We start from the raw sequence: 144,179 nt of genomic DNA, 5'->3' as shown, positions 1-144,179 counted from the left end.
ATCAGTCTTCTTTATGGTCCAGCTCTCACTTCCATACATCACTACTGGGAAAACCATAGCTTTAAAAACACGGACCTTTGTAGGCAAGGTGATGTCGCTGGCTGGTCCTTTAGGGGAGGAACACAGGAAGTAAACATTAAAAACTTCCCTAAACAGGGCTGCCTTCAGATGTCTTCTAAAAGTCAGATGATTGTTTATTTCCTTGACACCTGATGGGAGGGCATTCTGATTTACTGGGAGTAGGCCCCACTGAACTCAATGAGACTTGCATAGTTTATGCTCTAAGTAAAGGGACCTATTTTCTTGAATGAAATATAAATCCTTTACAGTACTGAACCACAGCAACATGTTAAACCCATAGAGGTAAGCCAATGCATTCTGCTGTATATTCTTTTAACGATAAATAATAAGATCTGTGGTTTGACTCCATACAAGTTGCAGAAAATCTATAAGCCACCTACTGCTCCATGTTGGAGATTTGGTTGGAGACATGATTGTTTGAAAGTCAGGCATATTGTAAAAATGTAAGAATCTGTTGGAATGAAATTACTGGGACAATCGATGAATTAGAAATGGTCTCCATTTAATGAGGAACACTAATAGGGGCAGCATCAAAATAAATGTGGTGGGACATATGCTGGTTGCAGAACTATTATGGTTGGCAAAATGCTGGAAGGAACAGAAACTGTGGCACTGTATCCCTGAGAAACAAATACCATGTGGTTAACTTTGGGATCACCAATCTGGAATCCATAGGCACCCTGGCACCCCCAGAGCAATGCTAGGATGACCACCAGACTATCAGCTCTCCTCTGGGCCCAGTTGCTGATCTAATGACTGCTTGTCAGCTTGATAACACAGTAAGCACAGGTAATTAAAAAGGAGGATTTATTGAAAAAACAAACAGATAGCTCCAGACAGCTCTGACAAAGCCTCTGGCATCATTACTCAATATAACCCTTCTGAAGACTCCTTCTGGTTTCTGCAGAAGATATTGAACTTTCGCTTACGTCTCTTGTTTTGCTTCCTGTCTAGCAGCCCTCCCCTTCTCTGACTGTGGGGACTTATTGGATCAACTCCAACATCTTTTTCGGTGAGGCTGTCTCTGAGTTTGTTTGCTCTGTTTTGTGCTTCCTGCGAGCTTTGGCTGTGTTGTAGCCTGCTCCCATCTGCTGCCTTATCAGACTGCACGCCAAGGTCAGGGAGAGCTGCAGTCTGCAGCTTCCGGCTCTCAACTGTCTGACTAACAGCTAAGTCTTTCTGTTCCTGGCTGCTTTCTGGATTTGGCTGTAATTCTTCACTGGGAGCTGGCTCATTCCTGACACCTCTGTGGTTCCTCCAATGCCAGCTAAGACTTAGTTCCTTTCTGCTGGGTCTTCTGTTTCTACAAGAGGCATTGATGACCATCAGATTGAATGGCTTTAAAAGAGAATGAGACAAATCCATGGAAGAGGATGAGGCTTCCCCAAAGAATCCTGGGAAATATAGTTTGTTAAGGGTGCTGGCAATTGTTAGGAGACCCCTATTTTCCCCATACAGCTACAATTCTGCCAGGGAGTCTCTAGCTGTCATTCCTGCATTGCAGGAGGTTGGAATAGATGAAGCTGTGGGTCCCTTCCAACTCTACCATTTTATTATTCCCAGAGTTCCCTAGGGCTGGCAATTGTGTCTCTGAAGGACTTACCAGTGTGGTGTAGTGGTTAAGAGTGGTAGTCTCGTAAACTGGTGAACCGGGTTCACATCTCCACTCCTCCACATGCAGCTGCTGGGTGACCTTGGGCCAGTCACACTTCTCTGAAGTCTCTCAGCCCCACTCACCCCACAGAGTGTTTGTTGTGGGGGAGGAAGGGAAAGGAGAATGTTAGCTGCTTTGAGACTCCTTAAAGGGAGTGAAAGGCGGGATATCAAATCCAAACTCCTCCTCCTCCTCCTCCTTCTCCTCCTCCTCCTCCTCCTCTTCTTCCTCTTCTTCTTCTTCTTCTTCTTCTTCTTCTTCTTCTTCTTCTTCTCACACAGGTCATAGCTGGAACTATGGCGTTCACTCCCACAAGAGGCAGTAGTGGTCACCAGCATGGATAGCTTTATCCATGAGACAAACTGTTGGAGGATGAGGCTTCCAGTGACTACCAACCCTGATGATTCTGTTCTACCTCTGTTGCCAGAGGTAATATACTTCTCAGCTGCAGTTGCTGGGAAGCACAGGGGGGTGAGTGTTGCTGCTCCCAGGTCCCGTTTGTAGGCACTGGGGGTTGGTGTTATGTACTAAGCTTGGATCCTAGAACAATAGGCAACTAAGATCCTAGAATGCAACAACAGATTGGCTTGCAGGAGAAGACCAATCAGGCTCCAGGAGGAAGTTAATCAGCCTATTAGGCTGGTAGGATCGTAGAATGCAACAACTGATTGGCCTGCAGGAGACCAATCAGGCTCCAGGAGGGAAGCAGAATCAGCCAATCAGATGGGACTCATTGTGTAAATAATGTATATAAAGGCCTGAGGTTTGGAGGGAAATTCAATCACTGTTTTACAAGCTGCAATAAAAAGCATAAAATCACTGCAGGACTCCGAGCATATTTCAGCTGGCCACTGTGAGAATGTGATGCTGGACTAGATGGGCCAGTGGCCTGATCCAGCAGAGAACTCCTTATGAATCTTAAAAGGTAATAGCATAGGAGCATAGGAAGTTGCCTTATACCAAATCAGATCATTGGTCCATCAGCACTGTCCGCACTGACTGCCATCAGTATTCCAGGATTTCAGGCAGGAAGTCTCTCTCCCAGCCCTACCAGGAGATGCCGGGGATTGAACTTAGGACCTTCTGCTTACAAGGCAGACACTCTTCCACTGAGCTATGGCCCTCCCACTACAACTGCAACACTTTCCCACTCCACTTGGCAAAGACCTCCATTGCATTTATCTCCAACAAGATACTACATTTCCCAGCACATTTTTTTGGATCCAAGCAGGTGTCCTCTTTTCGCATTCTTCTCTCCATCCTTAGGTACCACTGTTCCCTTCTTTCTCTAGTGCTGTGCCTTTTAACTCAATGAGCAGCAGGCACCTGTATTTATGAATAAGGATGGATTTTCCCCACCTCTCCCCTCCCAAATAGTTCTGAGCTGCTCTTTTTGCCACATTATATCATTGCCGAGTTAATGCACTAATGGACATTTACAATTACCGGGACTCTGGTGTAATTAATGGCAAATAAGGGAAACCTCATAAAATCAAATTTACTGTACACATTTCCCTGCATTCCCCATTAAGGGAAACTATTGATAAGGTTAAACAAATTGGGAAGATATAGACACACATGCCTCTTGCACTAATTAGGCTAACTAGATATTTTTAGAATCACCTCTTTCTAAGTTCTTGTTTAAGTCTGAAATGGAAGTTTGAAATCCCATCAAGAATAGCTCTGACAAAGTTTATCAATGTGCAATTTGTTTTATGGCTTCCTTTCGCTCATCCTTGTGGTTTAACTACCTCTTATTCCCATCACGTGGGTGGCGCTGTGGGTTAAACCACAGAGTCCAGGACTTGCCAATCAGAAGGTCGGCGGTTCAAATCCCCATGACGGAGTGAGCTCCCGTTACTCAGTCCCAGCTCCTGCCAACCTAGCAGTTCAAAAGTACATCAAACTGCAAGTAGATAAATAGGTACCGCTCCGGCAGGAAGGTAAACGACATTTTCGTGCGCTGCTCTAGCTCGCCAGAAGCGGCTTAGTCATGCTGGCCACATGACCCGGAAGCTGTACGCCAGCTCCCTCGGCCTATAAAGCGAGATGAGCGCCGCAACCCCAGAGTCGGTCATGACTGGACCTAATGGTCAGGGGTCCCTTTATCCTTTGCCTTTTATTTCCATCACAACCCATAAGCAGCAGGTGCTGCTTCTCAGTTTGTCACCACTAAAAGCTTCTGAAGCCATCTGAAGAATCTGTACTGACAAAGATGTTACTGGAAAACCCCCAGTGATTGAGCAGAGCTTACTATGTTTTAGTTACTCTGAGCTGCCCATGGACTAAGCAAGTTATGAGGTCAAGGTTATAGATGCAGCACAGTCCAAGGAAATGAAGAACAAGCAGAGAGAATCAGTCGAGATCCAAACATAATCCAGAGATGGAGTCAGGCAGCAATCCAAGGTCAACAACATAGGGAGTTCAGACAAGGTACATCACATTAAGGCAGGGAAATGAGAAGCTAGAGACTTGCCTTGTCTTCAACAACTAGAAGACCCAAGAGAGAGGCTTTATATACTCTGGTCTCCTAAAGCACACCCTAGCCACAGTGAAGGAGTATCAGGGGTTGCTTACCCCTGAGTACATCACATATTCACGAGTAGACTGACAACTTGAGTCCATAGATGTGTCAGGGCTGGAGTCAGACGCAGGTCAGCAATAAAGGAAGCAAATCTCTGTTGTCAGTGAACTTAAGTGTTCAAGGAAACAAACATACTACTCAGCCAAGTGGCCTCAGCAAAACTTCCCAGTGTCTTGCCCCTATGGAGCAGTTACCAGGACTGAAGCTCCCTCCCTAAAGCTCCTCCTCTACCAGATGTTCCCCAAGCAGTCTCAAACTGTGTCTGTGCACCTCTGGCCTCTGTTCTGCCTTCCTCATTACTCTGTGAGTTCTTGGAGGCCAGCAGGGAGGGGAGCTTGTCTCAGCAGGAGAAGGAGATTCCTTGGCTTCTTCAGAAGTCCATTGACCACCTCCTCTGCTTCAGCCTCAGAGTCTGAACTGCTCCCTGCCACAGACTCTTCCTACTCACTAAACTCTGTTGCCCCTTCAGCATCTGACATCTCCTCCCATTCTTCTCCCGCTGACCTCTCCTTGTCATCTCAAATGTGTCTCAGGATAGTCACCATCTGTTTAACCCCCACACATCTGCCAAGTTACCAAAGCCAATTAAACCAACCTGCCTCTAACTGCACCTACCTAACACTACAATGTGGAGTAAATGGGGGGGGGGGGAATCCCCTCTGCAGGCTAATCACCCAAAAGGAGGAGAAAAAAATTCCTGCTAAACAATCAGGTAAACTCACACTGCATACTGGGAGAGCGGACTGGGTGCCACATTTGGAGAAAAAGAAGAGAAAGGGGCAGGTGGCCCAACTTTAAATACACCGCTTGCCCCTCCCGCTGGCTATGATTGACAGTTTCTGGAGCCAGAAGTGAGTTCATGCCACTTTCAGTGCCTTGCCAATGGGACTCCTGCCCAGACACCTTTTCAGGTCAGATGAGAGAGCAATCTGGTCTTATAAGCACCCTGCAAAATCAGAAGGATTTTGACATAGTCCAAGATTAGACATAGTCCAAGATCTACAAGCAAGCAAATCAAGATGGTTGCTCAAGAAGTCAGCCATTTGGAGGAGCCCAGATAACAACCAAACGTAATAAATAATAGAGCAATCTATTGTGACTATAGAATACCTATGAAAATGTGGGCTGCATCTGATGAACTGCTTAAATGCACCTGATCTCATCTAAGCTGAGACCTGGTATCACTGCATTGGAAAGGAAAAATAAAAACCTTACACAAGGGAAACCAAAGACTCCACAGGGCACTGAATTTCATTTTAGATCCATGTCAGAAAGCGGAGTCTCTCCTATATCTCATTAGAGAGCACAGCCTTTTATCACAGTTCATTTGGTCGGCTGAAATGTATTCCATCAGCATGACTGGGCGGAACATTTTTAGCAAGCGAACACAGGGAGTTGTTTGTTCATCGGGCCCCAGCAAATCACTCACCCTAGAATCATTCCCATCACACCCACCTCCATCCATGCATGTTAAAAGCCATTGATTCGAACTCGAGCAAAGAAAATATTTACTACCTTCCAAGAAAGGGTTCAAAGCACAACCATAAGAAATGCTTCGAGTAATATCAAAGATAAGTAAGAAAGAGGGTGGGATAAATAAAGTTGATCAGTCACGGCAAAGAGTAAGCGATGCTCATTATGCACCATCCATTTCGTGGAAAATAAGCAGCGCTGAGATATTTAACATATAGATTGCTTGCATCCAAAGACAGACAAAATGTATTAACCGTCGATAAAACAGACCTTTCTTTCTCCTTAAGGCAAGAAATTACCAGCATCAGCCGATTGTCTAGAATAAAAACTTGCTCATGACTAGGGATGGCTATGCTCTGCCTTTGCAGCCAAAGGCATGATCGCTTCCAAATACAAGTGCTGGAAAGTGAAGGAGTTGGGAGAGTGTTGCTGAACTTTGGATCACCTTGTGGGATTTGCATAAGCATCTAGTTGTAGTTGGCCACTGTGAGAAGGGGATGCTGGACCAGGTGGGTCATTGGCGTGAACCAGCAAGGCTCTTCTTACGATGGCAGAGAAAACTGATCCACACCAAAAGGCAAACTTAGTGAATTCACACTTTCCAAGATGAAATGCAAACCAAAACAGAGCTTTCCCTCAAAATTTGCAGTTATCTGAACTTTGCAATTAAGGTATCCTGCCAAGTAATGCATACAAAAACTATATAGACCAGGGGTAAGTATTCATAGAAATGTAAAGTCGTACCTTGGAAGTTGAACGGAATCCGTTCTGGAAGTCCCTTTGACTTCCAAAATGTTCGGAAACCAAAGCGTGGCTTCTGATTGGCTGCAGGAAGCTCCTGCAGCCAATTGGAAGCTGTGGAAGCCCCATCAGACATTTGGGTTCCAAAGGACATTCGCAAACAAGAACAGTCACTTCCGGGTTTGCAGCATTCAGGAGCCAAAACGTCCGAATACCAAGGCATTCGGGATCCAACCTGTATATAATGCTGAACAAAAACAGTTCACATTGGAGAAAATGGCTTTGCGAAAAAAAGGAGTGTGTATTAGGAAGCAAGGCATGCAACAATGTATATTTTAGGAAAGATTGTCACACTAAAATGCATAAATCAGATCAACACGTAAGTAAGGAACAGGTTACAAGGTGTAATAGGCACCTAATAAATATTGTTATTCTCCTTTTGCTACTTTTCCGTACCAAGACAAGCAGGGGATGCGACCTCACAGAATGCCCCATCTAGGAATTAACAGGGGAATTCCATGTGTTGCAACCCTTTGCTTTTCTAGCAACACGTAAAATTTTACTTTGGCTGCATCATTGCTTCCCACACATCCAACAAGCAACACCCACACCCACATACCACATCTTCATTTTGAAGACCAAGGCAGGCACATTAGCAGGCCAAGCAACCAGAGTATTGGGAATGGGCAAGCAAACAGGAACATTTTTTTAGTTGGTTAAGTTTGTGAGGTCTGTTCATGCCTGTGCTGGTATCTCCATGTTGTGGGAGACAGAGGCAGTGTCAGCATTGACTCAGCATCCAATTTATTGCCAATCTCCCCCTGGAGAAAGGGGAGGTGTCTCATTGACAGGAGGCGGCACTGGAGATGACTCCACAGCAGGAGACATGGGGTGGGGTGTCCAATGTCACAGGAGCGGAACACTCCTTTACCAGCCCAGCTGGATTCTTTCCTTGGATCCACCCTCCTGAGTGCTGGCCTCCTCCCTGGGTTCAAACACTTCTTGGGGGTCTCAGTTTTAACTCTCCCCAGGGGCATCCATCTCCAGCTCCCTGAAGTTGTCCTGCTCCTCCTCCAGATCCAGCCACCCCCTCCATGAGAGATATTCCCACCCCTACTCAAAACTCTGGAGCACATCACATGACATGCTTTGCTTAGTATTGGACATTTAAAACTGTGGTCTGAACCATGAAGCACCAACGTGATGGCTGAACCAGGACTGGGGAGATGTAGCTTCAAGTCCTCTTACAGCTCACCTAAGGCTAGTCCATCTCTCTCCTTTTCTTCCTCTCTACCCTGGACCTTCCAACATTCAGCTCAGAGAGAGCAATCACCATCAGCATCAGTCACCCAGTTTTATCAGTGCTGCGTGACCTTTCATCTCCCCTCCCTCTCCATCTGGCAAGTGGCCTCCTATGCTTTGCTTCTCCAGTTCCAAACTAGGTACCCATCCTGGTGCCCACCTGTCCACCTTATTCGTTCTCCCTGCCTGCGATGTATCAGGGGCTCATAGGGACAACATGCCTTCAGGGCCGGCAGGGGAAAAGAGACAGATGAATCTGAAGGAAATGTTCTATGACATGCTCTACTCTTTAAAAAAAAGAAGAGAAGAGAAGAAAGATCTATGTCTTTTGTGCCTGCAGACTCATCCCTCATTATCCCTCCAGCTTCCTGCTGTGATCACGCTGAGGATGTGAGCATCAGCTAACGGGCCCAGATGCTAAAGCTCTGCAATCCATTTCCCAGTGGTGGCATTTTGGCCCTTGGCTAACTTCCTCCATTCTCATTTTTTAAATTTTTTATTATTTTGGAATGACCTCTTTCTCTCTCAGCTCATCTGTTGCGGATGCCAGAGGCAAGAGGCTTGATTTTCAGTTTGGTGTGCAAGGAGTAGGCAGGTGGCTTCTGTTTCTCGTTTTCCCTCTCCTGATATAAGAACTCCTTTGTCTCTCTTTATTGAGAATACAAACCAGGAATCATGTCGACTGTGCCTTTCCCTTCTAAAGCAGATCAATACTGAGTTGCGAGTAAAACAACAATGCTTGAAATAAGTTGGCTGAACCAGCAGGGGAGGGGGTGATAGACGGAAAGGCAGCCAATTCTTCCCTCACTGATTCCTTTTTGAGTAGCTCCTTGTTGCCGTGTTCCCATGATTTATTTCCTCTCTTTTTCTTCTTCCCCAATCAGCCTTTCTTTGTATGTCCAATGTTAGGAGCATTTTGCTAACCTCGTGACCCTGTGATTGTCACATATAAGCTTGTACTCAGAATGGCTTTGTTTGCCAGGAGGAAGGTACCTTAACATTTCTTTATTCTTTCAACCAGAAGTCTTACCAGACTATTTATTTCTGAAACTTGCTGCTATATAAATATATATTCCCGACATACAGAGAGGCCACATTCATGAGATGTGCAAGAGTTATATTCTGGATTTTGCTGTCAGTGTCTGTAAAATGTAGTGACTGGAGTGCTGGCCGCAGAATAGTTTTGGGGGCTGGGCTGTGGACAGCAGTCCGAGGTGAGCCATGGACAAGAAACAAGTCAGGAGGCAGGATTGAGAACTTCAAAACCCATGGTGCGTTTCAACTAGGAACAAGATACACCTATGCAATTTTATTTTTTTTAAAATGCCCAGTTCCTGCAGTGAAATGTAAGCATCTCTAATGCTAGTAGGGCAACAAGAATGAGCGAAATCTGAAAAGACAGTCACATTCCACCATAAATTCATTGCTCTGGTTTGGGGAAATGGATTGCTGGGCAGAGCAAGATGTCAGTTTCATAGAATCATAGAATCATAGAATCATAGAGTTGGAAGAGACCACAAGGGCCATCGAGTCCAACCCCCTGCCAAGCAGGAAACACCATCAGAGCACTCCTGATATATGGTTGTCAAGCCTCTGCTTAAAGACCTCCAAAGAAGGAGACTCCACCACACTCCTTGGCAGCAAATTCCACTGTCGAACAGCTCTTACTGTCAGGAAGTTCTCACTCTCCTCCCAACCCCCATAATTAACCACATCATTTGTGTACGGCAAAACTGGGTGACCATTTTGAGTAATTGGAGGGAATCAAAATTTGGAGTTTGAAGCCTACCACAGCATCCGTGTTGGTTTCTTGGGCTCTTCCTGGAAGCCACTGCCTACTGGCTGCTACCATTTTGTCCTCAAAGCTCACAGTCACGATGCTATGCTGTGGCTCGGTGGTACATTATCTGCTGTGCATGCAGAAGGTCCCAGGTTCAATCCCTGTCATCTCCAGGTAGGGCTGGGAGTGGCTCCTGGCTGACAACCTGGGCAGCCGCTGCCAGTCAGACAAAAATGAGTTAGATGAACCTATGGTCTGAATTGGTATTAGACAGCTTTCTATGTTCCTATAACTCAACAGTGGGGAGGCATGGGTGTCAACTACAGTTGTCAGGTGCTGACCGCCAAAAAAGGTCCAGATACCACCATGGAGGGCTTGGTGTGTTTGGGGCCACCACCAACATTTGTTGGGTTGTGTGTGTGTTGTGTGCCTACCAGCCCTTTCTTTGCCCTTTTGCCCATGAAACTCAGTCATTCATTTCAGGACCAGATTCCTCCTGGGTGGTTCAAGCACTGGTTCACAGGCATCACAGCAAGTCAGGATCTATTCCCAATCGAGTTATGGAGCAACATCCCCTATGCAGCCAGTTAGACAAGTTCTATTCAGGAACTGCCCCATCTACCCCCAAGCAAATAAATAAGCAGGAATAGTTCATGAAATCATATGCAGCAATGGGAAGTCCTCACAGGAAGGACATTTTCACTTATGATAAACAAAGAAAGGAAAGATGTTTTGCAGAACAGATTGCTCGCCATTATGTCAGAATGCCAAATATTCTCTTCTTTTTTTGTGTTACAAAAACACAGTTACGCTCGCTTCCTGAGAAATAAATGAGCCGAAATTCTATACCCTATGGACACAGACATATTGAGCTGACAATATGTTTTGCTGCCTCAATTTCTGAAATCTTTTCAGACGGTGATGTTACTGCAGCATCTACAGCTATCAGATAGTAGCATATCGGAACAAACAGTATATTTGTTGCTGAAATTGCATTTGAGGAAGGAGTTGAAGCTAGACTGAATTGGACCTCAGTAAACAAGGAGAAATTGAAGGAAACTCATGTGAACAGCTACTTCCACACACAATAAACCCTTATTATGCATTCCCTCTTGTTTTGATGCCACCAAAGTTTGGGTTAATATGACATATGAAGCCTGATCCTATTATTGCTATTCAACAGTAAATCCTGAGTGCAATGTGATTTGTGATATTTTCTAGGAATCTTTTGGAGAGAGAATTCAGAATCTTTTTGAGTAGGGATGTGGCAATTGTTTTCAGTTTGAGGGATGCATTCCTTTTGAGGGTAACCTTCTGTGGGCCACAGAGAAGTTATGGGTGGTGTCAGAAGTTAGCTGGCATGAAGCCATGGATGCACATTTTAGTTGTGCAGTATGGTAGTTTCTACACATATCCACTCATTTACATCTCTCCATTTAGGCAAGCAATATCTGCCAAACACTTGACCACAAAATGTGACAATGGCCTGTGGCTTAGATGCTTTGGGGATGGAGTGAGATACATTAAATTGCTCTGTCGATATGTATTTGCCACAGTGGCAACATATGATGGGGTGGGAGATCTTTTTCAGTCTGAGGGCTACATTTCCTCCTGGGCAAACTTCCAGGGGCCACATGTCAGTGGTGGAAGGCAAAAGTGGGGAGAGCAATGAATGTAAACTCTGCTGTTGGACAGCAGGCTAGTTTCTACACACACACACACACACACACACACACACACACGAGCCTCTCTATCCCACATCCAGGCAAGGAAGAGATTGGAAGCTAGAGCGCCCAATGAACAAACTCCAGCTACCCCCTCACGGCATTCTCCTTATATGGTTTTATCATTCCTAATTGCAACACTGTGGAGACAGTCGGTCTAGCTTTTTTAGAGACCATTTTGAGCCCCAAATCAGTGCAAATTACTACAAATCAATTCAGGTCCACCAAGACCACTCTGCAGTGATTTATAGCTGCCTCAAACATATCCAGATTCAGCACCTAACATGATTTGAGATTTGGCTAGTTTGGTTACACAGTTCTAATAACAATAAAGAAAGCGTTGCCTTATTTTTGATTACCCTGATTATCTTCTTTTTGAAATTAGAAGGAATGCTAAGCAGCATCTACGAGAATATGTTGCACTGTATCCTAACCTTCCAAGAGGATCCCACATTCTCCCCTCTAGGAAACACTCTTCCACCCGCTCCCAGTTTTATGCTTTTTATTGCCCCAGCTGGGGAAAAAAAGGCTACTGAGCATGCTCAGTCTTCATTAATCACCCCCCCCCTTTTCAATTTTAAGAAAGGTCTTCTCTTTCACAAGCCTCAGGAGGAAGATAGCCTCTCCTCTTTTCTTATCCTCCAATGGCTCTGCTTTGGTAACACTTGCCACCTGAGATCTTTATCTGAGGGAATGTTGAAGATTTATAAATGGTCATCTCTTTTCATCCCCTACTATTGCCTAGCAACAACAAAGGCCTTCATCTCCCATTAGAACTGAGGAAATGGCCAGTTCTGGGATGAAAAGGGGCAGTGGGATGCTTAGCCATCCTTTATGAGCATAGGGCATGGGGCAATCTGCCCTAATAGCAGGTGATTATGTGGAGCTATGTACCAAACAGTACATCTTTTGTGTTTTTATGTACTACAAAAAGCCATGGTTTTGTTCTGCTGATGGCTCTGCATTTGCTCAGGGTCACGTCAGGACACGATTATGCCTTCTGCTTCCCATCAAAAGTCACAATTTTGCTCTTTATCTAACAACATTCACTTCTTTAGTACAAGGCAAAGGAGTGGGTGGGGCAAGGGGAAAGAGAACAGAGGCATCTCAAAATGTAATCGACTCCCTGAATTGCAAAGAACAATATGTTGTTTTTAATGGGTAATATCATCTCCCATCAAGGCAGCCTTCAGCATTTAGCTTTTGTAAGATTTCACCATCTTCAATAAAGAACCTATTTTACTAGGCTATGAAAGAAGGGAAGGAGGGACTGTTAAGACAGGATTGCTTTTATGAAATCCGGTGTTTATACAAAATCCCATGATGGTAGTAGGAAGGGGGAATCTAGAGGTATAGGCAACTATTGAGAAAGAATGGGTATTTCTGTCATTTTGGCTTCTCTCAGTTTCTCATTTTTTTCCAGCCCAGAAATTTGTGATTTTTTAGGGGCAACTTTTCTAATCATCAGCATTTCCATACAAATTCCCCCTAATGCAATGCACATATGTTTGTTACCATCACTAATACACTCATTTCGCCCTAGTAAAATATAGAAATTTATCCTAGTATATGCCTTTTGTATACATTACTTGGCTGGAGAATAGCACTGCAAAATCTGGAGAATAGCAAATTTTTGGCAGATACAGTGGTGCCCCGCAAGACGAATGCCTCGCAAGACGGAAAACCCGCTAGACAAAAGGGATTTCCGTTTTGGAGGTGCTTCGCAAAACGAATTTCCTATGGGCTTGCTTCGCAAGATGAAAATGTCTTGCGAGTTCCTGCGGGTTTTTCCCCCTTTCCCTCCCCTTTTTCCCAAGCCGCTAAGCCGCTTATCAGCTGATCCGCTAAGCTGCTTATCAGCTGATCCGCTAAGCTGCTTATCAGTTGATCCGCTAAGCCGCTTATCAGCTGATCCGCTAAACCCGCTAAGCCGCTAATAGCGCTAATCCGCTAATCCGCTAATGGGCTTGCTTCGCAAGATGAAAAAACCGCAAGACGAAGAGACTCGCGGAACAGATTCTTTTCGTCTTGTGAGGCACAATTGTACCTGCATTTCAGTTTGCACATTGGTTTGGGAAAAGCGATTTTGGTAGTGTTCATTTAAAGATTATCGTATTGTATTGTATCATATCATAAAATCAAAGAAAATCGACCCCACACCCAATTCCTATTATTGAGAAACAAAAGCTCAACCCACTGGTCTCTTCATATTTGTTGAATGTGTAAAATCTACACCGTAGACACCATCCTTCCCTTTAGTCCTAGCCAATTATCACTTGGGTTAGCTCCAGAAGCTGTTTCTGCACAAGCAGTCAGTCCTAAAGAGGTCCTCAGTTCCAGATTTTACGCAGTCCTCTGCTTGCTGCCATGCTGTGGCCTCCAGGTCATCCTCTGATGAGTTATACCCTAGCTGACACCAGGCAGGATACTGGGCTAGATCAACAAACAGTTTGATCTGGTGCAAAGCTTCGTCTTCTTTTAAAAAAATGGTTTTTATTAAGCATTTCCTTGTGTAACAAACAAATAAACAACAACAACAGCAATGTTTCTAGCTGCTGAGAGCAAGTGACTTAAGAGTTCCTTGTCACATGAATGTGCATTGTTGTCCTGGAAGACATTTAATAGGGTTAACTCTGGAGTTGCCTCTATTGTTTTGTTATTTTGCAGAATTCCCCCAGCACTGATATATAAAAGGATTGAACTTTGGGACATTCCCACCACATGTGGAGGTATGTGCCTGTGGAGGTTTAGCCTCTCCAGCATTTAGGTGAGGTTCCTGGGTGTATCAGTGACAGCTTCCATGGTTAACGGAAACCTCAACAAACTGTATCATCAAAACTACCCCCCCCCCGTTGGAAAATCAACAAAGACCTGAAGAGATGGAGTAAAACCCGCTCCACTCTCTCAGACAAAATAGCTATGATTAAAATCATAATACTCCTTAAGCTAACCTACTTATTCCAAACCCTTTCAGTCTGGATTCCCCCAACCCAACTCCGTAAGTGGCAGAAAAAACTGCACTCATTTATCTTCTCAAACAAAAAGCCATGAATAAACTCCTGCAGCTCTCCTCCTCAGAAGAAGGATGGGGAATTCCTAACATAGAACTATACTATATTGCCAACCAAATGAGCCACATAATCCCATATACCCAAGAAGAGGAAACGAAAAAATGGGTGCACATGGCAATAGATGCATCCAGAAACATCCCCATTACAGTGTGCAAAGCTGCTACTGAAGTTCTTCTGAAAGTAAGGGTGTCACTGTTGTGGGTGTGTTTTCCTCTGTGAGATGTTGACAGGTGTGTGCTCTTCCACCATCTTTCCGCAATGCTCCCTTGCTATTGAAAATGTGGTTTGTGGGTAGCCCCACATTGAGCCTATTGCAACAATTGATTCTCAAGGCCACACACACACACACACACACACACACACACACACACGGTTCCCCTAGCTTCCCTTAGAATTCTTTTTAGAGTGAGCATATTCCTTTATGCTGATATTAAGACTTGCACCAGGGGTATGACTCATTTGGTATTTACTGCATATGAATGGCATTTATGGCTGCAAGGCTACTAATAGCATTTTGCAAGAGCCAAAGGGAATATGTAACCTAATTAAAAACAGAGGGCTTAGCAGGTGACAATAAGAATCTATTATTATTCAAAAAGTGTTTTCCTGTATTGAATGGGGATGTCAGTGGCTGTTCTGGACAACAGCTACGTGGAGTCTGCATGCTTAGAGATAGCCTACCTCTGAATGGGGAGAAACAGCTCTTGCCTTTATACCCTGCTTTGTGGGTTTCCCAGGGACATATGGCTGGCCAGTTTTCCTCTTCTAACAAGTCTCTTAAGTAAATATTGTTCCTGGTCTTTGTATTTGAACTGGTTTTTAGGTGCTTTCTTGTTTGTGCTTTTCCCTCCCTGGACTCCTTTACTTCATGAAAAAATAATAAAACTTAATAAGTCATAGAATCTCAGCAATATTGTTGTTGTTTAGTCATTTAGTCGTCCCCTTCTCCTTGTGCCCTCCATCTGTCCCAACATCAGGGTCTTTTCCAGGGAGTCTTCTCTTCTCATGAGGTGGCCAAAGTAGTGGAGCCTCAGCTTCAGGACCTGCCCTTCCAGTGAGCACTCAGGGCTGATTTCCGTAAGAATGGATAGGTTTGATCTTCTTGCAGTCCATGGGACTCTCAAGAGTCTCCTCCAGCACCATAATTCAAAAGTATCAATTCTTCGGCGATCAGCCTTCTTTATGGTTCAGCTCTCACTTCCATACATCACTACTGGGAAAACCATAGCTTTAACTATACGGACCTTTGTTGGCAAGGTGATGTCTCTACTTTTAAAGCAATATAAGTAATAACAATAAATCATAGAATCATAAAATTGTAGAGTTGGGAGGGACTACAACTTGAACCCACAACCCTGAGATTAAGAGTCTTATGCTTTACTACATAAATAACACTTTAAAAGGATGAGAGTGATGCATGGCACAAATGTCAATGAACAAAGGTTTATCATGAAGGGCTGTAGCTGCTTAGCTTGCAGAGGATCCAAGTTTCAACCCCTACCATCTCCAGGTAGGGCTGGGAAAGTCTTCTGCCCTGGAGAACCACCACTGACAAAACTAAGCTAGATGGACCAATTGCCTGACTCAGTATAAGGAAGCTTCCTATGGTAGCACAGACTACAATTTCTTTGTGCAGAGGCCTTTTGGTGTACAGCAGCAATGGGTTTAGGGAGGTGTGGGTGGTTCTCCTGCACAGGGTGCTGAGCCGAGGGAGTGCAAAACTGAGAAGATCCATAATTGAGAAGATCCATTTGGTGGTGCCAGATTTTGAGCTTGTACAGGGCACCACACTATAAAAGATGACCAAAGTCTGCCTTTGTGTACAGACAAGTGAGGGCTGCTGTTTTCATGCCCTGCTTGTGGGCTTCCCTGTTTGAATTTCTTCGCCCCCCCCCCGCCATTTATTTATCGATACCTATTCAAGGATACAGAAAAATACATACCCATGACAAAGTATCTTTTTAGAATATGCTGAGATAAAACAGCTACTTCATCTAAAAGAGAACAAAGTCAGAAGGATGAAAAGTCAAGAAAAGGAGAAACCTAAAGAAAGAGAAAGCTAAAGAAAAGGGGAAAAATGAAAGAAGCATAAAGAAAAAAATAAGTAAAGTGACTGCAAGATTTCTGTCCTGCAGCTACATACGATATTCATTCATTGGCAAATTGCTGTGGAAGTGTGGAGAACTGAATGTAGAGTTTGAAAAATGAGAGAAACCAAGAGGAAGAGATTTGTCCATGCCTTGCTGATAAGGGCACTTTGCCCAGGGCCCATTTGATTCTGTTTGATGAGGGATGGGGGTAAAAAATTTAACTCAAAAATACCTTGGGAACCTTGATAAATCTCTTTTAAATCTGTCATTTGCACAGGTCCAAGAGCACAAAGAAAAGCTAATTTGCCCACACTATCGTGAGTGCACGATTAAGAGTTGCCTTGTGTGTATTCCCCTCTCTCCAATAAAATAAAATAAATAAAAACTCAATTTTTTTCCTTAGTGAACTGTGAACAGCTTTGGCTTAATATGCGCAGCCCTTGTTTATGGAAGCCTCCAAAGGGATGCATTGCAAGGCAGAACTATTCTCATTGCAGTGTTAAATTAAAATTTTGAGTAGGAGAGGCACAAAGCAGAATCAATTTTGAATTTTAAATCTAAACTTGGTTACGGCAAAGCAGAAAACCTGAGGGAGTTCCTAAGCGTCTTGTGCATGAGAGGCATTTAATGTTTCATTTTATTCCACCCCCCGCCCTTGGAATTACTTTGCTAATTGATCAGATTAGGGCTGTCTGTTATTTAAACTTAAAGCAAATTGCAGGGCTACTCCAGTGAGCTGTCAGTCATAGCTCAGTACTCTCTTTCTTCCTGGTAAAAGAGGAACCTGCCATTTGTACAAGCAGGAATCTGGGAGGCCCTACCCACCACCATCCTGGCATTGGAGAAGGGGCGGGGGGGGGGAGAGAAGCAGTCAGAAACAGAACAATGTTGTTGTTGTTGTTTAGTCGTTTAGTCGTGTCCGACTCTTTGTGACCCCATGGACCAGAGCACGCCAGGCACTCCTGTCTTCCACCACCTCCCTCAGTTTGGTCAGACTCATGTTTGTAGCTTCGAGAACACTGTCCAACCATCTCGTCCTCTGTCGTCCCCTTCTCCTTGCACCCTCCATCTTTCCCAACATCAGGGTCTTTTCCAGGGAGTCTTCTCTTCTCATGAGGTAGCCAAAGTATTGGAGCCTCAGCTTCACGATCTGTCCTTCCAGTGAGCACTCAGGGCTGATTTCCTTAAGAATGGAGAGGTTTGATCTTCTTGCAGTCCGTGGGACTCTCAAGAGTCTCCTCCAGCACCATAATTCTAAAGCATCAATTCTTCGGCGATCAGCCTTCTTGATGGTCCAGCTCTCACTTCCATACATCACTACTGGGAAAACCATAGCTTTAACAAACAGAACAATACCAGATGGCTTTGCTGATTTCCAAGCCAGGGACATTTAGAATAAATATGCCAGGCAGGTGTTTACCTAAGGATTGCGGTGAAGGTCCCTTATGAAAAACTCCTTTTGGGGAAAGAAGGGGTAACTGGGGGGGGGGACATAGAATCTCTTAATACTGTTGAAAATGTACCAACTGTGTACTGCTGAAGTTTCACGACAGTTTTTTTTTTTTTTTAATGCCGGTTGATGTGACAACATGGGGAACTGGAAACACGAGAAACAGAAAAAGTGAAATGAACCAATTTGCCTGGATTTGCCCTAAGCATTGCCACTTGAATCAGATGAATTTCTGCCAACCATGGTACTTTTGAAGACAGGGAGGAGAAAACCAAGACACAATCATTTGTGAAGGAAGAGGGAATGCATTTGCCTAGCTCTCGCTTAGACACAGTGCGGCTTCCTCCGCAAACCAAGTCTGACATGGCAAAAGGAGCTGCAGAACGCGGAATGCCTGTAATAAGGGGGTGGCGATGGAGGGAAGCAAAAACATGTCACTTGCATTCCTTCAGCGTTACCGTTTGCGAACGCAGTGCTAAATTAAGCCCCATTAATTCACTGTGAAAACAAGTCTCAGAGAAGAGGATGGAATTTACCATTCTTCTCTGGAATTAACAGCACGCGGTGGCAATTTATTTTAAGTATAACTGATGCTAACTCGAAATGGGGGAGGGGGGGAATCTCCCAAGGCCATATTGTCAAATGTTAATGGATGTTCTTGTATGTATGTATGTATGTATGTATGTATGTTGTTGTTGTTGTTTTAAAAGAAAAGCACCAATAACTCTGGACATGAACGTCTGAAGAGTCCCAGTTTTGAAGGGTTCTAAATTATGCAGGGAGCTTCCATAAACAGAGAAGGCTCCACACTTCTGGAGATATGAGAAGGCATTGCTTTCCATTCTGCCCTATATCGGTTATATGCAGCACCATGGGCATAACCAGGGGGGCAGGGGGGCTGCTGCCCCCCCCTAGATCAATTAATATATATAAAAAATCAATACAAACCTGAGGTTCTGTCCCCCTAACAAAAGCCTGCCCCCCCAACAAAAATCCCGGCTGCCATTTGTCTTCTGCCAAAAACGATGTTGTTTATCTTCCATGGCTAATTATATAACTTGCATATTTAGCCAGGTTATAGTTTAAGAAGGATTTTCTAAACCCTAATTAAACAAGCAGCAGGGAGGTGATGAGGAATAAGGAGACACTACATCTCCTCCCAGAGGGATGTGGGTGGCGCTGTGGGTTAAACCACAGAGCCTAGGGCTTGCCAATCAGAAGGTCGGTGGTTCGAATCCCCACGACGGGGTGAGCTCCTGTTGCTCGGTCCCTGCTCCTGCCAACCTAGCAGTTCAAAGGCACATCAAAGTGCAAGTAGATAAATAGGTACCACTCCAGCGGAAAAGTAAATGGCATTTCCATGCACTCCTCTGGTTCGCCAGAAGCGGCTTAGTCATGCTGGCCACATGACCCGGAAGCTGTACGCCAGCTCCCTCGGCCAGTAAAGGGAGATGAGCGCCACAACCCCAGAGTCATCTGCGACTGGACCTAATGGTCGGAGGTCCCTTTACCTTTACCTTTACATCTCCTCCCACCAACAATGAGCAGAAGGGTTCAGCTCCTGCTGCAAGTGTCTTCCCATCTGATGTTCCACCCCATGACAGCCGCAGAATGTTCTATTTGACCCAACCCAGAGTGATCTTGGGACTGTCCCAACCAAGCACAGATTTCCCTCCCTCCCCATTTGGCCCAATTCGGCTCAGGATTTGGACGAATCCAGTACACTACCCTCTTGGAAACACTTTGCTCTCTGTCTGGTCGGCATCTGGATCCCGGTTGGTGGAGGGCGTGGGATGGAGCATGTTTCAAGAAAACCACATAAGAAGGTCTTCACCCAGGTTAGAATCACACAACTGCCCTCATTAAAATACCAGCAGGTCTAGAAGGAAAAGATTTGCACTCACCGCAGGAGACCGTCCGTGATCAATATGTTCCAACATATGTTTTAATTCTTCCTGGCTTTCTCGGACACATCTCTTGGGACCTTTTTAATGTTTTATGTTTCTCTCCCTTCAAGGTTATGTGACGCCAAGTGCTTTACTCTGCATGCGAAGAGAGAGAGAGAGAGAAGCTTTGAATAAGCCTCCTGATTTATGATGAAAATCATCCCAAAATTTCACAGATGAAAATGGGGACATGTTTGTAATACCTAAATTCTCGAGCCAAACATGCAGCTACCATTCCCACTCCCATTGTTTGTTGGTTTGTTTGTTTTTATCTCTTTATTTAATAAGACTTTTTTGCCCCCAACAGGCCTCAAAGACATCTTACAGCCATATCAAAAGCACAATACCCCACCATTTAAAGAACAAAGAGCCACAGGATGGTGCCTATTGGGGCTGGTGGGCCAGAGGACAAGGAAGCCAACAGTAGGCAGAGTCAGAAATAATGATATGTGCCGCAGGAGCCAATGACAGGCAGGCTTCCTTAGGGTGGACTAAGGTTGGTGGGGCAGAGTCCCCTTTGCCCCTTTGGACCAGCCTCCACTGACAAACAGTCTTGTGGCACATCAAAGACTATCAAGTTTACCATAGAATAAGTTTTCATTGACTAGAGTCCACTTCACCAGTTCCACGCTCATTTAATTCAATTCAGTTAGCATTTAAAGGTCAACAGGCCTAGTTCGCACTATCTGAAAAATACACAACCTGGAACATAGCCATGCTTCGAAATTCTCACTGCTCCAAACTATGCAATCCAGTTCTCTACCCAAATCATGTGAACAGAAATGCAAGTGCTTTTTTTTGGTCCACATGAAATGTGCATTAGAATGCACACATATTAGTGAAACAATATGCAAAATACATTGCATTGGGGAAACTGCTTTAGGAAAATACGCATACAATTCTGGCATGTCAGGATAAGTTTGCACTGAGGTGCTGGCGATTTTTCACTGTGGCTTGTTTTTTTTAAACGGGATGAGGAAATGCAGAGAACTGGGTTTAAGATTGGAACAATGAGAACCTGAGAGACCTGGAAAGGAACAGAGGCACCCATCCCTAGCATTGCCACTTGAACCTGATACATTTCTGCAAGTCCTGGTGCTTTGGAAGACCTGCCAAGCAGCAACCCTTTGTGAATCTGCCCACCTCCAACCCATTGAGGAAAAAGATTTCCCTTCACACCAATGACTCCCCTTAATGTTGTCCACATTCAGAAAACTCACATTCTGCTTCCATGTTACCTACTAGCAAACAGCTATATAATTTTCCAAAGAAGTCGTGTTTTTTTGGACATTTTTTTTTTACAGCAAACATAAACTCAAGAGGGGATAACACAATTATTATCTCAGCTGATGGGCACCGTGGTTGATAGGTGTGCATAGCTGTGTGCCAGCAGTCTGCTCTTTTAGGGCAGACCATATGAACATAATTAAAAGATGGATGGAGCCTTTAGGTGGTGTAATAAAAAATTTAAGTATATATATATATATATATATATATATATATATATATATATATTTGCTTTCGTAGATTTCGTAGATGCTGCACCCCCCTGCAATCCCTACACAGATCTGGCTGGCACAAGGCACAAAACCACAGCTCGCCCCTATACACGAAGCCAAGCCAGAGCACAACTAAGTGCAGTACAGCCATCTTCTCAGAAAAACTCTTCACAAGCTCAAGAGGTCAAGACACGAAAGCTTTAGCAACTAATTCACACCTAATGACCCTCCTAAATGGTACTCAGAATATCACTCAAGAAATCTCTCAAGATATCCCTCAAGTAATTAATGAACAAAAGAAGAAAAGGCACACTAACCTGGGAACTTCCTCTCTGCCCAGAACGTTGGAGGCTATACACCACACCCCCTCAACAGTATTTATAGGAACTCAAACACTGAGATCCTGCTCTGTTCCAGTAACAAGAAGCCGAAAGCACCAGCCTGAAGATGACGAGTGAGACCTCGTCGAAACGTCGCCTAGACACCCCAACTCTTACACGGGAAGACACCCGAAGACACCAAAACCTGCATTCCTGTACCCGTGAAAATCTACGAAAGCAAATATATATATATATATATATATATATTGTTCATAAATTTACCAACCAAGCAGCACAGGAAGACTGTCCTGAAACCATTTTGACTCCCAAACTGACCAAATGCTTTCTTTGCAAGGAGGGAGGGGGTGAGGGAACCTTCCCATTGTCTCAGGAATTGGGTAATCACCATCTCAAAGGAATGGGCAGACTACCAGGAAGGGCAATCAGATAAGGCACTATCAAATAACCTGGCAGACAGAAAAAACAACAACATTCAAATTTCTGTTGTAGACCACCTTTTCTGTGATGTAGGTATGATGTTTGTGGGGGGTGGTCTTGGGTTGCACCCCATCTGTGGTGCATGTATGGTGTATAGAGGGGTGGTCTTGAGCTCCAGGGCAGGGAATTTAAAATGTCTATATAAGGGCAGGCACACCTTGGTTCTGGGTCCTCCTCCGTCCTCCTGCGTGTGAGGGGAGCACCCTGTTGCAACAGCTTTAATAAAAATCAGGTTTACTAGCTGCTTTGCTTCTCAATATTCTCTGTTATTTTCTCCTACAGACGGAGAACCTACAAAGGACTCTATAAAGGGCTCTTGTATACCCCATAAGGGAATAAGGGCAGATTTTGTTTACAACAGAGGTCTGCTGTTCTTTGGTCAGGGTTTTTTAATTAACCTGTTTCTTTACCCTCTGCTGCAAAGTTAATTCTCCTCTGGTCAACAATATGATAATAGAACTATGATTATGAGATGGCAGAGGGGGAAACTATTTGTTAAAAGTACTGATGTGGTGCAACTTCAAACACTAAATCCTTCCCCAAACAGAGCTGCCTTCAGATGTGTTCTAAAAGTCATACAATTGTTCAACTCTTTTACATCTGATGGGAGGGCGTTCCACAGGGTGAGCACCACTACCAAGAATGCCTTCTGTCTGGTTCCCTATAACTTCACTTCATGCAGGGAGGGAACCACCAGAAGACCTTTGGAGGAAGACCTCAGTGTCCAGGCTGGACGATGGGGATGGAGATGCTCCTTCAGGTATACAGGGCTAAGGCCCTTTAGGGTTTTAAGATCAGCACCAACACTTTGAATTGTGCCCAGAAAAAGTACTGGGACCCAAAGTACAGTGGTATCTCGGGTTACATACGCTTCAGGTTACATATGCTTCAGGTTACAGACTCCGCTAACCCAGCAATAGTGCTTCAGATTAAGAACTTTGCTTCAGGGTGAGAACAGAAATCGTGCTCCAGCGGTGCAGCGGCAGCAGGAGGCCCCATTAGCTAAAGTGGTGCTTCAGGTTAAGAACAGTTTCAGGTTAAGTATGGACCTCCGGAACGAATTAAGTACTTAACCTGAGGTACCACTGTAGTTCTTTTAGTTTGTAATGCAATAGGAGAAGAACTATTTCCTCAAGCATCCCTATCCATGCTGTTTTAACTTGAGTTTCCATAACAACTGTAACATGCAACCTCATCAAGTCAATTACAACTGCAACACAGAACCTCACAGAGTCCCTTTTAGGTACCACTGAGCAAACATTGTGTGTGTGACATTAAAGTGGCTATAAAAACTTTTTAATTTTCCTTTCCTTTTTTCATTCTTTCTAGGATCTGAAGGGTTTCAAGGAGAAAGCAGCCCTAACGTTGACGCTCGATGACAGTTAGTCAATGAAGAGAGCAGGGGAGAAAGGAAGGAGAAGGAAATCTGAGCAGCGTTTCTGTCTATCTCACGGCTTTCTCGGGCACTAAATTACAGAATTAATAGGCTTTTAGGAGAGACTGACGCAAAGTTACTGTGAAAAAGACAATTAAATGTGGAAAGCTACTGTTTGCACCACATTTAATTTTAACGGGAGGCTTTGAGACTCTATAAATCTTTCTTATTTCATCTCCGCTCCTTCCTCCCACCCTTCCCCAGGTATTAAAAGTGTCAGGAAGGAAGGAAAAAGATTTTAAGGTCTGACACTGCCCTCTGAAAGATGCATTTCACTGTGACGCCTCCTGTCTATATGGCATGAGCAAATAGGTGAGACTCTGGGTTTATGATTTTCAGGGTATTAAAATAGACTACTTTGGGAGGGGGCAAGGTAAAGGTTTGTGAAACAATGTAAGTGGTGGATGAAGTTGATAGTTGATGCAAGAAACTTTTTCTCTTTCTCCCATAATATATAGCGATGTTTCTCAACCTGGTGCCAGAGGCGTAGGAAGGGGTGTGTGGTGGGGGCGCAGCGCCCTGTGTGTCATCACTGGGGGGGGGGTTGACATTCGGCACGCCACAAGCCCATGACTCCTAAGGCTACCCCGAGCCATTGGGGGAAGAAGGGAGCTGCTCCGCTTTGCCGACAGCCTTCCCCCTACGTTTTGACAGCTCGGGGGAGGCTCGGGAGTCACGGGCAGGTGGCGCGGCATTGCAAACAAGTCTGTCTGTCTCAAGAGACAATGAAGTTCACCTCTGAGGGTGAAGTCAAATTTGTGTGTTAGCGGCAGCAAAGTGACGTCCTCAGGGCACAAGCCTGGGCAATGTGTATGGAGGTCCTGGGTTGCCCAGAAGACAAGATCCCCCTCTCAGCCTCACTGATGTGGTCCAAAGGAAAGCAGAGCAATATGTTTGAGACCAGCTTGGTTGCAGGAGTTGCCAGGAGGAGGAGGAGAAGAAGAAGAAGAGAAGAGAAGAGGAGTTTGGATTTGATATCCCACTTTATCACTACCCTAAGGAGTCTCAAAGTGGCTAACAATCTCCTTTCCCTTCCTCCCCCACAACAAACACTCTGTGAGGTGAGTGGGGCTGAGAGACTTCAGAAAAGTGTGACTAGCCCAAGGTCGCCCAGCAGCTACATGTGGAAGAGCGGGGACGTGAACTCGGTTCACCAGATTACGAGTCCACCACTCTTAACCACTACACCATGCTGGCATAAAAGGTGCCATCCATCTGTCTTGGGGGCTCCACTCCAGATTTGTGTAGGGTTTACTCCTTAGCCCTTTCTTGTCCCACAGATATCCCATGAGACAGCAGAAGTTTAGGACCAGAGTTTTCCCCCTCCTAGATGGGCTACCTTCCCAGGTGGACAAGCCCCATCTGCCCCTCGCTTCCCTCTACATCATGTACAGAAAATGCCTTCTTGACCATTTGACCCACTATTAGTCTCATCCGCTCAATCCGCTGGAACCTGTCTTTCGCCTGCAGGGGCCTATCCAAATTAAGGTGGGCTGCAATATCCTTCAAACCAAATTCAATAGCCAACCTGATGTGCCGATATTGTAGCCTTGCCAGCAAGTTAGGTATTTATAGAATCATTTTCTTCATTGGCCCAGCTTACAGTTAAGCACTACATCTAATTTCCTCTGGAGAAATGGGCTGGAAACAGCAAGGAGATAAATCTGCCAGCATAAATAGTAATAAACAGAGATGTGCACTTGAAAATCTTTAAACTTTCCTCCAAATCCCCATAGGTGTCTCGTCTCAGCAGGAGCCTCTAAATCCACCTTTCAGAGACGTGAGTAACTCTGCTGACAAATGCCATTAAGCTTGCTGAAGCGTTTAACTTCCCTCAGCATTCCCAAACATGTGTCTCTGGAGAAGGACCTTCCCTCTGTGCCCTCAGTATTTTGCCCTCAGTAAAGTTTGGAAGCACCAGGTCAACCTTCTGACACATTTCCTAATAGAGTGTTAGACGAATGTTGATTCCCGCCCCTCTTATAAATTTTCTCTGCTAAAAGCTTTGATACATGTTTTTGGAATGTCCAGACAACAAGTGTTGGCCAAGGGTCTGCCAGCCTCATCCACGATGGATCCTCACCATGAGACATGATAGGGTTATGGCAGAGAGGAACGAATGAAATTGCTGAGAGGCACTTTAGTTCTCTTATTGCCCCCTATTTTCCCCCTACAGGGGATGGGACTAGATGACCCCAGGGTCCCTTCCAACCAGGGCTGGATTTAGGTTTAATGAGGCCCTAAGTTACTGAAGGTAATGGGACCCTTTATATGTCCAGCTGTCCTATGTCAACAACAAATTGTCGCAGTTTTTTGTGTTGAATATATGCTATATGGTAATGTATGGACCTAATAGGTATCTAAAGCCATTTGCACAAGTCACCATGCAACCAGTCCATGCAGAATGTAGGGACCCTATATATAGAAATGAGCAAACCAGTGATATTTTAGGGAGCAGGCTAGCAGGCAGGGCCGATTACTTATATCATAGGAGCGTAAAGGTAAAGGGACCCCTGACCGTTAGGTCCAGTTGCAGACAACTCTGGAGTTGCGGCGCTCATCTCGCTTTACTGGCCGAGGTAGCTGGCATACAGCTGGCCAGCATGACTAAGCCGCTTTCTGGTGAACCAGAGCAGTGCACGGAAACGCCGTTTACCTTCCCGCTGGAGTGGTACCTATTTATCTACTTGCACTTCGTGCTTTCGAACTGCTAGGTGGACAGGAGCTGGGACTGAGCAATGGGAGCTCACCCCGTCATGGGGATTCGAACCTCCGACCTTCTGATTGGCAAGCCCTAGGCTCTGTGGTTTAGACCACAGTGCCACCCGTGTCATAGGAGCCTACACAACACAAAATACTGTTGCTGTACGTAGGTTTTTAAAATTTGTTTTTATCTTATATTTTGGAAATGTACATCCAGTTTTCCCCCTTAAAAATTTTTGGGGGCCCCAAGAGAGTGGGGCCCTAAGCTATAGCTTGTTTAGCTTACACATTAGTCCGGCACTGCTTCAAACTGTGCAATTCTATTATTCTCTCCTCACCATGAAACAGGATAGATTTATGGCAGCCTGAGAAGTACCTTAGTTTCTTTCCCCTACACAGAATCAAACATGAGAGTGGCACACTTGAACCTTGTCTTGTGCCATTTCTTATTCCTTCTCTCTCAGTGGTTGACTATCCATACCCTTCAATGGGTTTGTGCCCAATTGCTCACTTCTTCTGTATGTAACAACAAGGAAGGGAAGCTGTCCAACCGGGTGAGACAGGGGTGCAAAAGCTTTCTTTGGGTTGAAGGACTCCATATACTAGTGGAAAGCTGTCTGTGGTCACATTCCAATATTGAGTTGGGCCAGACCAGACCTCAAAGCAGTCAGGTCCACAAAGACAGACACACAACTGTTCCACGTGATAACAGAGGTATTTATTTAATTCTTAGTAATGTCACTCAAGTTTACTTTCTATCTTCTCCACATATATTTTTTTAAAATAAAGTTTGTTTGCTTAAAAAAAAACCTCTCTCCAGCACCTTTTATCATTGCAAAAGGGAAATCAGAACTCAGTGGTGCCAGAAGAATGTGAATGTGAATGATGTCAATGGGGTTGAAAGGCCTTCAAAGAGAGAGAGCCAGTGTGGTGTAGTGGTTAAGAGCGGTGGACTCGTAATCTGGTGAACCGGGTTTGTGTCTCCGCTCCTCCACATGCAGCTGCTGGGTGACCTTGGGCTAGTCACACTTCTCTGAAGTCTCTCAGCCCCACTCACAGAGTGTTTGTTGTGGGGAGGAAGCGAAAGGAGATTGTGAGCCGCTTTGAGACTCCTTCGGGTAGTGATAAAGCGGGATATCAAATCCAAACTACTACTCCTCCTCCTCCTCCTCCTCCTCCTCCTCCTCCTCCTCCTCCTCTTCTTCTTCTTCTTCTTCTTCTTCTTCTTCTTCTTCTTCTTCTTCTCAAATTTCAAAACGCAGTTGCACCCTGAAAATTGCATGCTTGCAATTGCAAAATGTACTGTCACTTTTTGCATATTTGTAAGGAACGTATGTCTACCTCTCTGTTGAGACCCCCCCATGTAGCTGTGATTCCTGCATTGCAGAGAGTCCCTTCCGATTCTATGGTTCTGTTCTTGCAGCATATTCCCACCCCTGTTTTGTGACAAGGTTATTGAAACAGCAGGAGAAATAGCAGCCACAAATAGTACTTTAGCACGAGAGACGAGGAGGTAGATACAAGAGAGGTCACAACAGCTACGCTCAGGTAGCTTCTGAAGGATTTAATACCTGGATCTGCAGCCCCATATTTCCATAGGTACAGCAGTGGACCGACTCCCTCATAGCTGGAGCTGGGTGATATGCAGCACTGTCAGATGTTGGAGTACACCATTCTGGGTTGGTCTAACCCTGGGTTCCCAATGGAACAGTGCTTTCGATCGCTGCATCAGTAAAGCTTGTGATCCTCATTCATAGGACTCATTGCCTTCAAATCCACCCACAAAAGAAAAATTTAGCGAAGGCACTAGAGCATTCGGGGAATTGTTTTCTATGCATTGGGGGACCGAGCCAGTACTTTCCCCATACATTGTAATGTACAGCCTATCCAGACCCTCCAAATGTCCCTATTTTCCAGGGACAGTTCCAGATTTACAGAAGCAGACCAGGGTTCTGATTTGATCCCGGAATGTCCCGCTTTTCCTTAGGATGTCCCTGTTTTCCTTGGAGAAATGTTGGAGGGTATGTGATTCCCCGAGACAAGGAAATAAGTAACTATACAATATTTAGAAGACATCTGAAGGCAGCCCAGTAGAGGGAAGTTTTTTAATGTTAAATGTTTTGTTATGCTTTTATATATGTTGGAAGCTGCCCAGAGTGGCTGGGGCAACCCAGTCAGATGAGCAAGGTGTTGTTGTTGTTGTTGTTGTTGTTGTTGTTGTTGTTGTTGTTGTTGTTGTTGTTGTTGCTGCTGCTGCTGTTGTTGCTGTTGCTGCTGCTGCTGCTGCTGCTGCTTTTTTCTAGAAAAATAGATGCTGGTACTCACTGTGAAGTTGCTGCAGTAAGTGTCACACTTTTAAACAACAACAACAAAAGGAGGTTCTGGTACTGCGTACCTTTGAGTACCCCCTAAAATAACCACACCACTGATTATTATTATTGAATAAGACATCTCTATTTTCATTGTAGAAATGTTGGAGGGTATGCCTATTGAGCGCAACCTCTATTGATATGAGCCTACTTACTTGCTATTCTCACAGGAGGCTTTGTCACAGGCATAGGCAAACTCGGCCCTCCAGTTGTTTGGGGACTACAACTCCCATCACCCCTAGCTAACACGACCAGTGGTCAGGGTACAAGAAAACTGTGTGAACAGCCTAACAGGAGTATATCGACTAAATACCGCCAGGCCTATGCAGGCAGTTAAGAGTACACCCCCAACAGTGGTCTTTTGATACTTGGTTTTAATTTCTTCTGGCTTTCAACTCAGTTTTAAGCTTTTAAGACATTACTGTTTGGTATTTTTTTTTTATATTGTTGTAAACTGCTGTGATATTTTTTTTTAATGATGCAGCAGTATATAAGTAATTTTTAATAAATAAAACCAATCAATAAAATAAATCCTCTGCCCTTGGCAAAACCACTGCTTTCTTGGTAGGAAAGCAGGACCAAAACAAGTGGGTGTAAATGGCAGTGTGAAGGAGATTTTGGTGGAGATTTAGGAAAAATTTCCTAATGGTACAAGCTGGAACAACCTCAGCAAGTGCTGAGGGCTCCACCCCCCCCCATGGCACTGCTGAGCCTACATGCCTACATTTAAAGTCAGGACTTGATGTCCTCCAATGCTGCCCTCTAACTCTATAATTTTTATCTAAATATAGCTTTTTAAAAATAAATAAATAAATAAATAAATAAATAAATAAATAAATAAATAAATAAACAAACAAACTGAACGGTGCAGCAAACCGTAGACGCAGAGTCCTGCTCAAAATCTGGAAATAACAAACAAAAATATGAGCATAATGGATCAGCTCTGCTGAGAAAAGGGGAAAAAAGCAAATATTTCAAAGCTGCAAAATACAAGACAGAACTTGGGTGAGGAGCATCCCCAGTTACATAGCAACTATATCCTTCACAGGTGCAATGGTAGCTAGCGGAGTTGTCTTCTAAATGCCTCACCTGCCTACATTTGAGAGCTGGCTCCATTATTCTTCTCAGCCCCTGAACACTGCAGGCGACATTAGGATGGGCCTCGGTGTAACTCGGTATTCTAAGCTGCTGCCTGCTGTCTCAGTATAAGGAAGGTGTTTTGGCAGCTTTGCTGCGAAGAAATGTAAGGTTTCACAACAGTGCCGAGATGCATATTATCCCCTTGGGCCCTCTTTTTCTTTTACTCATCATGTTGTGTAATAAAATGCAAAAGCTCTTTCCCTCCTTCCCTTTCTTATTCCAAGTGAAGCATCAAAATAATGAACACAAATGAGCAGAGAAGTGCAGTGACTTGTTGGGAAAAAAGGACTGGGCTGCAGCAGGCGGTGGTGGGGGCGTGAGGAACCAAGATATATAATGCACAACGTGCTAGATTTGGCTGTTTAATGGAAAGCAATACATGGAATGAGCCACCCTCTTTGCTTTTCAACCTACTCCCCCAGCAGCGTTCACAGGCTGTCTAATCCCAAAATTGTGTTTTAGTTTTCCCCTTCGACTCCATATTCCCCCCTGTTGACCCCTCAATTCCATTCTCCCATCCTTCTCATCTCTGTATCTCTTTGAAGGGTTGTATGTGGTCTAAACCTTTAAAGAACCTTTTAATGAGGGTGAAAGAGGAGAGCGCAAAATATGGTCTGAAGCTCAACATCAAAAAAATGAAGATCATGGCCACTGGGCCCATCACCTCCTGGCAAATAGAAGGGGAAGAAATGGAGGCAGTGAGAGATTTTACTTTCTTGGGCTCCATGATCACTGCAGATGGTGACAGCAGTCACGAAATTAAAAGACGCCTGCTTCTTGGGAGAAAAGCTATGACAAACCTAGACAGCATCTCAAAAAGCAGAGACATCACCTTGCCAACAAAGGTCCGTATAGTTAAAGCCATGGTTTTCCCAGTAGTGATGTATGGAAGTGAGAGCTGGACCATAAAGAAGGCTAATCGCCGAAGAATTGATGCTTTTGAATTATGATGCTGGAGGAGACTCTTGAGAGTCCCATGGACTACAAGAAGATCAAATCTATCCATTCTGAAGGAAATCAGCCCTGAGTGCTCACTGGAAGGACAGATCGTGATGCTGAGGCTCCAATACTTTGGCCACCTCATGAGAAGAGAAGACTCCCTGGAAAAGACCCTGATGCAGGGAAAGATGGAGGGCACAAGGAGAAGGGGACGACAGAGGATGAAATGGTTGGACAGTGTTCTCGAAGCTACCAGCATGAGTTTGACCAAACTGCGGGAGGCAGTGGAAGACAGAAGTGCCTGGCGTGCTCTGTTCCATGGGGTCATGAAGAGTCGGACACGACTAAACAACATGTGGTCTAAGTGTGGCTTAGTTTTTGACAGCAGTAAATCACACCAAACAAGTTGGACTTAACTCTTTATCAGCAAAACAGGATCATGCCCAATGAGTACAGCAACTCAAGTCTTGCCCATATGAGGCAGTTGTCAAGACTAAAGGTCCCCACCTCCCCCCAGCCTCCTCTTCAGGGTCCTTTCCAAGCAATCTGAGACTGCGCCTTCAGGCCTGTCTTTGCTTCTCCCACTTTATGCCTCTCCTGGGTCTGAGAGGCCAGCGGGGAGGAGAGCTCATCGCAGCAGGAAGGGGAGACATCCGTGCCTCTTCACAAGCCTGACCCATCTCTGCCTCTTGGCTTCCGTTCTCTACTGCTTCCGTCTCTGGTCATAGAAGGGACTCCAATAGTCATCTAGTTCAATTCCCTGTAATGCAGGAATATGCAACTGTCCCATATGGCAATCAAACCTGCAACCTCGGCATTATCAGCACTGTGCTCTAACCAAATGAGCTATCCAGGATTCTGGACTTCATTCTGTCCCAGACTCTCCCCTCTCACTAAGCCCTTCTGTGCCTCCCACTGAATTCCCTATTGATCCCAAACCTGAACACAGACTGCTCTGACTTTGCCTCTCACCTGTCTTGGACTGGTTGGATGCAGAGGAATGGATGCAGAGGAACCAGTTGTAGAGTGGTGGGGCGACGATGAGTATTCAGAGGGAGAAGAGGGAGAAGACTGGGAAGAGGTGTCAGGAGTTGAAGTGAAGAGTCATGGGTGTCTTCCCCTCCTTGTCTCCCAGAATCAGAAGAGGCATGAAAAGAGCAGAGGAGAGGCCGGCTGCATGCAGGCACAGTCTCTGATAATAATAATAATAATAATAATAATAATAATAATAATAATAATAATAATAATGTATTTATACCCTGCCCATCTGGCTGGGCCTCCCCAGCCACTCTGGGTGGCTTCCAACAGAATATTAAAATACAATAACCTATGAAACATTAAAAGCTTCCCTAAACAGGGCTGCCTTCAGATGTCTTCTAAAAGTCTGGTAGTTGTTTTTCTCCTTGACATCTGGTGGGAGGGCGTTCTACAGGGTGGGTGTCACTACCGAGAAGGCCCTCTGCCTGGTTCCCTGTAACTTGGCTTCTTGCAGCGAGGGAACCGCCAGAAAGCCCTCGGCACTGGACCTCAATGTCCGGGCAGAACTATGGGGTGGAGATGCTCCTTCAGGTATACAGGACCGAGGCCATTTAGGGCTTTAAAGGTCAGCACCAACACTTTGAATTGTGCTCAGAAACGTACTGGGAGCCCGTGCAGGTCTTTCAAGACCGGTGTTATATGGTCTTGGCGGCTCCTCCCAGTCACCAGTCTAGCTGCCACATTCTGGATTAGTTGTAGTTTCTGGGTCACCTTCAAAGGTAGCCCCACATAGAGTGCATTGCAACAGTCCAAGCTCCGAAAATGCCCTGGTGAGGAGGGGATGACTGTGGGGAGTTGAGGACTTCTGGTTTCGGCAAGTGATTTTCATGGAGGAAGACCATCAGGAATGAGCTGCTCGTCTCCTTAGGCATGACACCCAACCAAGTCTGTGGAGATTGTGTTTTTGCTAATAAAGAGTTAACACTCACTTTGAACTTAGTGATTACTGGCCGGCACAGTCCTGCAACATCACCTGACTCTGGTTATGATCTCTGCTCACTTGGGCTCTGACCTTGGACCTGTCCTGGATACTGCTTTGGTGGCTACCCACACTGATGTTGCTGTCGGGAAGTCCCCTGTTCACTCAGGAGCCCATCGAGAGCAGGACACCATGAGGCAGGTCACAGAACTGGCCAGGACCATAGAACAATTGGGATCAGAAGGCAAACTAGGGAGCAGAGCCAAAGAACAAGGCAGGACTGAGAAACTAGAGCAGACACACTAGAACTCAGGTAGGTGTTGTTGCTGAAGGAAGGCTCAGCTGCAGCAGATAGTCCTTTATAGTCTTTGATGCTTAGGAGGAGCCAATGGTCAGCCTCAGCAGGCAGAGTCAGGCCAGGTCCATAAAGTTCTTCCCTGAGAGGCTGCAGTTATACATCACACCACATGGGGCAGTGGTCAGCAATCCCTGACACACATTTCAGAATCTCCTGCCCTAAAACCCTGTCCTGAAATGACACACAGGCTCTGAACAATTTTATACATACTTCTTGTGTTGCTAAAAATACCATAATCCTATTTCTCCTCATGTTGCTAAATGGATTTAAAAGAAAAAGAGTTTCCTCCCTCACTCCCAACCTGAGTTAGGTAGATAACTTGCTATTGGCATATTTCTGTGGAAAGGGCAGGGCTGCTATTTAAAGCAACTGAGAATGAGTCACCCCGCCAGAGCGATTAAGCCTTGTGAGTCTGTGCAGGATCAGTTCAGAAGTCATATGTATTGAAGAAGCAAGGAGAGGACCTCCAGACTACCCCTGTTTGCTTGAGGGATTCAATTGCACACTTCAGGTTTGCACAATTAAAGTTGATCAAAGTTGCCATACTGCAACAGATTAACTAAAAGAAGAAGCAGCCAAATCATTTTGTTTGTTTTTTTTAAATTTTTTATTAAGTTTTTCTATTTTTAAATATTCATTTAAATAACCTTAAAATATCAACAACTCCCCCCCTTCTCTTTCCATGGTTCATTTTGCATACCATAAATTCCTGCAGCGAAACCATTCAGTTCCATTATTACATCCATCAAAATGTATTTTCACTGTGGAATTTATCTTAATGCTGCCAACATTTTCAAATGTACACAATCCCCCCCCATATATTCAATAAACATTTTCCAGCCTTCTCTAAACATATGTTCTTCTTGTTCTCTTATTCTGTATGTTAAGTCTGCAAGTTTCCAAATCATTTTGGGAAGTGGCAGATAAGTCCATTGAAAAGTGTGGGATGGATGGATGGATGAATGAATGGCAAGAAGTAAAAATACCCCAAAAGCAAATCAGGATGAATGTTCACTGACATATAGTCACCCCACAAACAAATCAGAATGAAAGCTCAATATAAACTAGACATAGTCAACCTCTGTATAAGCTTGTGCAAGCAAATCAGGAAGAATGCTGGATAAACAGGGAAGCTGGGGTAGCTCAGTTGGGCTCTTAATCTCAGGGCCATGGGTTCAAGCCCCATGTTGGGCAAAAGGGGGTGGACTAGATGACCATAATGGTCCCTTCCAACTCTACGATTCTATGATTTTATGATCTGCAGGAGCCTTAAGAAGCCAAACTACAATTCCCATCATCCCTGACCACTGGTCCTGCTAGCTAGGGGTGATGGGAGTTGTAGTTCAGAAACAGCTGGAGACCCAAGTTTGGGAAACCCTGCTCTAACCACTATACCACACTGCCTCACTATTCCCCTTACAGTCTCTGTTTGAAGGGGATGCAAAAACACTGCTGTATAAAGAACTCTTAATCTTCCTTCTGTCGCCAGTTAGACTTGCCATTGCTTGGCATGGGAAGAAATTGAATCTACATATGCTTGCAGATTGGCACCAGCCAATTTGGCAGGCGACATTAATGGGAAAATTGCCTAAGCCCATACACATACACAGAGGTCAAAGAGATGAAGGCAACCTTCATGAAGTCTGGACCTGCTTTATTTTAGCATGCTAATAACTGAATGCACGACACCCACTTTCCTGTATCACACAGTTCCTGGTGGAAATATCTCTTTGGCTGATGAGTGGGTCAATTTCCAAAGTCAATGGACAATAAATAATCAGTATTTCTGTCGAAGCACTTGCATTTTGATACTGTAGATTGCATACCACCTCCTGGTAGTTATAAACAGGGAGAAACTTTGTATTAGGAGACGAAAATAATGAGGCAAGACACAAAGTATGGGGTAATCTAGGGTAAGTGTCAGGGAACTGACATCGGAGCCAGAGGCGGAGGGAAGGCTCTCAAGTGATGCTGGAGAGGGACCCAGCAGGGAGAGAGGTAGCTCATCAGTGGGGGAAGGAAATCAGCGCAACACCAGGGATAACGGGGGGCAGATGGGGGAATCGGCGAGAGGGCTCCAGGACTCTTCGCTGGATACCAGCGGGGAGAGCACGGGTCCTCCGCTACCCACACCCTCCCTGCGCAGAAGACTTCCACGCAGGGAGAGTAGGAGGAGACTTGGTGTCAAACAGCCTTTATGCTGGAAAAGGTTTAAGAAACGCCCACTGACAGATTCTGCTAGCGACTGAGGCAGCCACGAAGTGAAGGGCTGTCCAGACAGAAAAGGTTTAACAAGCCAACTTAGCCAGGAGTGGCGGCAACTTACGCACGAGCAACCCCTATATCCATCACAGTAAGGTTACCAGATTTTTTTTCAATGAATCCAGGGACACTTTTCAACTTCAATGGATTTTGTATGGGGACTGATTTGTAATTCCGAGGACTGTCCCTGGAAACAGGGACGTCTGGTAACCTTAATCTAGGGCTAATTTATTAAACAATAACTTATGCAACCACATTTGGGGGGGGGGGGATGAAAACCATGTAAGGAAATATTTCCAAAGTCTAGCAAGCTACTTGTTGATTGGGTGATTCTACCCTTGAAGGTGTGAGAGTTGACTTTAAGCCCAATTCTTTCCCCCTGCCATGCTCATTAAGGTGAGGATGGAACACTCACCTGTCTGGTTCCATTATTTTACTCTTGTTCATGCATCTTATTCTTAACAATCCACTTTTTAAACCTTATTCATCTTATTACAAGTGACCTTTGAAAGTTCAACTAATGTAAATACCTATACACAAAGCTTGCAAGGTTATGCTTTAAACATTTCTCTTGTTTAAAAGAAAAGAAAAAAACCAATGTCCTTTTGGGTTTCAAGTTGTCTAATATGTCTTGCATAGTTCACTAATTTATTTTACCAGTCTTCTTTATCTTCTTTGGTGGTGGCTTCTTCCTTCTATGGGATAGAGGACATATCAGATATTAAACTGATAAAAACAGATACTACACTTGCTCTTAGCCAAAAGGCTGAGAAGCAAATTCCATAGTTCAGCTCTATGAAGAAGGACTATCCCAAACTTTCTAACGTCCCGTTTCACTGCGTGTCCACAAGTTCTAGTAATATGACAGAGGGAGAGGGGAAAAAAAATCTCCCTATCCACTTTTTTTCATACAAGACATCATTTTATATACCTTTGCCATGCTCCCCATACCCAACTTCTCTCTAAACTTAAAAGCCCCAAATGTTGTAAGGTGGTATACCAGTAGCAATTCTTGAGAAATTAAATATGTGCATATTTGAATAGGATCTGCACACCCCAGAATAACAAGAGCATACAGATGTTGTGACAAAGTTCTTAGCTTCAAAAACTGGTGGGTTTTTTTTTTTAAAAAAATGCATTTCTAAAAGAATTTATCAATGCACATCTTAGGAGAAAATTCATTAAAATATGCATTTCATTCATTATTTTCTGATTGGATTTATCTGGAAATAGGGCAGGGTAGAATTATAAGTGAACCCATACAGTACACAAGCAGGTGCACACTAGTAACATAAGGTTATAGGCAATGCTAGTCCTACTCAGAGTATACCTATTGAAGGTAATGGAAAGGATTGACTCAGGTTCGTTAATGTCAATGGGTCTCCTCTGAGTAGCAATTTGGATAGAACCCAACTTGATTTAACCAGCCTTACAAAGTTGTAGCGAGGTCAATTCAGAAGAGAGCTGCCTGTACTTTAATCCAGGGATGGTTTTCCCCTCTAATCTCATGACCATACACATTTCATGAAAAAGAAAAAGTTTCACCTTGCAGAAATCTCATCACAAAATAAAGATTTCCCCCCCTCTTTCAAATTTCCCCAGAGATCTTATTGATCTAATTAAAGTTTGTATTGCAAGAGCATCGCCCAGGAGACAAATAAAATACAGTGTTCCCTTACTGAGTGTGCTATTCCTGATTCAGTGTTCCATTAGAATAATCACTCAGCAAAATCTTTATGCTTCTCCCTCCTCTCTGTTTGTCATCTTATAGCTCTTGTTCCGTGTGCAGATTTTGACAAACCCAAGGGACTTGTCAGCTGCCAGGTGGACTGCAGAAAGGATGAGATAGACAGACAATATACAGCTAGCTAGCTAGCTAGCTAGCTAGATAGATAGATAGATACAGACAGACAGACAGACATGTAAGATTCTGATTTAGACATGCACCACATTTTCTGGTGTTCCTATCAACTCCACTGATGTCCCACAGAAAATGCTGCATGCTCAAAGAACAGAGGAATAGGAGTAAAATCGACACAATAATTAATTATAGTGGTACCTCGGGTTACAGAGGCTTCAAATTACAGACTTTTCAGGTTACAGACTCCGCTAACCCAGAAATAGTACCTCGGGTTAAGAACTTTGCTTCAGGATGAGAACAGAAATTGTGTGGTGGCATCACGGCAGCAGCGGGAGGCCCCATTAGCTAAAGTGGTACCTCAGGTTAAGAACAGTTTCAGGTTAAGAACGGATCTCCAGAATGAATTAAGTTCTTAGCCTAAGGTACCACTGTATTTCCTCTTTGGGCTAACCAAACACAGCAACCAAGATGAATGTACTCACCAGGACTATGCATCAAGGGACACGGGTGGTGCTGCGGTCTAAACCGATGAGCCTACTGGGCTTGCTGATTGGAAGGTTGGCGGTTTGAATCTGCACAACGGGGTGAGCTCCCGTTGCTCTGTCCCAGCTCCTGCCAACCTAGCAGTTTGAAAGCATACCAGTGCAAGTAGATAAATAGGTATCGCTGTGACGGGAAGATAAACGGCATTTCCATGCGCTCTGGTTTCTGTCATGCTGTTCCGTTGCGCCAGAAGTGGTTTAGTCATGCTGGCCACATGACCTGGAAAGCTGTCTGTGGACAAACGCTGGCTCCCTCGGCCTGAAAGCAAGATGAGCGCCACAACCTCATAGTTGCCTTTGACTGGACTTAACTGTCCAGGGGTCCTTTACCTTTACCTTTATGCATCTGTCTCCCCACCCTGATCCGATTTGTGCCCCAGTTTGGTGCTTTGGAGCAGTGTCAGTCCAGCCTGTCTCAAACTGATTTAGTGGGCCTTGCCCTGTGTTTAATTAGAACTTCAATTTTCAATTAAAAATGCAGTTGGAGAGGAGTGCATTTCCTTGCTGCCAGACCACCAACATTTTGACAGCCCCAGCTTACTGTGGGTATTCTCAATATGACAGGGGGATGCCTCACTCCATCCCAGTTAAATCTTGCAATGATCCAGATCAGTCCTTAAGGAAGTGAGGTCCTGAGCCATGTAAGGCTTTATAGGTCAAAACCAGCACTTTGAATTGGGCCCGGCCACTAATTGGCAGCCAGAACAGGATCTGTGTTAAATGCTCCAACCGCCTTGTTCTGGTGAGCAATCTGGCCGTTGAATTTTGCACCAGCTGAGGTTTCTGAACAGTCTTCAGAGGCAGCCCCACATATAATGTATTGCAGTAATCCAGCAGTAGGTGGAGCCAATGACAGGCAGAGCAAATCAATTCTACAAGAGCAACACTGAGACTCAGGAGGAGGAAGCCAAGAGCCAGTACCAATCCCGGGGCAGGATGTAAGAAAGAAGTTAGATAGGTGGCTGATGGGAGAAGGAGCTTGGTGGGGCAGTCACTCGCTTTCCCTAATGGAGCCACCTCCACTACACTACTGGCTGTTATAGGATCATAAAATTGTAGAGTTTGAAGGGATCCCAATGGTCATCTAGTCCATGTCACGGTCCGGTCTACGGGCGATCAAAGCCCCAGCTGAGGAAGTCGTGACCAGGGGCAAGATGGCAGGGTGGGAGCAGGAATGAGAGTCCAGAAGCCAGGGGTCTGAGGGTCAGGAAGCAGGGAGTCATGAAGTCAAGGGTCCGAGGTTCGAGAAGGAGTCCAGAAGCCAAGGTCCGAGGGTCAGGAAGCAAGAAGCCAAATGCAGCAAGGCAGGAAACGTGTTGCTGTGGCAAAGAGCCGAAGGGAAATGCTGACCTTATATCCCTTCCCAGCTTTTGCCACCAGAGGCAGCGAGTTACCAAGCGGCCTCACCTGTGCGGTCGCACCTTGCCTCTCCAGAACAAACTGAAGGCCCCAGTCCTGTGAAGCCCTACTGGTCACAGGGCCTGGCTCCTGCATGCACTCCTGACAGTCCAACCATCTGCAATGCAGGAATCACAGCTAAAGAATCCAACCTTTGTTTAAAAACCTCCAACGAAGTAGAGTCCACCACCTTCCCAGGTTGTTCTTTCCACTGTCAAACAGCTCTGTCAGAAAGTTCTCCATAATGTTTAGTTGGAATATTACTTCATGTAATTTGAATCCGTTGGTTCCTGTCCTACCCTCTGGAGCAAAGAGAAAATGAGCTTGCTCCATCTTCCATGCGACAGCTCTTCAGATATTCAAAGATAGCCATCGTATCAGCCTTCTCTTTTCCAGGCTAAACATGCCCAACTCCCTAAACCTTTCCTCACAGAGCTTGGTTTCCAGACCCTTGATCATATTGGTCGCCCCTTTTTTGCACACATTCCATCTTGTCAACACCCTTCTTAATCTATGGTGCCCAGAACTGGACCCAGGACTCCAGGTGGGAGCCCAACCAAGGCAGAATAGAGTGGTACTATTACATCCCTTGGTAGTTGCTGGGTGACCTTGAGTCCTGTGATAGGAATTTTATGGTTTTAGATATATAGTAATGTTCATAACTGCACATACATAGATCAGCACAGGAACCATTTTGATTCCTAAACTGACCAAATCCTTTCTCTGCAAGGTTAAAATTGGAAAAGCCTCCCCATTGTCTCTTCCTTTAATCTGTGTTTGAATAAGGTGTGAGCCTGTGACCTGGCCCAGGAAATAAGTATTTTAGCACTACAAAAGAATGGCCAGGCTCCCCAGAAAATCCAATCAAGTAACCTGCTAGACAGGAGATAAACAAGGACAAGAGAAAAACAACATTTAAATTTCTGTGATGTAGGTGGGATGTATCGGAGGGGTGGTCTTAGGTTACACCCCTTCTGTGATGTATGCATAATGTTTCTGGGGGTGGTCCTGATCTAGAGAAGGGGAATTTCAAAAGTCTTTATAAGGCCTTGCAGGCCATTGTTCTGGGTCCTCTTCCTCTCCTGCGTGTGAGGGGGGTACCCTGTTGCAACAGATCAATAAAGATCAAGCTTACTAGCTGCTTTGCTTCTCAATATTCTCTGGTTGGCCTCTGTTATTTTCTCCTACCAATAGGGAACCTATGTAAGGACTCTATATGGGCTCTTGGATACCCCATAAGGGAAAAGGGCATATTTTTATTTACAACAGTCCCAGCATTATGAGAGAAGGATAAACAGGAACTCTCTATCCATTTCCTCTATAAACCTGTGATTACATAGGCTGTGTTTATGGCAAATCGTCAGCTGTGTCCCTCACCATTCTCGCAAGCTTCTTCTCCTTTGCCTCACACTGCAGGTCAGCCTTTGTATTCCCTCCGCTTCCTGTGTTAATATTTTGCACAGCGAAGGCTGATTGATATCAATAAGCAGGTAACTGTAAAAATGGCAACTCAGCAGGCCGGATTTCAGGTACGCATGTGGTGATTGCAGTATCTGCTAAGCAAATCTCCAAGAGTAATTGGCAGCTTTGCTACACAAAGTGGGTTATTGTTTTTAAAAGCCATGCTGGAGAACATCAGGAGCTGCTCTCCAAACACAGCAGAGGATGAGTGAATGGGGAAGCTGTTCCTTCTTTCCTCCTTTCTCTTTCTTTCCTTCCATCAAATATAGAGAGGTTAACAATGAAAACCACACACAATGAGTCACAATGGAAGCTCAGTGTGTGAGCTTAGGCGTAAATAACCACAGGCAAAGAATTTCATTCAAGTGGAATGAGGTTTCTGAGAGCGCTGATAACTTTAAGTACCTGTGAAAAGAATTGTGTCAGGACTGACTGTGAACTGCTTTCATTGTGTCTTCAGAAACAACAGCAGTACAGCCCTGCTTTTAAACAGATTTGACCAAATCAAACCACATTTATGGTAGCTCTCAAATCATAGGCACCCCATGGCCTGAGTTCATGGGAGGTGGGGATACCAATGAGAGGAAGACTGAAGAGACAGTCAAAGCAGATGAGGCAATGAGAGGAAGAGGAACTGAGGGCCTTTTACAAGAGAACAGTGCAGATGTCCAGCAACAGCCATTTGCCCTTCCTCTGGTACACTGGGGGATGGAGAGATGTGAAAAGAGCCAAATTTCTCCCCTGCGTCCAGCATGGAAAATCACTTCTAAGAGAACAAGTGTGCTTTTGTAGCAGGCTGCAAACAGGGCTCCGATTCTTGCAAGGTAGATGAGTAACAAACAAGCTAGTTTCACATGTTTTTAATATATTGTAACAATGTGCAATATAATATATTGAAAAGGCTAAAATCATGTACTCCGTGTTAGTTGTTGGCTATAACCCATACCATTGCTGTTCGTTTTTAAGAAGTCAGTGTTGGTGTTAATCTCTATAACCTGCTTTCAATTTGGTGGTGTTACTAGGCAAGAACAAAACGTTGCTTTCTCTTATCTCACAACTCTCACCATCACTCAGGGGAAAATATAAGAACCAGCCTCGTCTAACGGCTGACCACCATTCCACATTGAAATGGGTGCTCTAATCTTTATATGATTGCCTTTTCTGTGATAGAAATATGGCTCCGCATAGGGCATTTATTGTCTGGTTCTCTCCAAAGTATTGACTTTATGTAACAGCTTGATATACATCAAACCCTTTGTAGATTTAATAAACTCTTCTTGGTCAATCCTCTGTTGTAAACACAATGAGATTTATTTTGGCCATCTAAGCACAATTCTCTCCCCCGCCCTTGAAAATATTCTACTTCCAGAGATCAAAATATACAAAAGGGAACATAGATCACTGAATGGCAGCAGAGCGAGCGGGCGGGCTGGTGGGACTATGTAGGAGGTTGTGTTTCTTCCTGTGTCTTTAGAATTTCAGGATATGCTGATGGCTAAATGGATTTGGCAACAGAGATTGGTCAGTTAGCATGAGTGGCACAGTACCCGACCAACTTCAGCCAGGCCCCACCTGCCCGCCTTCTTACTTAAAAACAGCAGGGTGCCGAAACGGGAAGTGCCGTCTTGCTCTGCCACCTGTGTCACCTGTGCCACTATACCTGCTGCCACTGGCACCACTTCTCCACCTGCCCTACCAACTCTGTTGCTATCAGAGAAGTGATGCTGGCATTGGCACAAACTTCAGGTGAGATCTTGCACTGTTTCTGAGGTGATTTCTGTTGACAAGGATGCTGACACCAGGACTGCTTCTGTGCCTGCGGCAGAGGTGGTGTGGCAGGCGTGGCACCCGTGGGGCTGCCATCATGGGGGCTTCTGCAGCCTGAGGCAACTGCCTCAGTCTGCCTAATGGAGGAGCTGGCATTGACAATCAGTCAGGGAGTGGATCTCTCTTTCCATTGTTGTTGTTTAGTCGTCTTAGTCAATTTCAACTCTCCGTGACCCCATGAACCATAGCATGCCTTGGAAACTCTCACTTTCTTCTCAAAGCTTCTCCTTTTTTATGTCCATGGAGTTCTCTTGGCAAAATACTGGAGTGGTTTGCCAGTTCCTTCTCCAGGTGGATCACGTTGTAAGGAGCTCAGCCTACACTTGAGTAGGACCCTGGCAGAGACACATGCCCGACTGGCATGTTCTCTCCCTCCTGGCCGATCATTCGGGAGCTTCATAAGCTTTCTTCAGCCCGAACATCACAGCGACCGATGCCAACAGACACTGGCACACTTAGGGATCCGCAGAGTTTGCGCATCATGCATGACAGACCTCAGCAACTCAGCATTTTGGCTAATCTACTTTATTTACATATAAACACACACAGAGCACGGCAACATGGCTCCCTCTCTCTCTAGCATCAGACAGCAAAGAGAAAAAGAACAAAGGACAATAGTCCCACTTCACGGAACACAGTAACACAAACATCCTGTCTCCATCACTTCCCACTCTGTGGAGTCAAAACATATACTGTCATGTGAAACACAACAAGTCCCTGACTGCAATCATGGAGCAGGAATTCTAATACACGTTTAGTCTAAACTCTCAGCTATGACCTGTCCATCTTGGGTGGCCCTGCGTGGCATAGATCACAGCTTCTCTGAGTTTTTCAAGTTTTCCATATTCACCCTCAATTCCACCCCTGGAACAAGCCAACGGATTCCTCTTCCATGGAGGAGTTGGGGTGTGTCAAACTCCCCCCTCCTGCACATAAGTGTGGGAGAAGCATTACCCTAGTTTGAAAACAGGATGCATTTGTGAAACAGCTACGGTTTAGAATGTAGCCCTGCGTCATCCTGCGTCATTACATCTTCTTGACCTTTCTCAGTTATTTTTGTTGCTGTCTCTAAATTACCACAAACACAGGTGCCAGCTTGGAGCAACCTTCGTTTCCAGGAAGTTCTCATTTTTCTCTCTTAATAAACAAAAGGGTCATAATGACAGACTGGAGTGGGTTCATTTTAATAGTCCTTCCCCTGTGAAGCCGATGTGGTACCAGAATAAAGCTCACCATCACTACAACTTCTAGGGCATTGGGGAGAGGGGCGTGAATTTGCAGAAACGTGAACGATGTCTTGCAAAGGAACCAATCTTTACAGTTCAAAATCAAATGTTATCAGTGTGGTATAAATCAGCCTCATAAAACTAACTCGGCATTTATATTCTTTAGGACAGTGGGCCACCAGTTGTCTAGGGATACAGTAAAATTCATTGAATAATATGTGTGAACAGTGGTACCATCAAGTCATGTATTGGGGGCAAAATTATCAGGGCCCCACTCAGTAGAATAACATACCCTTCAACTGTCCCAGTTTTCCCAGGACATCCTGGAATTACAGAAGCCATCCCAGCTTCTGATTTGATCCCCAATGTCCTGTTTACTCTCTCCAATGCCAACGCTGCTGAGCTCATGAAGGATGAGCTGTTGCTTGCAGCCAGTGCTGTTGTTTGTAATAGTACCACACACTTGTGCAATTCAGCCGGCTCACATGAGAGCACAGCGCCAAAAAACATGTGTCCCAATTTTCATCAGCATCAGCAGAATATTGGAGGGTATGGAATAAACAGGAAAACCCCCAAATGCAGTAGGCTTAGCTTGCCCGACCCAGGGCTATCTCCATTTGACTTAGACAAATCCTTGATCTCCAGGAATAGTGCCAGTTCAGCTGAATCTGGTGCACAGCCCTAGTTGTTACAAAGATGTTGGAAATTAACACAGAATCTCAATAAATTTCTACCCAGAAGTCTCATCCCATTGAGTTCAATAGGACTTACTTCCAGGTAAATGGGTCTAGTATTGCAGCCTAGGTCCTTTGCTTTGTCTCTTGTGCAGACATCCACAGTCTTCTATCCCCCAACCTTAAGATATCATACCTATGCAATAACCTCATTTCTACCTTAACTAAAATATGGTTCCTCCTTCCCTTCCTTCACCTCCTTTGAGTCCCCCACTACCCAACCCGGATTCAACCAACAATATCACTACTGACAAAGAACATCATTTAATTCCTTGCCTCTGTAAAACACTTTCTAAATTAGGATCTGACATTCAGATTGATTGCAAAGACATGAGGGCACCATAAACTGATGCATGGCAATCCCATCGTGTTGACAGACCATGTCAGCTGTGTGCCCTGGATGAGAAATGATCTATCTCCTCCAAGCTGTGAATTAATTCTCCTGATGATTTACTCAATTAGAAAGGAAGAATGAAGGTGAGGGGCGAGTAATTTTAGGATGGTGGTCTATTTCCCAGGAAATGGATTTTTTTTTTAATGAATTAATGTAGCAATGATGATTACCATTGCAAGGTGACTTATACAAGCACTTATACAAACTCCTCATGGAACTCAAGGCTCACCCAGAGGTGCAGTTTGCAAAAGGTTTCTATTGGAATTGCTGAGCACTCATTCTTTCGTTATGTTTTGTTTGACTACAACAATCCATGATGCATGCGTAGTGGTGAGCTAATGACTCTTGACTAGTTTCAGAATCAGCTTGCTAGGTACAAGCTTTCCCAGTAAGCATTCAATAACAAAAAGCAGCCTCTCGCTTTCCCCCTACACTATATAGATAGAGTCTGTTTGATAAGAGTTCTGTGCTATTTTGAAACATTGGGACAAGTGCAGTGATTATGGGTTATGAATGTGCATTCATATATTTCCTTCTGTCAACTTCACATGGGACAAAGGGATGTAAGAAGCTATTGACTGTTTTTCCTCTACGTTTGTCACATGCAGCATTGTGTCTGTTCAATTGCAGTTCACCTTCCACCAAAAACAATGTTATTCTCATTGTCCTCCGCAGCAAAATTATGTAGCTTGCATAATTTATGCAACGAGTTATGTGAATGCTGTCGTTTCACCCCATTTGTTCAATGGAAAGGAGCACAGATGCCATTGATTATGTCTCTTTTGCAGACGGAAAGCAACAACAGTGAATACCAATTGAATTCACGGGATTGATTTCCATCCAAGACGTGGGACTAGAAAGTGAACACTGGCAATTTCGACTTCCATTTTCATTGGAATTCCCCTACAGGTTTTTGCAAAGGTAGAGAGGTGTGTGCGTGTGCTTTAGTGTTAATATTTACTAGTGTGATTGACAAGCAGTAGGTGGCAGTGCTTGCCACAACACCTTAAAATCTGTCTTTATGGTGACTGGCTTTTGATAGCTTCGAAAGGAAAACAATATATAGAAGCTTGCAGTCAGAATGTTGGCTGGTTCCAATCAACAGGTGAAATTCACAACACACACACACCTGCCCCACCTCCCTTGGTCTCCTTATGGTTTCCAGCTCATACAGCTTGAGGAGCAGCTGAAGGAAGAGGAGAGAACAGAGGGTGAAGTAAGAGCTGCGTGTGGAGGAAGGCAGAGATGAGGCAGGCTGCTGAAGAAGCCAGGGGGCCTCTCCCTTCTGTTGTCACCAGCTCTACTCCACGCTGATCTCCTAGGACCCATAGAGGTATGAAGAGGGCAGAGCAGAGACAGACAAGGCGTCGGAGTCTGAAATTGCTTGGGAAGAACCCAGGGGTTTAAGAGAGCGATGGGAAGGCTGGGACCTTCAGTCCTCACAACTGCCTCATTGGGGCAAGATCTACTGGGAATTGTTGCTGGGCTCTCTAGGCCTGGGCTTTTTGGTTGACTTGAATAAACTTCACTGACACCTCTTTAAAAAATATTATTTGATTTTTCGGCTTAAAATTCTACAGTGATATATCAAACAAAAATAATTAAAACAAGATTCCAAGGAATCTCCTGGATTTCCATCCTCCCTTATGTGGGTCCTATTATTAATCAGTTCCTTCCACATCTTTTATGATAACCCTTTACCTTTTCCATTGTGTCCAGAATTCAACCTTAAACTACAAGTGATATTCCAATCTTACTAACGATTTTAACTGTTTACAATGGTCTTGAAGATAAGTTCTAAATTTTCCCCATTCCTTGTTAAAAGTTTTGTCTTCCTGATTTCTGACTCTTCCTGTCATTTTAGCCATTTCAGCATAGTCCATTAACTTCATCTGCCATTCTTCTCTGGTAGGAACTTTATCCTCTCTCCATCTCTGGGCCAGTAACATCCATGCAGCCATGGTCACATACATAAATAGTCTTTTCTGCTGCTTTGGGATTTTGGCACCTAGAATTCCAAAAAGGAGACTTCCGGGTTGACGCGATCTGGAAATGGTGGATTCCCTCCGAGCTGCGGAGGGAATCGGCTCTACCGAGGACGGGTATTTGCCGCGCCGGCGACGCGGGGACCCTTAAAAACCGCAGGCGTGGAAGCCTGCGGACTGAAGACTCGGCGGGTGCCTTAAGCGCCCCCCTGATCCACGAAGAGCCTTTTTAAAGGCTGCGGAGAGGATACGGGGGTGGCGTGGCACTGAGAGTCGATCGCTACCTCGGTGGAGCGAAGCCGTGAGCCATGACCAGAGAGCGCTGACTTCCTTCCTTGAAAATTTGGACTGAAAGAATCACCCGTGAGTAAGACGGATTGGGACTTTTAAAAAAAATTTACCCTGAATTGGAGACGACCGGGGGTGTGCTAAAAGGAAGTCCGCACCCCCCCCTTGCAGACGATCTAAGCAACGACATAAGAGCTAAGCTGGAGAGCCTACCCTTGGTGGGGTGAGTTAAAAAGGACACTAACTTTCAAGATTTAGCTAAAGGAAATTTTGGGCTGGAGAGTGGAGTTTTGGAAACCTTCTTTTTGTTTTAAACAACCCCCCTCCCGGGCTCGGGAACGTCCTGCCTTTGTGCCTGTGTAAGAGCTGCGGAGTTTGACAGCTGTCAAAGCTGTCAAATGGGCGGTTTAAAGTGGAAAAATCGCTATCTAAGATCCCTCTGGACTAAGACGAGTTATAATTGAGCCAAAATTGTTGGAAACAAAGTAATAATAATCAGTTAAAGGACTGTTGGAGAAAAGACTAATAAGTAACCAGATTCCCCCTAGGGGGAATTCTGTGAAACTACAATGGATACAATGGCTGTGGAAGGAAAGTTACTAGTGGAAATCGAAAGGATGTTTCAATTGGTGGGAATCTTACAAGAGCAGAGCTTGGCCATGAATAAACAACTTGTGACTATGACCTTGGGAACAGGCAACTCTGCTCTCTGTATTGAGGACCTGAATGAGAAAGAATCCACAGCTGAATGGGAAACAATATCTACAGAGGTGGAAGAGACTAAACAACAAGAAAAAGAGGAAGTAACCTTGGGAAGCAACAACCAAAAGCTGACATCTGTGGAACACAAGCAAGGAGACTCTGGGAACATATCTACCACAAGTCTGCGAAAGACACAGAAGAAGAAGGAGGAGGTCACGGGACAATATGGAATACAGGAACTTAAAATAAAGAAATATGATTGGGGCCTCCGTTTGGACTTTGATTCTGAAGACACAGGCTTTGTGGAAATTTTTCAGCAGTTACTTTCAAATCTCCTTGTGGGAAGAGAATATACTTTGATGGTGAAAGAACTTTTTCCAGACTCGACGACTGACATAAAGGACTACCAACAAGACAGGCGGAGAGGGACTGAAAGAGACTTGAAAGCCTCGGACGTGAGGAACCCAGGCTGAGAATCTCGACTTTGGATTTCTATTGGGAAGGGACAAAAACCGGGGATGGGAGGGAGGGAAGAGGAGATTCTTAAAAACTCTTAAGACTTTTAGGTTTGGTTAATATGACTTTTAATTAAGATAAAATGAAAAATCGATGGAAGAGAACTTAAGTCCAACTTAGGAAAATCAATTTTTTATTATAAAAGAGGTAATAAGATGAATAAGATGGTTAAGAGGAGAAATACCAACTTGCTGATATAATCTTGGGAACTGGGATGCACGAGGGGGGGTGGGGGGAAGTCAGGGAACAAGGTTATGAAAAGGGGATTTGCTGATTTTATACATGTTTTTGTCTTGTGTTTTTTCTTTGTGTGTGTCTTGTTTCTATAAAAGCAGAAAAACTAATAAAAATTAAAAAAAAAAAGAATTCCAAAAAGGAAGACTTTAGGCATTTTAACAAGGGTTATTTTAAACATTTTTTTTTTTCAACCCATGATACAGTGGTACCTCGGGTTACAGATGCTTCAGGTTACAGACTCTAACCCAGAAATAGTACCTTGGGTTAAGAACTTTGCTTTAGGATGAGAACAGAAATTGTGCTTCGGCAGCGCGGCGGCAGTGGGAGGTCCCATTAGCTAAAGTGGTACCTCAGGTTAAGAACAGTTTCAGGTTAAGAACGGACCTGCAGAACGAATTAAGTGGTACCTGAGGTACCACTGTATATCATAACTTCACTGACACCTTTTGAGTAACTGCTCCCAGCACCCACCTTGACACCACTTGAGGCAGTTAAATCCTTGGACTGGGAGGTACCTGCCTCATCCAGCTTCTGTCCTCATGTCTCAACTGCTCCATTTCAGCATCCTGTTTCCCCTCCTCATCTGCCCCAGACAGGCATTCTGCTCTTGAGACTGGCGACAGACACCTCAGGACTCCTGACAGAATGCCCCTTCTGTCTGAAGTAGGTGCACCAAAAATAACAACCCTCTTAAAAACACCATCTTATGCAGTGACCTAAGATGACCTACTCTAAAAGCCAGCCGTCTCTCACACACATCCCATCAACCAGTCTTGCGCATTCTAGAAGGAAGCTGTTTACGGCCGGGACAAATAAACAAATAAATATGATCTGAGTTCCACCCAGCTTGTCTTCTCCCTAGCCCAGTGAATTGCATACATCTAAATGCAGAACAATGATTTATATGTAAAACAGCCACTAAATCCTTATACTCCTAAGCACAACTGATTCTTCTAATGCCTCGACCCTTTTTGGATGCTAGCCACGCTCTCCTGTTCTAATAACGAAAGAAACAAAAAAACACCCCCAAAGCCAAGAAGGAACTGCCTGCCAGAGTTAATATAAGCTTGATGGTTGCAGGATCAGTCTTAGTGAGAGAAATGCGTTCAGCAACGCTTTACTTGCAATTTTCTTTTTCTTGTAGCAAATGAGAGGTGGCCCCTCTTTATTCAAATGCTGGGGGTGGAGAGAGAGTTGGGAGTGAATAATGGAACAAAACATGAAAGGGCATTGCTAGTTTTCTGCCTTTTGACAAAAATGTAAGCTTGCCAGAATGAAATGAAAGTTTAATGGGAAGTTGTCTTGAGTCCTTCTCAGGGAAACAGGCAGTATATGATGATGATGATGATGATGATGATGATGATGGAAACTGAGAATGACCAGGAACATACCAGAGAGCAAACCCTATTAAACTCAGTGGGACTTAATTGCAGTGTAAGGCTGCCCAGTCTTGACCCAGTTACACGGAAGTAAACTCCATTGAATACAGTGGGGCTTCCTTCTAAGCAGACAGTGCAAAGCCCCATTTACAATAAAGAAATAAACAATCCATGCATTTCCTTCAAAATGGCTTGCTGAAGAGGCATTGCAATTAGAGAATTTAAAATGGATTGGTGATATTTTCCTTCAAAATTATAGGAAGGGCTTCATATGCCAGCTTCAAAATTTCCTTCATTTGCTGAAGGTATTTCGTTTTCAGGGTAAGCAGGCCTCCATTTCCGCACCTACACACACCATTTTTAATTGTTCTCCAAGACATGGAGCAAAAGGGGAAAGCGGGACATCCCAGGATCAAATCAGATACTGGGACAGCTTCTGCAGGGTTGCCCAGATGCCGTTTTTGACAGACGAATCCAGGCTATGTCAGGGAAATTCAGGATGTGAGGCAGCCCTAGCTTCTGTAATTCTGGGACTGTCCCTGGAAAATAAGGAAACTTGGAGAGTACAGTGGTACCTCGGGTTATGAACTTAATTTGTTCTGAAAGTCCATTCTTAACCTGAAACTGTTCTTAACCTGAGGTACCACTTTAGCTAATGGGGCCTCCCGCTGCCGCCACACCGCTGCCCCACGATTTCTGTTCTCATCCTGAAGCAAAGTTCTTAACCTGAGGTACTATTTCTGGGTTAGTGGAGTCTGTAACCTGAAGTGTCTGTAACCTGAGGTACCACTGTATGCTGGTGCTCAACCACCCACCCTACTCATGGGATCACTAGGAAGTGTACAGTATGTCCTGAAAGACCATGTTCACTTCCCCCCCCCCAAAAAAAAAGCTTGGCACGAGAACACATTCAGCCCCACCAAGGCAAGTACATATATTTCTCCTTTTATCCCTTAGCTTGTTAACGGTAGGCAGCAAGACAGCATCCTTACTATGCTACAAAGAGTCCCGGAAGATGCAGGTGGACCTGAGCATGCCCTGGCTCCTGAACTGTGCTCTGGTTGCTAAGGAAACTGGATTTGTAGAACAGGGCTGGAGCATGTATGTGTTGCTTTTCACCCTGAACCATCCGAAGCAAACTTGTAAAGGATAACGTTACCACAAAATAAAGACAGAAGATAGAGGTTTTCTCAGAAGCTTCCACCAGCTGATTTCTTTGGGTCTCCTCCGTTGTTTGGTGTCCTTTCATTTGTGGACTTTGTTCAGAGTGTGCCACAAGCCCACTTTCCCCTCAGTTTTCCTTCGTGACTTCTTCCTTTGCATTCCTGGATTAATTTAGCTTTATTCAATTTTCAGTGCAAACAAAGATGCATGTTTATATTGAGATAATTGAGGGAGAGAGAGAGAAAGATTCATAAATACAGATATACCTAAAAGAAGCAAATAAAAAAAGTTCACCAGTGTGAGAAAAAGGAAGCAGACCAAAAAAAAGTTTTAAAAAAGATTTTATTTTAAAAAGTGGGGGGAGGCTATTATCTGAAATTCACCAAACAGGAAATGAGCAGTGAAATGTTATAAATCAACACATTTATTTTTTTCTTATTCCTATGCAGATATATACAAGAAAAACAGCATCTAGTGCTCCATCAAAAATAATCAGTATCACCCAAAATGTATTTTGCATTCCAAATAGATGGATGCCTAGCTGGAGCAGTCTGAAATTTAATTGCATCATTTATATATGTTGCCAAACATTTGAGAAATTGTCCATTTTATTTGCACCCCACCTAACTGTATTTTGCATGTCAACTTTTCAAATGTTAATATAAAACACACCCGGCCTCTTTGCCAGTTACCTTCAGATGTTTCCAGCCTTTAGCTCTTAGCCTTCATTCTGCAGCTAGTAGATAGAGGGCCAGAGTTTTATCATGTTGCTCTATGTTCAATCCATCTCAGGCACCCAGAAGAGCCAATGAAGGCACTGGAAGTACCATTGCATGGCCAATACTAATGTGTTCATGTATTGCCAAGAAACGCAACCGTGTGCTGCTGCTATCAAGATTATTGTTTTGTTGATACTTACAGGAGCTCCTGTAGGTATTGGTAATTCACTGTGCAAGAAGAAGGTTGCTGTAATCATTACTGCGATCACATCATGATTTGAACATCATCAGCCACCTGAAAGTTGCTACATAGAAGGTGGATCAGATTAATCTACTTGTTGTTCCAGAGGGCAGGACTAGAACCAATTGATGGAAAAGGTTCAGACATATCCTGACTCAAACAGGGACAATTAGGAAGGATCTGGGCTTCAGCCAGTTTGAGTGGAGACAACCCTGGGTTGGGTCAGGCTTCCCAGAGTGATCCAGGGCTGTCATGGGACAGGGCACTAAGTGGGAAAAAGGAGAGGCAGATTGTCCCAGCAGGAATGAATCTGTCAGGGACTGTGCTGAGGAGGAGTGGTGGGAGCCACCCCCCCCCCCGCTCCTGAATCTTCTCAGGAGCAGGAGGACAATATAGATTTGCAGCAGTGGTTTGCAGAGGGGCATAGTTTAGCAGGCAGAAGCTGGGAAATACTGTTGTACCTTGGATCCTAAACACCTTGCGAGTCGAATGTTTTGGTTCCCAAACGCCGCAAACCCAGAAGTGAGTGTTCCGCTTTGCAAACATTCTTTGGAACCCAAACATCCGACACAGCTTCCAATTGGCTGCAGGACCTACCTGCAGCCAATCGGAAGCTGTGCCTTGGTTTCTGAACATTTTGGAAGTCAAACAGACCTCTGGAATGGATTCCGTTTGACTTCTGAGGTACAACTGTACTGGATGGGGAACAGTTAGGTAAAGGAACACAGGAAGAGAGAGGTTAACAGAGTCACAGTTGCTGGACAGCATTCCTCCAATCTCCCCAAGGTCACAGAGAGCTCAGAAAGTTTCAGAACAGAAAGCACACAGGCACTGGCGGAGGAAGAGTGGACGGGGGGAGCGCACTGCCCTTGGCAGTGTGATCCTTGTGGTGTGCCATTGTGGCTGCCCCCCGCCTGTGCTGGGTGCCATGCCCCCAGGACGCCCGCCACTGCACAGAGGGTACAAGCTCAGATTCTTCTTCTCCTTCTTTGGCGACCACTCAGAGCTGAGTAAGATTGTCTTCCATAAACATAGTTTTAGCAATGAGTCTGTAAGTGACTGTGGAGGTCAATTCTGGATCCACACGTCCTTCCACAGTGGGGACATTGGTTTCCGGGTGGGAGTTGATCACAGTGTGGATTTGCCAAGTGTGCCTTCCTCTTAGCACGTTTCTCCCTTGTGTCCTGAGTTCGAGTGTCTTCAAAGCCCATGACGCCTTTGGTAAAGGCTGTTCTCCAATTGGAGCGCTCGCAGGTAAGTGTTCCCCAATTGTTGGTCTTTATACTGCATTTCATAGACTAATAGGGCTGAAGCCTGACAGAATCCTCCACTCACAAGCTATTAATTGCAGAGTGCACTCCTTCTGGCTTCAGGATGCTGTTTTGCCTGCAGGGAATGTTGAGGTAACAGACCTCAGCAGGATTGTAACAAAGGCATGTGTCACCACGGCCAATTGCGGCATCTTAAGGACAGGGGTGAATGAAGGCGCCGTGACACCCGGGGCGGCAAACCGCTACGTATGGCGCATGTGCAGCGTCGCTATGTACTGTGCATACACCATACGTAGCAATGCCGCACATGCACCATACATAGCGGTTTGCTGGTGCTGCCGCTCCAGCACCGTACGGACAGTGCTGGGATCCTCTGCTTGCGACTGTAGTGGTGACGGTGGGATGGAGGGACGCTACCTGTAGCACATGCGTGTGACGCCGCACATGTGCTGTACATAGCGGTTTGCCACCGGCGCTGGAATCCTCGGCTTGTGGCTGCAGCCCTGAATGGAGGATCCTCCACATGCGGCTGTGGCGGCGCAATGGCTGCTTGCGCCGCTGTGAGTTCCCACAGGGTGCTTTCTTGTCACCCCCCCAGACATGGCACTCAGGTCGCACTGCCCCCCCCGCCCCCGTTGCGATGCCACTGCTTAAGGAACAGGCACAGGTCATAATTGTGCAAACACTTGAAAAATTTAGGTCCATTAACCTAAAGGGATCTACTCCAAGTAGGACTCTCGTTGGCTTTCTATTCCTAGTGTTTTATCTTTTTTTAATACTTTTTTTTACTGAAAGTTGTCAACACAGAATACCTTAAAGCTGAACGAATCTTTTTAAAAAAGAAAAGAAAAGGGGGGGGGAGAAAAAGAAGGAAAACACTTCACACAAAGGAGTGTTTTCTCAATGTGCATCTGTATACAGGTGATGCAGAGTGGTGGACGATGGAAATGAATTGGAAGAACTGGTAAAGAGCCCAAGCAGTCCATTACCTTGATGAAGTTTTCACATCAAACACAACATTACATGAGATAAACTTGTGCAGTACAATTGTATGCAATATTTGTTCACATTACTGAGTGCTAAGGGACATTTGCTTCTACAGTCTTTTCTTCCCATAATTGTCTTTTTATGTCATAGTCCATTTCTCTGTATTCCAGGATATGTCTGGGCACAAATGGCTAAATAGCTCACACATTGTAGCAAGCAAGTATAACGGGAAGGCAATCAGCAGGGAGCCTGAGCAAAAACACAACACCGTATTTGTGGGAGGCAAAATTGTAGGAGAATTCTACCAGATATTCTCTCCTGGGGGGGTCAAGATGTGTAGAGTCAAATGGGGCAAAGGTCCAGGAAGACCTGTAAACACCATCTTTGTAGTCAAGATAACCTCAAAAATATGAGCTGTAAAATGAGGTCATATATGCCTATCTGCTTGCTTTGAAGCTTTGAAGCCTTAATTTTGGTTCTGTTATTTGGAAGAAGGGAGGCTTCTCATGTTTGTCTGTCAGCTACTCTCTTACCTGAAAGATGGGTGGGAGTGGGGATAGGGCCTGTAAGCCAGGGGTGGCTAATTGGGCTATTGTTGCCAGTTTACGTAGCTTGCTTTTTGCATAAGTAGCCCATATACAAATAGCCCCTCGCAGACAAAGCCACGGTGCTTGCAGCTTCAGCATCCATCCTGAGGTGTGGCAGTAAGGAATCCTGCATTGCGTTGCTGTATGCAAATCTTTCGATATATCTCTATAATAAAGCACTAGAACTGATCACTAGAACTGAGTTTTGTAGATCTTTCTTTGGAATCCCTGCAAGTGGGTCCTCGGAGAAATCCTTTGCCCCATACCACTGTTAAAACAGCTTCACTGACTCTACCCATCTATTACCAAGCCAGGTTTGAGGTCATTGTATTGATTTATAAAGCTCTGAAGAACCTACCGTACTTTTCCGTGTACAAGACTATGTTTTTTCCTTTAAAAATCATGCTAAAAAGTGGGGGTTGTCTTATACATGGGTAGTGCATAAGGTGCATGTTTGATTGGCTGCTGCCGTGGCTGTCAGCGGCTATTGTGCATGTTATTGGTTGCTGCATCAATGGGTGGTGTTGATTGGCTGACGCTCTGGCAGTTGGGCGGGCAATTGGCAGTTTCTGCCAGCGATGGGACAGACGGGAGGCGGGAGACAGGAGGCAATCCTCCCCCCCCCCAGAAAAAGCTCAACAACTCTGTACCATCTCCCCCCATTTTCTTAAATTTGAGACCCCCCAAAATAGGGGGCATCTTATACATGGAGGCGTGTTATAGATGGAAAGGTACGGTACGTCCAGGCTGTCTTAGGGACTTCTTGAACCCTTAAATCCCAGTTTGATCGCTGAGCTCATTTGCAGGTGAGTCATTTGCAGCCATCAATGTCATTGACCCAGCCCTAAGAAACAGCACTGCCAATATAGATTCAGTACTTGTGTTCTGCTCTAACTTTTAAACACCTGCTGAAAACTTTTCTATTCCGTCAGGGTTATGCAGGCACTTAAGGGCACGTCTTTCCACAATAGTTGGCTGATTTCTGACTTTAACAACCACAGGATTCACGACCACTGCTTCTGGAGCAAGGTAAGCTCACCCTCTCTGATAATATGAGCAAGTAATGAACGAGACCGAAAAGGGAGTAATGAAAAGAAAGTACCCATTTGTTACTCTGCGCATGCATTGCAGAGCAAATGAAGATCGAACCAAATGGGCCCTATTCAATTCCTCACTCTGAAATGAATGTGCACCACGATTTCATGGGTACACACAGCAATTCTAGCACTGGAGAGTGAGTGTGATAGATAAAAACCAAAGTGTTCTTGGTCTCAATCAGCTGAGAGGTGCCAGACTTAGCAGGGCAAAGAGCAGTTCGTCTGTACCACACAGACAACACCCTGAGGGCACCCGGTGAAGTCTCGTCTCATTGTTTCTCTTGCCTTGGAAGTGTGCTGCACATTAAGGGAAAGAGCCAATTTTCTACAAGATTACCTTAGACAGCTGCTACATCAGCTACTCAAATGACCCCAAGAATATAGAAGAGACTTCATATCCACTGTTGACTTCGGATAAATGTTAAAATATTTCAACCGTTTCATCCCCATCGCATTTGCTGCAGTATATGTATGCTGTGTATATGGTATATTTAAAATGTTTTGTATCAAATTCTGGACAGACCTTTTATGTAGCAGACTTTCTGACAGTAAGAGTTGTTTGGCGGAAAACTACCTCCTTCACTGGGTTTTTGTAAACAAATATTGGATGGTCATCTGTCAGGGATTCCTTAGTTGTGATGCAAACAAGGATGCCAACTTGAATAAATTATGAGGGGGCAAGTAAAAAAGGTAAAGGTAAAGGACCCCTGGATGGTTAAGTCCAGTCAAAGGCGACTATAAGGTTGCAACACCCATCTCACTTTTCAGGCCGAGGGAGCTGGCATTTGTCCACAGACAGCTTTCTGGGTCATGTGGCCAGCATGACTAAGCCGCTTCTGGCGCAACAGGACACCGTGACGGAAACCAGAGCATACTGTTTATCTTCCTGCCGCAGTGGTACCTATTTATCTACTTGAACTGGCATGCTTTCGAATTGCTAGGTTGGCAGGAGTTGAGACAGAGCAACAGGAACTCACCCTGTCATGGGGATTTGAACCACCGACCTTCTGATCGGCAAGCCCTAGGCTCTGTGATTTAGAGCACAGTGCTACCCACTCCCATGTGGGGGGGCAGGTAAGCCCCGCTCCACATAATTACAAGACGCAGTGCACATACAGCATTTGAATGGCAATTGTCATCAAATTGGAGGGTGCCCTCAAATATTTTATTGGGAGGGGGTCAAAGGGACCTCAGCCCCTATGAGTTGGCTCCTATGGATTCCAGCACTGCAGGTATTTGTACTAGGTGACCATTGGTGTCCCTTCCAACTCTACAATTCTACACACACACACACACACACACACACACACACACACACACACTTACACTTGACCAGCCCCCCTCCTTGCTGCTGGTGGTTACACATCTCAGTAATAGAGCCATAAATGAACATCTTATTAGTTTAATCCTGAATGGGGGCATACACAATTCAGCCACTTGGTTCAGTTGATATCATTTAAGACTCCCATCCATCTTAGTCAGAGGAGTTGCCTAGCTCAATTCATCAAAGCCGAGACAAAAACTCCCAGAGAGGAAGAGGGAGGGAGGAGGCTACATAATAACTGAGTTGCTCAGTATGCAACATATTTAATCATAATAAAAGAAAATGTGTTTGTTTATGTGTGGGGAGGTTTTCTTGATCCTACTGAGACTCTCCACTTGGGATTGCATTTGCAGGTCATTTAGAAGGTTTTGCAGGCACAAAGGGTTAGATATCCAATGCTTTTCCTACTCAAAGTAAAACTATATAAAATAATGGGTATGGCTGACTAGGGTCCATTAATTTCAATGGATTCACTCAGAGTAAAACTGGGTTGGGCAAAACTCTTAAATCTGGTGACTCACTAATTTGAGGGTGCAGGTTCCCATGAGAACATTTCAAAGGTCTCTGTCATCTGCACAGTTGCTGAATTAGAAAACCTGATTTAGAAAACAAATTATCCCAGCATATAAGAGTCAGATGCATTTCTGAACTGAGCAACCCCTCCCACTTGAAAAACACCACCAAGTATCAAAATAATTCAAGCTGTAAATCATGATTGCACAGCAATCTAACAGTCCACATGAAGCCCCTGGGCTGGCCAGGTTTGGTCTAAATGTAAGACGTTTGCCCTTTTTTTACTTTGCTTGGCCAACAGAGAAGGAACATTACGCTGGCTGATTTATCCAGCGAGTGACCTCGAGGTGCCTGGGCTGGGGAACACAGACTCCAAATCTGGATACAGACATTGACTGAAGACGTGTTTCATTGTCTTAACGCAGTAGTGCACTGGTTGCAGTGTGATGGCTGGATTGCTAAAAGGCTAATTACGGCTGGCTGGTACTTGTATTCCAGTTAGATATGGATTGCTGGAAGGCTGCGTTTGGAGACAAATTGACAGGGGTTATTGCATTGCCATTTCTCTTCTTCTATCTCTGCCTTATTAACAAGTGTATTCTTCTTGTGGCACACTGATTACCTCCCCCCCCCCAACACTCTCTTCTCACCTTTTCCACAGTACCTGGGATGCATGCTAATGAAGCAATGCTTTGGCTAAATGGAGCAGGTTCTACAAATTCTCAACAATAAGCAAGCTGGGCTGGGGCTGGCTGAAGTCATTTTGCTGCACGGCTCGGGATGTCCCAAAGTGGTGATGGAACTGTGCATGGGGCTGAAAAGGGCCTAGACATGGAAACGAAGTTCATGCACTGGAGTATGAAAAAATTAATTTGGAACTCAGAACCTCAGAAGTAAAATGCATGGGCATGTGCAGAGTGCACCTGCCTTGCCAATGAGGAACCTCTGTATTTAATAAGATGGGTGCCTCTAGACTGTCAGTATTTTGTGAGGAGGGATGTAAGAACACATCAGAACTTTGGATTTGTACCATTAAGGTGCTCTTGTTGCTCTAGCACAACAAATTCAGTTTTTAATGGCTTTTTTTTTTTTTTTGCTGTTTGGAAAGTGATGGGGAAATGCGCTGAAAACTGTGAGACGAATGAATGATTAATGAGAAGGGTAAATTCTCATTGTTGTATAAGCTCCGCATAAGTGAATAGGAGCAAATGCTCAGAGACTGGACGTACAGTCTAACTCAGAGGTCGGCAACCTAAGGCCCATGGGCTGGAAGTGGCCCATGAGGTTCGCTTAACCAGCTCATGAGCCACCCCCTAACCAAGCCGCCCACTTGGCGAGTCCCCGCGCGCTGCACTAAACTGGTGGGAACTCTCTTCCGTGGCTCCGGAAATCACTTCTGCGCATGCCCAGATGCTGGAAATCACGTCCGTGCATGTCCGCAGTGCCAGAAATCACTTCTGCGCATGCCCAGAGGCCGAAAATCGCTTCTGCACAGGTGTAATTTTTGGTGTCTGGACATGCACAGACGCGATTTCTGGCGTCACGCTGCGCTGGTCGGGCCCATGGAGGATCTCCACTGTAGTGATCCGGCCCATGCCCAGTAAGCCTTGCCAACCCCTGGTCTAACTATCGTGTAAGCCTTGTGCAAGCAAATCAGGATGAGTGCTGAATTAACGGATCATCTGAGGGAAGCTGTGTGCTGCTTATTTTAGCTCTTTGAGAGTTGTTAGATAGTGGAACAGACTCCCTTGGAAGGTTGCAAATGCTCCTTCACTGGAGATGTTTAAACAGTTGTTGGGTGGCCTAGGATTCTTTAGCCATCCAACAACTAAGGGTCCTTTCCAATCCACAGTTCTATGATTTCAGGTGTTTATTTCCCATTGTTTCTAGAGGGAGACTCTTCTGGCGCCTTCATTACATATCTTCAAGTGCCAGGCAAAAACATTTCTCTTCTCCCAGACCTTTGTCTAATTAAACTAGCGATGGACTTTTTAAATGGTGGGTAGGTTTTTTGTTTGTTATGCATTTCGGAGTTTCCACACTGTAAAAAGAGGATCAGATTGATGGGCCCCATCTGCCCCTCACTTCCTTCTACAGCAAGTGCAGAAACCACCTTCATGACTGTTGGACCCACTATTGGTTTCGACTGCTCAATCTGCCACAGCCAATCTTTGCATGCAGGGGAAGTCCCTAACTCAGTAGGGGTTTGAGACCCATCAGCTGGCTCTGGTTGAAGCTAATCTAACTTCCTTAGGGCCCGGGACCACAAGGGTGTTGCTATTTATGGACCTTGAGGCTCTCCGTGGGGCATACCGGGAGAGGCGGTATGTAAGCCCCTCTGTGATCCTTGGGTGAAGGGTGGCATATAAATTTAATGAATAATAAAATAAAACAAAATTTTCACAGCAAAAGGTGTGGATTTTGAAGAATAGAGGTGTTTCAGTTTGCATATTGTTTCACAAAGTAGGCTCACCTATAAATGCAAATTTCTTCTCCATCCCTACTCCCAAAGGCCACATTTGCCAAGAAGTACAACCAAAGGCAACTTACAATGTCAAAAGCACCCATAATTCCATGATTCCACCTTCAACAGATATTTGCCTAGCCCACATGGTGGAACTTCTCTGTGCTTTCTGGTTGCTATAACTCTGTCTAAATGGCACCGTAATGTTCTCTTTTAACTGCCACTTAAAAAAAGAGAGAGAAAAAGCCCCCTCCTAAGACCCCATAACTGTTAATCATGTTAAAAGGTGTTGGAGAGGCCAGTTTCTCTAATGGCATTAAAATGTTGCCTGTTCCTGCCCTCCTTTATGAAGCCTCCTTTATGGGGGAGCGCACGATGCCTAGCACTGTGGGGCTTTAATAGGCAATCAGTGAAATCTCATCATGGTTTTATTTATGCTGCCAATTGGGACACGCCAATGACTTTTCACCCAGGGGGATTGTCCCGGTTGAGAGACAACAATGTGGGACAGAGCAGCTGGAGTGCAAGGAAGCAAATGCAACACCTGCCACTCCTCATGTGATTCCCCCCCCCTCCGCCCTAGCAGATATGGACATTTCCCCCTTTAGATGAGCATAGGTAGGCTCTGCCACAAAATATTACAGTATGACGTGCTGCTGTCCAGTATGTCCTCCCCAAGATTACTCTATCCTAGTGTGGTCCATGGATCCCCAGTGTTTGGTGAGCTTCATTCTGATGGTCCATGGAACTGGCTGTGGTGGGAACAGGAACTCAGGAAGTTGCTTGATACTGAGTTAGGCCATTGGTCTATTTAGTTCAGTGTTGTTGATGCTGTTTTTGTGGGAACGTTTATATAATTTAGCAGAGTTTAAACGATCCCGTTTGAGTTTATGCAGCGACAAGCGGGTTGATAACTCATTTGAGTCCTATCAGTAATTATACCTTCCTGGCTCATAATCCCTTTCTGTCCCTCTTAAAGAAAACACACATGAATCTGAATCATATTAACATAACTTACCTTACTCTCAGATTCATTTAGGTTTACAGAGTTATTCCTGAAGGCAGGCTTAGGTTACATGACAGATAAACTACAGTGGTACCTCGGGTTACAGATGCTTCAGGTTACAGACTCCGCTAACCCAGAAATAGTACCTCAGGTTAAGAACTTTGCTTCAGGATGAGAACAGAAATCGTGCAGCAGCGGCGTGGTGGCAGCGGGAGGCCCCATTAGCTAAAGTGGAGCTTCAGGTTAAGAACTGTTTCAGGTTAAGAACGGACCTCCAGAACGAATTAAGTTCTTAACCTGAAGTACCACTGTATATACTAGATAGTAGTGAGTCATGAGAAGACTGCATCCGAGCAGTTACCAGTTAACACTCCTTGCAGCAACCGACCAACCAACTGACAAAACTGCCTGCCACATAGAGGCAGTTAGTCCTCTCGGAATGTTGGACTTGACTGACAGCTTTATATCCCAGAGTTTTCTGGCTCTCACCAAATAAAGGATTCAGACTCCGATTGTAGATGTGTTATGTTTCCTTTGAATAGCTTAAAAAAGGTGGATCAGTGCATCAACCAATGTCAGGGGTGCCAACTTAAATAAAATAAGGGGGGCAAGTAAGCCCTACTCCGCATAATGGATCACATGATGTGGTGCACGGACTCCTTTTGCATGGCAGTGCCAATCAACTTTGGGGGACAAACCCCTCAAATATTTTATGGGGGGGGCAAAGGCCACTCGACCCCTAGGAGTTGGCCCCTATGACCACAGTGATGGAATCTTCTTCCTCTAAGGAAGCCCTGTCCATTCTGGAGCATGTCCAGAGGAAGGCAGAAAATGTTATAAAGGGCAGATCCTGGCAGAATTGCATTCTCTCCTCATCAGCCGGTTCCCACGTCAGGGCCGATACTGAGTACCTGATCATGTCCTAGATTGGTGTGTGCATGTGTGTGTACATGCAGAGCCCTAATTAAGAGAGGATATTTGAAGGTCTGTCATACAAATTGATTTTCTCTGCTCCAGAGAAACAGGGGAAAAATCAGCTTATGAGAAAGAGGAATTTGACTAAGCCCAAGGAAATAACACCCCGATATTACAAGCTGTTCTACAGTGGAACAGTTTGCTTGGCATGTGGTGAGCTATTCTACGTGAGAGGTTTTTGAGCAGGGACTGCATGGCCACGTATCAGGAATGGTCTAACAGTGGATTCCCTGCAATTTGAGATCCCTTTTATCTCTATGAATCTGGCTTGGTTCTCAAAGGAAGGTGATGGGGAATAACAGCAGCAGTTCACGCCAGTTGAAGGATATTTCAATTCACTGTAAAGTTGTTAAACCCATCTGCTGAAAATCCAGCTTGTCCTTGTCTGGTCCAAGAGTAGTAGTAGTGAGGCTTAGCGCTCTGTTCTTAATGGGAAGTGCCTGCAATGACGAATTGGGAAGGCGAGTGTTCCTGACAGTGATTAAGGGAAAGTTTAAAGCTTGCATTTAGATAAATTGGTTGGAAAATCCGATCCACACACTCTTTTCAAATATGATTATACAAACATCATTTGCATAAATATTATAATTAAAATTCTGCCTACAGCGTAATGATAAAAAAGGAAGCTGAGAGAAAATGGTATTAAATGATCAAGGGAGAAATATCTGAAATGCCACTGTGTGATGTTCTCAGCTCTCTGTTAAATAAGTAATTTATTGCAATATTCTCAAACAGAAAGGAAATTAAGCTTGATCCTGAAGGCCTTATCCTCGATGGTTTGATTTTGTTTCATCGGCTACCGTAACTTTCAGGCAGAACACCCAAAGTACCAACATAACTACCTTAAATTGGAACACTGGATTACCTTTAACAGCTTTTCAAGTTCAGCATTGTCACCTACATTGATGAATCATGACTTTGATTCATGGCTTACGACAAAAATTATTTAATAGTGGAGTTTGACATTGTAATGTTGACATATTTAAAGTGGATTCAGGGCTTAGAGATTAAAGACTACCATGTTCAGGATGCTAATAAAATTGACTCACTCTCTGGCGTCAAACAATCCACTTTCTTGTGGTTCTCGTTTCTGAGATCAGTCTCCTTTTTTATTCAAGTCTTTGTATACATAAATATATACATACATACTTTTATTTGTATGCCGCCTTTCCACAGTTCAAACTATGCTGAAGGCAGCTTATAATATGAAAAAATACATAACTACAACATAACAAAAGTAGTCATTAAGCAAATACTCAACTAAACTGAACAATTCCCACATAAATCACAATAAGATATATACTAAAGATACAAAAAACCAACAATCAATACTTCAAAGACACAGAGAGGTCAAGATCCTGCAGCTTCTGCTCTGCAGCCACACATTGTGAAGTTTTTGTTCCCAGGGATAAGAGAGTCTCCATTTTCTCTGCTGGATGAGCCTCTTCCACTTTTCTTGCACCTCTGATGACCCAGGAAGCAGAGGTCCATTTGCTAAACAGCAAGGTTAAATGGAGTTTTCTTCTCTTTGTTTTTTGATAGATTATGCAACACAGCAGCCAAACGATGACAATCCCGAGTGTGATGTAGACCCAGAAATGTGTGCATCCTGAACCTGAAACAGGTATGTTAAGGAAGAATTGAAGCACGCAGGATTCATTTTGTTGATAAACAAGCTGGTACTTTCCAGCAAGTCCTTCACAAGCATTCTTGATAGCAAGGCCACTGTCAGATATTATGGAAGTGCTCTTCATGGCTTTGCTATGACTCTGTATCCATGACAGGTTTTTCTTCCTTGCTTTGAAAATCCTTTAGCTCTCTGGTGATGGTAATGAGTGCTGCGTGAGCCTCATCCACCTCCTACCCCTGTACACCACAAAACAAGTGGGTTTCCAAAGATTCCTGTTGAATTTTTTCTCCTTTTTTTTAGTCAGGTCCAGTGCATGTCTCCTTGTGAGTGACTTTGCTTGGGTCTGCAGGGGCTCAGGAGCCAGTGTGGTGTAGTGGTTAAGAGCGGTGGACTCGTAATCTGGTGAACCGGGTTCGCGTCCCCGCTCCTCCACATGCAGCTGCTGGGTGACCTTGGGCTAGTGACACTTCTCTGAAGTCTCTCAGCCCCACTCACCTCACAGAGTGTTTGTTGTGGGGGAGGAAGGGAAAGGAGAATGTAAGCTGCTTTGAGAATCCTTCGGATAGTGATAAAGTGGGATATCAAATCCAAACTCCTCCTCCTCTTCTTCTTCTTCTTCTTCTTCTTCTTCTTCTTCTTCTTCTTGAAGCAATGGGGAGGCAGGGCTTCTTCATCTCCCAGAGGTCCTCTCACCACATCTCATGGAACTGGGAATATCCTACAAGACCCCGCAGGGGGCTGAGGCCTTTAAAAGACCCTGGCCATAAGAGTTGAGGGCCATTTTGCCCTATGAGCTTCACACCCAGCCACCCTCAGTGATAAAGTCTCACTGGGCTACTTGGATCATTGGTTGACAGGCCCATAGATCAGAAAGACACCCAAACTCTGAACTGTTGGAGCTTCTAGGTGATCCAGATGCTTACACACTCTCCAACATTTCTCTGATGAAAATAGGGAGTCCTAATCCACAACAACAACAACAGCAACAACAACATCCTATCTGACTGGGTTGCCTCAGCCACTCTGTGCAGCTTCCAACAACATATATATATAAATAATAATAAAACATTTAAAAACTTCCCTATACAGGTACACCCTTCAGATGTCTTCTAAAGGTTGTATCTCCTTGGCTCGGGGGTCACATAACTCCATTCCCTCCAACATTTATCCGATGAAAATAGGGATGTCCCAAGGAAAAGCAGGACATTTGAAGTGTATGCTGCTGTTGTTAATTTTGCTGTCTGGTCTTTGACCGCAATAAAGATTGATTGATTGATTGATTGATTGATTGACTGATTGATTGATTGAAAGTGGGACATTCTGGAATCAAATCAGAAACCGGGACAGCTTCTGTAAACCTGGGACTGTCCCTGGAAAACAGGGATACTTGTAGGGTCTGCTCTTATCTAGCGTTTGGTTTCCTCGGAATGAGGGACAGCGGAGACTGTGGTGTCTTTAGGATATATGGTTTATTTTCACATATATACAACCCGAGCCTACAATGGAGGGGGTTCACAGCATTAACACCCCAAGAGGGTCTTACTTCTCCCATAGCTGCAGCCTTGGATCTCAGCAGAATCAGGCATGTCTCTGTCTCTCAGCTGCCAAACCTGCTTCCTGCTCCTAACTTCTAGCTTACACACCAAAACTCCAGCTCTTGTCCTTCTAACAAGCACTGAGGTAGAGGTAGGGGTGGCCCACCCACTGCTATTTTTCTAGAAAAAGAGTTGCTGGAACTCACTATAAGATAATGCTTCCCTTGTCCTCTTATTATGGCAATGGCTTTCATCTGAGAGGTGATAGAACTGAAAAAAAGCCCTAGGCCCACCACTTGCTCTCTGGTCCAGAGCCACTTCCTTTGCTACCTTAATAATCTATACTTAGGGAGACATTACTGTTATGTATTCAGTGGTCTGTGTTTGCCTGAGCTTGAGTCTGGACTAAGGATTCTGAGCCCCTGTGTTCTGATTTGATACAAGATAGCCAATCACAGAACATTTCAGAATTTGGGCCTCTGCCATTGGCCCTTAAACTCTGAGTTATGATTCGCAGCTTGGAAGTTTAGACAGCCAATCATGTTGGGAGTGGGAGTGGCCCAGGCCTTCAGAAATGTATATAAGCAGTTGCTTTGCCCCTGTTGTCCAGTTCTATTAGTTCAATAAATGTTCTTGCTGTTATCACTATGTCTTGCCTTGTGGGAACCCACCTACACTTCAATTTACCAAGAAGCTGGCCTGGCTGTTTCAACAATGGGATCCTCCATTAGATTTTAACCCTTGCAGGATCCAGGAATTTTTAAACCCAGCCAGATGGGTGGGATATAAATAATGAAATTATTATTAATATTAAAAAGGACTGAAGCATGCGGCCTACCCCTCCCAACTCACAACACAATGCATGGCTAATATGCTGCCAATCTGCTACCAGGCCAGGTTTAAGGTAACCTATAAGGTTCTATACAACTCAGGACCATGCTACTTAGAGGCCACCTTCTTCCTTAGAGGTCACTGCGGTCTGCAGGGCAACTTCTTCTGCAAGTTCCAAAATATATCAGAAACCTGCTCCATAGTAACTTGGAGCAGGGCTTTCATTGTGTCAGCCCGTTTCGTCGAGTAGCGTTCCTGTCAAGATACGAGAGGCACCCACTGCCTGCACTTTTCACGAAACAATGGAAGACATTTTTCTCCTGATGAGCTTTCGCAGTTGGATAACTAGGTCTCTTACCAGGGGGCTCTGCTTTGCATTGTTTTTAAAGGTCATTCACTCTTGTTTTCTGTGCTGTTTTATTATGCTGGTGTACATCACCTTCAGGCACATATATGGAAGGTGATTAATAATAATAAGGCAGGAATGGAAAAATCATATTTTTGGTAAGTTTGATATTATTTGCCATGGATGTTCCATTATTCCAGAACTATGTCCTTCATGCTGAATTTATCCTTCCATTTCTTAAAAAAATATGTTGTTATTTTCTTACATTACAAAATAGCAAGAAACAGTATTAGAACAAAACCCACACTCCCACCCTTTCTGAAGATGTGAGGTCAGCCAACCCACCCAAAAAAGTGACTTTTGGTTTCATTCTCCTTACTATTTTTAGTTTAGTGGATAATATTTTCTAACAGGGCTAACTGCCAGGCATTTTTATGCCATGTGGTCATTGTCACACCTTCTAAGGATTTCCAATATCTAGCTAATACTAGCCTGGGTGCTAATAAAAGCTGGTCAATAAGATCCTTAAAATGCAGATTTATATTGTCCCCTAGGTAAAGATTAAGTAAAGCCAACTCTGGGCTTTTTGTTTTGTTATTCCAGAGTGATGTCCTTCATTTTGAATTTATAAGGTTTCCATTTGCTGTTGTTTCTTGATGTGCTCTGGGACTCAAGTTCTTTGTGCAGAAGCAAATGCTGGGCCGAAGGGACGCGGGTGGCACTGTGGGTAAAACCTCAGCACCTAGGACTTGCATGGCCGGTGGTTCGAATCCCCGCGGCAGGGTGCGCTCCCGTCATTCGGTCCCAGCGCCTGCCAACCTAGCAGTTCGAAAGCACCCCCGGGTGCAAGTAGATAAATAGGGACCGCTTACCAGCGGGAAGGTAAACGGCGTTCCGTGTGCTGCGCTGGCTCGCCAGATGCAGCTTGTCACGCTGGCCACGTGACCCGGAAGTGTCTGCGGACAGCGCTGGCTCCTGGCCTATAGAGTGAGATGAGTGCACAACCCTAGAGTCTGGCAAGACTGGCCTGTACAGGCAAGGGTACCTTTACCTTTACCTTTAACTGCTGGACCGAGTTTCCTTTTTTGGGTTCAGTGGAACTATTGTTTGCATTGCTCATGTTTCAAACAACTTATTGATGCATTTATTAGCTCTCTATGGGCAATTGCTGCATTGTTCTGTGGTTCCAACTTAAATAAAAATGGTTCACTTTTAACCATTGCACACTTTTCTTCTAACTAAGCTTTGTAGAACCCAAATAGGCAGAGTTTACATCTACTAAGAAGTCCCACTGTATTCTGTGGGATGACTTTCAGGTAAATGCATTTAGGGTCAATTTTCAGTCAATTTTCTGAAATACTCTGGTGAGTCTCCTTCTTCAGATGGTGCACACTAATTCGGTTGCAGATCTCATGCAGAATGCTGTTAGATGACTCCCAACAAGAGCTTCAATCAGGAGCTCATTGTCTGAGCAAAACCACTCTTCATAAGGGCATCTTCTTGTCAGGGACATGCCAAAATGTAAGATCCATTTCCTCTTCAAAACATGCAGTAGGCATAATCCAAATCACAGCTGATGAGTTATCTCAATGGCTCTAATGTTAGATTTTGGGGTTGCCTACAGAAAGTGTTGGTAACTGACAGCTGGTTCAAAACAGTGGCCAGGTTGTTTACCAGGATCTACCATAAGAAATGTACTTCAGCATGTTGAAATATCATCTCTGGCTTTCCGTTTCTTTGGCTGGGGGGTTCAATTCAAGATCACCATTTACTTAAGCTCAGAACCTCCTTATCCCACACAAACCTGCCGACAGCTGATGATCTTGTGCAAGATTCTTCTACTTTCAGATGTCTGCTGGGAAGCTTAAGCTACAAGAGACAAGGTCTTTGGGGTCAAGGTGCCTCAACTTTGGAATGACATAGTTCTCCAGCACCTACATTACAATCTTTTAAGTGCCAGCTGAAGGTTCCTGCTTTCTCCAGAGTTGACTAAAAATTAGTTTCAGATCAATTTGGGCTGTTATCATTGTATTTCATTCGCTGCTGATTTTTTAGTACTTATCTGTAGTAATTGCATACATATTGCTTGCTTTATTTTGTGTTAAAATTTCGTATGCCGCTTTGTATGGAAAGTTGATGAAGTCAGGGAAATAAATAAATAAGGAATTTTGCATTCTAAAACATCCGGATTTTGTTACGCTTATCCAGGTGTTCGTGTGCATAGCATTCAATGATTTAATTATTCAGCCCAAGTTTCGTGTCCTGTTTCCAGCATTCTGTTCTTCAGAGATGGGGGCCCTGTGGCCCTCCAGATGTTGTTGGACTACAACAACCATTATTCCTGGCTAATGGGTATGTGGGTTATGGACAGTGGCAATATCTAGAGGGCCAGAGGTTCCCCAGACCTGCTGTTACCTGGAGCCTCCTTAGATTTCTAGTGCTCTACAACTATCTGTTCACTGAAGGAGATTTGGAGAGGCATTCTCCATCATCCCTGTTTCTGGATGACTCCCACTCTAAGTAAGGCTCCTTCAAGATACACATATACACAGAGAGAGATAGAGAGAGATTGAGATTTTGAATGTAAATTTACTTGCATCCTGTTTTTTCTTTTTCCTCCTTAGAGTTCAAGGGGGTCCCATGTGGTTTTCCATCCATGCACTTAGCTGAGCCAGATCTGCATAGCTTCTCCGAGATTGTTGCGCTGTGTGCTTTCAAGTCATACCTCTGGGGCAAGGACCAGCTTTAGCTCTGAAGTTCTGAACTCAGGGGGAAAAACCCACTCACCTTGGAAGGTTCCTCATGTGTGGCTGGACCTCTCCTACCATTTTCCATTTTGATGCAATTGGTTTATTTCACACAAGCCTGTGTTCTGTTTCCATGTGGAAAGAACAACAACGAGCAATGCAGTCCATTGGATCTGAAAATGCACAACAGGAAGCAGATTAAACATACACGTGAGTGAGCCTCACCGAATTCCGTGGGATTTATTTCTGCAGAGATATGGATAGGAGTGCAGCCTTAGTGCATATAGTCTGCCTTTGGCAACAAACAACACTTAGAAGTAAGAAAAGAAAGCAGCACCTGTGTACATGAATGGATATGTTTAAAAAATGTGTATTGCAAAGCAGTCACATATCAATTAACATATAAAGTTTGCTGTGGAGAACAAAGGTGCATGAGTCTTTGTAACAGCAGTGGGGATCAGATGGGCAGGCAGAAGGAAATCTGATTAACAGTCCATTTTCAAAGGATTCCTCCAACATCCCTAGTGGGTTGAGCTCTTCCCACCTCATTTTTCTTAGCAACTATAAGCATCAGCAGAGCAATGTCAGATGGATCCTGTGAGTCACTCTGGTGTAAAATGCAATAAGCAAAAACTGACAAAGCATGTTCTCCCTAAATGAGAGCATGTGTTGCGGTTGGGTAATACAGGCCACCCTGGTGTGACTGGGCAGGTGGGTTAACCCAGGCCTTAAGTGGTTAATTGGGTTACTGGGGAGTTTTGTATGTTGCCAATTCGGAGGAGGGGTCAGAGCCTTTAAATACAGGTCGCCATTGCTGGGCGTCCTCTTGGCCTTTTTGCACCGGATCACCCGCCCACCCTCCCTTTAATAGGGGGGTTTTTTATTTAAGTTGATCGCTTGACCTTGCTATGCCTGTCATGGGGTCGTTCGCCTTGGAGCGGGGGCCTGGTAGGAATTTTGCCACTTGGCTGATTGGCTTGTGCCTTGTGGTTTTTGCCTACTGTGTAGCAAATCGTCACAACTTGTAAGGTTGGCGGTTAGGCATTGGTTAAAATTGGTTGGTGGAGGGGTAAGTACCTACCCTTCCAATGGTGCTGCGGAAATGGGAATTCCGTTAAAGGAATCCAGGGGCTTGCCATTCTTTCGTCCTTGTCCCTGGAATCGGACTTGGGCCGTGCAAGCCCCACAGGAACATGAGGGTGAGAAGTGAGGGACTGATGCCCAGCTTCATTTTCTCACCCAATACTTGTTTCCCACGCTGGCTTCTGCTGGAATCTGGAAGTCAGCTCTGTCCCTGGGCATGGACAGATAGGCATAACCAATGCCTAAGCAACCACTCACATTTTGTATTTGAATAAAGTTGTGGCCAAAAATGATGCCAAAAACCTTAAACAAAAATTGATGTGTGATGTGTGAATTTTTTGGTGGGGGTGGCATTGTGGGACTCAACACGCAACAACACACCTGCCTGGTACCAAAATGACAGTTCAAAATTCACTGTAAATAGAAGTGTAAGAACTTAAGAATAGCCTGCTGGACCAGGTTGATGACCCATCTAGTCCAGCACCCAGTGGCCATCCAGATACCTGCAGGAAACCAGGGAGCTGAACATGAGCCCAAGAGCCCTTTCCCCATGTCATCTTCCTCTTTTACTTCCTTGGTCATTATTTGGACGGCAAGCAGCTGGGACCTTGCAGCAGGGCAGGGAGAACTCAGACCTGTTTCTCCTTCCTTTCCAGTCTCAAAATGCACAACCGTGATGCAGTCTGTTGTTTACCTGAATGAATCACCCCGGGATTCAAACAGGGAGATTTCAGCCTCCCAAACAGCACTCAAGTCAACATTTGTGCACCGCTATGTGAGGTTCGGGAAACATCTGGGCAGCAGGAAGGCTGACACTTTGTATTCAATCCATGAGTGGAAGCAAGCATGCGGAAAGCAGTTCCTTTGTGAGATTCAGAAAACAAACGGGGGGGGGGGGGACTTAAGAAGTGCCTTGCTGGATTTAGGCAAAAGGCCCATCTACTCCAGCATCCTGTTCTCACAGCAGCCAACCAGATGTTCCAGAGGAAGCAGGAACTGAGTGCAACAGTCCTCCCCATCTGTGATTCTCAGCAATTGGTATTAGGAGGCAATTTGCCTCTGTTGTAGCTAGTAGCCATTGTCAGGCTTATCTTTCAGGAATTTGTCTTATCCTCTTCTAAAACCACCCAAGTGGGCCACTTCTTGTGGGAGTGAATTCCACAACTTGGAAAAACAAAACAAAACACCTTCCTTTTTTCTGCCCTGAATTTTCACTGGCTGTCCCCAATTTTAGTATCCTAGCAAACTTCTGTCTACATACATTCTCCACATCATGAATTATCTCCACCACGTTAAAAAAACACACTCCCCTATACAGGGCTGCCTTCAGATGTATAGTTACTTATCTCCTTGGCTCGGGGGTCGCATAACCCTCCAACATTTCTCTGATGAAAATAGGGGCATCCTAAGGGAAAGCAAAGGGACGTGGGTGGCGCAAAGGGACGCTGGTGGCGCTGTGGGTAAAAACCACAGTGCCTAGGACTTGCCAATTGCATGGTCGGCGGTTCGAATCCCCGCGGCGGGGTGAGCTCCCATCTTTCGGTCCCAGCTCCTGCCCACCTAGCAGTTCGAAAGCACCCCAAGTGCAAGTAGATAAATAGGTACCGCTTTCTAGCGGGAAGGTAAACGCCGTTTCCGTGTGCTGAGCTGGTGCTGGCTTGCCTGAGCAGCTTCGTCACGCTGGCCACGTGACCCGGAAGTGTCTCCGGACAGCGCTGGCCCCATGCCTCTTAAGTGAGATGGGCGCACAACCCTAGAGTCAGACACGACTGGCCCGTACGGGCAGGGGTACCTTTACCTTTAAGGAAAAGCAGGGATGCAGGTGGCGCTGTGGGTTAAACCACAGAGCCTAGGACTTGCCGATCAGAAGGTTGGCGGTTTGAATCCCCACAACAGGGTGAGCTCCCGTTGCTCAGTCCCTGCTCCTGCCAACCTAGCAGTTCGAAAGCATGTCAAAGTGCAAGTAGATAAATAGGTACCTCTCTGGCGGGAAGGTAAACGGCATTTCCGTGCGCTGCTCTGGTTCGCCAGAAGTGGCTTAGTCATGCTGGCCACATGACACGGAAGCTGTACGCCAGCTCCCCTGGCCAATAAAGTGAGATGAGCGCCGCAACCCCAGAGTTGGCCACGACTGGACTTAATGGTCAGGGATCCCTTTACCTTTACCTAAGGAAAAGCAGGACATTCCAGGACCAAATCCGGGACTGTCCCTGGAAAATAGGGAGCCCTGGAGGGTCTGCGAACTAGGCCAGTCAGCACCCAGCCCAAATTTCTCAGCAAAGCAGTATATGCTGACAGGGTCTCCCTCTTGTGACCGGCTGTGCTGCAGCATTCTGCACTAACTGCAGTTTCTAGATCAAGCACAAAAGAAGCCCCACATGGAATGCATTGCTGTAATCCAATAGCTAGACAATTTAAGGTGACCCTCCAAGCCCTACAATAGTAGAGTCAGGAGGGATCCAAAGGACCATCTAATCCAGGCATCCCCAAACTCGGCCCTCCAAATGTTTTGGGACTACAGTTCCCATAATCCCTGACCACTGGTCCTGTTAGCTAGGGATGATGGGAGTTGTAGTCCGATGCCTGATCTAGTCCAACTCCCTGCAATTTCTCCAATCTTAAATTCACTTCCCCACATTTCTGCCTCAGTTTGTAATTTATTTATTTTAAACTGCCTTCATGAAAATTTACTGGCATTTTAACTGCAAATCTCTCAGAAGATACTATTTTTTAAAATAGTGCTTCAAACCTCTGCCAATGTCTCATGGTTGATATATAAATTTTCCATCCATCAATTTTCTGCCTCCCCTCCCTGCAGCACAGCCTGTAATCAAGGCAATCACACCCCTCCCCGAGAACATCATTATCTCGATCTACATTCAGAACTATTAATACAGATCATCTTCTCCTATTTATTTAGATTTGATACAGCTGAAACAAGGGCTTAGCTTAGGAACATCATACATTTGAAAACAAAAAGCTTTTAAGAGTTGCCATCTCCCCCCCAAAAAAAACCCCTAACAAACAACCACTTGACCCTTTTAAGAAATAAATAAATTAGCCGCAGCTGCTGAATTCTCTTAATTAGGTCAACGAGCACACCAATGAGAGGTCTGTTGTCAATACATCTCTGCTTTTATCGGTTTAGAACAAGCCATGTTTGTTTCAGGTAAGTGGTTTTCAATAAGTAAGGCACTGAAAAGAATGGATTGGGTTTTAAATTAAATTAATACAGTGCACCTCTATACCTGACTGTAAAGTTTTCTGGCTGTAAAGCTACTCCCTACTCAGAGTAGACACACTGAAAGTAATCCGCCTAAGTTAATCATTTCTGTCAATTTCACTGGGCCAACTCTGAGAAGGATTAGCATTGCATACAATCCACTGAATTCAGTAAGACTTGCTTTTAGGTAAGTGGATCTAGGTAAAGGTAAAAGGTAAAGGGGCCCCAACCATTAAGTCCAGTTGTGACCGACTCTGGGGTTGCGGCGCTCATCTCGCTTTACTGGCCGCAGACAGTTTTTCCGGGTCATGTGGCAAGCATGACTAAGCCGCTTCTGGCAAAACCAGAGCAGCGCATGGAAACGCCATTTGCCTTCCCACCAGAGCGGTACCTGTTTATCTACTTGCACTTTGACGTGCTTTCGAACTGCTAGGTTGGCAGGAGCAGGGACCGAGCAACGGGAGCTCACCCTGTCACGGGGATTTGAATCGCCGACCTTCTGATAGGCAGGTCCTAGGCTCTGTGGTTTAGCACACAGCGCCACCCCTAAATATAGCCTGTGATCCGGTACTTGGATCCAGAAACAGTTCGAGACTCCAGACCAGGCCCAAAGGGAACCCCTACATACAGAACACCCGCAGGAAACAAAGATGGCAGATAAATTACTTTCCAGAAATAGCCCAATGAATGTATTTTCTTATCAAGCACTGTTTCATCTCAGACAGCTTAAGAGATTTACTTCACGTGGACGTGTGTGTGTGTGTGTAAGGGTGTGGAAACACCCTTAAAATAAATTTACATTTAAAATAAACTGATATGTGGAGCCTTTGAAAATAAAGGCAGTTTCCTCAGTCCCTCTCCCGCCCCCCACTTCAAGGTTTCAGAAAACATCTTCCTTCTGAAGATTGCTTTCCTTATAGGAGGAGGGGGGAAATTGAACAGCAGTAAAATGCTGGTTTGTTGGAGCAAATGGAATTTTAAATTGAATTCTTATCAAATTAGCCATTCATCAAGGTCATGCAATATTGCGTGAATGACCTCTGTGAGGCATCTGCACTCTTGCCTTGCTGCAGTCGTTGAAAACAAGGGTAATTCTAATGCGATTGCTGTGATGGAGTATTGTGCGATATGGGGACTGCGTTTGTGATGCTCGGGGCTTTAGCAACATCTGCGGGTACATCAGTACTCAGAGGACAACTGCCTTGCTCTCCAGAATCAACAGAAGTATGAGCTCCTCTGAACGGCTTTCATGCCTCTCCCATGCTCCCTAGGAATAAGCTTAAGAACATAAGTGGAGTCTTGCTAGTTCAGCATCCTGTTCTCAAAGTGCCTTATGCCTCTGGGAAGCGTGAAAGCAAGACCTGCGCATAAGAGCTTTCTCCCCTTCCATGGTTTCTATCAATGGGCATTCAGAAGTATACTGACTCTGACAGTGGAAGCAGAATGTTGGTGGCTGTCACTGCCTCCGGGGGAGCAAGTTCCATGGTTCAAGTCTGTGCTGTGTGTGATGAAGGACTTTACTTTGTCATTCATGAACCTTCCAACCTTCAACTTCATTGGATGTCCCCAACTTCTCTTATTATGGGCACAGGAGAAGGTGAAGCATGGAGGCTTCCAGAATTGTCCTCCTCTGAAGTTCTCCACAGATCTGGAAGATTTCCAAATCAACTGGCATTGTGGAATCAGCAAATTAGGAATTCTTTATTGCTTTATTTATAACATCCAAAACATTTTGAGAGCATTGCTACAGGCTTCAGTTCCCTCCACTCTTTCCTGTCTTTCCATGGGCATATGGAGAACATTGTGTGTGTGTGTGTGTGTGTGTGTGTGTGTGTGTGTGTGTGTGTGATACCAGAAGGAACGCTTGAAACGAAAGCCAAATCCAGCTGCAGGTGCTCCATGTCTGGAATTGCACTTTTTGAAATTGTCCTAGTTGAACCTGAACTTAGGAGAAGATTATTCATGGAAGATCACACCAGAGGAAATAAAACAAACAAACAAACAAACAAACAAACACAATGGGGGGAAATCCTCTCACCCCTGGCTGTGAATCACATCACTGTGTAACATGCTTCCTGCTTAAAATAATTATAGGTTAGATCCAAATCAAAATTTCTCTGGAGGCCCCCCCCAATAACATTTCTGAGAGCTTCCTTATTGGCCCAGAACATCTGTGGCAAATGCCCTATGTTGGCCAGGTTGCCATCACAGTTGCTGCTCTTGCCACTCGCAGAGGCAGCAAACACACACACACACACACACACACACACACACACACACACACACACACACACACCATGAATGAATGCACACCCTTAGGCAAAAAGAGCAGAACAGAACTATGCTATTGCCACTGATAACAGCAAGACCCACCTCTAAGAACCAGTTGGAGATTTCTTCCTCTCCCTCTGGAGAAATTTGGTGACATGCTCCCCCTCCTCATACAAATAAGAGTGGAGAATTTCAAGAAGCTATTTGTAAGGGGCAGTTTGCCTCCTAAATACCAGTAATTCATAGCTGCCAACGTTTTTCCTTTTTTTTAAGGGAAATTCCCTTATTCCAAATAGGATTCCTCGCAAGAAAAGGGAAAAGTTGACAGCTATGCAGTAACTGGGAATCGCAGGAAGGGAGAGCACTGTTGCACTCTGGCCCTGTTTGGAGGTTTCCCTGGCATCTGGTTGGACACTGTGAGAACAGGATACTGGACTAGATGGGCCTTGGGCCTGATCCATCACGGCCCCTAAGGTCCCTTCTCAGTCATGAACTCACCACTCGCAAGATGGTTCTCTAGTACCATGATTACTGTAGATTGTTTCCAGCTGCTACCAACAAACTGACAACTGATTAGCAGGATGGACGAAGCAGAGAGGGGTGGGCTTCTTGCTCCCAGGCACCTTGAACCCTGGAGCCTTCTGGCCCCCAAAGGAAGCTTGCAACATGAATCTCCTGCTTCCTTTTTTTGTTTGGTTTGGTTGTTTTGCTTCCTGATGGATTAACTCCAACTCCTCCGCCACAACCATTACCCAGTAACAAAGATATATAGCAGCTGGAAAGTGCTTTTGGAAACCTTCCCAAATAACAAAATAGTAGCATATTTGACAAACTATTTCAGAACACATAATAGAGGAGATAATGATAATTAGGCGAGTGCTTTATGCCCAAATGCTCTTGAATGCCGGAAAAGAAAATACAATATTTTCAGTTAAAGATAATTGAAAAGATTATTTGGCTTATCTAAAATAAGTTCCCCTCCCAAGCCGCCTCACATCTGTTACATGGATTTGTGCAGATGCACGAAATGGTACTGCTGATTCAATTCTTGTGTTTATCGCCTGGGGGAACTAGATGTGGGTCTGAAGGTCCCCTTGAGGTGTGAAGGTCCCCTTGAAGGGAAAGGGGTGCATTGCTTGGCTGGGTTCTAATCTAGGGATGGGGGGGATAAGATGGACTGAAATTGTGGTTCTTTAGTGCATGGGGTGGGGACCGATCCCAAGGGCTTAGTGAAAAGATCAGGCAGCCAAAAGATGCACACTTGGAAAGCACTGGAGTCACCAAAATAAAAGTGCATAGCCCAATGGTGTGATTACTCAGAAGTAAATCCCAACGAGTGAATCGGAGCCTGTTCCTTAAGGAGTGTGTGTAGGCAGTAAGTCCTGACTTGTTAACTTGGAAACAGGACTTCTGAATAAAAGGTAGGAGCACTCTGATTGCTCACAGCTTAATGCGGCAACCCGCAAGATGCAGTACCATCGGTATACACGAAGAGGAGGAATCTCATCGTTCCATGCCCATTTCCTAGAGGTATGTCCTAGTGATTTCAGTGGGCCTTAGAAGATGAGAGGTAGTGTGGCATAGCAGTTGGAGCGTTAGGCTAGGACCTTGGAGACCAAATGTCAGGAGCTGGAGTCAGGCATAGGTCAGCAATGAAACAATAAAGAAACAAAACAGCTCATGATGAGTGGTCACAGCAACGCTTCTTAGTAGGTCTTGCCCCAATGAAGCAGTTGCAAGGAATGAAGGTTCCCACCTTCCCACCACTCTCTAAGGCTCCTTCCCCAACAGTCTAAGGCTTGTCCTCTTGCCTCTCATTGCTCCACTCTCTTCATTTCCTTGAGTGTTCTGGGGGACCGAGGGGAGAGGAGGGGGCTGGTTCCAACAGAAGCGGGGGGGGGGGGACTCCATGGCTTCTTCAGCAGCCTGCCTCATCTCTCTCTCCTGATGCCCCTCCTTTCCTGCCTCTGAGTCTGGACTGCTCTCTGCCACAGTCTCTTCCTGCTCACTAAAGCCTATTACCTCTTCAGCGTCCTGCGCCTCCTTCTCCCAGCCTGCTCCCCCTTCTCCCTCTGTCCACGCATCATCACCCCAGCACCAATCCCCTGGCCCTGAGCCTTCTTCCTCTGGGGGTTCTCTTGGGGGTTCCCCAGCTCTGCATCCAGCCAGTCCGTGACATCAAAGTGAATGAATTTTATTATTTCGGTCACAGACCAGTTCTAGCCCACATACAATATCTTTTTTTTTGTTTTTTTTTTAAATAAATTTTTATTGAATTTTCAAAATTTACACACACACAGACAATACACAACACAAGCATACAAACACAAAGACAAACACATATAATTTCAAATCCCTAGTTTCTTAACCACTTTCCCTGACTTCCCCACACCTCCCCCTCCTGCATCCCAACTCCAATAGTTTACTCAGCAAGTTCTTATCTCCCACCTTTACCTTATTAATATTTTACTTAATTCTTCTTAGTTAACCAAATTTAACTTATAAACCTCAGTTTAAACCAAAATACCCATCCTTTACATACTTTTCTAAGGACGACCCCATTTCCCTTCCACAAAATTCCCAATTTTTATATTATTTACAAAACAAAATAACAGAAAGCAACATATAATTATACACCCTTTGGATTCCCAAACTCTCGCCCCCCCCTTTCCCGGTCTCGATCCTCAAAAAGTATCCATCAATCTATCAACTCTCAGCCTGGATCCCTCACGTCCGAGGCCCTTAAGTCTCTTTCAGTCCCTCTCTGCCGGTTTGTTGGTAGTCTTTTATAGTAGACATCGAATCTCGGAGAAGCTCTGTCCCAATGGGGTCTATATTTCTTCCAACCAGACCTCCGTATTCAAAAGTGGAGCCCGAATCATGTTTCTTGCTCCTTTTAAGTCCAAATGTCCCAAATGTCCCAAAAGCTCCAGTTTTCACCTTAATCAAATTTATAATCCATAGGTCTTCCAATCTCCCCGTGGGGAGATTCCTCCAATCTTCATTCTCAAGTTCAAACCAAATTTTCGTCATCCAGGTCTTGTTTTCTTTATAATCCATTTTTACAGGCCACTGGTTGTCCTTTTTCACCTGCAACATTTCAGCTCCTCCTTCCCACTCCTCTGAGTCTGCAAATATCTCTTTTTGTTCGACTGCAGAATTTTCTTGAGTCAATATCATACAATATCACATACAATATCAAGGAAGTCATAAAACACGATAGGGATACATTTGAATTTGCAATTAGGTATAACAGGGACAATACAGATATAGCAACAGTTAAAAAAATATACAAATTAAAACTTGGCCACTAACTTAAAACCTTAACCATTATGATAGCACAGCTTGTTCCCTATGTTTTATGCAATCGCACAGAATTTGGCTACTCTTAACCTTGGCATCGGGACGCAGGTGGCACTGTGGGTTAAACCACAGAGCCTAGGACTTGCCGATCATAAGGTCTGCATTTCGAATCCCCGCGATGGGGTGAGCTCCCATTGCTCGGTCCCTGCTCCTGCCAACTTAGCAGTTCGAAAGCACGTCAAAGTGCAAGTCGATAAATAGGTATCGCTCCGGCGGGAAGGTAAACAGCATTTTCGTGCTCTGCTCTGGTTTGCCAGAAGCGGCTTAGTCATGCTGGCCACATGACCCGGAAGCTGTACGCTGGCTCCCTCGGCCAATAAAGCGAGATGACCGCCACAACCCCAGAGTCGTCCACGACTGGACCTAACGGTCAGGGGTCCCTTTACCTTTTTAACCTTGGCATCAAAGTTCAAATCTGTGCTCAGCCATGAAGCTCAGTGGGTGTTCTTGGGCCAGTCACCATCTCTCAGCCTAACTGTCAGGACTGGCAGGGCTCTGATGAGTGTGTGGTGGGGGCAGGTGGGAAGGGGATTGACCCAGGAGAGCTGGGGCAGCGACGTATGGGGTGTTTGGTGCTGCTTACAATGTGGGAGCCAGGGTGGGATGATGAAAAAGAAGAATTTGGATTTGATATCCCGCTTTATCACTACCCAAAGGAGTCTCAAAGTGGCTAACATTCTCCTTTCCCTTCCTCCCCCACAACAAACACTCTGTGAAGTGAGTGAGGCTGAGAGACTTCAGAGAAGTGTGACTAGCCCAAGGTCACCCAGCAGCTGCATGTGGAGGAGCAGGGACACGAACCCGGTTCCCCAGATTACGAGTCCACCGCTCTTAACCACTACACCACACTGGCTCTCTCAAGGAAGGGTCAGAGCAGTCAGAGATGGAGGTGGGCACGCAAGATGTGTCAGAAGTGGAGAGAGAGGCTGTTTAGGCCAGTTGAATCCCTGCCATCCTCTGCCCTGCTGTTTTCTAGAACCAGGAGGTGCTTGAAGAGGGAAGAGCAGTTATGGCTTCAGTGTAGCAGAAACCTCAGGTTGCATGCACCCCAGCAAATGAGGGTACATAACCTGGGAGTGGGGTGTGGGGGTCCCACTGTTGCCACAACTCCTCCATGGGGCACAGACCTGGGAGCAGCTGCCCAGACTCTAGAAATGTGTGTTTGTGTGTGTATGTGTCTGGGACACCTTAGGAACTGCTGTAATCCTTACTTGGTGCTCAGGACCTTATCCTGCCTCACGGGGATGTTGCGAGGGTAAAATGGAGAGCAGGGGAGAACCATGTATACTAACTTGAACTCCTTGGAGGAAAGATGGCTTAGAAATGCAATGGTAAACAAACAAACAAGCAAAACTTCATTCAGTTTCAGACGCTAATCTACCTGCCATCCCCTTTTAGAGCCTCAGCTCAATGCACCGAGTTAATGAGTCCTGCTTGCCCAAAACAGGATGTCTTCAATATTAAGCTGCCTGGAATGACCTGTAATTTGTTTTCCTTATTCCAGCTCAGCTTGTTTATGTTATGTGCAAAATGCATCCATCCTATTTGTGGTATTTATCTCCAGGCTACTGCTTGCTTTACCACATCGCGAAGAGTTAGCATCGCTCTTGATTTCCCAGGAGTAAGAGAAATCCATGTTCATGCGCTTATAAAGGTTGACTTGTGAACAAATTCTTCTACAGGGCAATTTTGGATGCTCCAAGTGACATTTTAAATTCTTCAGATCTCCCCCTCCCCGTTCGGTTTTACAAGAAAATGTTGATTCTCTGGGACTCACATGCTAAATGAAAAAAGCAACTTTCTTGCAAAGAGAGCAAGGAACATTTTTAGGGCATGTATTTTGGTCCAGCAATATCTATATGTTCCCGAGGCCTTTCCATAGGTTGTAAAGGGCTTCCTTAAAAGCTTTCTTAAACCCAAATGTATTAACTTATCTCCAGAAGGCAAGCAGGGAGAGATTCACCAGAGCCACCAGTTGAAATGTCCTTCTTCCTGTCCCTGCTGATGTTCTTTTTTTTTATAAGATATTTATTAAGATTTTTTTAAAAATATTACAATACCTGCTGATGTTCTTTTAGATGGAGTTCACAAATAGAACTTACTGGCATTCACAAAATGTAGACACGATCAAACATTCCCTCTGCTAATTACTGCCCCATTTTCAGGCGGTGAAATATATGTTTATCTATTTATTTATTTATTATTTGCAATATTATTTACAGCAATAATCTTTGTGAGGATGGAGAAAAATTATCTGAAAGGTTTCTGCAGAGGCTTAATGCTGCTGGATGAAACCATTCTCCCCCTTTTATGGTTAGTCTCACTGCTGCTGGTAGGAGTAGCTGGAAGCTTGTGTGTGTGTAATTCCAATATGAGATGACTTGATCTGTACCTCCTGGAGTAATGCAATGCTCAGAATGTAATTATCCTTTGAATTTTGCACTTCTCTGACTCAATTTTCACAAAATACATATTAAAGCATCACACATATGTAGGGTGCATACTTCCCTGGGAGCAAGTGCCCTTTGAGTTGGTAGTTTTGAGTAGATAGCGATGGCATTGAACTGTTCAAAGTGCACATTTTGTGTAAGATAATATATAACAATGTGAATTTTGTGAGATAATGCATAAAAATAAGCATTTTAATAATATTTAAATACAAAAACGTTGAGCAATTTTCTTTTTTCTTTTTGTAAATGTGGGTTGGTGTGTGTGTGTGTGTATTTAATGCAGAAATAAAGGGAGTGGACATATGAATGAACATATCTAAAAGTGGCACAGACTAGAAATAGATTGACACTTCTATCCTTACTGGCATCTAGGGATATAAGAAGGTACTATTTTCTATCCCACCCTGTATTTGTTGCATTCCGCACTGTCTCCTTTCTGCTGCGTTTTGTCTTCCACCAGGAACAAAGCTGTTTGCTGCCTGCTGTGGAGAAATCACTTAACTTTTCATTCCCTAAATTCCCTAAATTATGTTGTCATTACATTATTCCACCCCATTCATTTCAGCACAAAGGAAACACAGCGCAAATAGGATGGGGATATAACCAACTGCGTATCATTTGTGGACGTGTTTGCCAGATTGCTTTCCATTCCAAATGTAAGCGAACAGTAGCCATCCTTGCTCCCATTTCTGTTTTTGTCAGAATTCTGCAACATCCCTCCTGGCAGTTGACCCTTTCCTCCCCACACAACCCCAGACAGAGTGCACACATAGCACAACACCTCCCCACACAATAATGCTCCCTGAACTCTAACAGTTTTGTGGCTCCTGAATTTCACCTCAGCCCCATTGTGAGTTTGAATGTCATTGTCTCCTGCCTGCCAGGTCTTCTCCTGCTGATTTTAATGGGCTGCAAAGTTCGTAGCTAAGCCAAAGCTTTCACCAGGCTATAGAAGCAAATATGGGGAAAGAAATATAGATATTTTAGTCAGTACGCTCTCTCTCATATCAATCACTAAGAAAGGGGCTGTGGGGATGACTAAGATGAAGCAATACAGCAATAACTCCTCAAAATGTCAGCCGCACTGACTGCACATTTTACTCAGAACCATTAGCAGGGGAGATAGATTATCCGTAAGTGCTAATATGGCACAGCAGAATATAAATATTTATATTAATGTGCACCTTTTAGTCTTTTATTAACAGGTCAGAATACACACACACACACACACACACACACACACACACTTTAGTGCCCTTTCGGTTGGGAATTTTTAAATGGATTTAAGCCTCTACTTCAACGTTATAAGGGAGAGTGAAATAGAACCTTAGAATTCCTTGTTCCACTGGAGATTTTACCTATATCTACCAGTGACATAGCATGGTGGGGGGCACAGGGGTGGTTGCCCCAGGTACAAAATTGTTAGGGGCACAAGATTTCAGCACCCGGTGCTCCCTCAATACAGCTGTGCACTTCCACCACTGGGTTCCATTGAAAACAGCTTCTCTGTGTGAAGCAGGAAGTGACCTCTCCAGACAACGAAACTCTTATTTTCTTATCTCTGTGGATGTGATATCCTGGGTGATGTGGACACTGTTAGGCAGTTGAATGCATATGTGTACTCTGCCTCTCTCTCTCCCTCCCTTCCTCCTACCCAACCTGTGAGGCCCCGGGCACTGGCAACCCACGCTATGCCACTGATATCTGCATACACATGAGCAAGGGGGGCGGGGATATCAACCATTCAGCAGCAGATTTCAAAGAGCTAAGGCAAGAAGTTGTTTCTTTTCAATATGGCTGAGCAAATGTAGGAATACCCAAGCCAATTTCACAGTCCTGTTTGCAAGCAATGAAAAGGGTCCCCACTTTTGACAACGGGAGTCTTGCATAGGTTCATCCAACTCACCTAGCAGGCAGTGACTGCAGTAGCAGCCATTTCCTCCCTGCCCAACACTACTTCTTCTTCTTGTTTATTAAATTTAGATACCATTCTTCACCCAAAGATCATACAATGGTTTACAATATAAAAACACAACATGTACAACAACAACAACAACATAATAATAATAATAATAATAATTAATAATAAAAACTATATACACACAGGGCCCACTATCAATCTGCTTGTAATGCAAAAAAGTGAGTTCCACAGTTTAACTATAAACTGAAGATGTGCTTTTTTTTTTGTCTGTCCTGAATCTTTCATTGGATGTCTGAGTTATGAGAGAGGGAGAAAAGCCTCTCTCTATCTGCTACCTCCATGCTATGCATAGTTTTAATAGCTTGCATTCTTTCAGTGGGATGGGTTATCTGAACGCCCCTTAATGCTTTTTCTAAGCTAGAATCAAGGGTTGTGGTATTTATCTGCACATCAAACAGACTGGCCACTTGCTACTGCCCTCCCTGCTCTTTGCACGTTTGAAATCTTAAGCTCCAGTGAGTAATCTGGCCCATTGAGTATCCTTCCCATAAGACCATCCTTCTTCTCTCCAGCATAATCTGGGTACAGATGGCAGCTCCTCCTCAGTCACAGTAATTTGCTCCGGGTGTTGTGTGCGACAACTATTAATACATAATATGCATGAGCAAACCCAAACAATGTGGAAAATATCTGAAAGACAATCCCCAATAAGCCCCTTCTTCCCATTTCCCTTGCAGAAGTGCAGCTGCCTTGTGCCTTAATACAAGAAAATGAAAGCAAGGCTCCTCATATGGAATTCCTGGCCGGGTTCGCATCTTGTTTCTGCTTGATGCCAAGTGATGTCTTTGCTGCTGAATTCACGCTGAGATGATAATAGGTTAGGCCGCTCAACTGACTTGGAAGGTTAGTAAGATCAACACTCGAATCTGCTTTATCTCCATCGAGGGGATTGCTTTGTATAATACCCAACTTGCAAAGGAAGAATAATGAACACGTCTTTCTGTCTGCTTCACTGTATCACAGGTGGGTGATGTGCTGTGTTTGAATAGAATACACTGCCTTACTAATGGCAGGGAAGTAAACTTTGATTGTCAACTTTTTCCTGGACATAGATATTTCCTCTCCCTTGTTCTCCCAAAAGCAGGAAAGGGATGGAGATAAGTTGAACATCAACTAAACAACAGCATCACTTAATAGATGGGGTTCTCAAAACTTTCCACCCTCCACTGTGTCCACTTGAGAAGGCTGAAAATGACTGAGGTCCACCAGTCACAACTCCTTAGGGCTTTCTGCCCAAATAGAATTTTGCACAATGAGAATGAAAAGTTGACTTCATATGTAAGTACAAGTGCCACAAGTTGGAAGTCTGCTTTTCGTCTTGCGGCTTTCCCCATCAGTTCACCTCCCTTGCAAAATATGTTTGCGGGGAGATGTGTTTTGCATAGCAGCACAAATACAGTGTATTTATTGATTCTGGTGCTGTGTCGGCCATGGCATCGCTAGCAGTCCTTTAGCCAGAGCAGTTTATTAGACTAAATAGACATTTTCGCATGGAAAAAAGTGCATTGTGATTGTTTCAGAGGTGGTGCAATTAGGGTTAAGCTCTCAGAAGATAATGTTGCAAGGGATTATCTGAGAATTTCATTTCCCCCTTGACTTTGCCCCAACGATTGGAGAATTCTACTTCCCCACCAAGTTAACTTTCAATGCAATTCTCTATCACCGCTCCTATTTTACTGCTGACAAACAGCATGGAGAATTTTGGGAGTTCATGTTTGATATAGAGGAGGAGCTGAAGACAGTGGAGGCTGGTCCATAAGGTCAAGTAGGGTTCTGCCCCACCAACCTCAGTTGGTCCCCAGCCAGCGTCCATCTTGCCAGCTTTCTTACTTGCAACCAGTCCAAGGGGTGAAACTTCCTGTGAGTCTCCTCCTCCTCTTCAAGTCTCAGTGGAATTCAGCAGGGAGGAAGAAACTAGAATGAGTTGGTTCTACCTGTCATTGCCTCTGGCGCCACCTGCTGTTGCCCTCCCTGCTTTCTACCCCACCAACCTCAATAGCTACCACTTGCCACTGGCTGAAGAGCTGAAACTTCCCCAGTAGAGATGGCTATGGTATTCACATTACCCTACTCAGAAGCATGAATTCTTGACGTCTAATGATGCTGGAATCCGAGACCTCTCTCTAATTGCCACCCACTTTAATTCTGGCAAGGGCGGCACTCAAAGAAGTGGTTTCTATGGAGCTCAGGGAACAGACTACAGCTGTTAATGGAATTAATTTGTTTCTCATTTTTAAGCAAACCGATCTTCACTTGTTGGATTAATATGTAGATTACAGTGCAATTGCCTTGTAGATGTCAGCAAGGATACGGATGGGGACAAAACCAGAATAAGTTGGCACTGCCTGCCGTTGGCACTCCCTCCATCTGCCCCTTGGTCTCCCTGCCTTCTGCCCCACCGGTCCCAATGGCACCAGCCGTTGTTGCTACTAACTAGCCAGCAAGACTACTGCAAGAAGGGCAACACTCCATAGACTGGAGTTACCAGGAAGTACAGTGGTTTCTTTAGTTCACAGGAAGAGTTGCATCAGTGGCCCCATCCATACTTGGGAAGCCTCCAAGCTGGACAGGAGCACAACAGCACTTGGCTGCCATAGGCAGGGAGGAAGCTGATGACACCAAACTACACTGGTACCTCAGGTTACATACGCTTCAGGTTACATATGCTTCAGGTTACAGACTCCGCTAACCCAGAAATAGTGCTTCAGTTTAAGAACTTTGCTTCAGGATGGGAACAGAAACCATGCTCCGGCGGTGCGGCAGCAGCAGGAGGCCCCATTAGCTAAAGTGGTGCTTCAGGTTAAGAACAGTTTCAGGTTAAGTACGCGCCTCCGGAACAAATTAAGTACTTAACCTGAGGTACCACTGTAGATCATTGGTCTAATACTGGCCACACTTAGTGAAAACAGCTACCAGTGTTTCAGACAGGAGAGTTTCCCAGGAGATGCCAGGGACTGAATTAGGGACCTCTGCAAAGTATTTGGTGCAGCAAATATTTGTGGAGCAAATATCCTTGCAATAAGGTATTGTTTGGGTAGGAGCTATAGCTCAAACACCGTGTTGCAAGTATATATGCACCACAATGTTAACCAGGGCCAGTCCAAGTTGGAGATGCCAGGGATTGAACCTGGGAGCAGCTGCACGCAAGGCAGACGCTCTACCACTGAGCTATGTTCCCACGGTCAACCCAGTATTAGCTCCTGTTGAAACTGCAAGAGCACAACAGATAAACAGTCTCTCAGATACAGTAGGAGAAATTTCCAGCCCTACCTGGAGATGCCAGGGATTATACCTGGGTCCTCCTGCATCCCAGGAACAGCACTGAGCTACAGTCTTTCCTTGAGGAAGGTGAATTTAAGGAAGCCTTGGAGAAGGAGCAACGATCTCCCCAAGTCCCATTGGTGCAATCCTGGTGGTAAGTTCATCTAGAGCCATATCTCTTTAAAGCTCCTGAGCTCCTGAATAGCTGGTCTAATTTGAAATGTTCTGTACAACGTTATTTTTCTTAAAAGTATCTGCAAGCCTGACAAAAGAGGATATTAAAGAAGCAGAGATTGAAATCTATGGCTTTCGTTTAATATCCTTATTGGAGGTGCTTTTTCGTTCCCCTCTAAATTACTCCCTGTTTCCATTGTGCTCAAAATTCTCTCCTAATAAATGATAGTAGTAAGTGAAAGACAGATACTCAATGAATTGGTTTTTTGTCCCCTAAACCTCATCAATATATAAAGCTTTTCTTTGTATTGGTAAGCACAGGACATTACTCACACAAATTAGATATTCGTTTAAGACTTCTCAACACTTTTCATCACAGGAGTCTATTCCCAGAAATGGGGGGAAATCTCTTCTATCCATCTATTAAATGTGGAAGATTTCAGAGGGGAATTTTACAGAATTCTCCCTTGTACTGGATCAACACATTGGGTCAACTTACTCAGGGTGCATTCAGAGGTGGGAAGCATTGTGTTATTTTTTTCTGATTAACGCTGGTGCCTCTGTTCTGTTTTCTAATGTTCCCTTCGTGCTGCAGTTCCTGTTGCATTAGTGATCTGTGGCTTTTTCAGTGATACACAGCAGCATGCTGCCTTAAATTTCATTCCCACCAGTGGGCGTGGTGTGGCACAACAATGGACGTCATTGGGCAATATTCCCCCATCCTTTCTGCACACCTGTGCTTCTCTTCCCTCATGTTTCACCCATGAAAATGGCAGATAAAAGAACTGCATCCTGGTATTCTGTCTATTTTTTTTTTATCACTTTACTCCCATGATTTGCTGGGTTAATGGGGTTGCAAGCACATCTTTTTTTCTGGAAGCAATTAACATGGAAATGAGTGCCATCCTTGGACTATGTTTTGTTAGATTTCTGAAGGGGACTTTTATGTCATATGAACATTTCTACACTATATTTGAGCTAACAGTTAGGGAAACCTCAGGGAAAAAGAATAAACTGCCATGTGAATGCCGCCTCAGTGTTGTCTATACTGAGTGTCTGTGGCTCCTCAAGGTTCCAGGCAGGGCCTTTCCCAAATAGAAGCTCGGACCATTTGCCTGACACACAAGAAGGAGCAGGATGGAGCCTGTCATTTTCTGGAATTCTACCCTGGGTAGTAGTAGTATTGTAATCAACCCATAGTGAACAGCTTCCTGAAACCTCCTAATGAAAACCTGAAACAATGGAAGCTTGGAAGTGGTATGATGACAAGCTGGAATTTGTGCAGAGGAAGGTGACCAAGATGATGAAGGATCTGGAAACCAAGCTTTATGAGGAACGGTTGAGGAGCTTGGCATGTTTACCCTGGAGAAGAGAAGACTGAAAGGTGATAGAATAGCCATCTTTGAACACCTGAAGGGCTCTCACATGAAAGATGGAGCAAGCTTGTTTTCTGCCGCTCCACAGGGCAGGACTCAAACCAATGGATTCAAATGACAAGGAATGAGATTCCGATTAAACGAGGAATAACTTTCTGATGGTAAGAGATGTTCAACGGTAGAACAGACTGCCTTGGGAAGTGGTAAACTCTCCTTCATTTCAGGTTTTTCAGCAGGTGATGGGTGGCCATCTGCCAGGGACTCTCTAGTTCTTATTCCTGCTTTGCAGGGGGTTCGACTCTTTGGTCCCTTCCAACTCTCCATGATTCGATGGGAAATATGCTCAGGGGGATATGTGGAAAACACAGGATAGATGGAGAAAAGAGTTATAGCCAGGTAAACCTTGAAAGTTACATAGATGATGGCAACACAGTTTTCTCCTGTTGCAATTAGTGATGGAGAATTTTTTAAAGGAGGAGATGGAGCTCTTCAGCCAAGGTTAGCCTTTTGTTCCCCTATGGCTGTGCAGCTCGAGGATCATTTATGCCTGTGCTGAGTGTTCTGAAAATAATGGCAGAACTCCAAGATTGTATTTGTACAGTGCATTATTTGCAATGACAAATATATGTATTAATCAGCACCAAATAACACCTTCCCGGGCAGCTGATGTTGAATGCAGAAGAAGGTCCCTTCTTTGCAACAGGGTTCCCTGCTCTTAAAATCAGAACCATCCTGTCTTACTTTCTTGTAGGTCCCAAGTGCCTTCAGAGCCCCAGTGTGTCTCTTATACGCGCGCGCTCTCTCTCTCTCTCTCTCTCTCTCTCTCACACACACACACACACACACACACTCACACACACCACTTTAGTTTGTTAGCTCTCACGCAGTCCATTACCAAGGCAAGACACTGGTCCAGCACTTCCACTGCCTCAGCTGCAGATGTAAAGGAGAAGTAGAGCTGTATGTCATCATCATATTGCTGACAATGTACTCCAAAACACTAGATGACTCCACTCAGGAGTTTTATGTAGAGAACTCCCATATGTCAGGAGTGCTCTGATGGTGTTTCCTGCTTGGCAAGGGGTTGGACTCGATGGCCCTTGTGGTCTCTTCCAACTCTATGATTCTCTGAACTCAGGACTCCAGTATCTCAGGACCACCTGTCTCCTTAGGAACTTATCCGGGTCCTGAGATCATCCTCTGAGGCCCTTTTTTCATGTGTCCCCTCCACAAGAGGTCCAGAGGGACACAACATGAGAATGGGCCTTTTCTGCAGTGACTCCCTATTTGTGGAATGCTCTCCCCAAGGAGATTCGGCTGGTGCCTATATTATGTGCTTTTAGGCGCGAGGTAAAAATGTTCCTCTTCAACCAGGCTGTTGGCTGAGTAACATCTGGTTCCCTTTTAAATGGGTTGTGGGAGGGGGACATTACTGGTTTGTTTTCGTTCTTATTTTTATTATGTATTTTGTGTTTTTATATTATAATTTTATGTTGTGAACAACCCTGAGATCTACAGATGAAGGGTGGTATACTACTACTACTACTACTACTACTAATCATAACAATAAGTTAAACAGCATGTTCAATAACATTAAACCCTGAGGAACCCCACCTTGAAGGCTCCACAGGGCCAAAGACCAATCCCCAAGCATCACCCTCTGGAAACATCCATCCTAGCAGGACAGGAACCACCACAGAGTGGAGCCATTTCCTTTTACTCTCTCCCAACAGAGGTTATCCTACGGTGTGACCAAAAGAATTTCCTCCAAGAGTGCCACAACCATCTGCTCAAGAACCTTCCCCAAGAAGAGGAGATTGGCAACTGGCTGTTAATTACTTAGACATATAAACATATAAAAAACTATTTTTTAAAATAAATAAATAAGAGCATCTAAAATTAGGAGCACCTAAAAACCTTTAAGGGTGACTGAAAACATTTTAAAAGCAGCACATACCTCCATGATTCAGGCAGAGGAAATGTGACAGACTCACAGAAGGCAGGAGGGACATTAGGGCAGGTGATAATTACAGTAAGTCTAGTTTGTTGTAATTGCCACCTCTGGACCTTGAGAACACACCTTGATTGACTCATACTGCAACATCATTTGTTGCTCAGAGCTTCAATTATAATCCTCCTGAGACTCAGCTGGACTGGTAAAGAAAAAACTATTTAGATGCATTCTTTGTGCAATATACTTTGGCCACCTCCTGAGAAGAGGAGACTCTCTGGGAAAAGCTCTGATGTTAGGTACAAGGAGAAGGGGATGACAGAGGACAAGATGGTTGGACAGTGTTTTAGAAGCTACCAACATGAATTTGACGAAACTCTGGGAGGCAGTGGAAGACAGGAGTGCCTGGCGTGCTCTGGTCCATGGGGTCACAAAGAGTCGGACACGACTAATAGACTAAACAACAACAACAATGTGTGATATAACATTTTGCCACCAGATGGCGACGTGGAGTCCTGCTTTTTTCTACCAGTTTTCCCTGTTTAAATTTACAACGCTTTAAATTGAAATGTTTCTTTGATGTGTCTATATCCAGCCCTGGCCACAGTCCATCTAACTGAAACCCGGGGCTGGAAGGATGCTTCAACTTTTACACTGGGTATGTGGTATAAAAAGGCTTCATTTATAGTTTCCTTGGAGAAGCTAACTGCAAACTGAAAGTCAACAAGGTCTTTGCTGCAACTCAAAAATTTGTGGTCACATGGGAGACCTTTTTTTGACTTGCATGAACAGTCACATGATGGATTGCCTCATTCCAGTCCAGTACAATTTTATTTGGAAGAATTATTGAACTTATTTGGCCTTCCGCCTCTTCCTCATGCCCCCTCTTTCTCTCTTTTGCTCTCTCACCTGTCTGAGTTGTTGGTCTCCTTACAAGAGTTTTGTTTCTTGATGATTTTGTGGCCTATGTGTTTGCATGGTTTTGTTTTTTCCCCCTTTCCAGGGGCCTGGTGCCCTTCTTATATGCACTTTCCACGTTATAGGAATAAAAAATGCAAAAAGATAAGAAGCAATAATAAAGGGAGGCGGGGAGAAATCAGGACTGTTTCTCGCTAGAAAACAGCTTCACGTGGGATATTATTTCATGTCAGATGAGTATCTCCTGGAAGAGCTGCGAATTTGTCCGCAGTGAAGGTGTGAAAGATGAGCCACTTCTGAACTTGCTAGGAAACCATTAGCATCCACAGAGGGGGCTTGCCAGAATCCCTCACCACAGGAATCTCTGCAATGGTTTCTGTGCATTGAATTTGAGGGGAGGGAGAAGTGGAATGTAATGCTGGAGTTTCCTGTGCAGTCACAGGAAAAAGTCTTCACTATCACTTACTCTGTTTATTTGTCACTTTCCCCACAAAAGTGTCTCAAAGCAATGCAAATGTTAAAAAAGAAAAGTAAAACCAAGCATAGGAGATTGAATTAAGGATACAAAATGTTCATCCATGAATTTATACTCGTTTTTTGGTTTTTTTTACGCTGTGATACGTAAGTCAAGGCGAACTTTCTGTTCCCTAATTTGTTCTCTTTTGTTGGAACAGCAGGAAATGGTGTTTCTGGCAGTTGTTTGTCCATATAGCATAGAATCATAGAAATGAAGAGTTGGAAGGGATCCCAAGGGTCATCTAGTCCAACCCCGGCAATGCAGGAACCTCAGCTAAAGCATGGTGGCCAAAAGGCTGAGTTATCAATCATGATGTTCTAGGAAGGGAGAACCCAATTCAGATTCTTCCCATTTTCCATTTGTTCCATTTTTAAATTTTGTTCTCCATTCAGTTCTGCAGCATTTCAAAGTTCTTTTTCTCCCCCAATCCTCATGAAAATTCATCAGACTATAGTACAAATTTCTCCCAATATGTACATTTTTATGATTCTTTCCTCTTTTATACACAATTTGCAAGCATCCCCCCCTAATCTAATTCATTTTTCCATCTCATTTTGCTCAAGTGCAAATCTTTATGCCCACTTTCCCCCTAATACTGTTTGGTTGGAGAATGGTTTTGCAAAATTCAGAGGAGGGCGAATAGTCAAAGGATATTTGTGTTTTGTTTAGCGTATTGGTTTCTGCTTTTAAGGCAGTTTCACCCAGAAATTCATGATAGAAACCTGGGCTGAATAAGAAACAATACACCCCAACAACCACCACCCAAAAGCCATTTCTCCTCTTTACCTCCTCCTTCATAGTCCATTCAAACACCTGGCCAGGTTCTCAGACAAGTGGCTTTCCATCAATCTCAACTTCTCAGTGTGTAGCATAGGAGTAATAAAAACCAAATTTCAGCAGAACATCAAAAAGAAAGTTGAGATATGAAGCCCAGTTTGATGGTTTCATGTAGGGTAATCCATCTTTTTATTCTTCATCCCAACTTCCCACTGTTAAGGATATATCTAGGAGCTAAATAAAGTGCAGATCCGCAAGCATGTTTTGCTTTAATTCCTTCCCCAAATTGGGTAGTGATCCTGGTTATTTTTGTCATCGGCATTCAGCAACTGAGTCGTTTCATGGTCTTTTGTCTCAGCCCCCCAGTTTAGTTCATGGCAGCTGGCCAACTCACCTTTGGGCCTGCCGTCACAGATTGGGAGCAGACCCCCTTTCAACCCGCTGTGCAGAAACCATAATAGTAAATACATATTTACATACTTGAGTATGCATGTTGCACAGTCACATCAATCTCCTCTGAATCAACCCCTCTGTCAAGCAGCAGAGGCCCACAGGAGAAGCCGAGCCTGTCTTCCAGAATAAATTGAAACATCCTGGTGAACTCAAATGGAAGCTAACATCCGCAGTGGCACAGCCAGGCATTCGTGGAATGCTCTGAACTGAGCTACCATTGCAGTCCCACGAGCAGCCTGATTTAGCTGTGCTGCATACATGGTATCTTGCTTTTAACACTGTAGTTTGGGGATAAGGGACTTGGGACTCTGCCATGTTCTGAAAGCTACTAGAAACAAAAATCACACCATGCACAAGAGGGAGGCATCAGTGGTGGAGGTTATTTTATTAGGGCAAATGGGGGCATTGGTCAACCCCGTCTGCTCTCAGCCACCTGCCTTCTTGCTTACAACAAATGCAGAGGGTGCCTGCCATCTTCCTCTTCCTTAGTCTCGGTGGTACTCCTCTAGGCCCCAAAATGTTTCTTGGAATTGAGTGCTATGGTATACCTACAATTTATTACCGTATTTTTCAATGCTGTAGATAGTCAAGCACAAAAATCTTCATGCTACAAATATTGATTGGGTAAAACCAGTCTTAAATATTTCACATTCCACAAGAGGAAATGTTTCATAGGAGTTTTTGAGTATTCCCTCAAATGTTCAGTTTTCCTGTTGGAAAAACATGGGGAGGGGCACTTAAAATCCCCCCCTTCCCAGGTTTCCACCTCTCAAGTTGAGGATTTTCAAAAAATTGTTTGTAGTACTGTCAGGGACTGTGCTGAGGAGGGCTGCACTGAGGAAGAATGGTGGGAGCCATCTTCTCCCCTTGATCCTGAATCTTCCCAGGAGCAGGAGAACAGTATAGATTTGGAACAATGGTTTACAGAGGGGCATAGTTCAGAAGGCAGAAGTTGGGGAATACTGGATGGGGAACAGCTAGCAGAAGAAACACTAGAAGAGAGAGTTAAGAGATTCACAGCCTCTGGACAGCATCCACCCCACTTCTTCGAAGAAACGGAGAGCTCAGAAAGTGTTAGAATAGAAAGCGCACAGGGCACAAGCTCAGATTACAAGACATAGGAGTGACGGAGGGGGGAGTAAACCTTAATTGGGAGCACCGCCATTTGTAGTAGACATGTTCTTTTCTCTCTCACTGTGATTATTAAAGAATCTAACTGGAAAGACATTCCTTTCATTTGATTTCTTCTTATTTACTGCCACGGAGGAGGAAGCCAATTCCCTGAAGCCTGACAAGTACTCTTATTTGTAAACTGCCTTGAATGGGATGTATCCTAGAAAGGCAGGAAATAAATGTCTTATAGGGAGGAGGAGAGTGAGGACAAAACTAGACTCTGATGTCTCATGTGGGTCATTGGCCTATTGAGGGATGCTCTGCCATTCACACCCTACAAGTCCCAATATGCACCGCACCAGCACCCCAGGGCATCAGCAGACACGAGCAACTCTGAGGTTTACAGGGATCCATGCCCCCTCCCAAAAAACCTGCCCAATGAGGATGCTGTGGCTACAGAATACTGCGGTGGGGGACCTATATTCTGCTAATTATAGCTATATATCCCATCTTTCTTCAAAGGAGCTCAGAGTGGCATATATGGTTCTACCTCTCTCATTTTATCATCACAAGGACCCTGTGAGGTAGGTTAGGATGAAAGAATATGACTAGCCCAAGGCCCCTTGTGAGCTGCATAACTGAGTGGGGATTTGAACCCTGGTCTCCCAGGTTCTAGGCTGGTACTCTAACCACTATACCACACTATAAACCAAGGTAGGAAATTAAGATCCCATAAAATAGGCACATGTGCACACTCAAAATAGGAAGCCCAAATAACTTCTGTTAAAATCCCCCCCCTTTTTTGCACTAGCTAACTCTGGCAGCTGAACGATGGTGACAGATACACCTCCACAGAGCGCCTTAGGTGTTAGTGATGCTATTATCTGCTACAAGAAACTCAGGAATAATCCCTATCTCAAACTCAGCAAGATATTTAGTTTCCCGGGTTATGGACACGGTGACTCAAAACAGATGAAGTGCCCGGTGGTGGCTGTGTCAGAGGGGAAATAAAAGCACCCTAAAGCTGGATTGCCAAGGGTGCCTAAACAGTGGATGAATAGCAATAAAACAGGCACATGATAATTGCAACTGGCACTCGCTTACATAGGATGAGGAAGAAAACAATGAGGATTCAGCATCATTTTAGGTAGGGCTGCCCTATGTCTGGGTTTCCCCAGACATTACTGGGATGTCAGGTGTTGTTGTTTTTATTTATTGAAATATGGCAACCCTGTTATAGGAAGCTGCCTTATACCAAGTCAGACTATTGCTCCATCTTGCTCAGTGTTGCCTACACTGACTGGCAACAGCTCTTCAGAGTTTCAGAGTCTCACCCCAGCCCTACGCAGAAAGGGAGGAAATTGAACCCAAGACCTCCTGCATGGAAAGCTTTGCCACTGAATGACAGACATTCCTTTGTGACCGTGTTGAGAAATACATTGATTTCTGACATGGTCAGAATATTCAGGTATCTGTCACTAGTTGACGAGCGAGCAAACCCATTTGCAACAGGCTTTTTCAGGGATAGCATCAGCAGGGCTGTAGCTAGGGGGTGTTGAGGTGGTCCCCGCCAGGGACACAGGTGAGGGGTGGTGGCGCAAAATCGGTTAAAATATGTCCATAAGTATGTCTATAAATAGAAATATTGATTATTGCCTCATAAGAAAAGGTTTTAAATAGAGGGTGATTTGAATGGGGGGAGGGGGGAGGCTGGAAGGAAAGATGGAAAGAAGAGCTAATTTGTCCATGGCTAGGGGGAGCAATCTGGACGTTTCTGCCAGGGCGCAACTTCACCTAGCTACGACTCTGAGCATCAGTGCCGCTGTGGTGCCTGGAAATAAAGATGTCCACAAGGACCCCAGCTTATTATTAACTAAGGGGATCTGCAAAAGCCTTAACTGCAGTTGGGGGAGAAATTTGGTTTCGTTTGCCTTTAAAGGCAAATCAACTCACTTTATGCTTCCTGAAACAATACACAAGCATTAGGAATAACTATCTGGTGGTGAGAGCTGTGCAGCAGGGAAATGGACTACATTGAAAGGTAGTGGAGTCTCCTTCAAACATCTGCTGTGATGCCTGCCTTCATCCATACAACTCTACAATTCTATGATTCAGCACACACACACAGTTTCATATACACAGTGCTTTTTTCTAGGTGCCAGAACTCACCATGAAGAGAGCCAGTGTGGTGTAGTGGTTAAGAGCGGTAGTCTCATAATCTGGTGAACCGGGTTCGCGTCTCCGCTCCTCCACATGCAGCTGCTGGGTGACCTTGGGCTAGTCACACTTCTCTGAAGTCTCTCAGCCCCACTCATCTCACAGAGTGTTTGTTGTGGGGAAGGAAGGGAAAGGAGAATGTTAGCCACTTTGAGACTCCTTAGGGTAGTGATAAAGCGGGATATCAAATCCAAACTCTTCTTCTTCTTGCTACAATAATTTGCTGGGCGACTCGGGGCAGCCCTAAACAGAAGCCAGTTTCACAGCGACTGTGTTCACCACCCACGAAGGTGCTAAAAACTATGGCAAGCTGTCTCCAAAGCTGACTTGGGGGTCGCCTCTTGTTCTGGTGGTGCAGGTCAAATGCATGCTCCCCACCTCCCCCGTTCTCCTAGATTCAAGTGGATGGCTAGAGCAGCTTGGAAGGGCCTTTGCAGAAAACACATGTGTGTGCAATGGTAGAGGCCTGGCTGGAAAGCTTAAAGCCTCACCACCAGTACATGGGAGATGGATTGAAGAAAAGGAAATATGATTTGACTCTGCCCCATAGCTTGACCAGTTGCAGCTAGGAGACAGGGAGAGGTGAATTGCACAACCTCTTATGATTTGCCTTCAGGGCCCTTTATCATCATTGTGGTTCCCTCCACAAATCCTTTCTACCACCAAATGCTAGTACAGTGGTACATCGGGTTACATACGCTTCCGGTTACATACGCTTCCGGTTACAGACTCCGCTAACCCAGAAATAGTACCTCGGGTTAAGAACTTTGCTTCAGGATGAGAACAGAAATCGTGCAGTGGCGGCGCAGGAGGCCCCATTAGCTAAAGTGGTGCTTCAGGTTAAGAACAGTTTCAGTTTAAGAACGGACCTCCGGAACGAATTAAGTACTTAACCCAAGGTACCACTGTACAACATTGATGATGATGATGGAACCTGACTTCTCTCCTTGCTTCTTCCTTGAATACTCTGGCAAGTCTGTAGTGAAATCTCAAAGCAATTCGAATGCAATATTCCCACAGTGGTGATACCTTTTTACCTAAGGGACAGAAACACCTAGGCTCGTATCTCAAAATGCAAGAGCAGAGCGTCTTTCTCATCAGGTTCAGCACACTTCAATACTATGCGCTAGGGCAGCCTGCTATGCTTTGGCCTATTGCTGCAAGGCACACAACATAATTTGCAAGCCACATTTAAGACATACAAACACCAGAGAACACGAAAACGCATTTCCTCCACTTGACAAATGTAGGTGGCTGTGATACCACCGTGGCTAAATATATACAGATACATAGAGCTGCAAATTGTGTCCCTGTTCCCACACAGCTAAAAGCTATTTGTGTCGCGATTCATTCTCAGACATGCACACACTGTATAAAGTGCACTGCTAATTGCCTCACCAGAGTCCACTGCTACGCTTGGCAAGACAGTGCCCCTCAATTGAAGGGTGCTAAGCCAGTTTCCCGGGGAAACTAATCAGGCTTCTCTCAGCTGGAAACTGGGGACAGGGGAAAAATTTGAACCAGTTCATCTTTCAAGGCAAACGTAACATATTTATGCTTTCCAGAAAGGTATTTGAGCAGAAACACAGCCATACTTACGGGGGCACACATCCAAACTTAGCAATGCTGTTCTTCAACCAAGTAATACATATACTAGAGTAAATCATGCATAAAAATGCATATATTAATGAAAATAACCTATAAAATGAATTATATTCAGGAAAATCAATTAGGCAAAACAACAAGAAAAAAAACACGTGCATATATGAAGAAATTTGCACTGAAGTGCTGTTGAAGTTTCATGTGAAAATGTGGAGAACTGAAGATTTCAAAAAATGAGCAACTGAGAAATTGAAACTGATAGATTTCCCCTCCCTTAGCCTGAACATATTTGCAACAATGCATGCTATTTGTTTTATTTAATTATCACATTTGCATGTCACCTCATAAGTCAAACTTCTCAGGACAGACGTGAAAAGCAAAAGAAAGAAAGAAAGAAAGAAAGAAAGAAAGAAAGAAAGAAAGAAAGAAAGAAAGAAACGGAGAGAGAAAGGCACATAAGAAAAATACAAAATAGAACACGAACTCAAATGCTTCATGTTAAACAGAATATTTGTACTGGCAGAGGCAACCATCAAATCCATCTAGCAGGGAATCTAGCACAGGGGTCTAGCAGGGAATGAGGCTCCTTGTGAATGAAGGTGTAATCATTCCATCCTGATCCTGGATTGGTCAGAGCTCCATGTAATCTGATTGGCTCTCCTTGGTCTCGAAAGTGAAGGGGAGGGAACTGGACTGGGCCTTTGCAAGGCCATTCAAGGCCAGCCTTCTGCTACTTGTTGAACTTCTGGTTGCCAAGCAACAGAGCCTGATGTGGATTAATAGGCCGGAGCTGAGTCAATTATTTTCAAGAGGCATTTTCTTTCTGATAAGATTTCTGATAACATTCCTTGGGAGCCACCTCCAGGGGGCCATGAATGCTTGGGCACCCACAATAATATTATTGTGGGGGCTGGGCACCCACAAAGGCCTTCAGTAGAAAGTGGTAGCAAACTGACAAGCTGTGGCTAAAATCCATTGGTATGATTTAAATAAAATAATGCACTCAACCACTCAATACTGGCTACTTCTCTAAAACACAGAGATAAGAAACTTCTGGGCAGTTGCGGCGGGGAGGAGATGATGTCCCCCCCCCCTCTGTTGTTCGCCCACACTGATTCATCTGCTAAATGAATCCCATCCTTTTCATTCTGGTTTATGACAATGTAATTTTCATGGTCTTTTGACAGCGTATATAGAAAAATAATCACCCTCCACCATTCCCAGCAGAAAGACGTAAATGATCTGAATGATGATCTTGATTAGAAGAACATGTTTTTGCGAAGATAGTAGTCATGCAGCTGTCTTGTTTTCTTGAGAGAGAATCGTTTGGATAAGCTCCATACAGTAGCTAGAGTTTATGATGCCAATTTGATTTATTTCCTTAAAAGATTGTGCTTTCCCTGTTCAGAATGGGCAGGATGAGTTGCGATACATGTTTAATGAGTAGATGAAGTAGCTAATTGGATTTGATGGGAGCTGACAATTCCTGTGATCCTCTGCCAGGTCTACCTCCTGTCCACCAGCTATTTTGGGGTGTGGGGGTGTGGGGAGCCATCACTTGGTGACAGAGCATATGTCCTAAGAACATAAAAAGAGCCTGCTGGACCAATTCAATGACATCAAGTCCAGCATCCTCTTCACACTGTGACCAACCAGATGCCCTAATGGAAAACCTGTGAGAAAGCACTCAAAATGTGAAGAAAGGCTCATAAGGGGCGTTGCCTGGGGGGCTCCATTCTGACTCCAGGCCTTAGGTTCCCCAGCCCTGAGTTAAATGGACACTCTGGAGATCTTCTGTCAGAGAGTAAACACCAGGCTAGATAGCCAATGACTTGACTAGTCTTCATTGGAACATCATATTTCAGGGGGAAATCTTAGCTCAGTGACAAATATCTTTATTTCTTACATTTATTTCTTACATTCAAGGAGCTCAAAGTGGTGTGCATGGTTCTGTCCTCTCCATTTTATCCTCACAACACAGAATCACACTTGCTCTGAGGACTGCATAGAAGATTGTGTTAGATCATGGGTAGACAAACTAAGGCCCGGGAGCCAGATCCGGCCCAAACACCTTCTCAATCTGGCCTGCGGATGGTCTGGGAATCAGCGTGTTTTTACATGAGTAAAATGTGCCCTTTTATTTAAAATGCATCTCTGGGTTATTTGTGGGGCCTGCCTGGTGTTTTTACACTTGTAGAATGTGTGCTTTTATTTAAAATGCATCTCTGGGTTATTTGTGGGGCAGAGGAATTTGTTCATCCCCCCCCCAAAATATATAGTCCAGCCCCCCACAAGGTCTGAGGGACAGTGGACCGGCCCCCTGCTGAAAAGTTTGCTGACCCCTGCATTAGATTCTCACCAGTTTCCTTCTATAAGCTCTATGAGCCCAGCTTTCTCTAATTTCTATTCCCCCCCCCTTAATTCTTTCTCAGGTGGCAAATAAATCTGCAGACTGTCTGTAAGGGGAAGCTCTCTGCATTATCTTCATTCATCCATGCTTCTCATCACTGTTCACTTTGCCAGAGTTTTGTTGAAGAAGAGTTGAAGATATGAATGTCTGTCTTGAAAGAAATACTTAGAGCTGAAAGTTCATTTAAGAAAGAAAAAGAAATTAGGTCCCATAACCACAGCGAGAGCTGTCAGGAATCAGCATGCTCCACCATATGTTTTAATAATTTGAGCTTTCTTACATGTCTTTGGGGAATAGTGGCAGGGTTTTGATGTGTTTCCTTCCTGGTTCCAAACTCCAGGCTGCTCTCATCAATAAAATATTTGGTCTATATTCACTGTGGTTAGCCTCTGATGAAAGCAGGTGCAGCCACAAAATCTCTCTCTTTAATTACTTGTTGAGAGGGGAAAGGCGAGAAAGAGAGAAGAGAGCGCGCAAAGAGAAAAGAGAAAAAGGAAGAGGCTTTGAAAGCTGAATGGCTGCACTGAAAGGATCTTATTTACTAATTATGTCGAACACTGACTTACAGTGCTGGTGTTGGCCATCTACTAAACTATGAAAATACGAACAGGTGTTTTTGTTAATTTCTCTCTCTCTCTCCACCATGCTGTGAAAGATTAAAGATGAGTGGATTAGCTCTCCCTCTTCCATTATTGTTTCATGGCTTCACTTTGCCCTGCACTTCACTCCTTCTGAATTCCAGTTTAAATAGGAAGGAATCTAAAATTAATTCCAGAACTTAAGCAGGCTGTTTGCCGTAGCTTTCACTTCCCCAGCCTGGTGCCCTCTCTGACTGTTTTGCACTATAGCTTCCATCAGCCCCAGCCTGCACAGCTAATAGTGTTAAGAGGACTTCCAGTCCCAAATCTTTGGAGGATGGGGAGGACCCCTGACCATTAGGTCCAGTCGTGACCAACTCTGGGGTTGCGGCGCTCATCTTGCTTTATTGGCCAAGGGAGCCAGCGTACAGCTTCCAGATCATGTGGCCAGCAGGACTAAGCCACTTCTGGCGAACCAGAGCAGTGCACAAAACACCGTTTACCTTCATGCCGGAGTGGTACCTATTTATCTACTTGCACTTTGACGTGCTTTCGAACTGCTAGGTGGGCAGGAGGTGGGACTGAGCAACAGGAGTTCACCCCGTCACGGGGATTCGAACTGCTGACCTTCTGATCGATAAGTCCTAGGCTCTGTTGTTTAACCCACAGCACCACCCGCGTTCCTGGAGGATGGGGTAGACAGAGCTAAATCTCTCCTCCCAACCTGAACATGTCTGTGATGTGCACATATGCACATTGATCAGGCATAGGCAAACTCGGCCCTCCAGATGTTTTGGGACTGCAACTCCCATCATCCCTGGCCACTGGTCCTGTTAGCTAGGGATGATGGGAGTTGTAGTCCCAAAACATCTGGAGGCCCGAGTTTGCCTATGCCTGACATTGATCAAGCACCTCAGAAACAATTTAGCTGTGATAGTTCTAGGTTTGGATGAATGCGTAAATTCCAGTTTCTCACCCCCCCCCCAATTTTAAGAACCTCTGTAGCTCAGTTGGTTAGAGCATGGTGCTGATAATACCAAGGTCATGGGTTCAATCTCCATAAAGGCCGGCTGCATATTCCTGCATTGCAGGAAGTTGGACTACATCAGGGTTTCCCAAACTTGAGTCTCCAGATGTTTTGGGACTACAATTCCCATCATCCCTGCTAGCTAGGGATGGTGGGAGTTGTAGTCCAAAAACAGCTAGAGACCCAAGTTTGGGAAACCCTGGACTCGATGGTCCTCAGGGTCCTTTCCAACTCTACAATTCTGTGATTCTATAAGAACGTAAGAAGAGCCTGCTGAATCAGGCCAATGGCTCATCTTGCCTAGCATCCTGTTCTCGCAGTGGGCAGGCAGATGCCTATGAGCAGCTCACAAGCAGGAAATGACCACAATGCTTTGCCCACTTGTGATTCCCAGTAACTGGTATGCAAAGGCATATTGTAGAGAGTACAAAGGTAGGGGGACTAGTGCTTTGCTTTGGTAGCTTTCTCTGGCCTTACATATTTAACCTTTAGAAGGATGGGACATCCAACATTTATTTTGTTTTCTCTAATTCTCTTTGTGGCTTCAGCTTGGAAGAAAATAACCCTTTCCCCCAGAGGATAAAAGAGCTATTTTATTTTATTGCATTCTCCCTATCCTCCTTTCTCTCTCTCTCTCTCTCTCTCTCTCTCTCTCTCTCTCTCTCTCTCTCTCTCTCTCTCTCTCTCTCTCTCTCACACACACACACACACACACACACACACACACACTTTACTTCTCTCAGCTACTTTTCTCCAGCACTGCATTTCCTTTTATGACTTACGGGTGAATTCAGTGGGAAAAAAGGCAATTCTTCCATTATTTATTCATATTATCTCTTTAAAGCCAAGGCACTCAAGGATTCACAAACAGTGCTTTCACACACACATATATATATTGGATTGGTTGGCTAAGTCCTCCCAGCACATCCCGATGGTCAATTTTTAATTCCCTGTCAGACATCTTGGGATGAGGATCTTGTGAAAACAAAGACCAAATCCTTATTCACAATGGGATTTATGCAGCTCTTAACAGGCTGCGAGTTTGGAGGGAGAAGCACGGGAGTCTCTGATGTTGCTGAATTATGCATGGTTACGTGCTCAAAGTCCTTTGCTTCCACCCCCTTCCTTTTTCTGGGGTCTTGCTTTCTGAATGGCTCCAGAGCTCTAGGGGAGAGATGCTCATCAAAATGACAAGAGTCAGGCGAAGGAATGAGAAAGGGTTGAAAAGCGCTTGCATTATCCCATGAAGCAGGACTGGTTTGTTTGCATGCAATGCCCTAGGAGGCTACTAGGTAAAGGTAAAGGGACCCCTGACCATTAGGTCCAGTCGTGGCCGACTCTGGGGTTGCAGCGCTCATCTCGCTTTATTGGCCGAGGGAGCCGGCCAGCATGACTAAGCCGCTCCTGGCGAGCGCACAGAAATGCTGTTTACCTTCCCGCCGGAGTGGTACCTATTTATCTACTTGCACTTTGACGTGCTTTCAAACTGCTAGGTTGCCAGGAGCTGGGACCAAACAACGGGAGCTCACCCCGTCACGGGGATTCGCGGGGAGGTTACTGGGGGGGGGTCTAATCCCCATTTTGCCAGTCTTAAGCCCAGTTCTTCAAATGTATGCATCACTTTGCATTTGTAAAAAAAGCTAAAGTGCTTGTGAAAATTTGTCAGCATTTTAATGGAAATTTCTCTAAATACAACATTATTTATTTAGATAAATATTTATATGCCACTATTTTTTTAAAAAAAATCACAGTGGTTTACAGCAATATTGTATAAAGCCATACAATTAAAAAGCATATAAAAACTTCAAATCAGAAATAGACTAGCTATTGTGGAAATATATATTCTTAATTGCCTGCATAAGTCTGGCAGAATAGAAAAGTTTTCAGCAAGTATTTACAAGGTGAAGCAGAAGGTGGCTGCTGAATCCCTTTGGGCAGAGTACTGATGACACTAAAGGCAAAAAATGTTCCCCCATATAATGCTTTTTGTATATGTATTTTTATGTATACTTCTCCCCAAGGATTTGGGGAATTCAATCCAATTTGCATTTGAAGCTTAATCTATCAAATCAGTTTCAGAAAAAAATATGAGAACCAAAACACAGTCAAATTTATCCAAATCTTCCTTAATGTTTGTATTTCCATGTAAATAAAAAGAATTTTTGTAGCTATATTGATAAGATAGAACAAATTTGCTATAGCTATATGTAGCTATACTTGTCAACAGCATATAAAATGGTGGCATGACAAAAAATTATCCTACAATATATGCAGATCATGCTCCAATTGTTCTGATAAATTATGGCACTTAGACAATACTATTTTACAAAATGAATGACGTATATATCTGTACTTAGCAAAAATGTTATGCCTGAGGTAAGCTGGCCTGAAATAAGGAATTCAACAAAAGCTTACATCAGACGAATTCTAGTATAGTACAAAAAAGAGCAACAACCAAGCAATGGGGGAATCAAAATAATAAAGAAAGAGAACTTATATTAAACACTGCAGAAAGAGAAATTGAACACATACAAAAGGACACCTCAGAGATACTGGAGCACTACATAACTCTTTGAAATTAATATATCAAAAACTTCCAACTGAGAAACTAGAGAAATATACTAACTCTATAAAACAACCCTGGTCTGAATGGAGTTTATTTATATTCTTTAAATTTCTATACAGCCCTTCACCCAAGGATCACAGGTTGGTTTGCAATATAAAATTACTATCACATCAACTAAAAGAGAACAAGTAAGAAGTTTAATTTCAGCTATAATATGCAAAGACAAAATGACAACAACATCAACCAAAATAGCAAATATTTCTCCAGCAGTTTTATCTCAAAACCTAACTAAAGATCAAATGGTTAGTTATTTTTTCCAAGTATCTCTCTGGCTAAAGTTTCTGATCAAGACCTTGAAATATTAGAATTATTGGTAACAGAAGAGGAAGTAAAAATATAATGGTATTGCTACAAAATCATAAACCTACAATGCAAGCATAATTAATGCATGTCTTCAACAAAAAAAGCTGTAAGATTCTTGGACAGAAGTGACAATAAAAATTACCCTAAAAGAAGATAAAGATCCGAAACTACCTAGTTCCTATAGCCTAATCCCTCTATTAAATAAGGATGCTAAGATTTTGACTTCTATAATTGTAGGATCAAATGAGCTTCATAAAGTTTAGGAAATTACAACACAACATAAAAATAGATTGTATCAAAATCAGCCAAAAATATTGGATAAATACCATTTTTTTCTCTTGTGCATGCACAGAATGCCTTTGATAGAGTAGAATGGTGTTTCTAACAAGAACATCAAAACCTGGGAGGGAAATTCAAAGCATGGTCTGTTCTTTGAAATTCTTTATCAATAATTATTAATCATGCTTAATCAACAATATGGCACATGTAAAGGTTACCAAATATCACCTCTCCTATATTTCATTATTCTTGGAACTGCTATCAACTATTATTAGAGAAAGTCAGCATATCTCTAAGATTAAATATGTTTCATGTGAATTCTATACAACACTTTATGACATTGCTTTGATACTAGATTGGAAATATTTATTCAAAGTAATTTGAGCATATTGAATATATTTAGCAAGACACTGGGCTAGAAAATCAAGCATCTTTTATAAGCATTCATATGCACACATTCTTCCTTCTATTTTGCACCTCAGCAGTCTCCACTCGTACACCCCAAGGGCATAGCTGTCAACGTTTCCCCCCTTTTAAGGTAAATTCTCTTATTCTGAATAGGATTCCTCGCAAGAAAAGGGAAAAGTTGACAGCTATGCCCAAGGGTAACAGACATGATGTAAATGTGACTTTTGCAAGAAAGGAAAGGGGCCAGACTGGCTGTTGGGAAAACAAAGGCATCTGACCTTTTGGGAACAGCAGCAACAACACAACAACCTTCCTTGCCTTTGTGAACAAGAAATCAGCCAACCAATATACTCTCTCCCCAGTCCTTGAGTCAGTCACTTTCCCTGCCCTGTGAGTTGCACTCTGCCAGAAAGGCACATAGTAGAATATGGATCTGATTGCATCTGGAGAGGACTGAGTGAAAATTGCAAGAGCCACTTTTTGGCAACAGCTGGCTTCTCTTGGATGGCAGCAGCTGTCTTCTCTTCTATAACAACCAGTACCCTCCTTGCAGTAAAATTCCCAAGCAACACATATTTTGGGCTCCTATTAGTGGCTGCCTCAAATGACCGAAACTCCTTTTGGGGTGTTGGGTGTGTCAATGTGCAATCCACTACTAGCTGGTGAGGAAGGTTCTTCTTTGGGGGCAAAATCAGAACCCACCCTCCAATCCCTGCTGCCAGGCTGCAAAGAGCTGTGATAGACCCATGCCTGTGAGCCCAGACAGCTGCCAATAGACTATACTGAGATAGATGAACCAGTGAGATAGATGGACTATGAAGATAGATGGAACAGGTATAGCATAGACAATACTGAGATAGATTAACCAATGCAATTGATGGACCACTGAGATAGATGGAGCAGGTTCAGTGTAGACAATAGTGAGACAGATGGACCAATTATTTGACTTGGTATATTACAGTTTCCTATGTTCACAAGTAGGGACGGGGGATAATTTTGTTGTGCCCCCACTGCCCACCCATGAAGGCCACATATCAGTGGTGAATGAAACCAGAGAAGAAATTCAGCAGAGCAACAAAGGTAAATTTTAGCTTTTTAGAGTAGGCTAATTTCCACACATATTTGCACATTCCTCTCTATCTTCCATCCTGATGAGCAGGAGGCATTATCAGAGCTGGACAAGCAAAAATGTACTGGGTGGAAATCAAGACCTTGGGAGAATTCAGAAAATGTTGCACAGGCAGTAAAACTAGGCTTAGTTTTGCAAAGTGGTGGAAGTTCATAAATTATTGGTATAGGAACTCTCAAGAGAGGCTTGTTAGGGCCATGAGGCTAAACTGGTGCAACCAGCTTAGCCTCTTCACTTGCTGAGTTATCAGTTAGACTTCTGGGGCGGGGACAAGGCTTGATTACCTAGTTCCTTCCAGGGTGAGATAAGCCTGGCAGGACAGCTTACTCTATGGTCTTAACCCCTTCATGCATCAATTAGACTTGAACATGCTGATTATCTGAGGCTGGTTATTCCACAGTTATTAGGTATGAATTACAAGGCATCACACATACCTAAAAATAGTGTGATGTGTACAAAAATGTGTGTTAGACAGAAATGAATACATTCCGCCCCCCTCATGCAATTAACACCCACAAACCTTTGCAGTAAAAGGGACAGGCTTATTATCAAATGCATGAAAAACTGAACAGGATGGAAATAATCTGACCGGTTCATCCTTATCCATCCAGGCCAGCTCCACTCAAAGCAACTCTCAAGCAGAAACTTTTGACCGACAAATTGCCTACCCTTTACAGGGCTGTTAGTCCCAGATCTCAGCTGCCTGCCACCTCCTTGCCCCAAATTGCTAGTCATTGTTAGCCAACAGCTTCTGGCCTTTTCTTTTATCAATTACATTAACTGGAATTACAAAGCCAGAGAGCACCCTGTGACAGAAATTAAGGCAATTTGGAATCCCTGCAGCTGTTTTCCTCCAATGCATCTAACAGATGCAGTTCATTAAGGTTGACTAAGATAAATGTCAGGATTTGTGGGATTCTTCTTAAGCTTTCTGCCCCCATGTATGGCACTGTGGGGATGCAATGCTGTCTGCCAGGTCAATTCAGCCAGACACTTTGAGTGATTCAGGAGGCCAAGGGGTGTTGGTGTTGGTACAAACAGAGAGAGGGGAGAGACATGCATGTAATGTTGTGAGTTAAATGATATAGACAACGAGAATGGTGACTGGCATAAAGCACAATCTGCAGAGAGACTCATGAGCATGTAAGAATTGCCCTGCTGGATCAGACCGACGGCTCATCTAGTCAGTGCTGGGTTAAACCCTGTGGAGGCCCCTCAGCAGTCAAAATCTCAGGGCGGGGGGCTCACAAGAGCAACAGCAAACAATATTTATGCTTCTAATCATGAATATTCTACTAGGATCTGGGGTCGGCGGGAACTCGCGATGCACTAACTCACAGAAAGCTTTGTATCTGGACACACCCTAGTGGGAAAATATTGAACTAAGAAAGCTTAATTGTAATTTTCTTTCAAGATCAAATCAATATTGTTTTGATCCGTTGTCACAGGGCCCCTAAAAGATGTGGGGCCCATAGGCCAGTGCCTGCTCTGCTTATTTGGTAATCTGGCACTGCATTTTCTCTCACCATTGCTGCCTGACATGAGCCCCATAGAGAGGGTGGGTAGGATCCACTTGACATGCCCCTTTGCTCCCCTTTTGAAGAGTAGAGCAGGCAAAGTTATTGGAACAGTTGATGCCCCAAGCCTTGGGACTAGGCAAGCAAACAAGTAGTCCTCTGTAGAGGTTGGGCACACATGGTTTGGTCACACCTTCACTTCCTTGGAGCCAGAGTTGATGTTGCCAGCTTACTGGTGGACATATCCCCTGGCATCTCCCCCCAGGCAGATGCTCTTCATTAACAGGGTAAGGCACCAGAGCCACCTCAATAGCTGATGGCATGGAGCTTGTAGTGTCCAGTATGGCAGAGATGGGCTGCTCTTCTGACGGGCCACTGGATCCAGTTCTCCCCCACCCAATCTGCTGGGACCCGCCCCTGGGCAAGTCTCCTCTTGGGGTTCTGAGTTTTCAGCCCTCAACCCACTAGGACCTTTGCCTGGGTCAATCTTTGCTAATTTTTTGAGCTTCTCCCCTTCCTCCTTATTGCCAGCCCATCCTTTCCATGTCTCCATGGGACTCATGATGGCAACTCTCAAGATTTTTTCTCCATCCCTAAAAATAAATGTAAGGCTTCTAACTCTCACAAGCGCAACAACTACAAGCCAACTAATTCAACTCCATTAGATTTTCTTCTTTGTGTACAGGCATAGGATTGTAAACTCATGGTCTTAGTGGCTCCATCATAGCAATCATTGTGTGCACGACAGCAGCAGGCTTGAGTTCTGCACTGCTGGAACTCTCATTGACACCAAACACAATGATTTTGTGATTGGCATTGTTTTCATACCAGCACTGCCTAATGAACCCTCTCAAGGATTTTCGGAAATAACTCACATTAAAAGCATCTCGTCCCCAGTGAAGGCCAGAGATAGAACATGAAATGATTGCCTTCAAAAGGCCAAATCTGATTTGTAATGTTTCAAGGAAGAGCAACACTATTCTGGGAGCATCAGTGATTCACTGGGTTAAGTCTTGCTCCTTTCATCTCCCCAGAAACATCTGAAGTCAGTTTCATTGAAATGCACTTTAAAGACGTCCTCAAAGGTCATTAGGGATGATAAGCTGAAGCAGAAACACTTTCCCTTTTTGGAATGGCAATGAATGTGAACATAGAATTACTGGCTTGCATGCTCAGGAATGACCAGGATGTAGATACCTGCAGTTTCCTGACCCTTTCATGTCCACTTTTCCATCATGTGTGTTGGACTGTGAACTTGTGGACAGGTATAGCAAACAGGTCAGTTCCAAATAGGGATAGGTGAAGCTGCCCTTTTTTTGCTTTTGAAAGTTTCCAGTCTTAAACTTCAATGCTCCACATTTCTGCAGCTGTTTGCATTTTTTAAAAATAAAAACCTGTATAAATATTTGACAGCATTTGAGTGTGAATTCCTCCTAATGAACACATTTTTGCATGCAGACCCAATGTTCATATTTTTTGCAAATAAATGTAAGATTGTGTCATGAACAGGAGGCGTTCTAGAGGGAGTGGTCAGACCAGGCAGAAGGATGAGAAGAGTTCAGGGAGTTGGAGCCAGACAGCCCAAGGGAGGGTCCCAGCAGAGGCAGTTTTAAAGTAGTGTGGTGTTCCCTTACCACCTCTTTTCCAATATTGGGCTGCAGTTCCCTCCTTGCATTGTTTATTCTGTTTTCATCAGGTTGTGCACTGCTTTTTTTTCTGGTGAAGACAGATGCAAGGTAGATGTTGAACAGTTCTGCCTTGTCACCCAGTAGCATTTCACACGTGAATTAAACAAACAAACAAACAAACAAACAAGCAAACAAATCCCAGTTCCTTCTTGTTAATTAATAGGGGGGGGCAAATGAATGGTTTGGTACATGGGCATAAATGTAGTGTTTTAAAACGAGGGAGGGAAATGCAGACCCACCTGCTTGAAGCATTGAAAGTACAGCTATGCCAGAGTTTGGTTTGCTGGTATATACATCTGTCATTTCATTTGGAAAGCTGGAGGGCAGCAAGCCTGCTCTGCAGCTGAAAAAGAAAAAATCACTCACAGTGCAGCTGTCTTCATGTGCAGACTGCCAGCAGTTAGGTCTCAGTGAAAGGATATAAATTACCAAGGCCCTCCAGAGACATAGCACTAAATGAAACAATTATTTTTAAATAAAATAAAATAATTAAAGCTATTGACCAGTGATACATTTAGAATCCCACGTCTTAATTGAACGTTGCACGGGGAAGTTCTGCCTTTTAATGAAGCTGAACTTTAAAAGATCAGTTTCAACTGGCTGATCAGAACACACCAGCTGCAACATATGAATCGGAATTCTGGCGAAGTCTGGCAAGGGGAATGCAGTGCCTTGATTTAAGGGGCCAGGGGGGTACTCAAGCTGGGGCAATTGCAAAAAGTACTCCTTTAATACAGAGAAGGAAATAGGTTTGCCTTCTGGAGGGTCAAGCAGAGAGCAATATCTTAGTGATGTGTGAGTTCTCCCAAGGTAGGATTGGGTTGTCTGAGAGAAAATTTGCAGATACATGTGAGCTTGTGTTTGTGCGTAGAAATAGTGTGGTTTAAGCCAATCCAAATTAATTTGGTTCCTGGAAATCCAATACCTAACAATCCCCTGCCTCTTTTTATCTCCAAATACCCTCCTCTGTCTCCATCCAGAGAAGGAGTGTGGGTTGCCTTGCATATGAGGAGATGATTGCCAGCCTTACATGGTACAGTGATGTCTCAGTGATGTCTCAAGAAGGTCTGAAGACAGACCATCTCCTCTTCCCTTGCTTCCGCTTCTGTTTTAATGAAAGATTAGGACATTCCTTGCCCAAGTGTTAGCTCCTCCAGTTGTAACAGACCCATTGCTGGCAGCCACAGCTTGTTTTCCTTCAGTCATGTCTGATAGTTCCACAGAGACAGCAGTTGATCATGAGCTACGGGGAACTCACAGATATCCTTCCTTTGTGCCTGATCTATAACATTCATTTACCTTGCACAACTTATCTGATAGAGTACAACACCATATCTTTCCTAGAATCTCAACGATTGAGGGGTTTGATTTACTGAGCTACCTAGTCCTCCCTGGAGATGGGAAAGCAGCTTTGAATGCCAACATTTTCATTCTATAACCCCCCTCCCCATTCTATCATTCTAACAGCATGCCTTGGCAGGTCCTTAGATGTGTTGATTTAGATACCTGGGTGTGAAGAAAAAGGTTTTTCACAAACAGAAACACAATGGGTGTATTCCATTGTTTACATGTTTATTGCTATGAAGTGTCAAAAATGTCTTCCACCACCCCTTGAAGAGACATTGGCAGAGAATTCTCCACTTGCCAGGTAATGTCCTCATCCATTCCTTCGTATTAGGAATACGTATCCAGAATGCAAAGATGGCTTCATATTCCACCTTGACTAAAGTGGAAATTAATGGCTGCTCAAAAGGAGAGTGCCTAAAGATTAGTGTGATGAAATTTTAAGGGAATTCAATTTGGTGGGCTCTTTTATTTATCAGGACAAATCTCTGCACAAGGGTGAGATCAAGGGGATGTCGAATGCAGCTATAAAATGCCACTTCCCAAAGAGGAAGAAGCTTTCAGTGGAAGAATATTTTATAGCACTGCTGGAGTAGATGGTAGAGCATCTATGAATTCTAAATGCATTAGAGCAGAAATGAACCTGGGAAGAGGAGAGTTCTCACTTTCCCTTTTAAATTTGCATGTGCTGCAAAATAGGTTGTTGGCCTGATTCCTGAAACCAGCCACTTGCCCTGCCCTGAATATGAGGAGATACAGGCTGCCCCACTAAGGGGACTTTCTGCACTCTCTCCTGTGTTCTTCCAGACAGCGGAAATGACCCTTCTGCCTTCTTCAGCCTCAGAAGCTATCTCTTCTACCTTACAGAAGCCAACAGTTACAGAATGAAACAAGGGTCCTTTCAGGACCACAGCCAGCTCCTCCAAAGCAGTAGGACAAAGGACAGAGCAGGAAACGGGCCTCTCCAGCCGTCATAACCCTTTGCTTCACCCCTTTGCTGAAACAACATTCCTCCACTGAGTGAAATAGAGGGAGAGTTACAGTCAGCAGAGGTCACTGAGAGTTCTCCGCAGCCCTGTTAAGGCTAGCCTGAATCCAGGAGGTGGGCAGCTAGTATGATAAAGGGTTTGGGAACCAAGTCTTATGAGGAAAGGTTGAGGGAGTTGGATATATTTAGCCTGGATAAGAGGAGTTATGATAGCCATCTCAAGGGCTGTCACATGGAAGATGGAAGAAGCTTGTTTTCTGCTGGTAGGAACTGAACCAATGGCTTCAAGTTACAAGAAAAGAGATTCCAGCTGAACACCAAGAATAGCTTTCTGATGTGAAGAGATGTTTGATAGCAGTCTGGACTCCCTCTGTGATTCTATCCTCCACAATCAGGCAAATAGCTCTAAATATCAGCTGCTGGGGAAGTTAAGTGACAGAGTGGCATTGTATTAATATTCTGCTTCTGAGCTTCTCAGATGAATCCGATCCAGCAAGGCTTTCCTTACCTTCTTAAACCCCCTCCATTTCAAAGAGGGGAGCCCAGTCAACCCCCTCCTCTCCCCTATGGGCTTTCCTCCATATGCCCAAAGCCTAGGGAACAGGAGGACCAGACCGTCATTCCATCACACTGTTTTTCTCTTCCGTACTCCCCTCCTCCTTTCCTGAGACTGTTTAAACTAATGATGGACTCGGCAGACTACAGCCCCATCTGCCAGGCATTTGCAGATGCTTCCATTTCTTCTTCTTCTTCACTTACCGCCTTAATTAATTGGATGCCCTGCAGGGCACCTTTCACTTTTCACAGTTTTCTTTTGTTTCCCCAGCTCTTTGCCACGTCTGCTAATTATTAAAGACATTTTGTGGCGGGGGTGGGTTAATAAAAAAAGATGGATTTCCTGCTTGCCAGCCAACCTTTCTTTCTTTCTTTTTTTCCTACTTGACCCTCATAGCTAAGACGTCCATCACAGCAAAGTCAGGATGGCTCTTCTGCCTGCTCCAGGAGGGGAGGTGGCAGCACCCAAGAGGGCCAAAACAGGGCACAATCTCTTCAAATCTGAGGACCAAAGACAATTCTGATGGAGGAGGAGGAAGGAGAAGGGTTATAGCTCAGTGGCAGAACAGCTTTGTATTTTTTGCATGCAGAAAGTCCCAGGTTCAAATCCCGCCAACTCCATGCAGAGCTGGGCAAGATTTCATCTGAATTATTCTTATTATTCTTATTATTCTTATTATTACCTTTATTTATTAATCGCCTTGTACACAACTGCCTCAAGGCGGTGTATGTACACTGAGGATAATTGAAAATAGTTTTAAAAAACACAGAAAAGCTAATGCATGTAAAACAAAGCTTAAACCATACAAAGTCAACTCTCATGATAAAGACCTATTTTCCAGCTGTGAAAGCTGGTCAGGAGAGAAATGTCTTCAATTGTTTCCAGAAAGTGCAGATATTGGGCCCCTGCTGCCCGGAGAGCGGCTGCCAGCCAGTGCAGATAATATTGAGCTAGATGGACCAACAAACTGACTTGGTATAAGGCTCTCGTTTTTTATGGGAATGGCTATATATCAGGGTAGAGACTCTGTTCTGTGTGCAGTAGTTCTCAGGTTCAATCCCCAGCATCCCCAGGTAGGGCTGGGTGGGACTTACTGCCTAAAATCCTGGGGGAGGGACTGCCAGTCAGTGTACTAAGGCAGTTTCCTATGCTTCTCGGTAGCTCACTGTGTCGATCCCCATTTTGAGATGAGACAAAGCAGAATTTGCTCATCTGCAGAGAGAACAGGCCATTAATGTGAGATGAAACAAGCTTGTCAGAATAAAAGGGGGGGGGCTGATGTACATCTGACTGTCTTTGGTCCCCGTGCGATTAATTAGCATGTGGTAGCCAAACCATCTGGAGAATCCCTTTAGCTTTCAAAACACTGTAGCTGGAGTCAGTGTTTGATGAAGACGATGTATTCCCTCTATTGTGGAAAGGAGGTTGGGAAGTGTTAGCTTGGAAAAAATGAGGGGCCTTTTGTGGAGGTGTGTGTGTGTGTGTGTGTGTGTGTGTGTGTGTGTTTTGGACCAGTTCCAGAAGGAGATGAGCAGGTACGCTTGTCTTTTATTAGCACAGAGGAGTAGCAATTAGCTTACACAATGAGCTTGAAAAACAGATCAAAGAACCTCCAAGGGGTGCCTGCGCCTCTAGAACCCCGTAGACTTGTTTCTCCTTTAAACAGGAATCTCTGCAGCAATTCTTCAAATGGATTTGAAATTTGCGGACTCTCTGAAAAATAAATAACCGTATGTGGTCCACATCTTGGTTCTTAAAACAACAACAACAAACCCAATGCATTTTAGGAAGCAATCCTATACATACAGAACTCAGTGGGACTTCTGAGTAGATATATACAGGGTTGTTGTGAATAGTAGCTGTAAATAATAAGGCAGTGGAGGACAGTCTTTTAGGACAAATGGGTTGCTGCTCCTACAACTTCAGTCTTCCCTCAGCTAGCTCCCACCTTTCTGCCTTCTTACCTGCAACCAGTCCAAGGCATGACATGCTTCCAGCTTCTTCCTCCTGAGCTCTCTTCTTCCTCCTTGTGTCCCAAAAGACACCAATCACCCATGCAAAGAGGCAAGACACAAAATTATTAAATACATAATAAAATCTGCATAGGAGAAAATATGCGCAGTAACAAACTAAAGATGTGGAAATGGAAGTTCTGGGTCAGTGTCTTGTGTTGTAAACAATAATCTTCCGTTTTTCCCTTATGGGGTATCCAAGAGCCCGCATAGAGTCCTTACGTGGGTTCCCTATTGGTAGGAGAAAATAACAGAGGCCAACCAGAGAACATTGAGAAGCAAAGCAGCTAGTAAGCCTGATCTTTATTAAAGCTGTTGCAACAGGGTACTCCCCTCACACAAAGGAGAGAGGAGGAGGACCCAGAACAAAGGTGTGCCTGCCCTTATATAGACATTTTAAATTCCCTGCCCTGGAGCTCAAGACCACCTCTCCATACATCATACATACATCACAGAAGGGGTGTAACCCAAGAGCACCCCCCACAAGCATCATACCTACATTACAGGAAAGGTGGTCTACAACAGAAATTTGAATGTTGTTGTTTTTCCTGTCTTCCAGGTTATCTTATAATGCCTTGTCTGATTGCCTTTCCTGGTAGTCTGGCCATTCCTTTGAGATGGTGATTACCCAATTCCTGAGACAATGAGAAGGTTCCCTCACCCCCTCCCTCCTTGCAGAGAAAACATTTGGTCAGTTTGGGAGTCAAAATGGTTTCAGGACGGTCTTCCTTTGCTGCTCCAGACATGTGGTCCACATATCTATGTACGTGCTTGGTTGGTACATTTATGAACATTTATTATATATATAAGACCTTAATTTTTTATTACACTTGCCTCTGTAATGCACTGGATGAGAGCCAATAAACTGAAGCTCAATCCAGATAAGAGTGAGGTATTGTTAGTAGGCAGTTCCCTAGACCAGATGGATGAGAGGTTGCCTGCTCTTGATGGGGTTACACTCCCTCTGAAGGAGCGGGCACGCAGTTTGGAGGTACTTCTGGATCCTTTGCTGTCACTTGAGGTTCAGGTGGCCTCAGTGGCCTGGAGTGCCTTCCATCAGCTTTGGCAGGTGACCCAGCTGGGCCCCTATTTGGACAAGGACAGCCTAACTACTGTTGTCTATGCTCTGGTAGACTCTAGTTTAGATTACTGCAGTGAGTTATGTGGGGGGCTGTGTCAGGGACTGGCAGGACTTGAACCTAAGCAAGGGGCCCAGAAATGGACTTGGGAGAGGGGGGCAGCCATTTATGGGGCCCAGTGCCCCCCCTGGAGGCAGGAACCAGGGCCAGGGTAAGAGTTAGAGCTATCAAGGATAGGGGAAGGAACACCAGACTTCTTTGAGAAGGAAGAGGCAGATCGGGGGAAATGGAGGGCTGAGTGAATCCCCACCATCTTCTGCCCCACTGTCTCCTACAACCAGAAGAAAAATGACAAGGGAAGAGCAATGGCAGCTGCCATACAGGCACAGTCTCAGGCATGCAGTCCTTTGGGGGGGGGAGAGGTACATAAGTTGATGGAGGGGAATGACTCTCAGTTGTTGCAACTGCTCTGTAGTGATTGCTTTGGACAATAAAGAATTAACTACCCTCCGTGTGGCTGGGGAGTGATCAGGATGGGCTGCCTATGAAGACAGTTTGGAAATTTCAGCTAGTGCAGAATTCAGTGTCTAGGTTGTCCCCTGGGGCATGATTACTTGAGGATATAATGCCATTTGTAGCTTGATTGCACTGCCTGCCAATTAGTTTCTGGGCCCAGTTCAAAGTTCTGGTTTTGACCTATAAAGCCTTAAACAGCTCAGGGTAGCAATACCTCGAGGACCACCTCACCCCAGATGAATTGACCTGGACCCTCCAACCATCATCTGAGGATGTTCTTCCTGTTTCTCCTCCCATGAGAGGTCCAGAGAGTGGAAACATGAGAATGGACCTTTTCTGCAGTGGCTCCCTTCTTGTGGAATGCTCTCCCCGGTGAGGCTCGCCTGGCACCTTCATTGCATATCTTTAGGCGCTGTGCAAAAACATTCCACTTCTCCCAGGCCTTTGGCTAATTAAACAATCCACAGACTTTTAAACTATTGGCGGGGCATTGTTTTTGTTTGCTACCATGTGATGCATTTTTGTGTTTTCGTAAACCACCCTGTGGTCCTCATATGAAGGGCTGTATGGAAATTTTAATAATGATAATACAAATGTACACATTTTTTGCAAGAAATTTCCCAGAATATAATGCATTTTATGCACATATTTAGGCACACTTTAGACAAAATATGCAATTTTATAAACAGTGTTCGATTGGAGAACTGTGTCACAAACTTCGGATCAATGTGGATTTTGAAGAATAGCTGCGTTCTGTTTGCATATTGTTCCTGGAAAGCATGCATTTGATAGGTTTAGCTTTAAATGTGCACTTAATTGAATTTCTCCTCCATCTCTGTGTCACTGGTACAGAGTATTGTCACCTCTCTTTTTTTGCTGCAGCCGATTGCTCTTTTGTGCTCCCCCCCCCCAGCGCTTTTATCAAGATATGAGTTTTTAAAAGTGCTGGCTTTTTACTAAGCAATGCAGCATGCAAAGGGTTACTCCCGTATCTCATTTTGGAGAAGTCTGGAAAGCAATTTAACGTGGATGATCTATTTGGGAGCCGATATTATGCTTGGAAATCACTGTTGGTCTTTTAAATGTGGGAAGCAACAAGCCATATGGCTTTGTAAGGATGTTAATTTAAAATGTAATCTTTCTCCCTCTGTCTTAAGATCCATGTGGGATTTACACTATCAAATATTAAATGCCAAGACCTTTCAGATATGGAACAGCTTTATTGGACACTGTTTCATCAAATAATGGAATTACATCCTTGTTGCCAGAGATTAACCCTGAGAAACAGTCCGATCAAAAGAAGCCGGGGGGGGGGGGAGAGGAGGAAAGCTTCCGTTCTATCTTTGAGTCCCATGCAAACCTTTTCCAAGCTAGAATCTGTGAAACATTACAATATGCAGGCCGTGCCGAAAGGTGGGCAGGTGGAAGGGCCACGAGTTAGGCACTATGAAAAGCAGCCCCTCCCTGGATTACAATTCCATGGATGAACTCCCGTTAGTTTCAGCTGGTTGTGCAGCTGGAAACTTGTCTGGACAAGGGGTAGCCTAGCTTCTGTTGTCTATTCTCTGGTAACCCCCTAGGTTAGATTACTGCAATGCACTGCAAGCAGGGTTGCCCTTGAAAACAGTTCAGAAACTGCAGCTAGTGCAGAATTCAGTGGGCAGACTGGGAGTAGACAATGTGATTGATCTTATAACACCAATCCTGTCAAGGCCTGTACTGACTGTTGATTAGTTTGTGGCCTCAATCAATTTGTCCAATACTCTTTCAAAGCTACCCAGGTTGGTCTCTTGTGGGTCTCAAGTCCCATAGTTTAACTATGTTCTGTGTGAAGGAAGTACAGTGGTACCTCAGGTTACATACACTTCAGGTTTCAGACTCGGCTAACCCAGAAATAGTACCTCGGGTTAAGAACTTTCTCGGGTTAAGCATTTCTTCTTTATTATTAATTTTATTGTTTTTTTTTTAAAAAAATGAACAATAATCCAACAATATTTCAAGTTTTACAATATATCAGTCAACCTAGAACTTCCCCTCCCTCTATGCTTTCCCCAAAATTTCTATTCATGTTGAATATTATGGCATGCCTATGCTTCTACAAAGAGAAACTCCTCCGTCCTTTCCACGGCTGTTCTCAGTCAAATCCTAACTACGTCTTAACATGTTTACCCTGAGTTTTCAAATAATCTACAAACGTTTTCCAATCCTCCTTAAAGCCAGTCTCTTTTTTTATCTCTAATTTTACAAGCCAAACTAGCCAATTCTGCATATTGCATCAATTTCAACTGCCACTCTTCTTTAGTAACCGCTTCTTCCTACTATTTTTGCGCATATAATAACCACGTTGCCGTTGTTGCGTAAATCATGATTTTATGCACTTACATCCTCTTACAACCTATGCCCTTTAAAAATGTGTTTTTTTGTGGGGGAGAGGCTATTGGCTTGTTGTTTTTATTTTTATTATGTATTTTGTGGTTTGATATCTTGATTTTATTCTGTGACCCACCCTGAGACCCCTGGGTATAGGGTGGTATATAAATTCTAATAATAATAATAATAATAATAATAATAATAATAATAATAATAATACTTCCCTTTTCTCTAAAGTAAACAACCCCTCCGAAATGCTGTAACCTTTTCTCATAGGGTTACCTTAGGTCCATTAATTTCAGTGGGTTTACTCTAAGGAGAACTTAGTTAGATATCACCCAAGTTACAGTCATCCCCATCCTTAAGACAGACCAGTGCATTGCTTCCATTGTGGAGCCTAGTCTCCTTCATGGGTAGTAGACAGTGATAGACTTATCTTCCATGAATTTGTCTAATCCTCTTTTAAAACCATCCTAGTTGGTGGCCATCATCAACACGCTCCTTTACAAATGATCAGTCATGTTGCTTCTGAGAGGAGCGACCATCTGTTGGGCTGTGGGGAGGCTGTAGAAACAGATTCTGGATGCCATCCAACTGCTCCCTCCTTCCTTTCTTCCTGACTAACAAGTCACCTTAGCAGAAGAACAGGGGGCACACGGACACCTGTGGCGCTTCCACTTCCCTAGACTGTTACCACTGGGGCATCATCACTTTGCTACCGTGCTCCGACTAAACTTCATTTCCATGTCTAGCTAGCAACGCATTTCAGGTATCAGCATCACAAGCAAGCACTGAAAGAAATGCCTGTATAACTATTAATAACCTTAGAAATGAACAAAGGAAAATCCAGCCTTTGATCTTTAGTCTCAGGTACTCACGTGCAACCTTATTAAATGCAAAGAGGCTTCTCTGCCTTGCTTGTGGCATACAGGCTCATGGCTGCTGGGATGATGATGATGATAATGATAATAATAAATTAATTTATACCCATCCCATCTGGCTGGGTTTCCCCAGCCACTCTGGATGGCTTCCAACAAAATATTAAAAAATACAATAAAACAACAAACGTTAAAAACTTCCCTTCAGATGTCTTCTAAAAGTCAGATAGTTATTTCCTTGACATCCGGTGGGAGGGTGTTCCAGAGGGATGGTGCCACTACCAAGAAGGCCTTCTGCCTCATTACCTGTAACCTCACTTCTTGCAGGGAGAGAACCGCCAGAAGGCCCTCAGAGCTGGACCTAATAATAATTTTGTTTATACGCCACCAATCTGATTCAGTTGTCTAGCCGCTCTGGGTGGCTTCTAACACATTTTAAAACCACAGCAAAACATCAGACATTGAAAACTTCCGTATTCAAGGCTGCCTTCAGATGTCTTCTAAAAGTCAGATAGGCAGTGTTGGTGGTAGACCTGCACTTTTGCATTTGGTAGTTTGGAAGCTGGGGGGGGGGCGCATGTCCGCAATTTCCTAACAACAACAACAACAACAACAACAACAACAACAACAACAACAACACACACACACACACACACACACACACAGTATAACCAAAGGCTGCATTCCTTAGTCTCAGGCACTTTTACTCAGAAGCAAAGGTGCCAGCTTATCTATAATGAATATCTACAACGAATTTAAGAATTTTTTTAAATTTACCATAAAAAAGACCAGAGATTTTCTTATTAGGAATATTACCAATAGAAATCAAAAAAATGCATTCGAGGGTCTGAAACTGCCTCAGTCCCAAGGAGTTGGCGCCGATGCTCAGAAGTATGGTAACTTCATCAAGTGAAAAAGGAATTCCTCCAAAGTAAAGCCATTCAGAAAGGGGGAGAAAGATGAACCTGGAAATGAACAGCAGCAGCAAGAAAAGAGAAATGAAAGGGAGAAGGTTCGGATTGGCTGGAAGGGGCACATGCAGTCGCACAGAGGAGGAGTTAAAAGACGGGGGAGGGGGATGGGATAACTTTGAAATTGTGAAGTGACAAACACACACTGCGGGGAAAATTGTCACACAATTGGTTATGAAACTTTACCATGTTACTGCTGGTTAGCAGAAAGCTGGATTTTAGCCATGCAAAAATCGGCATATCCTCTGATCAGCAAAAAGCCACATGGTTCATGGGGGGGGGGGATTAAATAAGGAAGGAAACCAAAGCAAGATGTTTTTTGAGATAGTGGGGATGTGGCTGCAGAAGAAAGCTAGTATCCCTATTAATCCATAGCATTCGGTACTTCACAGCATTCCTGTTAATCTTTGTGCACACTAGCGATGGCTGTTCTAGTTCTGTTCTTGGTACCTTTAGCAGCAGTAGGAATAGCAACTTATCTCCAGAAGATGATCCTATCATCATAGCTGTCAACTTACAGATTTGAAAATAAGGGACCAGCAGCCTTGAAAATAAGGGACCAGCAGCCAAAATAAGGGACCTGCAGCCTCACCTGTTCCAGGCACTCCAGTCTTCCTGTCCTCCTGCAGTCTGGTCAAACTCATGCTGGTAGCTTCGAGAACACTGTCCAACCAACTTTGTAACCAGAGGTTCAACTGAATAGAATCTGAATCACATGCACCACAAGGCCTATGCAGCCTCAACTTAAGATGGCTCCCTGGCCTGGCTTTGCACTGCAAAGTTTGCAGCAGCACGTGCAACAAAATGGCGTCCAGCATTCAAAAAACCCCTCAGCTTGCATTAACTAGCCACACACAAGGCATGCAAGCTCCACCTCCCAGTTGTTCTTAGACTTCTTATTGGGTGAGCAACACAGCCAAGCAACACAGTTGGAGCCTCCCTCCTCCTTGGCCGGTAGGGAGGGAGGGAGGGAGAGGAGCTACTTCCTTTGAAATTTAAGGGACATCATTTAAGGGACATTTAAGGGACATCCATCAATAAGGGACAGCAGTGGGACATGGAGCTGGAATAAGGGACTGTCCCTTCAAATAAGGGACATTTGACAGCTATGCCTATCATAGAAACTATCATCATCATCATCATCATTATTATTCTCATCCTCATCAATTTAGAGAAAGAATTGGGTAAGGGGGAAACTGCACAGTGACGTTAGAAGGGAAGGAAATGCAGAAAAGTACAGATTATGATAAGAGAGGCCATTTGCAAAACCAAGACGCTACAAAACACCCCAGTTGTCGATAACACAGACATTTTGGCATCAGTAAGCCAATTAGCATATGTAATGCAGCAAATGCTCTTTGTCCCAATACAATCTGCATATGATAGCACTGACTCTTCTGATGAGTTGTAATTAAGCAGTTTCAGTTTCCCTTTGAAGTCTCTTTGTTCCAGTTTTCGAAGTTCCTTTTGAAGTTCCTTTGTTCCATAAACTCCCCATTTGAGCCCCCGCCCATTCAATCCCTCCCCCCTTTTCTATTCAAAACAATGTGATTCTGAGCGCTTTTCTTTGGAGCATATGCAAAAATATTAAGCATTTAAATGGATATGACTTAAACATGTTTCGCTTTGGCTGAATGTGTGCTAAGTTTCTACAGATCTGTAAGGAATAACCTCAGCAAAATTCTTATACTCATTTTATTTTTTTAATGAAATAATTGGGTTAGTGAAACATCATGAACATTTACTGGATTTATCTACAACACTTCTGTCTCTTCTGCAACATGATCTTTCATCAGGGATCTGCTGTGTGTCCCACAGCTAGGGATGGAAGAATCTGTGAATTTCTTTTCTTTCTGTTTCTCATTTTTCTCATTTAAATCCAGCTCTCCACATATATATCCTCATGAAAACCCCTGAGCATTCTAGTGTGAATTTCTCCTAATAGACACATTTCTCCTAACAAAATGTAATTTGTCCTAATACAGTGAATACATTGTTTTCACTAATCTGTTCATTTGAACACACATTTCCACCAATATATGCATTTTTGTAAACATTGGTTGATTGGAGAACTGCATTGCAAAATTCGGAGGCATGTGAATTTCTAAGAATGGCTCCGGTTCTCATATTGTTTTGGGAATTTTGATAGATCTGGCTTTACATGCAGACTTGTGGATTGAAATTGGATGAGGGATATTCACTGCATTATATGTGCTAACTGGCTTATGGATGCCAGTATGTCTGTGTTATCAGCAACTGGAATGTTTTTGTGGATGGCCCCTCTTAATAATACAACTTCTCTCTCTTTGGCTGTGTATTAGTAGCTGCCCTGTTCTGAAGTAACTTCAGCATATATTGTCATATATTCTTCCTATTTTTGCTGATCATGCTCTTTTAATATTATTGTGTGTGGTTTCCGCTATACTGATTTATTTTTTTTAATGTCCGATGGCCACATTGGAGGTACAGGAAAAAGCAAGATTTTGTTGTTGTTTAGTCGTTTAGTTGTGTCCGACTCTTCGTGACCCCATGGACCAGAGCACGCCAGGCACTCCTGTCTTCCACTGCCTCCCGCAGTTTCGTTAAACTCATGCTGGTAGCTTCAAGAACACTGTCCAACCATCTCGTCCTCTGTCATCCCCTTCTCCTTGTGCCCTCCATCTTTCCCAACATCAGGGTCTTTTCCGGGGAGTCTTCTCTTCTCATGAGGTGGCCAAAGTATTGGAGCCTCAGCTTCAGGATCTGTCCTTCCAGTGAGCACTCAGGGCTGATTTCCTTAAGAAGGGATAGGTTTGTTCTTCTTGCAGTCCATGGGACTCTCAAGAGTCTCCTCCAGCACCATAATTCAAAAGTATCAATTCTTCGGCAATCAGCCTTCTTTATGGTCCAGCTCTCACTTCCATACATCACTACTGGGAAAACCATAGCTTTAACTATACGGACCTTTGTAGGCAAGGTGGTGTCTCTGCTTTTTAAGAAGCTGTTTAGGTTTGTCATTGCTTTTCTCCGAAGAAGCAGGCATCTTTTAATTTCGTGGCTGCAGTGATCATGGAGCCCAAGAAAGTAAAATCTCTCACTGCCTCCATTTCTTCCCCTTCTATTTGCCAGGAGGCAAATATAAAGCAAGATATAGTTATCTTAATAAATGAATACATTCCAGAATTAAACAGCTGCATGTCATCCCTTCACCCCCTTCATCAAACTATACATAAAGACAACTCTCCCTCATCCTTTCTTTCTTTTTCTCTTTCACTCTCTCACATAGGCACCCCCCTCTACACCACACCAATAGATCACCAACCATCATATCAGTATCCCCATGAAATTGCTCATTATACTTATTACTTCTCTCCATGCCAAGAACACTGATGGGAATGATGCTGCTTTGATCATGCTTTTGGACAAAGACAAGTGCCTTGGCTGCCATTTATGAGAATTAATGCTATCAACAGCCCCCCTTGCCCCCCCAAATGCCAGGAGGCATTCAATCACATGCATCAATCATACGGTATTTTTCCTTGAAGAGAATGCCAATATTTTTCCTTGAAGAGAATGCTCTAGCCTCACTCTTGCAAATTAGACATTTTGCAAATCCAGGACCCATTTTATTGCATTCCAGAGCCGTATTCCTCTCCCAAAAGATTTGTGTGACCAAACAAAAATAAAGTGATCATCAGGTGTGATTGGGTTATGCAAGGGGCACTCAACGCACCGTGTTTATGTCTCAAGCTGCAATTTCATTGCTGTTGACCAATGAGTGCCCAATATTGTGATGAACAAGTGATGACTGAGGTCACGTTTAGTGCTCAGCCAAATTATAATGTTTGCAAGCGAGGACAGTACACAAAAGGTTTGGGGAAGGTTGCCCTGACTACAAGGAATAGTTCCTCATTTTCAGCTCATTTCTCCACATTTCCACATGAGTTTGCAATTAAAAAAATGAAACAAAACCTCATGAAAATTCAACAGTGTCTGAGTGCAATTTTCTCCTAGAATACACCTTGTAGGCCATTTCCCAGCCCCCAATATACACATTTTTGCAAATCAGTTTAGCCTAAATATAATGCATTTTTTGTGTCTTATATTCAGCCATATATGCACTTTTTATGTGCACTTTACCCTAGTACATCCATTTTTGCACACATTGCAAAATTTGGAGAAATGCAAATTTCAACGGCTGCGTTTCAGTTCGTGTTTTGTTTTGCAAAGTGTGAATTAAGTGAAAACTGAATCAAATCCCTCCTATCCTTATTTGGAAATCAGTCTGCTGATTTCCTTAGGGGACTCTCTCTCTCTCTCTCTCTCTCTCTCAATTTAGCTGTGATTCCTGCATTTTTTTTGGGGGGGGGGGGTTGGACTAGATGACCCTTTGGGGACCTCCCAACCCTGCAGTTCTATGAATTTAAATGTGTATAGAATTCCAGCCTTGCTTTCAGGATGGTGGTCCACTCCAAAAGAAATAAAGCGGGAGGGTGGGTAGATCGCCGTAAGCAATATAAGACGAGGAATTGGGGTTTCGACAGCGGGTGGTTGAAGAGTGAGATTTTAAACACATCGGAATATTCAGCATCATATATTTGCTTCTCCAAAATTCTGGAAGGCCTGCCTTTGCTCTACTGCTGCCTACATTTGAATTCTATTCAGATTGCTGCTTGAAATGCGAGCTCAGTAAATAAACAAATAAGACTGAAAGCTTGTAAATTATATCGCGCAAGAGCCAGCCTTTCTTTTTATGGAGCTTGCTCTGTTGGCTGTCTTTATCAATATGTTCTCAGTATGCACTTATAATTCTGATTTACAATGGCATGGCTGTATTATTTACTACTCAAGCAGCCCTGATCTACAGATGTAACTATTGATGGTGGTAATTCTAGGAGGGACAGGGAACGGTAGCCTTAATTCTAATTTATTGAATGTAAGCTTTTTAGCGTGACCAAACCTTAAGGGCTAAGGGGTATAAAATGCCATGTGCAACACACACACACACACACACCCACACACACACACACACACACACACCAAACAATATTGGAAGTGGAGGAGAAAGCAAAGCTTCATTCCAAAAGTGTGGCGCTTTTTCCTTTAAGCATCTATCCTTTCAGATGCATGTTTTGTTTGAAGAAAACCTTAGGACAATATAAGCCCAATAGCCTATTAGTTTCCATGGCATGTGACCAGGCTCTGTCGAAGCCAAGGGAGTGGGTAGGTTGCGTACATGAACAGCACAATTCTCCACAATTAGAACACGCATTAACAAACACATGCATGCACAGACACCTTCTGTCTTGATGTTCAGTCTGCCTGTCATATCCCTGTTATGACTCTGGGGTCAGATTCCCCTTCTTCAAATAACGAAATTGAGGAACTCAAAACCTCTCTCTCACAGAGTTTCCCAAACTTTGGGTCTCCAGTTGTTGTCGGACTACAACTCCCACCATCCCGAGCTAGCAGGACCAGTGGTCAAGGATGATGGGAATTGTAGTCCAAAAACAGCTGGAGACCCATGTTTAGGAAAACCCTGCACTAGTGCAAACATTTCAGCTTGCCTGGCAAAATGATCTGCCCTCTTTTTCCCTGTGCACTGTTCTGAGGGATTCTCCAGATACCCCCCGCAACCAATTTGGGGGCACATGACACACACAAGGATTGGAGGAATTCCCACAGTATTAGTGGGATTCATTGTATTGTTCCTGTTAGCACACCTGCTTAGCTGAATTTGGCCCTTATAGTCAGCAGGGGAATTCTAGGTAGGAATAAAGAACTGTTTTTCTCCCTCTCACCTATCATTAACACTTGGGAGATCTAATAGAGCTGGTCAGAATGGAACATACAGCACATTGTTAAGCTTTGGAATTCACTTCCTCATACAGCAATGTTCCTGTTCCACTGCAGTTCATTTTCTGCCATTGAACTACCATATTTGCCAAGAAAATTCCATTATTTCTCTCATTGCCCAATGTGGCAAAATTACATTACATGTGAAGCTTACCTAATTAATCACATCAATTACATTGCCATTGCATTATTCCACCCAGTTCATTTCAAGACAAAAGAAATGCAATGCAAATTGAGAGGTAGGTGAACATAATCAATGATGTTTAGGGTAGCCCTGTTTAGGGAAGTTTTTAATGACTGATGTTTTAATGTATTTTTAATCTTTTGTTGGAGGCCACCCAGAGTGGCTGGGGAAACACAGCCAGATGGGTGGGGTATAAATCATCATCATCACCATCATCATCATCATCATTTTTAGACTGAAAGCAGCAGCAACAGTGGATACCAGTCATATCCACTGGATTGAGTTCTGTTCTGAATATAGTGAATATCAGCAATTTCTCTCTTCTTGTCGAACACCTCCGACATCCATGTGGTCTCTACGGTCTCACTTTCTGTGCATGCACACAAGTATCTCTTCCTTCCACCTAGAGAGGTATTGCCTTTCTGAAGTTCCCGTTGCAGTGACAGGGAACATTTGACATCCTAGATGTTGTTGAGCTTCTACTGTCTGCCCCAGCTGGCACGTCCAATTGTCAAGGATGGAGCAGAAGTTCAAGAATATCTAGGGCACCATTTATCCCACCCTCATTCTTCCCTTATGGGAATCTTACTCAGACAGAGAGAGATTCCCTCCTAACAAGAGACTACCAAGATATCCAACAGGTCCTTTGATGACCAATCAACTGGCAATTCAAGTCATCTACTGACCTGAGAGAAAGAAGGAAAGAAGAAAGGAAAGAAAGAAAGAAAAGGAAGGAAAGAAGGAATATAGGGTTGACCCAATTTTTATACTTGTCTTCCAGCTTTTCTTGACACAAGAAGGGCAAAACAAATTTGAGAATTATTATTTTTCTCTGACTCCCCTTAAAGCTTTTTTTCTGGGACATCAATCTCTCTTTGGGGATCACGTCTAAGAGCAACATTAAAGAAAAAATGGAGGGAAAGAATCTTTTTTACATGGCAGAGGCTCAGGTTACCTTGAAGGATGGATGGATGAAAGAGAAAAAGTTATAAAGTTTTCATTAAGTCTTGGGATCCAGGTATATTATTAGCCTTAAGTGGAAGTGAAATTTTCATTACCTTCTTCATTGTCTCAGAAGGACCTTGTAAAATATCATTAGGAGTGGACTTCTTTTTTCCCCCTTTTTTAAAAAAGGATTCTTTAAATCACTCATTGCTTTGATGAGAGTTCCTTAACTTTGCAGCTCCAAGATGAAGCAATTAAACCTCAGTGCTTTGAAGTTGGTGGGAGATAGAAAGTGTTATCATACTTGGAAGTAATCTTTGTAGCCTAGGTTTCCTACCAGGCTAGGTTCAGAGTTGTTGTGCTAATTTCACAAAGCTCTAAACAACTCCAAAGTATCTTAAGAACCTCCTGGTTACTTATGTCCCACTTTGATCACTGGGATCTTCTGAGTGGTCCCGATGACCCTGAGGTTTGGCTTGCCTTAGGATACCAGGCTTATGTGCAACAGGCCCTGCCTTGTGGAACTCCTTGCTCATAGAAGTTTGTCGGACGTCATCCCTGGTTTTCAACCAACAGGTCTTTATTAATGTTTTATCCCATTGTTACTGTAATATTGTGCTTTCCTGTTGTACACTGCCTTGCTATATTTTCTGTGAAAGTCTGGCATAAATATATAAAGAAAGAAAGAGCCAAATGTGGCTCTCTAAGCCCTTCTTTCTGGCCCCTTGGACTCTTCCCAGACCACATCTCTTCCTGGCCTTGCTTCCACTACCACCATGTTTTTGCCTGGCTGGAATGTATCCTTGGGCTCTGCTTACCTGGACAGAGGGGAATGTTTGAGAATTCACAAAGCAACTAGCCTATGCAAAGGTGAAACTCACATGGGTTACCTTCCCCTAAATCAGGCTCTATACAGCTTGTACATTTTCAGGCCTGGAAACCAAAGGCCCTAGGTCAGAATAACAAAACGTCTAGAAATCAGGACCAAAGGACAAACCAAAAAGCAAGACCAGGCAGCGAGCCAGAAGAACCAGAAGATGGAGGAACACCCCAAAGCTCAGGCTGCTCAGGCAAAACTAGTCACCACTAGCAAACAATTATCCAAGTGCTGAATTTTTAGCAAAAATAAAAATAAAAATAAAAATGGTGCCACACAAGAGGGAGGGATCAGAAGGCTTGGGGTGATCCGAAGATCTGAAGAAACTATTTTCCATTTCCATTTAGGGAAGTGGAATGGAGTGTGCTGATTATGAAACGATTACAGTGGTACCTCGGGTTACATACGCTTCAGGTTACATACGCTTCAGGTTACAGACTCCGCTAACCCAGAAATAGTACCTCGGGTTAAGAGCTTTGCTTCAGGATGAGAACAGAAATCGTGCTCTGGCGGCGTGGTGGCAGTGGGAGGCTCCATTAGCTAAAGTGGTACCTCAGGTTAAGAACAGTTTCAGGTTAAGAACAGACCTCTGGAACGAATTAAGTACTTAACCCGAGGTACCACTGTAGCTGGTTGGCACTCTGCACTGCAATATTTTTGTGGCCAGTCCCATTTGTAAGGTGTTTTTTTTAATGTGCATTTTATTCATCATATGCCACCTTTCTCCCTGTGCAAGATCCAAGGTGACTCACAGCAGGGATTAAAAGCAGATACAGCTATAAAAGAACAAACAAGAAATCAATTATAAATATTAAAAAGCGACCATATTCAAAGCCGCCGAATCAAAACAACCTGAAACCATTGAAAAGCACAGCAAGCGGAGAAGAAAATAAACAACACTCCCCCCTCCATTAGAAGACCCTGCTACAATAGCTAGGTAGTGTAATGGCTTGCGTCTCTCCCACAGAAGCGAGACAACTCCGCCAGTAATTATCTCAGATTTATTGCTTAAACAAGTACATCTCTGCGGAGCTCAGTCCTCGGCATCTTCTCCCAAGTTTGCTGTTGCCGAGTCTGAGCTCCGCCTCTTCCTCCCCCAGCAATGAAACCCCCACTTTCATTTTCTTTCTTTTTTCCAGCCTCTCGCATATTCTCGCGAACCTACGCGTTTTTGGACAGGCTATTTCCGGTGCCCCTGCTTCTGAGCTTGAACTTGAACCAGTGGCGTAGCGTGGGTTGTCAGCACCCGGGGCAAGGCAAGTAATTTGCGCCCCCTAACCCGTGGATTTGCACCCCCTAACCCGTGGATTTGCGCCCCCTAACCCTAAGCCCCAGATGTTGCGCCCGGTGTGGCCGGCCCCCCCTGCACCCCCCACGCTACGCCACTGACTTGAACTGGCAGTTTGTGTTTCCCCCCTTGGACTCCTCCCTTCCTGCTCTTTGTACTCAGAGCTTAGGTTTCTACTGCAGCTCGTCTGCCCTCCCCGTTTCACATTCCAGGCTTATCTCGTCTCCTTGGCTCCCAGCTCGCTCAGCCTCTGCTAGCTGTGTCCCACGTCTCTGACAGGTAGTGGCCAAAGGCTCGTCTAAACGAAAGGGTCTGCCTGTTGGTGAAAAGAAGGCAGAGAGGAGCACAGGCTAGCCTCCCATTTCACCATCATGGAGCAGTGACCAAGAAGGCCCTGTCCGGTGTCTTTTTCAAATATGCCTTCAAGGGTGGTGGGACTGAGAAAAGGGTATTCCTCTGAAGATCTCCAAACCTGGGCAGGCTCATAAAGGGAGATAAGATCCTTCAGATTTTTATTTGGAGGGAAGGCTAGGTGACAAAATTGCTGCCATCCAGTGTCCCCTAAAACCATCGTGAACAAGTTACTCTGGGGGTAGTGAAGTTCTCGATCTGAAGACTGATGCAAAGAACTCAAAAGTAAGCAGCTGATAATGCTGAGAGTTGCAATTGCAATGGCATCTTAACTTCCTTAGCAAATGACAACTCTCTTCTTAAAAACAACAACAACTTTTTTGCCTTTTAATATAGACACAGCATCTCACATTGGTGACCTTGAAAAGCATTAAGACAGTTGCTACAGCTGTTGGCTGGCTGGTTGTTTATCTCCTTTCCCCATATTTTCATGAACAATAACCCCCAAAAGCTAATGAGAAGCCAATCAGCTGTGGGCTGCAGTTGATTTACACCTCCTTAAAGAAATGTAAAGTGAAAGCCGCTGATAGTTGTATCTACCTAGCCAGCGACTAATTGGCCCGAGAGGCTATCTGAGAAAGGACTGTCTGCTGCAGGGAGAAAGAAATAGACATTTCTCGGAATCGCGCTGCAGTTGGAAAATTGGCATAAGGAGGATAGAATGGGCGAAGGACAATTAGTTTGTTGTTGTTCCTGTGGGTTAATTTATTCCTCACCGATTGTCATAATAACACAAGGTGACAAGGTTTCTGTGCGGGGCTGAATTTAAAATACATTCCCTGAGATTGTTATCTTTGAGCTGAGTCATACATCTATTTAAAAAGACGGGTGGGGAATTATTGTGGAGTTATTGCTGATAGATTTTTTTCACCATTGCATTCCATCCACTTTTGATGTTCCTTTTCTAAGGCAGACTTGGGTAACCTGAATCATGATATTCTCTCTCTCTCTCTCTCTCTCTCTCTCTCTCTCTCTCTCTCTCCCCCTCTATCCCTCTATCCCTCTATCCCTCTCTCTTCCTCCTCCTCTTCCTCGCCTTCTGCTTTCTCTCCCTCTCCATTTGAAGATCAGAGAAGCAAAAATCTCACCTTCCTGCCCTGCTCATCAAGAACATCTCTTCCAGCTCCAGTATCACCAAATATTCATTTGGGAATGTAGCATTCCAAGAGAAGATATGGGAGGGTGGAATCTAATGTGTGTCAACCTGAAAGACGTAACTGAGATTCGAGATAAAGCTGAACATGTATCCAGACTAATGCAGGTTGGGTTATATATTTATTTCACACGGTTTTATATATTGCTTGATTGTGACAGTATCTCAAAAAGAATAAAAACAACAGAATTATTAGTAAAAAAAAGAGAGTTCAAAACAACTATTTTAAACTCTGAAAAATAATTAAAATCATCAATAAAGTTAAAAAAAACAACAGAATAAAACACATGTCAACATTCTATATATTTGGACTGGCTACAAAAATGTAGTGTTGGCTGCACTAACAGGGGACATTCCAGGATCAGAAGCTGGGATGGCTTTCATAATTCCGGGACTGTCCCTGGAAAATTGGGACACCTGGAGGGTATGAAATGCAACATAAAATGATAAAAAGTATAAGAAAAACAGAGATATCATCATCACTTCCTTTTGCATTTATATCTGTGAGATATAAAAACACTGGTCCCAACTGGGGACCCTTGAAATAAATTCAGCAATGGCAGCAAGAGTCTTAATAGCACAAGGATGGAAGAATGAAGAAATCCCGACAAAAGAGCAGTGGCAAGAGAAAATGATGGACTATGTGGAATTCGCAAAACTGAGGCATAAATTACACGACAAGGACAACTGTGATTTTAAAGAAGAATGGGAACCTTTTACAAAGTACTTAAAGAAACAACAAAATGAACCGATCTCCTTGGCAGGCTTTGAATAAACAGACACAAATTTATTATTGGTAACATATAGACAGATAAATTAAGGATCATTACAATTTTGGAATAAGCAGAGAGCAACATGTGTTCAAAAACCAGAGAGAGGAGCTGAGGGAAGTCTGTGAGGGGGTGGGAGGGTGGGTTTGTTTCAGGGAGGGGGGAGGGAAATTTATGGGGGGGGATGAGGTTGATATGTTTTTGATAAATTGTTATGTTGAAATGTTTAATAATAAATTCTTCTATAAAAAAGAAAAAGAAATAAATTCTGAGCAAAGTTGGCGATGCAGCAAAGATATATAACAAAAACCTATTTGCAAGGGTATCCTTCAAAGCAGGCACACCCAGTTAAAACAGGCAAGTATGCTTTTGCAATCACTGAATAATTTTTTGCTGCTGCTTCACCAACTTTGCTCAGAATTTATTTCAAAGGTCCCAATTGTGACCAGTGCTTTTATATCTCACATATCCGACATATCCAAGGAGCTCAAGGTGGCGTATCCCTCCTCCTCAATATGGTGTTCTCCTCCTCCCCATTTTATCCTCAAAACAGCTCTGTAAGGCAGGTCAGGCTGAGAAAGCTGACTGTCCCAAGTTCACCCAGTGAGCTTCATGGCTGAGTGGGGATTTGAACTTCTCTCAAATCCTAGTCCAATCCTCTAACCAGTGCACCATGCTGACTCTCATAAAAAAAACCAGCCAAACAGTACAGTGGTACCTCAGGCTAAGTACTTAATTCGTTCCTGAGGTCCGTTCTTAACCTGAAACTGTTCTTAATCTGAAGCGCCACTTTAGCTAATGAGGCCTCCTGCTGCTGCCACGCCGCCAGAGCACGATTTCTATTCTCATTCTGAAGCAAAGTTCTTAACCTGAGGTACTATTTCTGGGTTAGCGGAGTCTGTAACCTGAAGCGTATGTAACCCAAGGTACCACTGTATTGTAAAACCAACCAACACAGGGATTCTTTTATGCTCCTGGAACATAAGAACTGGTTCTCAGCACTGTGCAATGGGCTAAGGAAGGTCACCTCGGCTTAGACGCCACGGTAGTAAATGTGGGCCCTTAGTATCTTTATCATTAGTTATCACTGCAAGACGTAAATGGGGCAATCAAAGGATTAACAACAATCACATTAAACTCCGGAAGCGAAGCTTCTCACATGACAGGAGAGCTAGAGAGTTGGAGAGACAACTGTTTGCACATAAAACAGCAACACTTTGCAGGTGCTGCCTATCGATTTAAAGCAGAGCTCCAAATTGACAGAGGTCTCTCTCCATCTCCGATCCATGGCTATCACTCTGAGCAAATTCCTGTGAAATGTTCTTCCTGAAGAACTGAGAGCAGACTGGCTGGATGCCCAGAAAACACATCACCCTCCAGTTAATTTCTACAAACTAAAAAAAAAAAAGGGGGGGAAGGATGGGGGAGACACAACAGTATTGGATGTTCAATTGTATTTTTTAAAAGGCAGGATCAGAGTCATTCCACTGGGTGCTTTAGAGAATGAGACAAAACCCATTGATGAGGTCCTGAGAAATTCAGTTCAGTGCACATTTAAAGGTAAATCTACCCAATTCACAGTTCCTGAATTGTAAAATGGACCAAAACACACCCACCCTTTAATATTCACTGTTGCTGCTCTTCTCTTCCTCTCCCATCCTGAGATCTTATGGTGAAGGGTGGCATATAAATCTAATAGTAAAGGTAAAGGGACCCCTGACCATTAGGTCCAGTCGCGGATGATCCTGGGGTTGTGGCACTCATCTCGCTTTATTGACCGAGGGAGCCAGCGTACAGCTTCCGGGTCATGTGTCCAGCATGACTAAGCCACTTCTGGCAAACCAGAGCAGCGCACGGAAACACCATTTACCTTCCCACCGGAGTGGTACCTATTTATCTACTTGCACTTTGATGTGCTTTCGAACTGCTAGGTTGGCAGGAGCAGGGACCGAGCAACGGGAGCTCACCCTGTAACGGGGATTCGAACCACCGACCTTCTGATTGGCAAGTCCTAGGCTCTGTGGTTTAACCCACAGCACCACCCGCGTCCCATAAATCTAATAAATAATAATAAATAACCTTTTGCATCAATGTGCCTCCCCTCCCTCTATAATGTTGGCTTGAACAAGTCACTTTTTCCAAGGTTGAATTGAAATTTTGGGAGGAGCCCCTGATTGGCACTAAGGACACCTCTTTTGTCCCTACTTCAGCCTTCAGGAGATCAGCTTAGGGTTGCCATATGTCTGCTTTTCCCCATACATGTCTGGAATTCAGACAGTCCGTGAATTGCCTGGAGTGAGCTGGTGGTGAGAAATTGGGATTCCACCGGCTATCCCCACCACAGAGCACCACATTGAATTGCATGTGGCCCCTTCTCATGCACAGATGTGGCCTCTGAACAGATGTTCATGTTTAGGCTCTAGTTCAACCTTCAAATGAAGTTGTGGATGTTGGGCGGTTGGAAGCAGGGCAATTGCATCTGAATTTGGCTCAGCTCACTTTTGTCTTGATAACTTTCCAAAATCAATGTTTTGAAGCAATGAAATGATTCCCTTTCCCAATGTTATCATGATCCATACAATGATAACCTCGGTATTAATACCATAACTGGATTTTAATGCTAGCTGTTCCATCAGAACATTGCCTCAGAGAGTGCAGGAGTGCCTGACTCATTGAATTACAATCTGTACATGGCAGCGAACATCAGTACGAATGTAGAGGACTCAAGTTGCATTGAATTTTGGGGGAGAAAAAGGCTGCGTTGGAAGGAATGAAATGTTACAGGGGCCCTGGAACAATAGACATTTGCCGGCATATCCTGCAGGATTAATAGAATTGTGGAGTTAGAAGGGAACCCAATGGTAATCTAGTCTAACATGGGAATCACAGCTGAAGAATCCCTGACAGATGGCCACCCAACCTGTTTAAAAACCTCCAAGGAAGGAGAGTCCACCAACTTCTGAGACAGTCTGTTCCACTGTCAAATAGCTCTTATTGTCTGAAAGTTCTTCCGATGTCTAGTTGAAATCTCCTTTCTTGTAACTTGAAGCCATTGATATATGGGATCTGTGGGATGTGAGACATAAGTAGCAGTCAAATACGACATTCCTTGTTTTCCTAGAGTGGACATGCAAGGGGATGCTTGGTTCAGCCAGTTGGAACTTCCTGTTTCCTGCTAGACTGGGACATACTTCCTCTTGCATGTGACTAGAGGTGGGCATGACCTTACCTGTGCAGGTAACAAAAGCACAAGGCACACAGCCCTCCTCCCCTCCTCCTCCTCCACCTTCCTTTCATTGTGTGAACTGCAGTGACTACCAGTCTGCAGTCACTGGGATTAACCCCCCCATATGGGGTAGATGCACATATATATCTGTAACTAAGTCTGCCTTCAGGGATCCAACTGTGAACTGATGATGTGAGTAAACCTCTTTTATATACCTTACACAAGATTGTGGCATGTTTATTCTTTTAAGAGGGATATAAGGGAACTTACCAGGTCACTAATATTGAGAGGCTTAAACAAGCCTGCAACCAGCTATCTGCTGTGCATTTAAAAGGGGAATGTAAAACTCTGCTAAGTTAGAGAACTTGCTAGCGCAAGTTAGAAAGGATATTAATAAACAATATATCCTCTCCTGCCTCCCCAAACATTCCCACAGGATCTACCCAGTGGAGCAGGAGAAAACAAGCTTGCTCCATCTTCCATGTGACAGCCCTTCAGATATTTGAAGATGGCTATCATATATCACCCCTCAGCTGTTTGGGGGCAGAAACCCTGCAGGGAGGGAAGGAGGAAGAGAGCTATTGCTGGTTGTCTGAAGCCATGTCAGGAAGAAACCTTGGAGGGAGTGGGGAGGGAGACTGGTCAATTCACTGTTTAGAAATGTTTCCATAGGAAATAATGGAAGCCGAGAGTTCGTTATATGAATGCTCATCTAACAAACAATTTCCTGGCAATGCACTGTGTTCAGAAAGGAGGACCTGCATGTATGTCACACAACATCCATGGCATTGAATTCAGTTCATAAATTTGGTGTCTGTTTGCCTCATGATGGGGCAATGTGGCCTCTTCTGTTTTCTCCCCACCCCCCTAAAAAAACCCTAAGCAAATCATTTCAAGAACTGGACTTTAAATCCTGTGGTCAGGATGTACTGCTCTGGGTGATTTCCATGACAATATATAATTTAGATGTAGAGGGGCATTGTTGATTTGCCAAGCACTCAATTTGCCTGGGGTTTTGCTAAATCACATCTCCATTTTCCCTTGCTTACCTCTCACTATTAGACGACAGGTTGGCGGCTGCAAAAATCAATAGGTTGGAACAGCTCCTGTTGACGGCAAATCTGGAATCAAATGAGCCACTGATTGAACATGGCAGGCATGTGAACTTGTGTTCAGGAAGTTTTGTTTTTTTTATAAAACAGCCCTCTGCCTAGATCAGTTTCCCCGCAATCATCCAAACCGACAACTTCAGTTTGCTTAGCCTTTACTCATGACAATATTTTGAGGAAATCTCTCTGGCATGAGTACATTTCCAGACCTTTTTGTTCTGTGCACGTGCCCTTGTGGTTTTATCCAGCTTTTCAAAAGGTACGGCAAAGATCCCAACAATGCCAACTCGTATATTATTATCATTAGCATGTGCACTGGGGACAATGCAAAAGTTCTCAATGGATGGGGCTGTGGCTCATGGGCAGAGCATGTGCTTTGTATTCAGAAGGTCGCAGGATCAATCCCTTTGATTTGGGGACTTCCATTGAGGTGAGGAATTTTAATTAAAATTCTACAAGGCAGGCTTAAGCAGTATGTGAACCGAGAACTCCCAGAAGTGCAAGCTAGATTTTGAAGGGGCAGATGAACCAGAGACCAAATTGAAAACATGCGCTGGATTATGGAGAAAGCTAGAGAGTTCCAGAAAGACATTTACTTCTGCTTCATTGACTATGCAAAAGCCTTTGACTGTGTCATCCACAGCAAACTATGGCAGGTTCTTAAAGAAATGGGAGTGCCTGATCACCTCATCTGTCTCCTGAGAAATGTCTGTGTGGGACAAGAAGCTACAGTTAGAACTGGATATGAAATAACTGATTGGTTCAAAATTGGGAAAGGAGTACGACAAGGCTGTATACTGTCTCCCTGCTTATTTAACTTATATGCAGAATTCATCATGCGAAAGGCTGGGCTGGATCCCAAGCCGGAATTAAGATTGCCGGAAGAAATATCAACAACCTCAGATATGCAGATGACACAACCTTGATGGCAGAAAGTGAGGAGGAATTAAAGAACCTTTTAATGAGGGTGAAAGAGGAGAGCGCAAAATATGGTCTGACGTTCAATATCAAAAAAATGAAGATCATGGCCACTGGTCCCATCACCTCCTGGCAAATAGAAGGGGAAGAAATGAAGGCAGTGAGAGATTTTACTTTCTTGGGCTCCATGATCACTGCAGATGGTGACAGCAGTCACAAAATTAAAAGACACCTGCTTCTTGGGAGAAAAGCTATGACAAACCTAGACAGCATCTCAAAAAGCAGAGACTTCACCTTGCCAACAAAGGTCCGTATTGTTAAAGCTATGGTTTTCCCAGTACTGATGTATGGAAGTGAGAGCTGGACCATAAAGAAGGCTGATCGCCGAAGAATTGATGCTTTTGAATGATGGTGCTGGAGGAAACTCTTGAGAGTCCCATGGACTGCAAAAAGATCAAACTTATCCATTCTGAAGGAAATCAGCCCTGAGTGCTCACTGGAAGGACAGATCCTGAAGCTGAGGCTTCAATACTTTGGCCACCTCATGAGAAGACTCCCTGGAAAAGACCCTGATGTTGGGAAAGATGGAGGGCACAAGGAGAAGGGGACGACAGAGGATGAGATGGTTGGACAGTGTCTTCAAAGCTACCAACATGAGTTTGACCAAACTGCAGGAGGCAGTGGAAGACAGGAGTGCCTGGCGTGCTCTGGTCCATGGGGTCACCAAGAGTCGGATACGACTAAATGACTAAACAACAACAACAACATTGAGGTGAGGAAGTACTTTATTTCATCTGAATCTTCCAGTGTTCAGCTACATTCGATGTCCACGAGTTCTAGTGTTACAAGAAATAGCTAAAATTTCCTTTATCCACTTTCTCCAACCCATGCATACTTTTACAAACTTCTATCATGTCTACCTTTATTTACCTTTTTTCTCAACTAAAAAGTCCCAAACACTGCAACCTTTCCTCCTAGGAGAGTTTCTCCACTCCCTTGATTATTTTGGTTGCCCCCCCCTTTTTTGGGAAACTTTTCCTACTCTACAACACCCGTTTTGAAATGAAGCAACCAGAACTGCACAAGGTATTCCAAATGTGGTTGCACCAGCGATTTCTATACTGGCATTAAGATATTGGCAGCTGCAATTTCAGTTCTTTTCCTGATGATAGTTGGCGTGGAATTTGCTTCCTCTGCCCCCCACAGCTGCAGCATACTTTCTCCCCACTGTACAGAATTTTATACACCGCTATCATATTCCCTTTTACTTGCCTTTTCTCTGAGCTAAATAGCGCCAAACATTGCAGCCACACAGAGGAGGTGGTCCAACCCCTCGTTTATTTTGGTGGTTGTTTTCTGAAACTTTTCCAGCTCTGCTGGGAACTTTTCCTTTTCTGAAATTGCCCTTGCCTACTCTTTGCCTTTTGGGGATTCTGAGCCCAGCAACCACCTGCATAAAATATGCTCCTGTCCAGTCCCCAAACTATACTTTGGAAGTAGAGAGTCACTGCCCGCCCCAGGCAGCCTAGCTGTAGACCCCATGCTGCTGAGGAAATATCTGCCTATCAACCTGTCCCCTGGTGGTGCAATATAGCAGAACATGACATAGCCAGTGTGAATAATTCATCACACTCCGCTGACTGGCTTGATGTGTCAGTCACCATCAGCTGCATTCCTCTTAAAGAATAACACAGTCCCTGGTCAATTAGGAATGAGGGAGAGGGAGAATTTGATTTTCTTTGCATTTTAATTTGAAACTACATGCTTCGTACTCCTGGAAGCAGTATGCAAACCGAAACAAAACAATCCTTTGGCACTAATCCGAATTTTGCGATAAAGTTCCCCAGTCAAACAATGGGGACAAAACTCCATCTGTTAAGGGGGAAAGTGTACACAGCGATGCATCACATGGTGAAAATAACACAAAGAATTGTGCAGTATTAGGGAAGTTGCTTGTAAAATGTGGATGATAGTCAAGAACCGCCAAGAGAAATACAGTGGTACGTCAGGTTACATATGCTTCAGGTTACATACGCTTCAAGTTATAGAATACGCTAATCCAGAAATACGCGGTGCAGCAGCAGGAGGAGGCCCCATTAGCTAAAGTGGTGCTTCAGGTTAAGAACAGTTTCAGGTTAAGAACGGACCTCCGGAACGAATTAAGTACTTAACCTGAGGTACCACTGCATGTGTATTCAGAGAAACCTGCACTAAAATGTTGAATAACGTTCAGGAGGATTTTTCCTCTTTTTAATTGCAAACTCAATTTAAGATTGGCAAAATGAGAAACAGAGAGAAGCAGAAATAGGTAGATATTCCCATCCCTTATTGTTCCTACACCCTCAAAGAAGACTCATGATACCAAAGCTTGGTAATGGTTATATTTATTGATATAACAACTTGGAGGAACTGCAAAACAAATTAATCAAATTTACTTAATTCAGAAAGTACAGGCAGGTGAGGATTATATCTCATTCTGGTAGGGAAGCATCCCTCCAGACTCCTGGGCATGCAATAGGGTGGGGATAAAGACTTTTCTCTGTCCACTTTCCCTGCACAATGCATAATTTTATACACCTCGGTCATGCCCCTTCTTCCTTGCCTTTTCTCTTAACAAAAAAGCCCAGAATGTTGTATTCTTTCCTTGTAGAGAAGTTGCTCCAATGACTTGTAATTTGGGTTTGAGTCTCTCAGTCCACTTCAAGCTGTGATCCATGTTCTGAGCCACTTTTCCACCTATACAATATCGTTTTAGTAGTGCAGCAACTAGAACTGTGCACAGGATTCCAAGTGTGTTTACTCCTTAGATTTGTATAGAGGCATTACAAACATGGCTGCTTTATTTTCAAGCTCTTTCCTAATAGAATCAATAATCATCAGGTTCTCCATCGTGACCCAAACATCTCTTTCTTGGTCAGTCCAGTCACCTCCATGTTCAGACATCAAATATGAATTTTAATGTAGGGTAGTTTGGTTTTTTAAGAACCGCAGAGAACACATGCAGAATTGACAGCGAAAACATACTTCTGATCCATCTCTACTTAAAAGACACTCATAATTTGGAACTGACAACACAAAAACTGCAGTTCCCCCCACCTTAAAGAAAAATGCCTGGGAAACATCATAAAGATTATCAAAGCCTCAATTTTAAACGGCTCCCCGTCATGGTTTGTAATGAGAGAAGAAAAGGGGAAAAAAGCTATCTTGAAGTCCTGGCACTAATAAGCCTATTGTTTAAAGGTCACCTTCATCTAGGAATGCTTTATTATCAGTAGAACAGAATAGGACTGAATATGTAATGGCTTTTATCTGATGATGGCACTGTATTCTATTCTGTGAGATAAATGCTTCTGATGATAATCATTTATATACAGACGTTGCAGAAGGAAAACAAACTCATCCGGGGAAATTAATTACAAAAGTAACTCTGAAGGTGGGCTGCATTTCACTGTTCTCCATTTCAACAAGCAACCCAAAACTTCTTCTGCAGGAATGCTAGTGATCCAGGAAACTGTCTCTATACAATACATTGTAGGGTTGGGGTTTTTTGTTTTCTTTGCCAGTTTTGTATCGCCCTGGCCACACCAGTGTCCACAACAACTTCTATGAGAGAGGACTGAAGATGAAAGGACTGCAGCCAGAAGTGGTAAGAGCCCATCCTTCAAATTTGGAAGCTCAGCGGCCCTGGCAGCAGCAGCACCAGCAGCAACAGTGTTGATGGAGAGGGGTGCAAGGTCAGTAGCCATGATTGTGCTTGAGGCGAAATGGAGAGATGATGGACAACCTGCCTTGGGTTTTTCATCAGGTGCTTAGCAGGTTGGTCCTGCCCCAGGCTGAATTATGCAGCACATTTCGACATGCTTTCTCATACCAATTCTTCTTGCAGGGTAAAGGTCAGCCACAAGGAACAATATATTCACAGTTCTGTCACATCGCAGAACCCAAGTTTTCTGGGCACAGAATTGAGGTCAGAAGCAAAAGGAAGAGGTGGTGGCAGATGAAAGTTGAGCTCGACTCAAAAGCTGCCCTTCCTGGTGCGTTTCTAACTCTACAGCTCTTTAGAGCACGGGCCTACCCTACTGTTAGGTGGAATTAGTTCAGTGGCCACCACAGGTGGCAGGTGCTGAGAGGCATGATGGGGCAGGTGGCTTTGGAGAATAGAGCTCTGTGTGTCCATCCCTTTGCTCGCTAAGCTAGCCTGCTGGGCTCAGGTGTTTTGGAAAATGCTAGCCCATCACCAGTGTTGAAGTAAGCTTCACCCACCAGCCTTAAGCAGGCTTCTGTATTTGACTTTTTGGATGACTGCTGCCTAATTCTTTACCTCAGGGCTCTTCCAGATGTATATTCAGCATTCCTTCGGCTTTGCTTGCACAAAGCTCACATGGCGGTTAGACTATACATTTGTTCTAATTGGTTTACAGGGCAATTATATTGAGCATTTGCCCTTCATTCACTCCAGTTTGCTTGCAGGGTATTTACATTAATCATTCATCCATTGCACACTTTCAAGGCATTTCCCTGTCACTTTTCAAACTGCAAAAAGTTCTGTTATTTTGCTTTTAAGTGGAGTTATTGAGCTAGTGCTTTAATTTCAGAAGCTTCCAGTTTCAATATGTCCTTGAATCCCTCCTGAATAATAGTGACAGTCTAGAGGAACTCTCAGATGGCAAACATATCCTGAACTAGCTGAGCTTCAAAGGAAAATGTCACCCCAAACAAGCATAGGACAGAGTAGCAGAAATAGACTCCTGTTTTAGCTAAGATGGTTCACCTTGACTTCTCTTCTTGGAAGGTTGATGCTAACTCTTTTCTGACTTAGAATCCCCCCCCCTTTCTCTTGTTAGAGCACAGAGTATATTTGTCTCTGATCATGTGTTGGGACAGAGAATCAGGAAGTATGATGGGTCACCTTATCCATTTGTCTCAACATCCCCCTGGACTCTGTCAAATCACTTGGATGAACCAAAGAATTAAAGGAGAGATTTTTCCCCAGAGAGATTATCTTGAGGCAAGTCTGGCTTTGCATGTTTTCTCAAGTGAATTCAGTGTGAAAGTTGAACGAAAACCTGAGAAATTACACACCATTGCCATCAATCAGTCATGCTTAAATTGCAAATGAAAAGTGGTGTTAGGGATGAGCATGGCCAATCAATTAAAAGTAGGACTTGGCTCAAAATGTGTCCTTCTGATAAACAGAACAGGGTTCCAAAGCAGCTGGCAAAAACCTTGTGCTTTGTTTAATCTGCATGTTCTTTCATCTGGGAAGTGCTTCCCCTCCCCAGCCCAGGCAAGCAGGGTGGAATCTGCTGCCAAATGCCACATGTTTATGCAGTCTTTGGTCCACATAACAAATGAGGAAGTGCAACTATGTGTGCACAAAAATATTCAAGGCTTTTACTTGAAGAAAGCCGTGGAAAAACAAGAGTGGAAGTGGAACTGGGCAGATTCTGCATGAGCTGAATTTCCTGTGGAAAATCAGCTGCTCAGGGATGTAAACAATGACATGGGGTGCAGAACTCCTTCTCCAAGTTCTGCACCTCTCTGTTAGAGACACAAATGCCTTCTTAGCATCGTTTATTCAAGCATCTCTTCTGTGCTAGCCTGGTCGCTCATTGGATCAGTCGTTTCAGCTTTTGTCTGAGTCACTGAGTTCCACTGCAGTTAATCACTCCCCAGCGAACTCATAGACAGTTTCCCAATTAAGTTTAAACCTATTAAGATATCATTTGTTTTAAACTGGGAGCGACGTGATTCCCTCCCCCTCTGCCGCACCCAGGTAATTAAAAGACGATGTGTGGTCAATGAGCAGAAACAAACAAACATCCAATGCAAGTTGAGACCCATTCCTAAAATTAACTTGGGTGGGGGGGAAGGAACCCACTATTTTCTGGCTGAATGAAACAACACATTTGGATGGCACATAAACCAAGTGCATTGTGTGCATAAATCATATTGACACCTATGATGTGCTCTGCCAGGTGATTGGTCTCCTGAACATACAGAGTAATGAAGAGGACATAGCAGAGGGGTGTTGTGCACAGGAGGGGCCCTAGGAAGTGGTGGGAAGGTGGAAACCCCATATATGGGGTGTGGAACCTCAGGGGGCTGGATGCAGCCCTGCAGACCCCTTCAGCTGGCCTTTAGAACTCTCTGCAGGCCAAAGGAACTAAGAAGCAAGCTAATGATGGATTCACCATCAAAGTCATGCTGGAAAACACCACCATGGAGAATGACAGACTTGCATCCAGTGTTGCAAGATAGTTGTGACGTTGGGTTCGATTTTCAGAAAAGTTCAGACAGGCACCACCACCACCATTTAAAGAAATCTTGCTCTGCAAGATTGGCACTGGTCTAAACCACTAAGCGCCTTGGGCTTGCTGTTCAGAAACTTGGCGGTTCAAATCCCCGTGACAGGGTGAGCTCCCGTTGCTCTGTCCCAGCTCCTGCCAACCTAGCAGTTCAAAAGCACCCCTGTGCAAGTAGATAAATAAGTACCATTGTGGTGGGAAGGTAAATGGCATTTCCATGCACTATGGCTTCCATTTCAGTGTTCTGCTGTGTCAGAAGTGGTTGTCATGCTGGCCACATGACCCAGAAAGCTGTCTGTGGACAAATGCCCTGAAAAGCAAAATGAGCGCTGCAACTCCATAGTTGCCTTTGACTGGACTTAACAGTCCAGGGGTCCTTTACC

The 144,179-nt window shown here is 44.1% G+C and overlaps 2 long non-coding RNA genes across 2 annotated transcripts; one reads left to right on the top strand and one right to left on the bottom strand.

Moving 5' to 3' along the window:
* Nucleotides 1–33,563: 33,563 nt before the first annotated feature.
* Nucleotides 33,564–86,122, top strand: LOC308574922. The gene is made up of 3 exons (XR_014002634.1): nucleotides 33,564–33,625; nucleotides 63,817–63,898; nucleotides 84,412–86,122. It is a non-coding gene; the product is annotated as an uncharacterized lncRNA (long non-coding RNA).
* Nucleotides 82,377–93,387, bottom strand: LOC308574914. Its single transcript, XR_014002625.1, has 3 exons — nucleotides 93,189–93,387; nucleotides 90,503–90,698; nucleotides 82,377–82,699 (listed from the first exon to the last, which is right to left on the bottom strand). It is a non-coding gene; the product is annotated as an uncharacterized lncRNA (long non-coding RNA).
* Between the last annotated feature and the right edge of the window lie 50,792 nt (nucleotides 93,388–144,179).

Source organism: Podarcis bocagei (assembly GCF_964188305.1).
Source record: "Podarcis bocagei genome assembly, chromosome: 15".
Taxonomy (NCBI): domain Eukaryota; kingdom Metazoa; phylum Chordata; class Lepidosauria; order Squamata; family Lacertidae; genus Podarcis; species Podarcis bocagei.
This window is presented reverse-complemented; position numbering and strand designations above follow the sequence as displayed.